At 39.6% G+C, this 144179-nt stretch overlaps 6 protein-coding genes across 17 annotated transcripts; 3 read left to right on the forward strand and 3 right to left on the reverse strand.

Annotated features, from left to right (window-relative positions):
* Positions 1-11405: 11405 nt before the first annotated feature.
* Positions 11406-57755, reverse strand: PMS1 (PMS1 homolog 1, mismatch repair system component). 6 transcript variants are annotated; one of them, XM_035572620.2, is made up of 14 exons: positions 57731-57755; positions 57292-57497; positions 54678-54831; positions 51182-51364; positions 49000-49102; positions 47400-47563; positions 36421-36537; positions 32602-32724; positions 30511-30654; positions 28431-29323; positions 22748-23197; positions 22074-22204; positions 14250-14410; positions 11406-11838 (listed from the first exon to the last, which is right to left on the reverse strand). In XM_035572620.2, exons 3-14 carry the CDS (start codon positions 54807-54809, stop codon positions 11647-11649), a joined length of 2793 nt encoding a protein of 930 aa, XP_035428513.1. In that variant the 5' UTR covers positions 54810-54831; positions 57292-57497; positions 57731-57755; the 3' UTR covers positions 11406-11646. The 6 variants fall into 6 exon arrangements, with proteins under 6 accessions (XP_035428513.1, XP_050567730.1, XP_035428514.1 ...); XM_050711773.1 differs by lacking the exon at positions 57731-57755 and having other exon boundaries at positions 11412-11838; positions 28431-29117; positions 29217-29323; positions 57292-57423; XM_035572621.2 differs by lacking the exon at positions 57731-57755 and having other exon boundaries at positions 11414-11838; positions 51182-51361; positions 57292-57423.
* Positions 57411-65379, forward strand: ORMDL1 (ORMDL sphingolipid biosynthesis regulator 1). 3 transcript variants are annotated; one of them, XM_035572629.2, is made up of 4 exons: positions 57411-57524; positions 59662-59842; positions 62117-62268; positions 63851-65379. In XM_035572629.2, the coding sequence occupies exons 2-4, from the start codon at positions 59669-59671 to the stop codon at positions 63984-63986; spliced, it is 462 nt and encodes a 153-aa protein (XP_035428522.1). In that variant the 5' UTR covers positions 57411-57524; positions 59662-59668; the 3' UTR covers positions 63987-65379. The 3 variants fall into 3 exon arrangements, with proteins under 3 accessions (XP_035428522.1, XP_035428520.1, XP_035428521.1); XM_035572627.2 differs by having other exon boundaries at positions 57497-57872; positions 59649-59842; XM_035572628.2 differs by lacking the exon at positions 57411-57524 and adding an exon at positions 57742-57872.
* A 312-nt stretch (positions 65380-65691) lies between these two features.
* OSGEPL1 (O-sialoglycoprotein endopeptidase like 1) lies at positions 65692-71175 on the forward strand. 5 transcript variants are annotated; one of them, XM_035572635.2, is made up of 9 exons: positions 65692-65780; positions 66236-66471; positions 67110-67497; positions 68384-68588; positions 68668-68816; positions 69317-69447; positions 69579-69650; positions 69883-69986; positions 70770-71175. In XM_035572635.2, the coding sequence occupies exons 2-8, from the start codon at positions 66260-66262 to the stop codon at positions 69971-69973; spliced, it is 1248 nt and encodes a 415-aa protein (XP_035428528.1). In that variant the 5' UTR covers positions 65692-65780; positions 66236-66259; the 3' UTR covers positions 69974-69986; positions 70770-71175. The 5 variants fall into 5 exon arrangements, with proteins under 5 accessions (XP_035428528.1, XP_035428526.1, XP_035428527.1 ...); XM_035572634.2 differs by having other exon boundaries at positions 65698-65823; positions 70770-71106; XM_035572633.2 differs by lacking the exon at positions 70770-71175 and having other exon boundaries at positions 69883-70217.
* Positions 71176-71205: 30 nt separating this feature from the next.
* ASNSD1 (asparagine synthetase domain containing 1) lies at positions 71206-75255 on the reverse strand. Its single transcript, XM_035572630.2, is given in 4 exon segments — positions 71206-71539; positions 72062-72243; positions 73773-74276; positions 74278-75255. Coding segments are annotated over 4 exon segments (1926 nt in total). The 3' UTR covers positions 71206-71277.
* Positions 75197-77804, reverse strand: ASDURF (ASNSD1 upstream open reading frame). The gene is made up of 4 exons (XM_035572639.2): positions 77642-77804; positions 76664-76717; positions 76205-76280; positions 75197-75346 (listed from the first exon to the last, which is right to left on the reverse strand). The coding sequence occupies exons 1-4, from the start codon at positions 77759-77761 to the stop codon at positions 75276-75278; spliced, it is 321 nt and encodes a 106-aa protein (XP_035428532.1). The 5' UTR covers positions 77762-77804; the 3' UTR covers positions 75197-75275.
* Positions 77805-108408: 30604 nt separating this feature from the next.
* SLC40A1 (solute carrier family 40 member 1) lies at positions 108409-125620 on the forward strand. Its single transcript, XM_035572640.2, has 8 exons — positions 108409-108657; positions 108775-108842; positions 113087-113246; positions 114054-114169; positions 114487-114613; positions 118499-118741; positions 120499-121164; positions 122160-125620. Exons 1-8 carry the CDS (start codon positions 108612-108614, stop codon positions 122477-122479), a joined length of 1746 nt encoding a protein of 581 aa, XP_035428533.1. The 5' UTR covers positions 108409-108611; the 3' UTR covers positions 122480-125620.
* The last annotated feature ends 18559 nt before the right edge of the window (positions 125621-144179 follow it).

The raw sequence follows: 144179 nt of genomic DNA on the forward strand, positions 1-144179 counted from the left end.
AAATAATAAAAATATCATGGCATTCTAGGTGATTTTCTCTTAGAAATCCTTGTTTCCTCTTATAATCAGAATTACTTGTTATTATGGAAGAAACTGGAGAAAGAAGAAACAAGGAGAGGCTTCAAATCAAACAAAGTGGAGCATTTGGGGCTGTAAATATCCCTCGGTGATAGCAGAACCGCTGGATATCACACGGACAACGCTACTGCTGCAGGAGCTTTGTGATTTATGCCAATGAAAAAAGCCACCTTGACGAACAGAAAACAAAGGACAGACCAGTTCAGTGTTGATGCAGATTTTGAACATTAGGTTTAAGTTTCACAGGAAATACCGAAGACCAGTGGTTACAGGAATCTTGCAATGCTGAACATAGCTGGGAGTCTTCACTGGAGAGACGTCAGTCAGAGGCACAAATCACTTATGAGTGATTTGTACCACACAGTTGTAGCCCAGGTCTCACCAAACCTCCTCTGTCCTCTGTTGAAGATGGGACAGTTTCTGCTTTTTAAGAGGGTTCACAGAGCAGTACCTGAATTCCAAGGACACCCTTGAATAAGCACATAATAATTCAGTCTCTCCTGTAACACCATCTTGCAAGGGTACTCCATAGCACAGCAGCTATGAGAGCAAGCTTGCCTTTATGTTTAAACAGGTCTTGGCACTGGATTGCAATGATCCTTTCCTCCTCCCTAAACAGCTCTCATACAATTTTCAAGAGCTAAACAAGTGTTTAGGAGTTCGTTTCTTCACTGACTTTCAAAATTAATTGAGCTCTTCTTAGTCCCCAAGAACCGAATTTTGTAAAGGGTTTAGATACTTACAAAGCTTGCATGAGTACTCATTCCCTACTGATTCAAAGTAGTAAGGAACATATTAGCTCTGATTTAGAATCTGTGTTCTTTCTATGTTCCAAGATAACCAAAACCGATGGTGTAAGATCTTTGAAAGGCCACAGAAGGCAAGAGTTTTAAGCAACATTTAAATGTTTTAAAATTACTCAGAGTGAGACTAGTGCTTATACACAGTAATGAGCACACTTGCACTTGACTGATTATCATGTCTTGAAAGGATTTGCTTGGCACTATCAGAAAGGTCTCCAACTCTGATGCTCATCTTTCATTTCACCTCAACTATGGAAAACTGAATAGGTCATAAGCCCAAAAAAATGAATGGAAGATTCATTGCTCTGAGCCAAGAGTCAGTTTGGAATGCTGAAGACTGGCTACGCTCAGTATTACTTCTGGTTAAAGTGCTGTCAAGGTCTTTATGCTTTTGCCCTAAGCTGCATTTCCTTTTGATCCATACAAAGCATATCTTGTACATGTGACATCACACTTCATGAGCTTGCACCTTGTTACAGAGCTGCCCTGCTGGAAGCTCTGAATTCATTCTGCCCCAGAAACTGGCCTGAGTAAGCAGGTTACTTCCAGAGGTAAGCGTGTCTTTTAGACCGTATAAAGAATGGGTCTCAAGTTATAATAGATATGGACAATAACTGAGTTTATGTGGAGATTATGTAACTTGCTGGCAAATGTAAGCCAGCAGTACAGACTTGAGAAATGGATTTATTCCTATATTAAATAATGAATAAAAACATCAGCAAATGACCACGTCCATAAACTGATCTCATGCTTCAACTTTTTACTTACCTAAGCACAATGTCAAGGGCTACTGAGCAAGTCCTTTCCTTGTGATTACTACATATAGCTCTTAAGCTATACTCATGCCTCACCTTGAACACAGAAAATGCTACACATGTAAATAAAGTGCTACAGGTATACAAAATGCTACTTAAGGACAGAAAATTAAAGAAAAAACCCTATTCAGATAGCTCTAGATTGGATTTAGGACGACTTCCACGTAGGCTTCCAAGCAGAAGTCAGCAATTAACTGTTCCTATAAAAATGAGTGATGATAAACACGTAAACAAAGTGAGTGATCAGAAAATGTTGCTACTAACTGTCTAGCTGAAGAGCCTTAAACTGCAGAGATATCTATGCTGCTGAAACATAAGCAAAGTATTTTTCAAACAACAACAACAAAAGCACTTGTGTAATTTGCAGGGTCAGCACTGTTAATTTAAAGCAAAACCATGGCACATTGAAGACCTTATCTGCATTTCTCTAAATACATACCACCATAGAGATGCTGCACACTATGACAGATATAAACAATAATTAAACAACGTGGACAACTCCGTCTAGTTATTTGCTATGACACCTTAAAAAAAACAAATAACAGCAGCCTTTAGGTTTAATACAAGGTGGTGAAGAACAAGGAATGCATTTTGTCCCATTGGTTAGAGAGAACAAAAGTGGCCATGTATCGTAACACCTGGAAAAAGTCAGGGCATGCACAGCTGGCTGCGAGCTGGTCACACATTCCTGAGGTTACAATTACAGCCAGTGTTCTCAAACCAGCCTCACTGACAAGCAGTTGCAGATGGCCACAACGCTTATGTATGGAAATAGCTTTACTCAGCAAAATCTTAGAAAAATAACGTATCAATAGAAACACTTGTATATGTAGATGTAGCATTTTCTCAGTGATGTTTTCTTCAGCTAGCCCACAGGTCATGTAATATAAACTGAAAACAGGAAATCTTTTGTGTTGCACATCCTATATATCATTTGGTACCAGAGTATCATTTTCTCCCGCGAGTAGACTTCCAGCGCAGTTAAAGCAGGGAAACACTATCGGCATGGTAGGTTCTGTTCCCAGATCTGCCAACAGCCAGCTACATGGCCAGTCCTCTTCTCAACACGCCAGCTTAATGACAGGGCAAAAGGGCGTGATATCGCTCCCCTTTCTGCACACAACTTTGTGTCTCAGTCACTTGGACGAGCAGCACTGAGTACCCTGAAGTATTGTTTTATAATCTCTGTAAGTAACATGAGAAAAAAAGCTTACTTATGCTTTCTCTCATCAGTAATGCCATTTAAAAAAACACTATACAAAAAAAGCTCTCCAACATGTACTGAAGTGATCAAAACTCAAACAAGGTAAAAACTGAAAGATGTCCTGCTTAGATATGATAATATAAAGAGAATATTTTTGCTATTTACAAAACGATCCTTGGAGGATGCTTCTTTAGTAGGGTGACCGGGGGATCACATGACCAGGTGACATTTTTTTCTGATGCTGAAGTATGGACACTTTATATAGAAGAAAGGACAACAGCTGTTATTCTGTTAAAATACAGGAGGCAAAAGATATTTAAAAGCAACACATACTTTGAATTCTAGGTCTTCAAATTCCCAGTGTTTGACAAAATCTATAGCAGAAGCAATCTAGGAAAAATTATTAAACTTCTCACCACTGGGGCCAGAGCCAGCAATCGTGGCAGAAATATCAACTGAAATTTAAACTAGGACACTCGTGTCTATTTGTGCCGCTTAATAAATCTAATTTTCATGACAAAAGAATGGCCATCTTTTCCAGAATAGAATATACAAAAATTGCATCATCTAAATGCAATTATAAATGTTTTAATTGCAGAATTTTCTCTCCAAAACCACAGAAAAACAAATGTACAAGAACATTGCTCATATCTGCTGTCCCTGAGCAAGAGCCCTGTTGCTGTGATTAGTACAGCCTAACAGATGAACATCTTCATGCACATGATCAACAAGGCTAAAAGGTCACTATGGTTTTAATTTTCTATAAAACTCATATCTTAACTAGACTTTGCATACATTTTTCAGATAGTACACATACCTTGAAGTCAGCAAATAACAAAGTTAGATTAAAAATCACTCGGTGTAAACTCCTATTCATAATTTTGATCCAAAACAGCCCCAAGTAAAGCAAACTTCTCCAGAACTTCCAGCTTTCCATGTTATTGGGCCGTACATAGGGCTCCTTGGTACAGGGACAGCCTCTGTGAAGGAGAGGAGATTTCATCAGGGTAATGAGTGCAAGACCAAACCTTTGTACAGCTTTAATCATACAATTCCCCCCTTACTACTGGTGTTTCACACCAAACTTCTTATCATTTCATTTACAAATCTTTTTAATAATTAGTTCAAATTTGACTCCCAGTTTTGGAGGTTAATAATAGTGAGTTAGTCAAAGCCTCTTGAGTTTGTTGTGAGATAAATTTGAACTTGTATATCCCCTTCTGTATATAGAGATTTTCAAAGATAATTTTATTCAGCTTGTAACTACCAGCACAAATGCTGATTCTAAATATATCTGCTGAACTCCAAATGACTTCTGTTTATAGAAATAGGACATAACAAGCTATTAAATCTTCCTTACAACAAATTGTCCTATGCCAAAATACTTGCTCCAGATTTTTGAGCTACAGTTTAAAGACTTGGACTGACAACCAAAAGAAAAATTGTAAGATAGCTAGTATTGCAATGTATTTTATCACTGAAGTCCTTCTTTAGGATATTAGAATAATTCGATTTTAGTTTTAATTCTGCATCCTCACAGGTTTTCAAAAAAATAAAATAAAAATACTGGTGCTTGGGACCTCCATTAAATGATTTAAGAATTCAACATGACACCGTCTTTCTATACAGCATCCAAGTAAATGCAGAAGAAACAGAACACAATAGCAACAACAACAACAAAAAACCTGCATACTTTTGGTGACTCTTAGTACTAAACAGTTAGAAATTACAGAGTCCTGAGGACTCCACCACTTACTTTTTTTTTTTCCTCCCCTCATCAGCTCCAACCAGCTCAAGAAAGATTGAGCTGTTTCTCCAGTTTTCAAAGCCTAGAAGTGGTTAGTAACTATTAACAGGTTCTTATTCTAAATTACACACATCTAAACTGTCAGGGAACAACAGAAATTTTGACTGACTAAGTAAGAGTCAAACTCTGTCTGGTTGAAGTGAACAGAAATCCCACAGTACGTTGCTTTGAAATAATCTACTTATCACTAGTCAGTTTGGGCCAGAAGTTTGACAAGAATTATACTTAGATCTACTCCTCACAGCTGAAACCATTTGCCTTTCAACAACTACTTTGCATGAAATAAACTTTTTTTTTCCCTTTGATTTCTCCTGAAGTGAGATGACAGGACTTTTTTTTTTCTTTTTTAAAAAAAAAAAAACCTACGTAATGAATACAAGAGTGTTCCTCATTCCCCCTTCTTTTCAATTTAAGACAATAAATTCTCTTCTCTTTTGTCAGGAATGGTCCCTCTCATTCATATAGTGGAAACAGTACCAGGCTAATGAGAACAAGGAAAGACACAATCTCTTTATTATTTTACGTCCACTGATACAATTATACTTGACTCAGCATCCTTAAAATCCTCCAGAAATAAGGTAAAACCTTGATTTTCTTACCACAAAACAAATGCTCCTATACAAACACTTTATACAGAGGTCAAAATGGTTGCTCCTTGTGAATATTCTAATTTAAACAGGCACTTTAAGTGTTGAAGCACAAAATACTGGTGATCTAAAATACCTAAAAAATGTAATGATTCAATTAATGCTGAGTTACTCCATGCATGAACGAACAATTTGACCTGGGCTTGAATACAGTATTTTAATAATGCAGCTGCCATATTCATTGGTCTCTACGTTTCCTGAAAACAAATCTGCCAAATAAGTTATACAGTATTAATCTTCTGTGCTTCCGTTCTTGGAGTGCTGAGTTAGTAATGCTCCACAATTGCACGTCATGTCACTGAAATGCTACATTTTTTTAAAATAACCTTTACAGATATTATAACTTTAACACATTTTAGGCTGAGGAACTACAGCTACCACATTTGAGGATCTGAGTGGCAAGTACTGGCTTCCAGGTAACTTCAGGTCAATTTAGGCACTAATTTTTAAACACCTTTATTTATTTATTTATTTATTTTAAAGCTCCACGTAGTATTCTATCTGTGGTTTTGATGTCTAATTTTTTCCAAGAGACTGTCAGAACCATAGCTGTTCTGTACTTCAAACCCTTAGTAATGTGATATCTGTCATAAGGTGTACAGGAAATAAATGAACTAGGGTTAAAGCTATTTTCATATAAAACAAAAATTTCTATGTGTTATGTAAGAGCCTCACTCATACCACCACAGTGGTACTATTCCAACCTGCACTCATGTGAAGTGTTGGATCTACCAGAGCATGCTCTGACAAAGCTTTACCCATAATACCAAGCAACGACTTGTAGAGTTCAGATGAAATCTGTGCTAGCCTGGGCCCTCAAGAGCAATTGTTTTCTTCTCTTATAAATATAGCTTGTTTCATTTCAGGGAGAAATTACAAAGACAGAAATAACCCTTGAGCAAAACCAAATTCAGTGTTGCTTTGGCAGAGTAATTCAACACAGCAGAATCATCAGGAAAAGTACTGATGTGCAAAAGGACTCACAATTGATTGACAAAGGACTACAATAACATTGGACAAACATTTACAATTTCAGATACATAAGTGACTAAAAAATTAACTAAGAATTCTCTAACTGCAGATGACAACAGCATTACGGTTAATATCTAATCACGAGATTGTGAGAATGTTCAGTAGTGGGGGACAGGATTAACATATTGCTTTAAAACATTCCATTACTTTCTGCATCTGTTTACTGATAATAAAAGAAACAGCTGTTCTAAATGTAACATTAACAGGTGTAAACCATTCATTTGAGATTTTAAAACAATAATTCTCATCCATTTCCTCTTTAGCTATTTTGAAATGTCATTATGAACACCCCTCCTATTAGCTTACACAATTAACTTGTAATTGTTTAAACTCTTCTCATGTCCGCAAAACATATACATGTGGAGTTAGCTTCCTTCTCATTTTGTGCAAAAGGCTCTGTTCTTATGCAGTGAACATCCTGAACTAATTCACCAGATGTGTTCCATAAAATGTTTGGTCACACTATTCAGCAGCTTTCCTTTAACAACTGTTCTATATCAAATTTACTGTAAAAAAGCATCATAATTATGAAGTAACACTGTATCAAATTCACAGACCTAATATCTCGCTATGTGCGGCTAAACTATGAATGATAATTGAGCTTGAAATTGTATATTTACTTTAAATAAGTCCTCCAAATCATCTGCAACAATGTGTGCTTAATTCGAAGCCATTAACAAAAGATTTAACATTTCCACATTTATACTCTCCATAATTTTAGATATGATACTCCATACTCGAGAGAGAGAGAAAATAAAAGCCAATTCTGGTAGGTTTCCATTTGAAAAATGTACCTTAAGCTTCTTATAATGGTTAACCTAACCTGCTAAATGCTGGGCATAAAAGGAAAAAAAATATATATATATAAAAAAAAAATCAAGAATCCTTCAATATTGCCATTGCAGCCAGAAAAAATAATTCAGAGATATAGATTTAAGAAACACAAACACACGAAACCTTACAAAACCAAAACCAGACCTATTTATGAAAGATAAAACAAGCTCTGAAGACCAAATATTACCACACTTTCCCCAAAAAGTAAATAAATAAAAAAAAAAATCTGCCCTTTGATGTTTACTTTCATGAAAGTAATACCAATATGCAAGTAAAAAAGAAATGGAATGAAACCACTTGCATAGGTTGTGACTGGGGAATTATCAGTTTTGTAACTAAGATGTTGCTTGAAGGTGTTGATTCTATTGCTAGATCTTTTAAATATTCCATATTAAAATACAGAAATATAGATGAGGAGCCCAATTTAACAACATACATCATAGATTTTACTACTGCCAATGACTTGCTGAGCGTTCCTGAAATAAGTTAAACATTCCTCTGTTTTTGCTATTATTCTCTGAACTGCTACTATTCGTACTGAAGGAAGAAAGAAATCCATGGAAATACTCCAAATCCCTTCACACACGCTTCTTAAGCAAGGGGAAACGGAAACTTCACTATTAGGATTCTTAATACATTTAGAAAAGAAACATGTAAAAGATGTTACCTTAATTGCATGTTTACGTATATATGCAGGGAAAATCATTCTTTCTTCAATGAGATTTTCCTGTATTAAAAAAGAAAATTGATATTCCATGGTTTCATACTTAAAGAATATGCAGCTTTTCAGAATTGGGGGAAGGTAGACGCTCAAGCTGTAAATGCATCACCGCTGCTGGTCAAAGCCCACAATCATGTGAAAATCATGCACAATCACGTGAAAAAAATGGAAGTCTACACACAGACAGAAGGTGTTTTTTTTTTTTTTAACTACTATTACTAGAGCATATTTTAGCCTGAAAATCCCTAAATTATCACACAGGGACCACCACTAAACTTATTTTGGGAAGGGGAGAAACAACACACCATTAGAAGTTCCACAAGCGGTAACACTTTGACATGCTGGTGGCTGGAAGGAAGGCACAATGCTCACTCATAGTCAGCCTCAGACCTGCCAGCTGATCGTTTTAATTACCAAATTTGCACAAGAAACAAAATACCAGCAGAGGGCAGCACAAATACTTCAAGTCCAGCAAGACGCCCAGAGCTGGTCACCACGCTGAGGCGGCCTGCCCTGCCCGCTCGACGCCATCACCTCATAGGCCTGCCTCTGGCCTTTCCTCCAAAGGAAGAGGCCAAGCACAACAATAACTATGTCTATTCATTGTTTCACGTAAGAAGTTGAAGTTTTGCTTTATTTCAAAGAGCAAATGCTACATACAGGTAGGCAGAAGACATGTAGCCCGCACACACTCTGAGGAGAGCCTGGTGAGATTTGTCACTTCATGAAAGGTCTCAGTGACACCAGGCAGGAATGTAACGACAATATGTTGCTGGGCCTTCCTTTGTGAAAGCCATTACACCAAGCACACCATTTTGGCTTCCTTTAAACCACCCAATCTAAAGCCATCCCCCACTCCCATCAGCGAGCTCAGTGCCAGAACAACTCACAGTTTTAACTCACATGCCCATAACCATGAGCACTAAGGAGAGGAGGTGCCCAGACTTGCTCCCCAAAGCCATCCTGCTAGCACCCAGCCTCAGCACAGCCCTCAGCACCCCACAAAGACAGAAAACAAACTGTATGGTCGCCTACCTAAGGGAAATGAAAAGCGGGCAGCCTCTGTGGCAGCGGACAGCCAGCCTGGCCTGAAAAGCAAGAGGAAAGCCCGAGGGCCTAAGGGCTTGGCCTAATGCACCTACCATGACAGAAGTCCCTGGTGCTAATTTGCTGCCATGGCAACTGAGACCAGCTTGGCACCTGTGTAAAATATCATAAATCCCAATTTACCATCCCTTTTTTAACTCAGCCTAGGGGATGGATAGCTATTGAACACTTTTTCCTCTGAAACAGTACTATTGTATGAAAGAATTTGATGCTGCCACTAGTCTCATCAAAGATACCAGTAGCTGGTCCAAAGTAAACAGTTTACTTTTTGGTAAATAAATATTAATCTCATTAAATGCTATATATTACATCAATTACTCTTCCCAACTGACTAAAGTTGGTGTACATATTCTTTTAAGTTCTACCAGACTTCATTTGGTGATCCATTCACCCAATTGTCTTTGGTATTTCTGGTAGGGCTACTCTTTGAACTCTTAACAGTTTATATCCAAACAGAAACTTAAATAAACAAACTATAACCTTCTGTATCCAATGACACCCTGGGATCCTGTTTCCCCCCTAGAGCCAAGTGTCACATCTCCTTCCTGTGCCTTCATGCACCTACTCTCTAAAAATCTGCACTGACTGACATTTACAGCCAACATGTGTCCAATTTTCCAGTCACGATCTCATCCTGTGCCTCTCTCACGGGCACAAAATCCCTCCATAAATTTATCCCAACACATCAAAATCTGTTGAAACCTTTAGCAGCTGGGAAGCATACTGCCTGGACCCAAAAGAAAGGTGGCTAACCGCTTGGTCACCCACATGGTGGCACCAGGCATCAAATGGCCTTTCAGTTAGGCAGCACATCAACCCCCAAAACATCTGCAGGCCTTCAGAGGTACTCCTTCACAGCTATGTACTAAGACTACATCAAGTATTACAGTAGATATTAAACTTTCTCTTCTTTCAGAAAGACCACTCCTTCCCCACTTACACTTAACTACTATCACACAGCATTCACTTGAGGCTCTTGAAGCCTAATACTTCACCTGTTCTCAGCCTGACCTCGCACATACACAAGAGGTAGGAAACAGCAACAGAGAAAGTTGCATTTTCTTGTGCTCCTGCTCCTACCAAGACAGCAACAAGAAGGGAGTACCTTGTTTGCTACTACACCTTATCTTAGATCAGGCCTTTGCGCTATTCTTCCAGGTAATAAATGCTACTTCCTTTTGCATTTAGTGCCCTATATTTTCTTCTATGTGCCTCACAAGCAGAAGTGAGCATGTGTTTTGAATGGAGCAGGAGTCTCAGCAGCAGGTGGCTGGGTCATCTGCATGCATAATAGAGCAAATGCTGGATTCAGCCTGCCTTTTGCCTGCATGGATGCACAAGGTGTATGCTGTCATGTATTGCGGTTAGGCAATTTCTTAACTTCATTCACTAGTTCAACATTGGTTGAAACACAGCACTAAACCAGTAACTTGCATTTTCACTGTGTGCATTTGCTTATCTGCTCTGATATTCTCATCCACAAACTAGATTACACTTAGGCCTTTTAGCAACCTTCTAACCACTTATCTAGCAGTCAAAGAAATACTGAAAAGGTAGGTCTAACTCTCAGTTTGCTAATGCCAAGATTTGCTATGACAGAACAACTGGGGACAGACAAAATTTCAGGTGACCTTTCTTGAAACTTTTAAAACATACTAATTCAGAGACAGTGCAGCTGCTATGCACAGAAGGCATAATGTAGTAACTTTATGGAAGTAGCCTACTACTATTCAATATACAGGAGAAAACACTACATTATGGAAGGAAGAGGATGAACCAGTTTACCAGAATCAGCAGCTCTTTATATAGTAGACTTCTCTCTAGTTATGCCACATTCTCCTTAAGTGAGGACTGTTTGTGCTTCTCGCTCCCAGTTTATGTACAGCACTGTACCAACACATATTGACACCTGCTTTCAGTGCCAACCTTTCCAACCTGTAGTTGTGACTCTGATCCTTTCATCTTTTAAATTATTTGCCAGTTTTTGATGACCTAAAGCTGTAAGTGTAGAGTACTTCTAAGATTCACACCTTTGTAAAGTAAGGTTAGAAATACTGTGAGTTATTTGCACAATTAGAGAAAAGCCTTTTGAAGACTAGGACTTTAATACCCCTTTACACAATCTAGCTATTTTCAAACAGAAATAACACTATGAATGTGTGGCAACAATACCTGTACAGGGCAATGCCAAATTTAAATACCTACAGCCACCTGGCTTCCTTTAAAAATTATCATCTCCTGTCATAGCGCAGTAAGTTTTGCCAGGCTCTGATGAAAGCAGTTTCTAACCACTTCATATCTAAAACATTTTGATATACTGTTATTTTCTAAACATGCAGCAATAAGGACAGAATCAAACCAGTTGAGAATAATGCTTTAATAAATTCTTAAAAAAAAAAAAAATGGAGTTGTTTCTCTACGGTATTAATTTATTCCCATTTGTCAAGTAGCATTTGAATCTGAATCAAAAAACTCCAGAAAGTGAACTTACAATAATAAAAAGTCATTATACAAAAGCTTTACACAAAACATTCTGAAGTTACAGAGTAACGATCAAAATTAAGTAAGAGAAAAATGATCCCAAACAAAATGTTCCATTTACTGAATAAATTCCTTGGAGTTGTGCTTGTTAACTTCTGGAATATCTGTTAAGTGATGAAAAAAAGGACGACCATGAACACAGCCTTTATTTTCCCTTCCAAGCTGTTGCTTCATCCTGTAAATTGTGTTTTGTACATCTTCTTTTGACAAATGTAAGGGCAGCTGCCGAGCTAAACGCACTGCTTCTCCCTGTGGAAAGGAAAACAAAACCAAAAACCCAATAGTTTTAAAGTACCACTTTGTAACATATTAACATGAGGCTACCAGAAAGCAGGAATTAAGCACTCACTGTTGAAAGGTCACTTTTCTCTTTTCTGCTGATATATTCTGAACATTCTGAATCCCAGAAACTCAAATGGAACTCTAAACATATCTTACTGGTCATTTCATGCACTTCTACAACAGAGTCACACATAGTCAATCTCCTGGTCATATCTGTACTCTTTTCTTTCTTTTAGGGTCCACTTTTGCAAGATGCTCAGTGTTTCTGAATATAAGATTTTCTGTTGGCAACAGTATCAACTGAAGAGATTTATCAGTTCAAAAGACACACTGTACACCACAAGGTAAAGAACTAGCAGAAATTAAACAGCTAAACAGTTTCTAAAATAATACAGTGAAATTTTAAATCAATGCTGTATTAACTATAATCTACTGCATTCAATTATCTCACAGTACTAGCAAGCAAAAGTGACTAGTTACTAAATACAACTACTGAAGCACCCATCCGCAAAGAATCAGACAACTTCCAAATGAATTTGTCAGACAATTTTTGCTTCTGGGTCTACCAGAAGATGGTAAAAGATGAGGACATGCTGACTGCTCAAACATGAAACTCGTGACAGAAGTTGCAATTCTGAACATGACAGCAAACTGCATTTCCAGTGTTTAGCCCACCAGAATGGCAAAAAACACCCAGTGCTTATTTTTAAAATCATTTTTTCATGATTGCAAGCCATATACTTCCTAGTAAACATGCATTTTCCAGCTACTTTTATTGCTGTATGTGCTTCCTCTTTGTAAATGCTCCTCACAGGATCAAAAATTGTTTTTAATAAAGCTTCCTTTGATAATCTCTTAATATGTATCTTTATTATTTATATATATACACACCTTTATGCACACACCTCTCTTCTAAACACCAGCCTTCATACAAACCAACTCCATCCCAGTCCATCTGACTAATGAGTATTTGTAAGTAGAGGAAATAAAGCTTCCACCTTCAAACCAAGTTACATTCCTGTCTCAGTGCTTAACTCACCCCTTCTTCAAGGGTGCATGAGAATGGCTCGGTAATACACAACAGAATCACACTTGCTCCAAAGGCAGCTGTAAATTTACTGCCTCCAAAAGACAGGAAAAGATTTGTATAAGTAATATTTAACAAGTAAAGTATATATTCTGTGTAAATGCCCAAGTCCCACTCAGTAGCCTGATTCAGGAAAACGTGTTGGCAATTACTTAAACCAAGAAAAAATTGAGCATGTACTTTGGTATTCTTTCTTCACAGATTGCTAGGAATTGGAATTAAGGATAGCATTAGTGAAACATCTAGAAATAAGATAAAAAATGATCGAAAACTACTCTTGTTAGTTATTCCAGCTTTAACTAATACCATATGTATTAATTGTATCTGAAACTTCATGCCTATTATTGTCTCTGGACAGACAAGTTCATCTATTTGCATATCAAATATTGACGAAAGGCATTCCAGTTCCAACTGTTGCATAGTAACTTCTGAAAACAGATTAAAAATTATTTTACTCAAGTACCATACCTCTAGCTGCCTATGAAAAATGCTGGCTGCTGGTGAAGAACACATGGTTTCCTCTGCCAGCACACAGCAGAACTTACTAGTGCACTGAATGCAGTAGTCTTCTAGGACTGTGAGTTGTCAGCATGTGCTTCCTTTAACTGCGGACGTTATTGATGTTAACTAAATACAAGCATTTGCAGAAGCATATGGATTTCACTGCATGTGAGACTTCATTTTTTTTACTTCCATGTCTTAATTCCAGTGACAGCTTGCTTTCTGGCAAGGAAATCTCCCTTTGTCTCTATCCTCTCTTTTACTGAGTCATAGGAATTTTTCTTTGAGTGGAAATGGTGTACTTTCTGCTTTTCAGGATGTGTATCTCATTGAGTTTTACATGACAATTAAGCTTCAGATAATGCTTTTCATAAACTACTATCTTAAATCATTTTATCATTTCTTCACAGATTTATTTACAAAGGAGTAAAAGCTTGAAGACTTCTGGATTCAACTGCTTGTAGAGTTTGTAAGCAATTTTATGACAGTTCTGTATTCTAACATGGAGCCTTTCTAGTCTGAAAATTGCTTAAGTAGAAAAATTTTGTGAACCTAAGTATGTATTGGATCACATTGGACTGTTTTGCAGTATGACTGATGGAAGTATTTAGGTAAGCAATGCAGAACTCATACACCTCAAAGAAGATCTGACGTTCTCCTTTTCAGAAGTAACTTCTGTGTAGAACAGAACTACATTAACTTAAAAACTGAAGAAAGATTTGTCAAGCTGTTTAAGGACTTACTATAAGCTTAGCTGGTCAGCACTTACTAGCAAATTGTTATGTCTTACCTCCAAGTAATTTAGCACTTTGAGAGGCCTACATTCATATACTTCCTTTGCATTCCTATTAACTACTGCATTCAGAATTTCTTTCAAATCAGAAAGACCATAGTATGACAGACAATTAGCCATTCCTTCTATTTCCATATGACTTTCTGTAGGTGAAGCACCTGAAAATATGAAAACAAAACAGTAATTTATACACAGCTTTGATTTCTATTCTGGAGCAATGCAGGGAAAATTAAACAGATGTAAAATCGCTTAATAAATTAATATAATGAATTCAATACAACTAGGAAACCTTTTTGTCATCCTTCTCTGGAGTGAAAAGCATTTTTTTGTCCAAGGTTTCACAGTCATGATGCGTGCATATTGACATCACAAACACTTCTGTTTATTCTAATTCAAATCCTAGTTGGCACTGTTTAAATGCTTAAAGCATTTTGCAACATTCCCAGTCTTGAGCATAGCTTTAATTAAAATTTATTTAAAATTAAAACTTCTACAGCTTTTATTAAAACATACATAAAATTGAATTAGAAGCTTGTAATAAAATTCAATTTAGTTTGAAAAAAATAAAACAGTGTTGGCACTACTTCCTATGGAATTGGTTTAAACATCTGTACAGTTCAAATGCTATCAGAAGGAAGTTCTTAGGCACCCAGCTCATGTATAAGAGACCTTCAGTGCTCATTCATAGCGTGCACAGAAATCTCAACCCAACCGGCATGGATCCCCTCCCTTTTCCTCCGCCACAAACTTAAGAAATAAGAACTTCACAGGAAAAGCATGGCAAAGTACAATTCCTAATGAAAATAAATCCACTCTTATGTAACGGCCCAAGGTGGGCTAAATTACATTCAGCCTGGATCACAAAAAAAGTCAAAAAAAAACACCCAACTTTTGCAAAGTCAAAAAAGCAGGAGACAAACAGATATGTATAAACAGGATTAAACTAAAAAACTGTGGTAAGGGACAATTCACATTCCTAATAAAGACACAGGCTAATACTAGGAATGATCTGAAAGATTTTAGAAATGAAAAAACACATATGTGCAATATAAGTCACCACAATGTACTTTTATTAGGTATTGTAATGAGATTGTTATCCATGACTGGGCACTGTTTACTCGACAGTCATTAAATAAGTCTGTAGGTCAACAGAAGGACTACACAGGTTGAAAACAGTTCTCTAAATATGAGTGTGTCACCAGGTAAACAATGTTGGATTTGTTTTATGCTTCATGGCCAGAGACACTTGGACCAGAGTGGGAATTTGATACAAAGAAATAAAAATCGCATAACCTACTTCCAGCTATATATTTAGCACCACTTCAAATTTGAAGCTTTATTTCCTGTTTCACCCAGCATTGTTGTCCTCTTCTTTTTCAGGCTGTCTTTCCCTTATCTTGGCCAGCAAAACCAGACATTTTTTATGTACTGCTTGCATTTTTTATGTACAGCATAAGCCTGTGATCAGAATCAGCTGAAAGCAAAACTTTAAACTATCCGAAAGGTTGCCAGTTATTAAAGGCGAGATAAGACCATGTACTATGCCAATATTTCCCCATAAGAAAGGCTGCAAGAGACAGCGTCAAAGATGAAGTCTGTTCTTAATCTCCTCCAGCTCTTTTCATTTTTATGCAAATTTTGTTTTAATGAAAGCAAGACTAGATTTGTGTCACTGTTCCAGACCACTTGCTGCTTTCTCTCTACAATAAGAGCATATCCTATCTGATGAACCTTCAATAGTTCTATATGCTCTATATGCTACCAATGACAGGATTTTATATGCTCTATAGGCTACCAAAGCTCTATATGCTAACAAAGACAGGACAAAGAACTTCATTAAGTTTCAAATGTTAAGATTTTCAGTTTAAAAGTTTGTATTCCCTCTTAAAGTCTCACAACAGTGAGTTCCAGGATTTACTAAGCATTTTTTTAAGCAAATCCAATAAACTAGTCAGACATGCTTGCTTGTAAGACTGCTGATGCTCAAAACTTTTTATTTTTACCAATAGCAATTTCTCTGTATGCCAATTTTGACAGTCAGATTTGACTTCACAATACTTTTCACTTACTTGAAAGTCAGATGAGACTTTAAAGCAAGTGTAACATAAGAACAAACAATACAAATTGTGAAATTTCCTTCTTTAGTACTTCTGTTTGTGTATCATTCTCCTTTTCTGCTTACATTCTTGAAACTGAAAAGTAGTCCATTGCATGCTGATTAACATATTTATGTGCAAGTCTTTGCAGGAATTCAGATATTGGCAACATCTGATGATATAAGCAGATGTCCAAACCTCAGTGTACTTGTAAATTTTTGACAAAATATACATTAAGATTTTTGAGTACTCAAACAGCAGTCTTCAAGCAGTTTCCATGGTAATTTCTGTGAAATGCTCTGCAAATTCCAAGGAAAATATGTCAGTGAACAAATAAACTAGTTTTCAACTGACTAAAAATGTGGATTTCTCATTGCTACAAATTACCCCTTTTTCTGTCCAAACAAAACATTTACAATCATCTTTGGATAATTCCTTTTTGATGGCCAGGAAAAACTGTTCTATTCCAGCTGCTACCTAGATTAGGTGACACTCTAAGAGTACCTAGCTGACAGTCTATGATCAAAATCAAGCTGAAATAAAGTAGCAGCATGATTTTCCACTGGTTGGTTACAAGAGCTGAGGCAGCTCATGTTACCAAGGAAGATGGGTTATTTGCCTGTTACTGCTCTTTGAAGCCTTGTAAGCACATTCTTTGCATATACATAGGTTAGATACACATATTCTACTAAGCATACAATTCTACCCTAACAGCACACCTTAGGGCATGACACTAGGCCCACCGTAAAAATAATAATAAAAAAATAATTTAAAAAAAGGGTAAGACATGGTCCCTGCTCCCAGTTCCTTTCCATCCAAAAATTCATCCTGTCATGGAGGAAAGAGACAGACGTGTTGTAAAGGTCCATATTCCAAAAACATGTTAAGAACTGGATGGAAAGTAATTCATCTTACTTCTTGAAATGCTCCTCTGTATACAGGGATCACTGCAAGCTACACCCAGCAAACAAATGCCTGGAAGATCCCAGAGTACTGAGTTAAGTAAAAGCAAACAGACTGCTCTCCCAAAGGTAGCACCACTGGAAGTCTCAGTAAGGCCAAAACATGAGGGGGTGGGATGGCAGTGGAAGGAGGACTGGAGCTCAGTGTCACAGCTCTGCAGATCACAACAACTGGCACATTCCACAAAGAAACCATTGATTTTGCCTAACTGACATACTTACAGCAAGAAGCTTTTTCTGAGCTATTTCACAACATGTTTTTCACTGTCAGCTATCCAGAGAAAAATCTAGTTAAAAACTCTTTAGACTGCTGAGCAATCAATATAAGGAGAGCCAAAGAGACTTTATGAAAAATATTGGTCTACCAAAACAAGAAGATATGACACGTCCAATGTCTAAGATACTTAAAACAGCTTTGGTTGCAGTCAGAGTCTAAAAACAATAAAAAACAAAGCTAAATGACATTCTTGTCTCACAGCAAAGGAGTATTCTAAGGACAGACTTGGCCTTAAATGAAGGCAACACACAAGTAGGGCCTGAAACTCCTGTACTTCTGTAAAAGTTGCTATCCAAAGGCTGCACTGGTGAAAAAGGATAACACTGCCAGAAGCTGAAAGAGTTTTCCTGCTAAAATGACAGAACAAGATCAGAACTCCATGTGAAAATGAGTCCTTGATAGGAAGAAAAGTCCTAATTAGACCATTCAAAGCCCTACGAGGAGAAGTCAGAGAAAAACATTTTGGAAATATAAGGCTGATGAAATTGAAAACTAATCATTTAGGCAAATAAATTGAATAAAAAGTTAATAGCTTTCTGCTACTAAAAAAAAAAAAATATCTATGATGGAAAAAAACAAACACAAAACCAGTCCAATTCTAACTCCAAAAGCACTTCAACATCCCAACTTTAAAGTGGCAGGAACTGCCCAAGTACAGTGGCAGAAGATCTGCCACTATTAATAATAATGGCAGGGTTCTGATTTTCCCAACAGAAGACACAAAATTCCAAAACGTAAACTTCCTTGACCACTGGTTAGCCAGCAATATTGGCAATGCTCCACCTGAAGTCAAGCATTTCAGTCTTCCTGTCCATGGGATCAGAAGTAAATCAGATGGATACTTTGGAAAAGAAAGCTCTGGGGAGGGCCTACATGAAATCATCTTGCTTACAGAACACAAAAAGAATTTAGATCTCTACAAACCTCTAAGATGAGGATGTCCCAAAAATAGTCATTAAAATGCTGTACATTACAATCATGTCCGATCACTCTGAAAGTCCCCACATGGTGAAGAGATTTGAGATGAATGGTCTGTGCACCAACTTCAGAGACTGACTGTCTTTCTGCATGGCCAGACCGGTCCTGCGTCATCCTTTAAATGTGATATGGTGGTGGTACCGTGCCATTAACTTGCTAACTTCGTCTCATGATACCAGGTTGAAAGGCAAAGCAAGTGTAGAACTCACGTGTGCTGACATGAGGACTGGCACCACCTGCAGATGGTGCACCTTGAGCCTTCAGATCAGCAGAAAGGGCCCCACCAAGCCTGTAAGTAAGCAAGTGAATCACCAGATGGAGGAGAAGGAGGAGGTGAACAAAGTGGCATTACTTTACAGATGTTGTCTTCTCGCATGGCTCCTGTTACAAGGTTGCCTGGAAAACTCCAATGTTGCTCCCTGCATGGAGAATTACTGTAACAATAGTAAGACAGAGATCAGTCTATGATTTTTGTCCACAATTTTGGGACATATACTGTCCCAAAGGCATTCAGACTGTCCTTTGAAGGGGTATGAAGTTATCAGAGGAGTTGAATAAAGTCTGTATTAAGAAACAGCAATCAAAAGAAGATTCAAGAGAGCTGACAAATTAGGTGATAATTGGTCAGAAAAAGGAAATTTTTATTAAAAAAAACCACAAACAAAACCCAAACCACTCTTAACCCCAGGTTTAAAAAGGAGGCCATGCATTACTGGCTATTAATAATAAATCAACCATGAGTCAGAAAGGGACATCTACCACGGCCATATCAGGGCTGAAGCGCCCAAGGAAAGTACAGACTGTTAAATACACTACAGTGGGTCCCGACAGCAAGAAAGAGTTGATAGTTCAATTAAGAAACAGCAAATACTAGGACTGATCCAATCTGGCCAACAAGTTTGGGGAAAAAATAAGGTTTTCAAAGGTACGCGCACACAGAAAATGGGATTCAGGTGTGCTACTATGGATACTGCTGCAGTGAAGTTCTCCAGCTACCAGGGGTTAAGCGTGCATTTACATTCTGGGCACCCCTCCACGAACAGCAGCAAGCTGTATCATCATCTACCCTGCGAAGCAGCAACCCGTCCCAAATAATTAACAGTATGTACCGAAGAAAAAACTTTTCTGAGACAACTTGTAGTCCAAAAACTTCTAAGCAAACGTCCCCTTTATAGGCTGAGTTTAAAAACAAACAAATCAAACAAAGACACTGTAAAATTTTTATGAGATGAACTTGTACTCGAAGTTGAGAAATGCTACAGAATATTCAGGTGTAAGTTGGACAAAACATGCCTGGTCTGCAGGTCACTTTACGTAAAGATTAATGCAAGAAGGATCTAGAAATTAAAGAGCTCCAAACTACATAGTGAAATTTCCAAAAAAGGGCAGGTAAGGAGTGTTAATAATTAATATCTGTGTTCCTGAAAAATAGATTTATTAAGTGTTTGTAACAGCAATAGTTTGCAGCGTATTTCAGGAGGGAGTTTAATAAAAGAAAGAAAAAAGAGGAACTGATGAAGTATTAAGTAAAAATCCTTGGGTCAGTTGGAAAAAAGGCTGGGTGAAATTCCATTTTTTTCCTGGTATTTCTACCTTCCTCTGCAATGATATGCTCTTTTAAAACCAGAGGCTGGAACTGCCATAATGTCATCAGCAGAAGCTTATAAACATGACTGACAAGCCTCAGATGTTATTAACATTTCATTCAAGTAGTTAAAATATAACACTAGGACAAAGAACAGAATTAGATTCCCATTCTCCATATGGGCTGGCCATATAGTACTGGTCAAGTCCACGACTCATCTACCATGGTTCCTCAACCTGTACAGCACACACAAAGCCAACGGAGTAGCGTTCATACTTCCACTAACTGCGATCCAAATGCGAACAAGTTTCCTCACAAGACTTCATTTTCTTGATTTTATACAGTTAGGGACATCGTATTTGAAGACAGTTACTTACTATTTCCCGGTTACTAGGTCGAGTCCTTTGGTATTTTTTGTTAAATATTGCTCTTAAACTAAGCAAACCATCTTAAAAGTAGTTTCCCTTCTCCGGTATCATGAGATGCTGCTGCTGCTACCTAAAAACTGTCTTCAAAATTTTCCACAGTGAATTTATTCACAACCAGTTTACATTAATCGGATTCTGTGCAAACCTGAATACTGGAAGAAGCCCCCTACACCCCCCAAGGAAGGTATGTGAGCAAAAAGGCTCCCTTCCTCCCGTATTTGTCTAGAGACAAACCATAGACCCGCTCAGCTTCTGATTTACTTGACCGAGCTTTTTAAGAGCTGTCTCTTACCATAGGCACTCTATTCCCCTAGTCATTCAATCTAAGATTATTTCCATGAACGCTTCTTTTACAAAGTTCTTGTTATTTATCACAGGATTTAGCCAGTCAGAAAGAAGCGTCCTTGTTTTTGTTGTGCATGGTTAAGAAAAGAAAACAGCTTAGGCTCTGTTCTTCCCAAGAGCCAGCCTCTAACTGAGGGAATTACTCTACATCCCTTTTTTGTCCCTACTCTTAAAAGATCCCATATGTTAGAGTAGATCTGTCATCACTATACATATGCGGGGTTCTGTAACACATGAAGCTATAGCATTTCTAACAGCTCTTATAGTGAACCTTTTCTCCGAGCTGTCACAGCTAGGTACCACCCCCAAGGAAGTTTGCTTTTCTTGGAAGTCTGCTGGAGAAATCCTGTTGCACAGAACTGACCCTGGATGGGTTGCCTCTGGACTTCCAACAGCATCCCTGTAAATCACTCTTCAGAAAAATGTTTAAACATTAAATCTCTCTTGCTAAGGTGAAAGGATGTTGTATTAAACAGATCTAGTCTGTGATCAAAATAGAGGCATTGAAAAGTAGACGGTCTGAGAGTTGAGAACAAACTCTACCAAAAGGGCTGACAGTGATCCTCTAACCCTCTCTTCACTGGCCCCTTTGGGCTCTGTATTAAATCCTGATATGAGAGAAGAACAATAACCTGCTCCGGCTCCTTAATGGACCTCCTCAACTTCCGAAGGGTAGAGGGATAGTCAGCTAAAGTATGTACTCACAGGGGATTCTGCAAATAACTATCCTCTTGGAAGAAGCTGTTGGACTATGGAATTCTCATCGCTTTAATCATTCTGTCAGAATGGCAATCCAGCATTTGGAGAATACATTCTTATTTTTTTTTTATAAAAATGTCAGGAGAATGTGGATTTCAAGCACTCTGAAATGTTGAGATGTGTAAATAGGAAGTGCTCATTTACATTGTTATCTACGGACCTTTCCTTTTTTATTCATGTCTTCTGTTCAGTTACTAGTTTTTATTACTCAATGTTCCATGTACACAATTACAGTCCTAACAAAGCAATACATTCTCAATCTTAAGGAAGGCAGGACCTCAGTGCTTTAAATGGTAAGGTGATGTTGAATAACAAGATCTACATCATTTAATTCAGTAAATCAGAAGCAGCAAGCCCCAGTAAGACTAAAAAGATTTTAAAACCATCATACCTTCGATCACTTTTATCTGGAATCCATTTGCTACAAGCCTTGGATCTGTCAAATAACCTGATCCATTTAATCTCTGGTAATCCTTCTGCATTTTGTAAAGAGCAGACATATAGTGAGATCCACCAAGAATACTGGAAAGAAAAAACAGCCAGAAGGTTAAAAAAAAATAATTAATTTGAAAATTAAAACTGTGAGAAAAATACATTAAAAATTTTAAGATATCAAAAGTGGTCAAAAATTTTTAAAAGTATTTGGAAAAAAGCAGTTTGCTTAAAGAAGAAATATAAAACATCAACTATTCATGTATCTTAAAGAATGACCAAGTTTAGACATATAATAATAATAATTACATCAGCCATTCCCTAATCCGTGGGGAAAGTTGGCTAGAGTGAAGTTGTGAAAATGTGCAGCATTTAGTTTCCCTCTTGGGGAAGAAACTTGTCTTCACTGCTCTACCAGCCAAACAGGTCAGAATTCATACTTATTTCAACTGGAGTATGACCAGGCGTGCTCATTATTTGTTCATTTGTTTATCTCTAAGAGCATATTTTTATACTTTGAATGCTTTCAGATTAAAATAGTCACAGAATTAGCAAACGGGGCCATACAAACCTACTCTAAATAATCATAAATTATTTAAATAATATACAAATTTTTGCTCATTTGTACTATACCTGTCTGTTAACACAATTGGCTTGTCCAGTTTCTCTACTGGAAGCTGATGATTCTTCAGCAATCTTTTGTGCAGCAGGGCTTCTTCCAATCTATATGGATTCAGCAACATTAGCTTTTTTTCAGTAGCAAATATCCAGATATCAGGAAAACTCTGATGACGGATCAGGTAAAGCTCGTGTTCATCTGAATTACTCTTCTCATGCCTCTGATGTCTACAGGAACTCAGGGAAAAAGGTACTGTCACAGTTTTCAAAGGCTGGTCAGATTTCTGCTTCTTTTCAGTTTGAGCATGGAACATTTTGTCAAGCTTCTGCTGGTTGGACAGGGAAGTCTTCAGCCTGGGTTTCTGTCTCTCTGTCTCCTTTGTGGGTCTGTGCACTGCTTGCTGCATAGCTTTACTGGCCTCTCTGTTGTATCGTTCCAGGTCTTTAGCAGCTTTTATTTCATAACTTAAAAGACAAAATGAACCAGTTGAACCAAACAAGAAACCCCAGACTCCAACTCCCAACATACTAGCAAAAGGCAAGGAAACCATTCCTATATAGGCAAGAACACCCATGGTTCATTTAAGTAGCCACATCAATATGCTTCCACTACGAATGGGGTGGGAGGGAGATTGGGATTGGTAAGTGACCCTACCCAGTGAACATGAGGAGTTGGAAAATTTCCTTCATCATGACAGCCAGGAAAACCTGAGTTACTGAACAGGGGGGAGTAAGCTGCATCTTACAGCATCATACCAAGAGCCACAGCAGATTGCTTTAGACCTCAGTCCCAAAGACTACGTTTAACTCAAATTTGCAATCAGATGCACAGCTTTTGAAGGAGTTTTGTCACAGGCGCATCCAGCCCTACTCACAAAGTCATTTCAGCTTCTAGAGCTATGCAAATTTTAAGGGGAGTCCAAGCGCTTACCTAGGAGTATGGAGGTTAAATAATTTCATAAGCTTCAAGCTTTATTTAAGGTAAAGAATTACACTGACTTCAAATGGCCTACAATAAGCCAGAGAAATAAAAACCTGTGAATCCAGAATAAATAACATTATCACAGAACTCTAATAAACATACAGATTTTTAAAAAAGTACTCAATAATGAACTATTCTAAATGCTTCTAAACAGTGAAACCATTGCTACATACTAAATCTCTACAACCTGAATGGATTCTTAATGAGTTTGCAAGTGTCAGGAAGATAGCTCAAGTTTTATAGATGCTAGGTTTATGCTCACCTCCTACATAAGAACCTGATTTTTCGAAGGCCAAAGGAGCAATGTGCTAACTCCCTCTTTTGCCCTGATTTGATATTCTGAATTCTGGCAGGTTATTCATACCAACCTGATCTTCAATAAAAGGTAGTACTATCATGTGTAAGTATTGGAAATAAGTATTTTAGCTGGTCATATTTATTTATTGCTACTTGCTGGAACAGTTTAATTCAATTATGTGTATGCACACTGGAAAATTAAGGTCAACAAAAGGGTCACCATTTGCAATTAATTATGATGTGCTAGCACTCACATATGGTACCAATATTTAGTTAACTAAAAAAGTCAGCTTAAATAGTTTCTTGCTATAAATCATGTCCTAGAAAATATGGAGTAAATGTTAAGATAAAAAACATCTGCTCCTCTTAAAATGAATGGATGAAATCACTTGAACAGAATTTTTTTATCCAGAATACATTTATAGCTTTGACCAGATCAATAAATACTTTGTTTTGAATAGACACAGTCATAATGCAGGAGACTATTTAACTATAAGAGTACTGAGCTTTCAGTGATACAGATAACCCAAAACAAAAACACTTTCAAAGAAAATCCTCCTTATTTGTCATTTTATGCCACCATCAGAAAAGTTCTAGCCTTGCAAGCTCTCACTGTGAGGGTTTTGCACATGATTATCAGTGATTTGTCTCAGAATCAAAGAAAACAGCCAGTTTACAAACTACTAGGGAACACCTTTGCTTTTTCAAAGGGCCTTCCACAGAAGCAGGTATAATCAACAAGAACAGTTTCTTCCCTGTTTTGTGAATTAAGACTGTAAAGTTAGGATCCTTTCCTCCATTTACAAAACCTAAAGGAAAGGAAATCTGCAAAAACCTGTGTGTAAGGAGGGAATTGGAAGACTAGAATAAAGCCTCGTTTCAAAGGAAACTTTGGCGCAACTTAGAAAAATGCATCCCACAATTCATTACTTTCTCCTTGCAGCTTAAACCTAAATGAAATGTTCAGCATCTAACAACAAAAAAAATTAACATAATGTCTCTCAGACTGTTACACTGAGTAGACAAATAAAACTACCGCCCTCAGGTGAGCTATTTGGAGCAAACTCTGACCAGAACTGGCCACTTGCACCGACTTGTGCAAGTCCAGAGAAGAGGTATCCCATTCTGAATGTAATACCTCTCAGCATCAGCCTTTTCACATAACGAAACCCAGACAACTCAAACTCTCATCATAAGTAAATGTCACATTCTATTTCTGTGTCTCCTGCCTTTGTGAAGGGAAAAAAACAAAGCTTTTAACTGCTCCTATCAGCTTGTCACAGCGTGCTTCTGAAATATGCAGGTTTCAGGTGACCAGCACAGCTTCCTCCGAGTGGAGGATATGAACCTGCTACTACTACTGAACAAATGCTGGGGACAAACGACTAGATGTAAGGACTGATACCAATTATTGATACCATTATTTATTATTAATATCTGGCAGCATCTGAATGGAGCTGGCTAGGAATACAGTGCATGGCCAATGACCACCTGGTGACCCCTATCCAAAGGAAACAACATACTGACTAAAAGGTTAAAATAAAGGATTAAAAAATACTCTTCTGAAATTGCTAGGCAAGTATATTTACCCCAAAGGAAACTATACCAAAAGATTTGCAAATAAGGAGTACACAAAAGCCATGAAATGCATAAAAATATATCAGGCAGGCAAAAGCTACCAGCCACGAGCTAGTTACTGGTCACCAATGACAGTCTATGGGCATGCTCCAATCTGTCAACAGACAACAAGGGCCACGCTACCTGAAGTGGTATTTCTCCCAAGGTACAAATATACTCACAAAGAATTACCGCACAGCACCGACAAGGTAATTTGTTAGCCCCATGGTAACGTGTGTGTAACTCTGAACCTTTCCTACACCTTCAGGATAATTTCTGCTGCCTGTCGTGGTGGTTGGATGGACTTCTCCCCCTGTTACCTGAGCCTGATACGCAAGAAATATTAAGGCCAGAAACACACACAAGCTGTATTAAGTAAGAGCAGAGTGAGTCTACGAAATTAAATCCTGGCTGTGCAAAGCAGGAGGATATGCAATGCTGCCAACATGGACATGCATGGAAGCTTTCCTCTTCTATTATAACCTAAAGACCATAACGTTTTACATTCCGGTTGAGTAATAAATGCTGGCTTGTTTTGAAAAGGCTATCCTATGTCATTATGAGACATCTGTTAGTTGTACTGCTCCCAAAAGGCATTTAAATTCATTTAGACCTGCTGGAGAAGCCACAGAGATAAACAGGGACGCTGAAGCCAAGCACACCCATTGTAACCCAAACACGCGACTTCATCGCAGAAGGACGGAGGTCTGGAGCCTAGGAAAAGAGGTGGCTTGCCAGAAAGGTCGCAGGGAGTTGGAGGTATAGCGTGCTCAGTGGAAGACCTGTTGCATATACATTTGTTGTTACCTCTAGGTGGCCCAATTTATCCAGAGTATCTGGTAGGCAAGTCTTAAGTTCTCTGCCAGACATGCAACAGTTCTTCTGGATTGTTGCCTTGAAGGAAAAGATACCTGCAGATCTCTTCATATTTGTTATTTTCAGAGGCAATCTTACAATCTTAAAAGTGGAAGAGAGCTATACCAAAGCTGAGCTGTATTGACACAACTAGTGGGAAATTTTTCATTGACTTTAACATACATTGGACTATACTGCGTTCAGTCCTATATGTAAGATAAAAATTCATTACCAGAGAGGTCTCCTTCCTGAACTAACACAATGTTAATCTGTAGGCACACTCTTAAACATAACAGTTGTACCAGGAAAGCAACCGTGAAATCTCAAAAGCTAAAGCAGAGCAAATTAAAATTTTCTGAAACAGCTGGCAGAACCTTTTGTTTCACTTCATTAAAAGCACAAATATAATTGGAGTAGATTTCTACTATTACATTAAGCTTTCTGCTGAAGCAGAGATAGACAATACACTATTTCTCACAGGCATGGCTTTGTGATCAGAGCACATTGTTTGTTTGGTGACCTTTAAATTAGGTAAATCAAAAGCTAGATATTAAGGTTTTGCTTCACTCTGATATGGCTGGTGTTCAGAACAATGCAGATGTTTTCAAATAGAAGAGTCATGTGGTACAGGATTCAAGGAAAAAACAGATAGGTTAATAGTAATTCAATAGATACAGCTCCTCCTTCTTACCATTCTCCTAATCAAATCTCTCATTAGTGTTTAAAATTATACTGTTTGACTAGCATAACTTCTTCTTCAGTGATCTTTCTTAATTCCCTCTCTCTGCTTCCATAACATTAAGAAAATAGAAAATACACTCTCAAAACACTGCCAGTGACTTTGTTCTTCAAAAACAAATTCAATTTCCCAAACTTTCTGCCTCAAATCACAATGAGTACTCAAATCATTGCTTGTAAAACTGTTGAAGAACGACTTCTATTCTCCTCATTTGTATGATGCCCCAAAGTGTTTTACATTTCACAAAATTACAAAAATAAAACAAACAAAACACCCACCTTCCATGTTTTGAACTGTCTTAGGATGCCTCAAAACCCGTTATTCTAATTAATCTTTTACCATAATATAAATTTCACATAAAGGACAACATATACATATTAACTATTCCATTACAACCCCTTCCTTAAAAAAAAAGGGTAAAATATTTCCCTTGCTTGTTGATTTCATTTCAAAAATGCAGTAATAGAACTCAGTTTAGAAAATGAAATTCAGCTATTCAGATTGTAATCTGAAAAGAGGTTTGGTTTAGAGTGAAACAGAGGATAAATAAGCATTCCAACTGTACTGTACTCTGAACCAGCACTGCAAAATCTGTTTGGGGGAAAAATGAAATTCCTTGTATCATTCGATTGGGTTTATATAAATACAATAATGGGGTAGCCTGGGTTGGGATATTTACTAAGTTTAGGGGAAAGGAGTTTACCAAATGTTCAAGTACTAAAGACCCTGAAAAAGAACTCTCACTTTAGAGCAATAAAAAAGAACTGCTGGTTGGAAAAAGTTCTGGAGGAACCATACAGTGCCTCATCCATCACTGAGCTGGTTTTCATTGACACTGCATCTGCAGTGACAATATACAGCAAGCCCTTAAAAAACTGAGGTTTTTCCATTTAAAAAATACATTTCTTGTCTGTTAGCTCTATATAATAACTCATCAAAACCTTCCCTATTTAACTGCTGCATGGCAAGTACAGTGGCAAGATGAGTAACTCAGATCAGCAGTGCACATCTACGCACAGCAAAAGATGACAACTTACTATATCAATGCTGTTCTTGAAAAGCCAAAAAATAATTTTCTGTTCTGTTTTTCATCAGTAACTGGGAAGTTATATACATATATGTATACATATTTTATTCACAACAGATGACTCATTTGCTCATTGGTAATTACCAGAGATTTAGAAGCAAGATACAGCCTAGAAACTTACTTCTTCTTTTCCTCTTCATTCAAATTCTTCCACTGCTCTTCAATTTTCAACAGGATGTCCTTCATGCTAATCTTTGGGTGCTCAGAAAACAATTTTGAACGATATTCTTGGGTGAAGAGGGCAAATGCGGTCTTTGGTTTCCTTATTATTCGACTACTAATTAAGTCATAAGCAGTTACTTGTCCAGTTTTATCATTTATTACATTTGTTTTCTTTATACTTTGATTTGGGATTTGTGGATCACAGCTTTGTTCACCAGCATGTTCGCTTTGCTTAGTTGCTCCTCCAGCTTCAGGAATTAAAATCTTAACAGGTTCCAGGTTGTCTCCTAGAGAGTTTTTAAATCCATTCCCCATACTCCAATTATCAGCAGAGATTTCAGGTAAGTCTTTAGGTACTGAGGTTTCCTCATTTTTTTCTATCTCACAAGTATTATCAGAACTCAAAAGATGCTCATCAGCTTTTTTATATTCAGGTTCCATGGGAGCGCTGCAACTTGGAATATCAGTTGTATTCTGCCCATTCTGTTCCTCCTCACGCAATAAATTTAAGGAACCGTCTTGAAAGGCATCACTCTTAGAAACCTCTTTTTCCTCTAGGCGACTACGTATATTATCACCACAAAACGCCTGATGATTTAAACAGATCTCTGTGTTTTTTCCTGCTTGACAATTTTGCACATCACTGCTGAATGAAAGGAATGAAGTATGAGCATGTAGATCATTGTTTCCAGATGGTTCCATTTCATTAACAACCACATCTGTTTGTTCTGTTTCATGAACAAACCTGTCTTCTGAGGTAACATCTGTTTTATTAGCTTCACCAGAGACCGTAGCAGGTAGTGGCCCATAGAGTGATTTCAACACATTTTCAACAGCAAATAAGACAGACTCCTGGAGGGGGAAAAAAAAAAAGAGGAAAAAAAAAACAGAAGAAAACGCACACAATCATGAAAAAAATGAATACATAATAACTGATAGATATTGAGAATAAAGAACAAAGTGATCTTACTTGCAATATTTTTCAAATAAATCTGGGCGGATTACTGCATTTCAATTTTTCAGAAACATCCCAAAAGACTCTGAAGTAGATACCTTTCACCTCAAATATTTCTTGAGAGGTGCTCTGCTTCACTCGTGTACTCTGGTATTACAAAAGCAATTAACTGCTTTCTTTATATCACAGCATACCCATTGCTTAAAACTGTATCAAGTGTAGCTATTTCCACCTAACACAATGTTAGAAACTTATAGTAAGGACAGAACACCAACCGACTTTACGTAAGCATGTTTGCAAAGATGCTTCCAGGACATTTCTGCAACAAATGGTGGAAATAAAACAAACTAACCCTTTGTAACGCTAAAGAAAGTTTTAAGGTAGAACAAATGTGGGAAAGCTATGTTAATTTTCATACAAGTGGCACTTAACAAGCAATACATTTGCAAGATTAACGCAGACAAGCACAAAAACTTTCACTGAAGAAAAGGATAATCTCAGTGGTGTGACTACCTACATTCACTCTGAATAATAGCCTTACCACTGTAGCTTTAATTTTTGTGGCACTCACATATGAAGTGCCAAAAAGTGAAACTGAATTTATGGAACATCTATCACTACATAACATTTAAAACATGGGCATATACTGTTTAAATTTCAAGACTTGTTAGCATGAACTGGATGTCCTGAAACTTAAGTGATGTCAACAATTATTTACACATGTAATGGCAAATATTGCATTTGGTAGAAATCATCTTCTCCTCCCCTAATGCGTGCAGTGTTTGAAAAGTTTATTACTTAGTGTAATTATGAAAATAACATGAGATTTATTCAAGCACACATCATAATTCCATTTAGCTTCAGTCACTACTACATAGCCATCTGGAAGCAAAGTGATACACACATGTATGTGACAGCACATAAATGATCTTGGAAATCAACTGGGAAATTAGTTTCAAATAATCCTCCTAAAAACCTTAGTGGCACTGTTTACCTTCAAACATTTCAGCAGCCCCAGAAGCCCTTATTATGTGTACATAAGTAAAAAGTTGTCAACTCAAAACCAGAATTAGACATCAATTACCTTATACTGCAGTAAAACTTGAGTTTTATCAGGCGTTAAATTCACATCCACAGCAGATGCAGGTACAGTAATATTCAAAAAGAAAACAGGGTATAAGCGGGTACTGTCCTTGTGTGACGCCGCACTGTAGTACTGTCGAATTAACTACAGATTCATTTAGTAAAGAGATGTCAGTACAGGCAATAAAATAGACACAGTTATGATTTTGTAACATCTGTGCCTGTGTATTTTTCCCCCAAATTAACGGAATGCTAAAAAGATCTTTGTGGATATACATATATGCCAGAATAACCACCAAAAGGGGAGTTACTGGTGGTTTCCATGTTTTCACAATTAAAAAAAAAAAAAAAAAAAAAAAAAGGAAAAAAACAAATTCCAAGAAATTAATGGCAGCTACTTTTACCTTCTGAATGAATACATTGATCATGTTTGGAAGAAAAGACATGATACGCTTGTACTTAAAAATACCCAAATTGGACTGCAATTCCAGTACTTACTTCCTCAGTCAACGCAAATGCTATTATTTCTGCGTTTACTTTTTAAAGAAAATCTACCTATATAGCATGCAACTACATTGTTGTCTCTTTCAGCCAAACCGAAGTCTGTTTGAGAAAGTAGCACTGGCATCACAGACCTGCTCTTTTTGCAGAACAGGATTAATTTGTTCCTTTTATTAACCCAATTATAAACTTACTACTTTTCTCCAACTCTGCTTGCCCTTACCGTTTTCTCTATAATCTGCTTGAAAACTCATGTCAAAAAACTACAAAGTTATTTAGATGTTTCATAATGCAGGTCTTGCAAACTAGAATGATCAAATAAAGGTCTTTGTAATTTCCTCTGGTATTGTGGATCCTTTCCAGTACATACTGGAGAAAATATGTTAACAGACAAACAGTATAAACAAGAAAGAGCTTCTGAAACTTGAATTTTAAATAAATGTTAACTATAAAATATTATTTTAATAATATTTTAAAAATTATTTTAACCTTACTATTCCCACAGTCTGTCCTCAGCTGGCACTGAACTGCAGTAATAAAAGGGCCACCAGCACTTCTTCCCTCATACATTAACAGAGCATGAAGAAAGTGGTCTATAGCTGTTTTTTCAAACCTATCCAAGTGTGTTCTTACAGAGGAATTGCTATTCTCGCCTAACATAAAAACATCTAAAAGGTGGACAAAAATAAAAGGCATCACTATCACCACTATGAGAACAGCCCTAAATGAAGGGCCATGTATTTTTACTTTGCATTACAGTAACCTGAACCCCACCTAGCCTCTGCTCTGGTTAAAAAGCTGTCTCTTACATGGGATCCAAACTGAGCTTTCAACTCCAGCAAGAGCCAGGTAGATCAATTACTGTGTGGACATGGAACACAGGACTAGCCTTGTTTGTCACTTAAAATATGAACACAAGTTCAGGGTTTACATCTACAAAACTGCCAACTGAAACCTACTTGACTGTCTCCCACTTCAAAACCTACATGTACACACTTCAGCATGAATGGAATTTTATTTTCTGTGGAGGGTAAGGATTAGAACAGCAATGCTGCTCCAAGTGAGGTGCTGCAAGGTTCAGTAGTGTGAGAAACCCAAGAGTATCAAATTTCGCCTACACAATGCCTAGCTGTAGCCAATGCCTCTGCACTATCACTTTCATTTTTATTCAATGCATACACAGATTTAAAGGGAAAGTAGGCATATTTGCTGGATAAGCCCTCAGTACAGAGTGAACAAAATTAAAATTTTATTTTCAGGAAAATTCTCTTACAGGAAACCACATAGAGCTCCCTCATGGAAAACTGCACACGTGTAATTCTGCTATGTTAATATAAACTATTCTGTGCTCTTATTTTTTTCAAACAGCCATAAGGATAGCCTCCAGCTCTGTGGTTACAAGTCACTGCAGAGAACATAACAGAGCTGAGATACCAGGAGTATCAGACTTGTGGATGAGGTTTCTATTGTAAATGCTTCACTTGTAATACTCCACTTATTTCATGTGGGCAGATATTGCAGATAGTATAGCCCTTTCTGGCCTGAAAAAATCATATTTTTATTCTTTGAATAAGAAGCTAGAGGATGTTACCTTCAGTATTTCCTTCTGAAGAACCGGACGATTGTTTATAAAAATGAAACTCCTTTCTGAACCTGACAGACATGTCAAAGAACTGTCTGACTCAGCTTTTGGGAGGAATCCAGAAAGATTTATCTGCAAGGAAAACAAATACAGTACAGAAGTCTTTAAAAGAGAATCCCCAAAAGCTTTTTATTTAAGGGTGAAACATTACAGTGAAATTTACAGGAGTCCCAGTCGTTCAAACACATGCACTACTTCTTTAGAGTTATGATTCAAACAATAAAAGCACCTTAAAAAAGGTTGAGAGGGATGGTTCTGTATTTATTACCCTTGATCAACTGATTGAGAAATTTCCCATCTGGACTGTCAGTTGCACCGGGCTGCTGTCTGCAGCTGGGGGCTGCAGAGAGCATGCCAGCCAGCTTTGTACTTGCTGACTGCAGGGCTGCCAACTTAATGCCTGCAAGAAGCTAAAGGCACGCAGTGTTGCCCAAGCCGGTGAAGGCAGTAGTGAGCTACCTCTAACTGGGAACACCAAAACACAAAATCCCTCCCTTTCTGTACACATGGCACCTTAAATAGCTTGTCAGCAGGCATTTATTGAGGTCACCTAAATTTACCTACACCACCTGTATCCAAATCATTTGACTTTGCAGAGTGCTGAGCACCCACGATTCACAGCCTTCAGCAGAACCTGTGAGCACCCAACCCTGTCAAGGAGCCTAAGAACAAATCACACGATTCGAGTACCTAATATTAACTCCAAGTTTTAAAACTTCTCTGTTAAGCTTTTCTAGCTTTGGGTGTGTTTTTCTTTTCCCGTCAAAATGAGAGCGATGACTTGTGCTGCCTGCACCACTGCCTCCCACTCTCCCCCCTACCGAGCAACTTGGAAACCCTTGGATCAATTTCAATTCAATCTGATGAAGAAGCAGAAATCCCAAAGATATTACATTTCCACAATTTCTGTGATAACTGACAGCTGTTTGGAGAGGGCAGCCTCGGAATAACGGCCTTACTGCAGAAAAGGCAGTTGTAACTTCCCAAAAGCCGGGATCTACCAGCACGTAAGCACTGACTTGCCGACCTGCCCACGTGCTTCCCCACTGCAGGTTGCCCAGACAAATAGGTATGGGAACAGTGGGAGGCTGGTGCACAGCAGAGACTGAGATTCTGGATATATGGGAAAGTTTGGAGAACATTCTGGTAGCAGGGTGGATTGCAGAAGACAGAAATCAGACCTTGGTAGTTTTTCTTTTGGCAGAACCACTTGTATTTACTAAAATCAGAGTGATCATGCATTTGAAATGGAATTTAAAATCCCTGGGACTTGGCCTATCCTTCCCATTCACCGACGTCACACCAGCTATCTGCTCATGTGCTCCCTTATTCCCTCTTGACCTTGTAACAAGCATTCTGTGCTAAAGCTGGAGTGTTCTGGTCAGCAACGTTGCACATAACCAAACACCACTGGTCAAATTAAAGAGGTGTCAAATATCTCTTGGATGATTATCAGAAAACAACATGCAGCACTTCTAGATTTTGTCCTGCAGCTTTAGCACATCCTCTTTGAATGTTCCTCCTTTATGCTTCAAATTCCTTTTCCAATTTCCAAATATCCGTATAAATCTTTCACTTCAAACGGCATTTTTATATACAGACAACATTAAAACAAAACTGAAAGTCTCTAAATAAGACATTTAAGAAGCTGCCATATTTAGAAATGGCTGACTGCTGTTACTATTTAAAGCCATGTGGAATATCAGTATGCTCGTTAAAAGTAAGTAACAATTCCTAAAACTAGTCGTAATTACTAGAATTTTCTTATACAAAAGTGTTTTGTTATTAAGGCAGAATTACACAGACTGGAAAATATTAATTACTAAATACATACATGTATTAAAATATATCTGTGTTAAGCGGACTATGTCTTTCTACAGTACTCACCTTTTTCCCAGAGGCTTGTGTACCTGCCAAACTTAACTTTCACAGAATAGGAAAATTCCTAGGAATTCCTTTCACTACAAAAATTTCCCAAATGAAGCTTCTCAGCCAAAATGGATCCACCCATTTCCAAGAATGGGGATGCAGAAAGAATAGATGCTGTTTTGCACATTAAAAACTGACAATTCTTTATTTTCTTTGGTTTTCTTTCTACTCTGTGAGTAGTTCCTAACTTTTCCATGCTTTGCAGCCAACTTGAACTATGTTCTTGTTTCATTCAGTGCTCATAATGGAGAGGTTTTTAAAGACTAGCTGTCTGCAAACCCCAGGATCACTCACTGCAGAAGTTTTAAATGTGCGGTTAGCAAGGTACAGCTTACAAAAAGTTGTTTATAACAACTCTGATTTTGCCTTCAGAGTAGACGTTGCAGTAAAGGATTAAGAAGCTACATAATGGACAAGTAGGAAATGAAAAGAATTAAGGAGCTGCTCTTTAGTCTGTGTACTGAATGAGACATGGGCCTAATAGGAAGGAAAAAGTGGCATATCTTTTGTCGTTAAATACCTATCCCAATTCCTGAACACAAGGGAGAAAGATAAGGGTTACGCAGGCAACCTTAATTCTGTCAGTTCAGTGTTTGGCTGCTTAATTTAGAAATGCCCATGGTTTCTGAACGTAGTTCTGTGCAAGTGCAATATGCATGGATCACTTATACACCTATAAATGATGCACGTGGTATTTTACACACTATTTAGAGACAGAGAGAGAGATGGAATGTTCCCCAACTTCTATTCAAGGAATATGGATGCCTCATGATATAGCAAAGAGGTAACGTGAGAACCTCAGTGCCTCCTTCGAGCTAGTCCCTTCTAAATACCCCCATGTCTTCCCTGCAGAGTTCCCTGCACTTGCCATATGAGGCACAGCCAGTGGGCGCTCAGGTATGAACAGAGCATCCGGACTTGTTCGGACATAAACAGGAAAAACTTCTTTGTAAACCGTAAGCAGCAACTTGGCTACTCCCCCCAACCCCTCCCAGCATCTCTCTGTATGTAGACACTACGAGCATTCTTACAAACCCACAATTTAAGTCTGAGTAAACAGTTTCTTGCAGCACGGTATTGTGTTTAATAGCCACTCTGACTTCACAGAGAGGGATTCATTTCATCTACATGGCTCCAGACAAGTTCTACTAGTACAAGATACAGAAAAAAAAAATCAACTTTCCAGGCTCAACAGGAGGAAGACTCTCCTTTATAAGAATGTCTGCAACAAAAATGGAAACATAATAAAAAAAATTGAAAATATTAGACGAAGGACAGCATCATGCGGAGCTCCTTCAATTTCAACAGGAGCAAAAAAAGTTATGTGCACGAGAATTTTTGAAAGCTAGCTAGTATTTCCTTAACATATAAGTTTATCATAAATTTTGCACAACTTGCCTTCTAAGTATGTGTTTATTTTACTGTTGAGGTGCCCCTGACTGAAACTGAGGAGATATTCTTTAGAAGATAAGGCTAAAAGGCCACGAGGATGAGAACGATATCAATGCTTAGTTATTAATCAAAGCACAACCTGCCTGCAGGCCAGGAATCCTAACTTAGACAGCTCTGAGCAATCAGCAATTCTGCATTTGTCATCACAACTGTTTTTACTGCCATTTGATCAGTGCCACATGAGTCCTGACTAGATGATTCTGGGAGTGCATTTTCAATCACCAAACCAATTAATTTTACAGAGAAATCTGTAACAGAATCAAATGTATTAATCAGATGTCAGTCTGGAGATAATGTTCTCTTTACGAAAGTCTCCTTTTTGAGTGCTGATTTAGCTCCTCATTGACAGACTTTAAGTGGATTTGGGAGAAGGAAGTTTAAACTCACCTCAGGATCTTCACAGCAGTGTTGAAAAGGTACCATACTGCCCATAACGGCTGTTCCCAGAACTGACATACAGGCCATTTTGTGATCTGACACCCTGGTCTTTTGCCAAATAACTGCCTGAAACAAATGGCACAGAGTCAAATTTTTGACATTATATTTATATTTGTTGAACTCAAGTCATGTCTATTAACATGCATATGCAACTGCACACATACTGTATATGTAACATTCTGTACTTTGACCCTCTTACATTCACAACTTTCAGTGTTAACACACACGATATGGTACTTTTTGGTATGTCTTCTCATGTTGTATTACTTATTTAGACTTGCAGCGATCAGAAAATTCAGGAGTTTGTATTCATGAATGTTACATGGCTAATCTGGACTTCTGCACTTGAAACAATTGTTAAAAAATAAATCAATAAAAATACCACTGTTCATCTAAGATACATAGCAGTGGGCTATGTATTTTTACTGTGCACACAAATTGAGGGTTTCTGATGTTTTTGGCATGATGGTCAGCATTTGAAGGTGGACATTACACCACAATGCCTGTGGTACTTAAAATATAAGCCATTTTTGTAGAAACTGGGATGTTAGCTGTCCATTCACAGTTCTTGTCTGGATACTCTAGGTCTACCCTAGGTCTGTTTTTTAGAAAGGAATGCAGTTTCTAAGAAAGTATCTCTATGGAAAGCAGTTGGTTGTTTAATGCAAGTTTGTAAATGTTAGATAGAAGGATATCTGCTTACAATTCTGTTGCAAAGATTTAATAAATACAGTACGGCAGTATAAACTGCAACTTGCATAAGAAAACTTTACCTGTTAAGTCCTCTTACATACACAGAAAGTATTAACTGCTTTGGGAAGTAAAATTTTATCTCTCACTAAGGAGAGAGAATGAATGACTATATGAAACAGCCACAAATTTAACTCTGAATCTGCTTACTTTTACTACTGTATATCAACAACAAAAAAACTGTGTTTAATTGGCTTTCCACTTCTAGGCAACTGAGACTACTGGATTCTTACTGGCTTTGTATCTGCTTCTCTCATTGTTAGCTGAATCTATTTCAGTGTGCAACATTCAAACATAAAAGGAAAAAAGTGTGGGAAGTTGCCCATTAAATCTGACACTACGATGCTGGTTGAAAAAGAGATGTTTACATAGGCCCAATAAATTCTACAAGTTCACAGTATTCCGGTACAGGATGTTATGTGAAAGCACGGTGAGCAATGCACCAATCTCAAGAAATGCAATACAGAGCCTTAAAATTCCACCTGTCCTGTAGGATATTTGCTGGCCTTGAAGGGTGAATTCCACTGAAGAACACGGTGCTCTTGTAAAACGATATTCCCTTCTTACAGGACAGGTGGGATTTTAAAACTTTGAGACTGGCGACCCTAAAACTGTTCCCCAGTCTATAATTTTCCACTTCCAAATTCACTCTTGCCTGAATTTAACTCACCTTCTGCACACAGCCTGACAGCCCCTCACTGATACTGCACTCACAGCCCTGCCATCCTACAGCAAGCTAGAAAACCCCAAACATAAAAGACAATTTATGTTGAGGAGGGCAGAGGATACACAAAGGGCTGAAGGCGAGCCACGGGCTGCACGTCCAGGGCTCTGTGCTTCGGAAGCAGACAGCAGCAAAGGACGGACCTGGGCTGCCCAAGCCTGCTGCGCTCGGCCTCCCTCCTCCACACCTGCTGCACATCTCCTCGGAGACATTTCAAGTGATGAAAGAGTCGGTCGTCTTCTTTAGAGCTCATCTTATAAAACATATCCTGTACTGTTGCTATTTTAAAATTGATTACTTAAAATGGAAACACAGAGTGCCAAACAATTTTTTCTTTACTGGATACATTTTAAATTAAACGCTTGTGACCAGAGAAAGACACTTGTTACATGACTAATATAAACATCATGCTGCTTATTTTAGATTATACTAGTGTGATGCCACAGGTACAGATATAAATTGTAGCTGCTGATTAATGCAAGGTTGTTATTACACTGTCTGACCTGCTGAATGGCTGATACACGGGCCTGTAAAAAGATCACTTCAGTAAAGTGCTTTTAAAAAGCCAGGGAACATGAGAACTTATTAAATGCAAACCTGCTAAAAGTAGACACTGCTAATAAGTTCAGGAGGTTTTTTCTTCATTTGATTTTTGAACTACCCACATATTTGCCAAATTTTAATACTAGGAACTACAGAGAAAAAATTAGGAACTAGTTACCATCACCATTAAATTACCATTACCATACATTAAAGCCCAAATACTAAACAGGCAATGCAACTCCTTCCTTAAATTTTTATACTAAATAAACGTAGAATAGACTATGTGCTCAGTTTTAGCCCTGACTGCATATTCTGAAGCCATAATGTAGGAACAACCAATAAATTTAAAGAAAATGATTTCCTAGGCTCTCCAGATGTATCAACAGGCTTTAAAAAGAAAACTTCATTAAGAAACAATGACTATTCCGTTTCATTTATTTTACAAAGTGCCTGTTTCCATGAGGTTCCTGCAATACCCTAATTTTTTTAACCTTGATTATACCCTTTATTTCAGCTAAAAATACACACCCCCACACACCCCTCATATTTTTTTTTCTAGGTCATTTAACCTGGTGTCCAGGATGAGCCAAGGAAGAATCTGACTCTGGTCAGTATGATGACACTGCAAAAACAGCCTACTCAAAGATATATTATTACATACGGACCATCTTAGGTTTTGTTAGAGCTAGCCAAATATATCCCACCTCCCTCTCTGTTTCATTGAAGGGGATTACATGATCTAGATCTTATTAAAAAAAGTCGTAATGTATATAAAACTCTGCTGCACATACATACGTGCTTAATTTCCCTGTACGTATTTCTTCAGCCCCATCCAGGTCTAGAACACAGGTGTATGTAGGCATCCTTTTGTGCAGGATGACAACATACACATATGCATGGAGCAGGCATCTCTGTTTATTTTATGTTACGCATAGCCCAGAAGGGTTCCTAGAAAAACATGAAATGATTGGAAAAAAAAAGTATGCAACCTCTTCCCATCGAGATCCGTAGTATTTGTCACTAAGGAGAAGAGCTGTTCATCATTTGTTTCCTCAAAGACCCCAGGGAAGGACAAAGGAAAAAGTGCCGCCAAACTATCCTTCATATTTTAGAACTTCTACCAGCATCCACAATGATCTGAGATCACAGACAAAAGACAAATCTTAGTCAGAGCTGAGGACTGGATGCTGTTGCTGAAGATGGCTCGTGCAGCGTAACAATGATGTCGAAAAAAATTCCTCTTGTTTACTTTACTACTACATGATGGTTGTAACTTAACCAGCCTCCCTTGGCACAATGGAGATTTTTGGATTAAAGGTGATGTGGACTTGCAGTACCCAAACCCAATCTTTTTTGTTCATTTATTTTGTGACAGACATTGTGTTATTTATCCTGTAATACCATTTGAGGGTGTAAAGGTCCAGCAGAGCACATGCTGTACATGAACTGCAGATTGGTAACCTAAGTTAGCTCTGTTAAAAAAACAGTCTCACTAATTTTGTCTCACTAATTTCATTTCACAGTCTCACTAATTTTGTTCTACATATTTCAAAAATCCTGTCTCCCTGGCACCTGAGATCTCATTTCAGAAAGTTAAATCTTTAGGTCAGTATGTTTCTTAGCTTTCCTGACTTAAAACTTAAGCCAGACTGTTTGTTAAGCTCCAGCATAACTGAAAATATCCCTGCCTACTTGTTAATATGGCGTATAAACAGGAACAAAGCCAGGCAGCCACAACAAAAGTTTGAATTTGGCTGGAGTGAAACAAAGACATCACCTTGTACCATGTGTATAACCGCTTTTGCTCATGATGCACCGACACCTTACTGCAAGGGCAGGCATGTTCTCTGTGGTGGAAGAAAATCTATCACCTAAGATCAGGAAGACACCAAGATAAAGACTTAACCACATTATTTAAAATGCCAGCCTTGAAAAGTGGCGATGTTGTTTGATCTGCTCCAGGCCATAACTGGTACCTTGTTTTAAAAAGCGTGGCAAGCTACCTTAAGAAAAGAGAACTCCTGCATTATCCCTCCTTGAGAACAGAAATTGAGGCATTTTTGCAATTTAGCTTAAAAGAAAAGGAATGCAACCCTTTAGAAAATCATAACTATTTTCTGCATATATTTTATATCTGCCTCTGAAGAATCTTTGTAACTGATGGTGGCTCAACCAGGTGGAGGTAGAGAAGAGAGAAACTCAAGGCACTGTTGTTTTCCCCCCCTCATCAGATGCACTCTATGCATAGGCATCAGACATTACAGCTATCAAAGAAATTTGATGAAAGGTAGCTATTTTCCACAGCACCCTTCATCCTAGAAATTCTGAAGAATTTCCTGCTCAGATCTGCCCGAGGAAGAGGCATTCTTGAGCATCGTACCGTGGAGAAGTGCTCAGACTGGGGAGCTGGAAGGTAAGTTATGAGAAGAACCAGGAGATACTACAAGGAGCCAGGGACCTTCATCTGCTAACACCTATTGTTACAAGCTTTCAAGAATTACAAAGACTGAGGCAAAAGTTCAACTTTTTTTGGCTGCTTCATCCACATGTTTTCTACTATGGTGGATAGAGAAGTTCAATTTCCATATAAGAAAATAATAATAAGATAAAAAAGCAAACAATTCAACTGTTTTAAAAAAAAACAAAACAAAACTACAGTTTCTAATCCTAAACTGTCATTCAGAGGATGCAACATCATCATAGTGATTTCCATTTTAAGAAGGGTGTTTAAAGCCTTTTGAAAGGTACCAGTTAGCAGAAGTAACAGAGAACGTACCTAACCGTGACAAAGTACATTGCTAAGGAAGAGGAAAAACTCCCGGGCGGCTTTGGAAACATCCTTTTTGTGCTAAGCTTTCAAGAGTACAACAGAAGTGTGAAAGCCTTACAAGAGCTAAAGGCACATCTCAGACACTGCAGCACACAAGGCGTATGTGAAACAGTAATTGTTTTGAGATTTCAGACATATACTGTGCTGTCATTTGAAAAAAAGTGATGGATGAGAAACTGGAAACCTCAGGGAATTAGTAATAGGATATAAAGCATTTCACCTCTAGGTCACCAGTTCAAATTCAACCAGGTTGGTAGCGACCAAAAGTAGTTACCATCTGGCAGCTGTTCTCTGGCTGATGTAAATTGAGTTGAGGGTCTCAGCGCATTTCCTAGTGGACAGGTGTCCACATCACAAAAAACACCATAATTAACTCTCTGTTTGGCTTTCGCTGCAAAGCCACTGAGCAGTGAATGGAAGAAAAGACTGAACTGTATTCCAGGTCAGCATGAAAACACTTTGGCTGCAAAGCACTGCAGATTCTTAATCGTAATTCCCCTTTATATTTTAAAACATAGATTAGGGAAGGAGTCAATTTATCATCATTACATTAAAAGGAGTAGCCTTTCCAACTCACGAAAGAGCTTGAGTGCTGCTGTTTCTGCTCAACGTAGATTTCTTTTCAACATGCAGCTACGACAGTTTGGAAGCACAGTGAATGAATCTGAAGTGCAAAACCGTTATTAAAAATGGTGAATTTACCCTAATGCACGATTCTGGATATTCCATCCCTAAATATATATATATATATATATTTATTTATTTATATATATATAAGACCAGTTACTATATATTTATACTAATATATTTATACTTATATATTATATACTTATATATTATACTATATATTTATACTAAATATATATATATATATATATATTTATTTATATATATATAAGACCAGTTACTACAGAAAGCAAACTGTTGTTGGACTAATGGATACAGACTGGGGGTGGTCAAGGCTGTCCTGTAAGAGGAGACTAATTGTAAAGAAAAAAATTGAGAGTATAGCAGAGAATAACATGGCATTTCTTCACAAAGAACTGGAATGGTAAGTATCTGCAACCCAAATCAGGCATCACATACATGCCAAAAAAGGCTGTTTCCAAATCTTACGTAAAGCTGATTTAAATCATTAAGAAGCATCTCCCCACATGGCACACGCTTCAACTCATCACCCGATGGCATCCTTCAGTTTAAGGCCAAGCACAGCCACAAAAGGGGTCCGGGTAAGAGTAACAGCCACCATTACAAGGGCTATGAAGGGGACCACTGGCACCCAGGAGGTCTGAGCCACGTTCCCCTCACAGAACGAGCAGAGAACAGCTGGGGGACACAGCTGGAGCGGAGCTGAGGTTCAACCTGATGGCATACCGGGGCATTTCTCGAACATCACTAGCTTCTGAGACTGTCATGGGCTACTGATGCCATGCAGTAAAGAGCACAAAAGCTGTTGTTGCGGGGCAGAGCCCTGCGGCACCTACCGTGAAATGCAGCCCGAGCCCCTGGGCGGCCAGAAGATGGCATCTTGGGCTGAAGGATTTGACATGGTTGAAGCGGTAGCTGACTCTGGAATGTTCTTCGCACGCCTTCAGATAATGTTAACTTTAAATAAACTTGCTGAATACTCATGTAAATTATTTCCATTTGGCTGTCTCATTATTCAATATGCTTTCAAGGAACATGGTGATGAAAGAAGAAAAATACCTCTTTCTAACATAACCATACTGGCAAGAGGATCAACATTATCAGTATTCAAAGAATGTCTTGGCAGGATAAACCTTCATAAAAAGAAGGAGCACTAGCTAATCCAAGTTGTCAAAATAGCAATAGTACTTCAAGGGTTGATCTGCAAAGTGATTCATTATTTACTGCTAATGCAAACAAAACACTCCGAGCAGAAACAGCAACCATTTCCTATCAGGAATTCACTGACAAAGAGTACACAATAAATAAACCCTGGGAGAATCGATAAAAGGAGATCTATTTTTCTTGCTAGAAAACAACTCAAAGGCAGGAAGAGCATCGCTCTTCACAGAAAACAAACCAGACATTTAATGGATATATTTTCATTTGTACTAACATGGATATGAAGTGTGGCACAACAGCAAGAAAATAAATCTAGAAATTTCACTCAGAAGCATAAGATGAACACCATTAAAATCAATGTAGTGGAAATACAGCATGCAATGTATTGTTGATCCTAAAAATGTATATACATTCAACAGCTCAATAAGAAGCCTGATTTTCCAAAATGGATTTCTTCTAGATTCATTCAGACAACCATTTTCAGATGCCTAACTTCAGACCCGTTAATGAAACTTTCAGCCTCATTACATTACATATTCTTCCTCAGTATAGTGAGAGCTATACTTTCTTCCATTCTCCTTTCATTTCTTATAAAATACAGGACTTTAAGAAGGATTATGTTAAAATATACTGCTTTTGTTACTTATTTTCAAGATCTTTTAAAAACACTTGTTGTACTACCCTTTCTACGTTTTTTAACCCATCTTTCCTCATCTCCTTCTGCAGTACCTCATCTCTGCTACCTTCTTGCTCTTTTAAGCCTTGGAACCTGATCTTACTCCTGACATGTATCATCTTCTATTGCAGCAGAAAGTATTGGCGCAGCCTCAAGAATTTGGGATTCTAGGAACTTGTTTGAATAATTGAACATACAATTTTTTTCAAGTAATATATAATCCACGAGCTCCATGAAAAATAAAGCTATTCTAAGAAGTTGATACCTGGTACGTGTCAAACAAATACAACAGCCACCAAAAAAAAAAAAAAAAAAAAAAAGACAACCTGATTCAGTAGAGTATTATCCTAACACACACATCCTGTAGGATTGCTATAGGATATGCATCTTCTGATCTGAATTAGGAATTGTAATGACAACAATATTTAGCATCTGAAGGAAAATGAATTAAAATTCATATTCTGTGATGTCATGGTACAAACAAATGCATGTAGACTTGTTGAAAGTAGTTATGCACTGGAATTACACAATTCCAAATTTCTGAAAATGCATGGTGCAATAGGCAATTTTTATTTTGCAAGGAATTATAGCAGTAGACACACAGGAATATACATTCAAAGAGTTGTTTGTTTTAAATAGTTTGAAAATCATTTTAAAGCAGTTTTGAAAATTATTTTGAAGCAGTTTTAAAGCACAGACAGACTACACTTTCTATATGATTTCTTTGGCCTTTGATATTTCCAGCTCAGCAATAGCTACTGAGCGACCTCTTGTGCTGAAAAATGTCTGAGCAGTTTTTTTTTTTTTTACTAGTTTTCATTTTAAATAAATTAAATTAATGTAAGGCCAGCAGTGCAAAATGAAGAGCCCAAAAAATCAGCACCACTTTTGCCATTACAGTGAATACATACTGCCTGCAGATAGCATTTGTACTGATTTACTTTACCAAATAAGCCTACCCAAACATGGTATTGAAGTATTTACTTCTGAAGCAGAGAGGATAGGCTGCCTTCACATATTCCCAGCAACTGGAAACCAAGTGGTTTGGAACATGGATGCATCACTTCCTAAGCTACGTTGAGACTACTGCCTGAAATGAGCTTCAAGTAGCCATTAAACATTTTTTCAACTACTGCTACCCTCCCATGGCGAAGAACGTAGTGACAACTAAAGCAATTCTCTTGTCTCTTCCTTTCTTTTTATATCAGAGACTCATGCCAAACCATGTAATATCCTCTATTCCTAAGACTATTGGTCTGCAGAAGTATCACACATGCCGTTAGATAATGACCCTTCATAATTCTATTTTTTTTTTGTTTACATGATCACAATGACCATCAGTTCCCATAACATACACATCCTGATCACTGCTTTCCCTCCCTCAAAGTTTTTTTTCTCCAGCTTGCTGTTTTCCCACACTTTGAAGTACAATTTCATGATCAGAAAACATTTCACTGTCAGAAAATGTCTGTATGTGTACAGAGTTAACCTGGTGACAAAATATCCCTAAAAAGCATTTCCCAACCATTACCTCCAACAAAACCAAAACAGTTTACAGGACAGCAGTTGCATTCCTTCTCGTCCATCAGCAAAAGGACAGGTTGGTAGAACAGAGCCATTTACATCTTCATGCATTTCTTTCAGCTTTAACCGGGTTTTAGATACCACAAAGAACTTAACAGTGATGTTGCAAAATGAGATCATGAAGTCCACTAATCACTGAAAGAACCATACTATTGGGTCCTTCCATAAATTTTCAAAGCTAACAGCTTGCGGGAATCTATGTTGCCTGAGCACAGCCAACATCAAAAACATGCAATGCTTACTATCTCAACATTTTTGTTGTTAAGTACCATGAAAGAGACATGTGACCAACCTGCACATTATTGTCATTGAAATATAATAGACATTAAAAAAAAAAAGATACGTAATAGCCTAATCAAGGGGGATGAAATCAAAATGCCATAGAAATCATTTGCAGCCTGTCAGTAGCAATCTCACTGCTGCTCTGCTTCTCATTTTTCCACTCCTCAAACATCACTGCTTCCTTACCCAAGAGAGTCATTCCTATGCCTTTCTGCCAACATCCACAGGCATCAATAGGAATTTCCAAACAGACTGGATCACACAAACTCTGAAAGTAACCATGCAATAGATGTCTAGTTCAGCAAGGTCAGCTGAGCAACCATGCTCTATACAGTACGCAAGGCATTTCCCAACACAGTATATCAAACTTAGGATCTGTAATAGAAGATAACAAGCTACAGTTGCCCCACAGGGGAAAAAAAGGTCAACAGAAGGTACTTTTGATGTACTGTACTAAGCCCTTGCAGTAACCAAGGACCATAAATATAAGCCCCAGCTTAACCACAGAAGAATTATACCACATCCATCAGAGAGGGCAAAAACCAAGCCACCAATTAAATATTAGTTTTATTAACCAACATTTAAGACCAATACTGTGAAGCACTGCTAGATACATCAGCGAGCTTAACACAATTTATGAAGTAAAAAATCCTGAGGTGTCTCTGGTTTCAAGCTTTCCATAGTCTCAATGAAATAGCACTGAACTCAGCTTTGGAATACTAATTCTGTAGCCACAGGGCTAGCTTTTTGTTTTTCACAAGATATACACTTTGATATTTAGAAATACGTACCTAAATATTATCAAAGCATGTTATACAACTCCAGAAACAGATGGACAATCTGTTGTCTTTTCAAGAAAGCACAGCGTAATTCACAATTTCCCCTGAAAGGGAACTCCAGTGTGAATGTTTGGTTGACAACAAGTAACTGATCCAAACCAATCAACAAACAAGGTCAACAAACAGAAGTTTAGAATAGAAAAATTGCTGAGGGGTCTGGCCACGAGATGTCACTCTCAACTTTGTGGCAACTTGGGAATTCATCAGTGTAACTTCCCTCTGGTGTGTCAAAAGCAGGAGCACAGCCAGTAAAATTAGCTATGGGAAATTGAGGTCAGGTAAAGGAGAAATGCTTGAGGTGTCACTTCTGTAGCTGTGTGTTCAAATTACTGTTCAGTAACCTGTGAAGTCAAAATAGCCTCCAAGAAGCCTCTCAATTTGTTCTCTCAATTTCAAACAACAAACTCAACTAAAGCTTGTTGTTACAACACGTTACTCTTACACCAATGCAGCAAGCTGTTTTGAAATATTTAACTTTTTTAAATAAAACCATCGTTATGCACTGAGCTCTTATGACTTAGCACACAGCAAGCTACTTGTATGTGCTAGGTTAACACTTGACTGGGCCTTTTGTCATTGTAAGATCCGAGCTCTTTGTTCAGCGAACACCAGCTAAAAATAATGTCTATACTTCATACATCTATCCAAGATATCTGTTGGAGCAGACCAAAAGGCAGATCTGAGCCTGCGTTTTACAAGTTTAAGATTGAAATCTGTAACCATCGTAAAACATACATATATACAACGAAGAAAGAAGTGGAAGCCCAAAAGGAACCTATGATGAAAGAAAATTCCTAGGAATGAAAGATGTTATGTAACTATTTGATAAACTTCTTAAATTCCTCAGAAACCGAGCCTTAACATAGCTGACATAGAAAAAGTCATTAGTACCTTATTATGTGTAAAGATTATCCTCAGGTCTGGTTTTATGATGCCATATGCTATCAGAAGATCTTGGATTTTTTTCAGTTCTTCCTTACATTTTCTATTTGTTGAGTAGAACTGTTTTCTTACAGGAAGGTTCTTAAACAACTTGAGGACTGTCACTGTTGTACCTGCAAGCAGGTGATAAAAAACAAAACAAGCAGAAGTTACACTGAGTAAACAACTTTTTTTTTTTTCCACTTGAAGAGGACTGTATGTATGCCACTGCATACAAATAACTCCTAGTAACACTAGATTATCAGCTCGAGGAGAAGAAATATACCAAGTTAGCAGTCATCTCACCAAAGTAAGTGCCAACAGACTTCACAAGCTTTGCCTCCTCTAAGGTACCTCTGCTCAAGGCGCAGTACCTGACAAAAAGAGGGTTATCAATCTACCAATACAACCATAAAAATTCCTAGTTGCAAAGTTAGATAAATGCCACAGAATTCATTTTTCAACAGCAATCGTTTCACAATTTTGACAAAACACACAGCAACGCAACTTACAGGCTCCAGACCAGGATTTCTGGCTGTGGAAAACACTGCAGCCTAAATCCTAAAAAGATTCCCTGGTTAAAATTAGCTCTCTGAGATGCAGAATTTTCAGATTCAGGCCTTTGTTTGGGATTTGTCCATTGACTAGCCCTAGGCAACTGCTTCTGACTTAACGGCTCCCTGCTGCCAGTCAGCAGACTGACAAGGAAGAGACAGGTCTGGCAGCCAGGCTCCACTCTGGGTGTACAAGGCACTCCATGCTTCAGGGGGGAAGAATACTGACAGGCAGCTTCTGTGGCTCAGCTGGGATGTACTGAGGGTGAGAACAGAGGTACCTTTACAGACAGGCAGCAACTGCTTCCTCAGAAGCCCACCTTAGTCATAAGAAAGGAGCAAACAGCATCTCTTCTGGGAACACAGACCTGCTGGAATGTGTATGTGAGGAGACAATGCTGTCTTTAACAGTCCTCACCGGGCAACAATTAGCTGAACAGAGCTAACAGAAGAACAAATGCTACCCCAAATCCACACCAAGTCTGAACCACCAAGGCCACCTCTGAGGTGAGGGCAACCTTTATCTTTCGCACAAACATGCACAAGGATTTCTATGACATGCCCTTCCCTGCAGGTTAGAAATAATTGAGGCTTTGCTTGGTTGGTCCTACAGCCACGCTGCTTCCGGCTACTCCCTCATGCACAGGACGGCAACTCTTCCTCCTTTAAGCAAGGGTTTTGCAATGTACAGAAACATTATTTTTGTCCTGAACAAATCTTTCATGTATAGCCTGTGCCTGGACCTGGGGACACAGAATTTTTACAGCTTTTATTTCCACTCTGCCAGCTTGAAGAAGAGAGTCAGAGAAGGAGATGCTAGTTTATAATTGCTATCTAAGGCAACTTCCAAGACATTCTCATGAAAACAACATGTTCTTCTCAGCTGACAGACATAAGGCAAGAAAAGATTTCACACTCAACCGTCAAGTACAGAACAGACATTTCAACATCAAATAAGAGCCCCAGAGAAACATAAAATACCTGTCACAATGCAATGCTAGAGCACGGTATCCTACCTTGTCCAAGATGGGAAGGCTTTTGGGAAGTTATATGCCCACTATTATCCAAAGTATATTGAGTGCTGATACTATCAGCAGCTGTCTTTGTTGTGATCAAAACCTGTAAATAATAAAAATAAACCATGTTAATCGAGGATTCACAAAGATCAGAACGGGCTTAGATAAGCTTCGCTTTCACTCTAACCATCATGTTATTTTAGTCACCACAATTACATTTAATTAGTTTATAAAATTCTTCTCCTACAGGTGTTTCTTACAGTCACAGAAAACATTCAGCATTATCACTCAGTTTTTCCATCCATTTAAAAAAGCTTTTAAAAGCCACACATTTCTAACAGTGTTATAAAGTGTAAGGTATCCCTGGTACCTACCAGACACACTTCTCTGTCTTCTACTCTGAACAGTTCAAATGAACAACTAAATCAACCGACCATTTTGCATTTCCATCCTTCACGAGAGAAGACATACTATGACAACTACGTGAGATTACACAAACCCAACTACTATCAAACAAACAGAATATTATCTTTCCACACCCAACTGTATCTAGCAATCATGCAGTAGTATGTTTTGTAAGCTATTAAGGTAATACAACGATCATCTTTAGCAAGACCAATCGCACACTAGAAGTTCAAATAAAACTGCAACTCCCTGTGTTCAGGTATCAAGATTTTGAATGACAGAGCCACTATGCTTTAACCACCTGAGAGACAAACGTTAGCACTCCTACAGAGCTTCAGGATGTTTTGGTTTATTTTTGTTTCTCGTACAAATCATTCTGAGTTCAGCCATGCCTCTGGAAAGAAAAACCAGTAATTGATTAATTGGAAATGACAATATTACAGACATGGTTAAGGGCCAATAGTAAAGTACCTCTGAACTGAAACTTCAGGGGGCAGTTTGGGTAGGCCAAACGCAATTAAAACCAAGAGCATTTAATTAACGTAATTACTGATCCGTGGATTAAAGAAATACCTATTAAAGTATTTAATACAGTCAGACCAACTCCCATCTCTTACGAAATGCAACCTGGAGCTGCTTAAATGCTCAGAACAGATGGCATCCTGCTCTGACAACTTGTCTGCAGCGACTGAGGGCTGGCATCGTCTGTCAAAACACCAACGCTTCTGAAAGCATCTTTGGAAATCTCCATCCAAACACACAACCCACTCCTGCTTAGTGCAATGCGAACGTAGCCCAAGGTAGCAAGGAGTCAGGCGCTCTCACCCTCTGACACCTCTCCTGACCTTGATAGTTGACACTTCCCATCAGACACTGATACCAGAATCTTCCTGCGGGATCTAATCCTTGGGAGGCTTAGGAAAAAGAACCCCAAACTTGATCGTGGCACAGCACAAAGACAGAAAGGCAAAGCACAATGGAACACGCAGATGCTGTGCCCTTCACGTGCAGTACGAACATTTCTAAGATGGTTTTGAACTAACGTGGCTGCTTTTAGTCAACAGGTTACATCTTAAGTACACTGTCAGCGTCAGTCCTGTTAACACAAACACATGGCTCAGACTCAAGCAGGCCAGGGAGCAGGTTCCTGTTTACTCCTCAGGACAACACTAAGTTTGTGCAACTGCCATCATACACGTCAAGAAGCAACGTGGAGCCCAGCAAGATCCCATGACTGCCGATCACCTAGATAACATCAAGGCAGAAATCCTCACTGGAACTGCAGCTATGTGGGCCATCAGTGCCCTGAGTGAATCCTCCTGGCCACTATCTTCTGCTTCTTATTTTGATGTACCTTAACGCAAGTAGAAAACTCAGCCATACTCTTAGACTTTACATTTTCTGTTAATGCTACAAAGGGCAAACCAGTGTTTTAAGCAATCACGTATCTATCTATACCCTGACACAAAAGAAAAGGACAAAGAAACATTAAACGATCCATCCCTGCTCCATTCTGGCTGAGGAAAATAAATGTGGCACTGGTGTAATCAGTATGACAGAATGGCAGGAGTGACACTAACAAGAAATCCATGTTGCTTCCTAACCTTATGACACGACTTCCGGGGTAGAGAAAGGCAGCGCACACAAGCCAGACTGTTCAGAAAACAGGTTCCATGCAGGCTGCCAGAACAATTTGAACACTTTGCACTGACATTTTATTAAAGCTTTCACAGACACGCACAAATCACAGAAGTCCAGACACATAGCAACTGCTCACCTCTGATATGCAACAAATTGATCCCAGGGCTTCCCCACGAAAACCGTACGTTGTCAGCTTTTCAAGATCCTCAGAAGAGCTTATTTTTGAGGTGTAGTGTTTAATTGCCATAACTGGAACATCAGCGACCTTGACTCCATTGCCATTGTCTCTTACTTCTATTTTGTCAAACCCATAATTCTCCTCAAAAAGAAAAAAAACAGAAATTGATCACAAAGACAGACAAATGAATTAAGGCACAAAAAACCAGCTAAAAATACTGCTTCCCTCTTTTAATACTGCATCTCAATCTCTGTGATTTACCTTTATGCGTATGTGATACATATTTTACTGAAGTCTGATTTAAATACTTGTCATTTCAATAAACACCTGCATATACAGTTAAAACTCTGAAAACCAATTAGAACAGCTAAATGAAAGATGGAATTCAGATTCTGTAACATCTCAAACTCAGCCCCAGCAAACAAATGCTTCCTTCCAGCTATATCATAATCTGCATGTATAAATCACACCCAAAGAATTCACAAGCCAGGAGGTTAAAGTAATTAGAGCCGCAGGATCACTAACTAAACTTCTTTTACAGAAGCCATGTGTGGCTCTTTGAAAAGATTACGATGTGACATACAGAAAAGCACGCTGTACTGTGTGGTACATCTAGGAACCTTAAAACAGGTTTTGCTTAGGAAAAATGTCTTCAGTGAGTGGCTACCATGGTTCCAGAGCACGCTGACACTGTGCAGAGCACATGACGGGTGATCACAGAAAGCTAAACAGAACTAACTTTGTTGTTCCACCTGGACATATGCTAGAAGCAGTTAATAAAAAAAATAGGATGTACTGCCAGAGTTATTTCCCAAAGTAAAAAGTAACGCAACTCAAAACAAAAGGAAGGCATCTACAGATAATACATGTATTCACATATAACCTGCATTATGAAACATCAAAAGCCTCTGAGGTAGGCAGAGAATTATAAATATTTAGTTAATTGATATACAATAGAAACGTTGGTAGTTTTTACTTTCAATATTAATGAATATTGCTAAAGTTATCCTCAGGTGAAAAACAATCTTTTGCTTATATTTGAGTTAACCTCCTACTGGGAAGCAACATGGAAACTGAGATATACCTCAACTGGACTTAAAACACGTCAGGACATAAAAAGGGGAAATGTTCCACTCCACTGCAGTATGCAACAATGCAGGGTTTGGGTTTTGCATTTACCATGAAGAACTGCCTTCAATTCTAACACTTGCTGTTCATCTGCTTTGGAAAAAAGTGAGCAGATTTATCTTCTTCAACCTGAATCACAATGTTACTGATTGATTTTCTATTTAATTTCTAATATTATTCATTTTTACTCACGCACATTTTCTTACAATATTACAGTGTTTAATCTTTGTTTTCTGTTAACACCTTCCACTTGTGCTACATGGCCTTAATACCACGTGATGCTATGAGATAGCCGCGAGGAGCGGCTGAGGGAGCTGGGATTGTTCAGCCTGGAGAAGAGGAGGCTCAGGGGCGACCTTATCGCTCTCTATAGGTACCTTAAAGGAGGCTGTAGCGAGATGGGGGTTGGTCTATTCTCCCATGTGCCTGGTGACAGGACGAGGGGGAATGGGCTAAAGTTGCGCCAGGGGAGGTTTAGGTTGGATATTAGGAAGAACTTCTTTACTGAAAGGGTTGTTAGGCATTGGAATGGGCTGCCCAGGGAGGTGGTTGAGTCACCATCCCCGGAGGTCTTTAAAAGACGTTTAGATGTAGCCCTTAGTGATATGGTTTAGTGGAGGACTTATTAGTGTTAGGACAGAGGTTGGACTGGGTGATCTTGGAGGTCTCTTCCAACCTAGACGATTCTGTGATTCTGAGATGTTTATGCTATTCTAACAGACCACTGATGCCAAGACATGTGGTTCAGCTCCCTCCTCTTTTACTCACGACTACGTGGTCCCATCTCTACTTCAGCTATGACTCTCTGAAGATCAATTCAGCTCATTAAACTGGCACAACACAGTCCACCTTTCTTGCAGGTCTTTTGCATTAACAAGATGAACCAATCGTGAGAGGCAGAAAGGTCTAGCAATATCAAGCACAGGGTTTTAGGTCCTTGCTTTTCCGGTGCCTAGATGGATCAGCTGTGTAGTATAACCTCTCATCCTGAGCTACGCTTCCGCTGAGAGCGATCTAAGTATTAGAGCTCCCACTTCTCACGCTGGAGAAAAAGGAACAGAAACAAGCGCCTGCCTTTTACAACAGCCATTTCATGTAACAGTAGCAAACCTGTAGCTAAGATCCATACTTTCTGAATCCCACTTCTGCTCCAAATACTAACATAGGCTGTTGCTCATCTTCTCTGTTTAATTACAACACATGGGTGTAAATCAGACTTTAAAGATCAGTCTCAAATTCCTGTTGCTAGAGCTCAGTCAGTGAAATTGATAAGACTGATGCCTGTGGAGTCTCTGCACTCATACACAAGCAATTATATTGCTTCATCAACAGTTTTTAGCATACTTTAACCTGAACCCAGGGCATCTTGTCAAAAATAAAACCATTGCTCTACATATGCTTACTGCACAGTCATGCTACTGAGGCAGTTGACCCTGCTGCTCACAAGGCAAGCTCCAGCGTGTTTGTCTTTCTAATAGCAACAGAGCTGAGGTTCAAATTAATAAGTAGATAACACGTAACATCTTGGCCACAGTTCAGTTTTTGATTAAATGACTAAGTTTATATTGTAATGAAAGCAATATCACGTTATCTAGAGCTACAGTGCAAGCTGATGTGTTCCCCAGTCTTGTGTAAAAGCTAGCTGACACACCATGCAAAGACAACACCACCTATTGGAGTTTGGTCGGCCAAGAAGTCAACAAGAATAAAACCCCAGCCAAAGCTTCCTGCTTCAGCTTGCCACTGCAATGGCTTCTACCTGCAAACCATCTCACCCGCAGGTTACCTCCTGCCTATCCGTAAAAAAAAAAAAAAGCCACTTCTGTCTTTGTTGACTAAGCAGCAGCCACAGTAGTCATGTTGCTTAGGGAGCTTGTAGTAATTGATACTACAGAAAGACCTAACATGGACATCAACCTTTTCCACAGCTTCCACCTTCACCTTCCTGCCAATACTTTATAAGGAGAACTCAGTGAGCCCGTCTAGCAGTGAAACTCAAGTCCAACATCTTTTAAAACAAGCTATTAGTCAGAAAAAATAATTTATGAGTAAGAAAAGAAGCATTAAATAACCTGGCAATTCTTCTCAAGACACACTCAGCAGCACAAATATAACTTGTCGTTTCAGTGGGACCTCTGAACATTAAGGGAAAATGATTTGGAACCATTTTTATTTGAGGGTAAAATATATACTTAAACACAGTTATTAATACCCTCCCACCACCAAAACTATGATAGCCTAAAAAAATACACTGACAGTGGAACAACCTTCCCACCATCTTATTTTATGTATAATTACCTGCAAGCATACAAGAAAGAGGACTTACCAGTTTAACATCAATACTTGTGGCACTGGCATCCAAGGAATTTTCTATCAGCTCCTTCACCACGCTGACAACAGATGTAATCACCTGAGAGCTTGAAAGGAGACGAACAGTTTCTGCCGGGAGCTGTTTCATAGTGGAATTAGAATCAGAGAAGCTGCGCAGAAACAAAGGAGAAATAGAATATAAAAGACACATTACAAATCTGCATTTCTAAATAATTGTTTTACAGTGACTTTTAAATGTAAGTAACATGTAACATCACAGCTAAGGAGTAAAATTTTCAAGACACACTAGGACACAGCTTTCTCTCCAGTCAGCGAGTTTGACTTGTGGAAGAAACAGTACACAGAGGTCTAGACTAGAAAATGTTATTTTAAGCAGACTTAACTTCTACCAAAAAGCAAAACAAAAAAAACCCAAACACTTAAAGAATTCAGAGATGTAGTGAGGAAAACAGTATACTATCTCGCATCTATAAAGTCACCTCCTCTAAATTACCATAACATGATTTTGATCTTGCAATTATAACAGAAAAGACATTACATGGTAACCTGGAGTGCTATCATAAATGTCTTCAGATAGCGTATCTACCTAGCACCACATCTAATTCTACTGCTAATGACAAAAACTAAAAATTTTGAAACTTTACCATTTTTTTCTGAACTTTTTGTATATTTTTTCCCTGCATTTGTAATTTCTGAGTTCAGTGCTGCTGACTGCGTTCTGCATATGATTCCCAGTAGCCAAAAATTCAAGGAAGAAACATGACCTGAAAATAACTTCTTTGAATCTGGTGAGGGCAGCACAGTGGTGCTGAGAAAAGTTGTATTCATTGGCATTATGATCTACTGTCAGTAATAAGGAAAAAAAAAAAAAACAACAAAAAAAAAACCTTCTGAATTATAACCTTACTTTTCTTACTTTTCTTATCAGACTTACTATGTTCCCTCAGTCAGCTCACTTGATTTCTGGGTCTTCCATTTGAAAATAGAGATGCAGAGACAATCTACCATGAAGATTGTAAGTGGATCTGCAAGTTTTTGCATATATTGATCTTTAAGTACACAACTAGACGTAATTAACCAAGCTCCAGCTAAAATCTTTGCTGATCCTTGCAGCCTGACACAAGGAACTCAACCATAGCTTTTTTTTGTATATAAGAAAGGGGGCAGAAAGAGCATTACTAGCTCTTTGTGCCTCAAGAAGGGTTCAAGCGCTACGTCACTCTGTCTTACAAGGAACGCTGTCTGTCCACAACAGCACTCTTTACTGTGAGATGTGGAACGGCCATTATTTACACTGAAAGACAAACAAACCCACAATCCCAGTTTACTGATTGCTTCAGTCCAAGCTATCTGCTAGAGAACAGCGTGGCTGGTTCCCTGACTGCACACTCAGCATCTGTCCCGAGGATATGAGCACGTGGGGAGGAATGGAGCAAACCCAGATCTCTTCCTGACACACTGAGGACACTGGGAGGGTGTGCACAGCAAGGGACTGTGGCCAGCACCCCAGACTACCCTGCAGGGTATGTGCAGCTGATACAACAATTACAGAACACTTCTCTGCCTTGATATCCTTCTCAGAAGTGCCACTGTAAACACAAAGGACAAAACATGGTTACTTGGAAAACAAACCAAACCAAAAAAAATAACCACCAAAAAACAACGCGCAGTGTTTTGAAGAAGAAGCAGAATTAGCACTTTTCTGAGAACAGCATCAGAAGTTTTTTCTCTTTATACTTGGCATTTACATTCCAAAGAGAATTTTCCCTTTAGATGTGGTTAAAAGATCTGACAAATCATTTTTCCACCAAACAAACTGAGAAAGGAAAGGCACATGGGAAGATATGTGTTAAAGACTGACCAATTGTTTACATGCATTCAGAAAGGTAGGTTTCACACATCATATAGGACTTCTGTGTCAAGTGTTTTATGCCTTACTAATAACAAGTGCCAGATTGGAGCTGAGTATCTTTATTAAAAAACATTGACTAAGATGAGGGAGGATCTAAGAAGAGAAATGTTGCAGATCAGAAAGACAAGTTCTCTATGAGCTGTGACTGATGCACATGCTTTGGGAGAGGAAACAGCTCTCAGCATGCCCTCCTGTTTTGCTGGACCCAAACCATGGTGCGCCAGCCCTGCCTGCTGCTCAAAGGGTGAAAACAAGCACAGTCACATCCACTCCTTGGCCGCTTGGCACCACTCCTGGGGGTTCCTCTCTGTCAGAACTAATAAAAATAAAACACGCACAGACCCAGCCAGTAGTAGGGTCCTCTGTGCTAATCTAAAAGCAAGAGGGGAGAGCACGCACACAGCACTCCACCAAACCAGAACTTTGATCTCCTGCACTGCACAATGGAATATGTTACAAAGTGCCCACAGAGAGACTAATTCAGAACACCTGTGGGAAGAAGAGTCAAAAACAAAGGTGAAATGGGGATGATGGATTCTGGGATTTGTCCGGGTTTCTAGGAGGGAAGTTCCTCTGGTACTTACTATGTACGGAAGCACATCCAACACCTTGTTATGTTTAGCACAAAAAATAATTATTTTAGCTGAAGCCCCACTACTACTACAAGCCCTCGCTGACCGGACATATCTTATCTAACCTGTGGTGAGCAGGAGGGGATAACACTGCCGTGCTTTGGGACTCCCACAGACGCGACACCCTTCTCGCTGAAGCCAGCGTGCAGCAACCAACTTGCTGCGAGGCTGCGGACAAAGCCCTGTGAGCCTCCACCTCGCGGCCGCAGCTTCACGCCTCGCAGCGCTCAGCCTCCATTTCAACGGCCGCTGCGTTCCCGTGAGCGTTCAGCTGCGAGAAGAAGAAAAGAGGAGGGCGGTGAGGAGCGAAACGCTCACCCCGAGCACCCCGCAGCAGGCCCAGCGCCCGCCCTGGCGGTGGGGGCGCTGGGCCCAGACCTAGGCCCGGACGGGAGGCGGCGTGAGGCCGGTGCCGGGCAGCTTCCCCCTTCCCCCTGCTTCCTCTCCCCTTCCCTCCCTTCTCCCCCTTCCCTGCCCTTCCCAGCCCCGCCGTGCCCCCGCTACCTGCGCGCCCGCCGCTGCCGTGGGCGGCCCCGGCTCCTCCCTCCCTTTCCTTTCCCTCCCCTCAGCCCTGCCCGGGGGCGGCCGGCCGGCCTGGCCGGCATTGCCCTGCTCGGCCCCGCGGAGCTCCCCCAGCGCCGGCAAGGTGGGGACGGGCCCGGGGGGCTCGGGGGGACAGGGGGATACGGGCCGGGAGTGCGGGGGGGTCCTTGTCCCCGCTCTGCCCCCGGTGCCCGGCCCGGGGAGGGGCCTGCGGGCGGCTGGGCTCAGAGCTGGAGGCTGAGGGGGTTTGGGGGCTTGGACCCGGAGCGCAGCGCTTCTTCCCGGGGGGCTGGGGTTAAAAGGAGGGGTTCTGTGGTCAGATGGGACGGCAGCGTAGAAGTGCCCTTTTGTCAGAGCTAGTATGTCGTATTGGCTTTGTCATCTAATGACTTCTTTGCCTTGCCGTTGGTCTCGCACCTGCTCTGCGCCCTGCGCTTGCTGCGGCGCGGCTTTTGCCCCCAGCCGTGTAGGTGGCCGGCCTCTGGCCCTCCGGGTGTACGGGCTCCAGGTCTGTCTGGGGACAGGGAACGAGCCCGCTGTGCGAGTGGGCAGGGTGGTTATTTCGTGCGCCTAAATACGCCTGGGTTCCTGTCAATAAGAAGTCACAGGGATACAGTAAACAGAGAGTATGTTCATCTGATTAAACAAGAAATGTTAAGAAAAAACTATGTCAAAATATAATAATTTCTGTCTGCATACTCGCTAACTGATGATGCTTTGTCCTAGCAAGGTGGTAACAATCTTATTTTACAAATCTCAAGTCACGTGTTCCTTGCACATGCCCCTTTTGTAATACTATGCAACAAGTGTTGATTATAATCAGCGTTGCCCCAGTTCAATTTCACGTTTGTTGCATCTATTTTTATTTTACCACCTCTGCTAATGTGTGTATTGTACATATTACAGTGCATTATGCTGTAATATGACAGATCTTACAGGGGTTTACTATACTAAACAAGTACAAGAAACAAACTTCCTAAAAAACACAAACTATTTCTGCCAGTTAAACAACTCTTTTGTATGCTGATTTAGAAGGAAGTTAAAAGCTTTCCATCACAGTCCCATAAATAAATATAGTCTTACAAGTATATTGTCTTACAAGTCATGGGAGTATGAAGTATGCGGCAACTTTTTAAAATAATGATTACAAATTTTAGTACGCCAGGCCAGGAGAGTCTCCTCCATTAACTTGTGTCAATTTCCAAAAAAATTAAAATCACAAAATTGTGCTGTATGTGTCTGTGTATGTCTGTCACTTAGAAAAATTCTGAGCCTGTTGGCTGATACCAGCCAGATAAAAACGTCAAGGTAAGAGTTCCAAAATCTGCAGAAAACTGACAAAGGGAGGAGGGAAATCTGAAATCTGCATTTTGCTGCAAAAGAGCAGGCCTAAATTAACCCTTATTCAGTCTTCCTAGCAATAGGCTGCCAGGCATTTGGTAAATGCAAATTTCCTGCATAGCCTTAACATGAGTGAGAGGTGGGGGACAATTGTTTGATATGGGAAGTAGGACAGAACTGTGGATATTGTAGTGGCAGGAGAAAGGAATTTAAAGGATAAAAATTACAAAGATTAGTGTCACTATAGGTTTGCACCTTCAGCTTCTAACAGCACAGCTTACTGTTTTTTTTAAACATCCCTGTTGTGGCAGGCCTGGTGGTGTGGGTTTTTTGTGTGTGTGCATTTTTTTAACAGTCCCCAGCAGTCTCTTCGTAGTGACTTCTGTATAAAACTTACCTGAAGATCTTGAGGTACATCTCAACTTAGGCACCATGTTCCTTCCAGACCTACTTATTTAAAACGGTCTTTTTCCTAATTCTCAACCTGCATATATATATTAGGTACCTCTATAATACAGCAGTCTTACTCTTCAAACAGTTCTGTTTTATAGGGTAAAAATGAACGTAGGAGTTGCCCACAGCGAGGTAAATCCAAACACGCGGGTGATGAACAGTCGTGGAATGTGGCTGACATATGCACTTGGAGTTGGCATGCTTCACATTGTCTTGCTCAGCATTCCTTTCTTTAGTGTCCCTGTTGCATGGACTTTAACAAATGTGATTCACAATCTGGTGAGTACCCTCTCTTCTAAGACAATTTAAAAAGTTGCTCACACGTATTTTTAGAAGCAGTTGAAGAGAAAAAAGCCTGGCTGTATGGATAATAAAATCCATCTAGCCAAAACACTTTCTCTACATGACCCATCTGCTGTTAAATGGGTTGGCACATTTTGGGAGGAGGATTGCTTTGGGTTGAAGCAGAAAAGTTATGACCTATTTCTTATGTACTAAACATATCTAAGAACTGTAAATGTAATGTATTAAAAATAATATTTTCAATTAATGTTTCTGCTTAAATCTGTTCATATTCTAAAATGTTTGATTTCAGTGCTTTAGATGATGCTTGTTCCTTGAATGGAAGAGTTTGTGTACTTTTTTTTGTTATGGTTTCTGGTCAAGCTAGATAAAATTTAGCTCTGTAACTATACATGACATTAAAAAAAGTTATATTTGAAAGTGATGGGAAAAACTGGACCTCATTGACCCATGCCCTGAAACTGATTTGTTACTCAGTGGATTGTGATTTGAAGGATGACTTCGGTATGCAAAAGCATTTGGAAGCTGAAGACCTTGAAAATCTTTCTGCCTTCTCTCCCCAGGATGCAATAATTTGGTTGTAACTATTTAAATAATGCAAATACGAATATTGGTCCTGCCAAGCTTACAGAAAAGAAGGCTGTAATGCAGCAATTTATATTGTACTTGAGATTTGCTAACACAGCTTTCAAAGGTTAGCAAAGAAGTCTTGACAAAAAGATATCTTCTTCCTTATTTAGGAAAATGGTAGTTCAACTTGAGACTGAGGTTAGGTAATATCCTCTATAATCCTGTAAAATTGTTTTTAGTTTTCCTTGAGCCTTTCATTTTAAAAAAAAAATGGTTTAATAATAGCAGGGTTGTAAGCATTAGTAGAGCATTTTGTTCATTAAATTTGACAATATCAGACATGCCTGACTTAGGAAGATACTAACAGAAGCAAAAATTACTAAGTATTTCCCAAATACCTTACTAAATTAATTCAACTAGATATAATGACAACAGGGATGAGAGCGTGCACTGGCAAGTAGTTTTCTAGTGGAACACAGAAGATGACTATAAACCGTAGTTTGGATATTTCAGCATTTACGTGGCAGTTTTTTGTTGTTATTATGTATTATTATTGAAACAAATCCTTAGATGCTTTGATAAAGATTTCTGCTAGAGGAAAACTCTTAGCTGACTTTGAAAGAAATTTTGGCGGTCCTTTGTGTAAGTATCGGTGCAAAATAAAATGTGTAGTAGGCATTTGGATGTCCAAAAAATGCCTTTTTGCTTACTAAAACTGAGATGCTTCAAACATCATGAATATTACGCAAACTAATTCTCTTCTGGTAGTAGGCCTCCAGTTAGGAGGCTGTTTCAAAAAAAGTGTAAGAAGACATGAAGTGACTTGCTCAGCTTTCACCTCCTTTACAAGAATTCAGAAAAATGTGATTTTTCCGTATAAATCTTTCTATAATTATTTTTCTGGGTCCATAAGAAATAAATGCACCTGAAAGAAAGAAAACTGAAGTCTTTGATATATTCTGATAGAGACTCTTGCTTGGAGTTGGCATACTGTTTTTGACAGAAGACAAATGTTTGCTAAAATTGGAAAGTTTATTCGTTTGTTGAAACTGGACTTTCCTATGCCAAATGAAGGGACTCAAATTTATCTTTTAGAACCAAGTAGCCGTGGCATCCCTCCATCATATAATAAAAAAGAACAATCCAGTGTGGTTCAGGAGAAATAGCAGAGATGGATAGATGGCATTCAACAGACTGCTGGTAGTCAGCTTCAAAGTATTTGAAGCTAGAGGGGGATTGAGAAAACTTTCAGAAGTTCTTGTAATATTGCCAACATTCACAGATAGATTTTTACTTAGTGCAGACTATACCTTGTAACTCAATTTGAGACCGTTAGGAAAGCAGTAATATACATTGGTAGCCCTAAACTTTTTACAGTACTTGTTTAAATTCTGTTGATGTCATGCAATCTTTGCCATCTGATGTAGAAGACGAGGCACTGGATTGCATGTCACAGACCATGGCTTTAATTCTGAATCCGCCACTAACTGCGTAACTTTGGGCAAATCATTTCTTGACTTTTCCTTGCTCTTCTGTAATTTATTTCAGGTTAGCTGCTCTTCTGGGTGAGAATTCATTTAGTCTTTTTTTTTTTTCTTTTCCACAATGCATTGAACAATGTCGCAATTATATAATACAGATAAAAGTGCCACTGTATTCACTTTTTTTTTTTCCCCTCAGGGAATGTACGTCTTCTTGCATGCAGTAAAGGGAACTCCTTTTGAAACACCTGATCAGGGGAAAGCTAGGCTACTAACACACTGGGAACAACTGGATTATGGAGTACAATTCACATCTTCAAGAAAATTCTTCACAATCTCTCCTATAATTCTGTGAGTTCTAAACTATGTTATGATGATTTGAGTCATAAAACCATGATTTCAAAAGCTTTGATTAAATGAGCTGCAATTTACATTTTAAAGCATTTCTCTCTTTTTTGCTTGTTCATATCTACATCAAAGATGTAGGGAGCATGTATTTACAGACCATATTATCAACAGCCTTCCTTCCTGCAGCTTTCAGTACTAATTCATGTACTGAAGTTGAAATTTTAAAACCCATACCATTAATAACTGTTTACAAAATTAGAAAGCTTGTGAGGAAAACTTAGTATTAACCCTCAAAGTTCTTTAAGAGATTTTGAGCTCATCGATATTGAAAAGCTAAACTAATTGCCTTTAATGCATATACATTACAGCTTTTATTAACCATTTTGGATCTTGTGAGTTATGAGGGAAGTGGCAGTGCTCACTGTATGAGGTCCATGGTATTGCATGTCAGTTGTGCTTTGTTCAGATTGTCTTGTTTACACTAGTTACGTAAATAGACTGATTGGAAACTCTACACCACCTGTCTCTGTTGACAAAAGTATGGTTGCATAACTGAAAGAAATCAGATATGTATTTTATATCCAGTCCTAAAAAGTTTTTCTGTTTTTCCTGTAAGGAAGTTGTCCACTGGCTTGGCAGGGCTGGGGGAGGCGTGAGGGAAGATACGGTATTGTGTATAGAAAGTTGTTTCACAAAGGATAGAATATGAAAAAAATACATATAACTGTTCAGATAATCCTCTCTTCAAAGATAGCTTCCTGCTTGACAGTGAGAATTTTGTATTCCTAACACTTGTATATGGTTCTCTTCGCGCACCAAGAATGTATAAGAAGCTGAATAAACGTTTCCCATTTGCTGGAAAAACAAACAAACCAACCCAAATGTGATAACCCTACTTCTGTGACTAGTTTTTGCAAAAAATAAGATGAAATTATTGGTTCAATGTGTAAAAAAGTATGTAGTGAATTGGGTTCTGGGGCACATTCCCTCACTCTTCCAGTTGAACAGGCTGTGGACTAGCTTTAAAGCAAATTGTGTTGGAAATGCATGCCAGACAGGAAGCATTTTAAGATCACCCTGCTCACAGATGTGCTTAGCAGAAATGAGTTTTGCACTGAATAATGTCAAATGCTCTGTCACTGAGTTTGCAAGGGTAGCTGAAATGCACATATTTTTGGTAACAGCTCTCGTACCATGTAATGTCTGTATTACAAATAGGGCTTGAATTACTGCAGAATAATTTACTGCAATAATTTACTATATAATTTACTGCAGAATAATTACTGCAACAGGGCTTGAAATACTGCAGAATTCAGACACTCTAACTTCAGGGGTGGGGAGAAATGCTGGAGGAAAACTCTACCTGAGAGTTGCTTTCTAGCACCTTGAGAACAATCGAAAGAAGATACTTAGTCCATAATATTATTGTATGGCGTTCTAGAACCCAAGGTGAGATACAGGAATATATCCATTGTTGGCTAGTAAAATATAACCGATTACTGAAGCACCGTTTTCAAACATGCTTTGTTGGTGTATTTGTCGACAAGGGTGTCATCAGCTAAGCTTGTTCCCTTTTCTCCTGCAGGTACTTCCTGGCAAGTTTCTACACAAAGTATGATCCAACACACTTTATTCTCAACACCACCTCTCTTCTGACAGTGCTTATCCCCAAGCTGCCACAGTTGCACGGTGTTCGAATCTTTGGCATCAACAAATACTAAGCAGAAGGTGTGATGCTGACCGACCCTGACATGGCTACTGCTTCTCGGGCAAAGGAAACAAGTAGTCTACTGTGCCGTTTGTGTAATTGTATTTGATGAGAGATGCATTTACATCTAAGATACAATTACTACTACTTAAAGTGTTGTCTGGTGTGAAAGTTGGGTTTATAAGAAGAAGCCTTCCAATACTGAAATGTGAATTGGAAACATCAAGAAGAAAGATTTCCATGAAGAACTGGGCAGGCCCAGCTCTAAAGCATAATCAACACTAAAGACTGTATGTAAAGTCTGGCTGATGCAAATAAGGAAGCTATGAATAAATGCTGAAATGGAGAGTGATGTTTCACAGATGCCCAATCAGCCATGACATAAGTGATAATCTACTAAATAAATCCTGAATTTTTCCATTGAAAGGACAGGTGGGGCTACCAGTATAGGATAGTTAAAAGTAGCTGGTTACTGCTGTATGGATTGTAGATGGGTGTTTGTTACTGCATTGTGAAAGTTTGTCTCACAGTAAATACTGTGACAGTTGGTATAAAGTGGTGGTATAATTCATGCCTTATCTGTTCTTGTGATTTTTGTCACAAAGACCGAAGAAAGTCTTTAACTGTCAGCTCAGGGGATTTCTGCATCAACTTGGTAGCTCGGTTTATGTATGCTTTTGCAAGTTGTCACTCTTGTGTTTATTTCATTTTGCTTACCAAAACATTGATTTGTCTATGTGTAAATGGGACATCCTGAGAAACTGAAATGTCTTTTAAGGTGTAGCTTTTTGACTGCTTTCTCTGATACTTGACTGCTGGATTATTTTTCAGTAGCTGAGAGGCCTGTAACAGTGGGGGAAAGGGTTGCTGTTGTTACAGGAGAAGGAGCTTCACTATAGAACAATATCAGAATATTAAGAGAAACTGTGTAGATTGTAAGTTAGAATAGAAGTGGAACTAGAAATAGGTGAATTGACAGATTACATGGCCTAACAGTATGCTTTTGCAGAAAAGGATATAAATAATTTGCACGTCTTGGAAAGGTGCAGGAATACTGCATTTTAGGGGTACCGTGTAGTATTGAGTAATCTTGTATATAATCAACTCTGGAACTAGAATGAAGGAGGTACAGCTAGAGCTCTAAGTGCTTATTTCTGTATCCTAGCCAAAAGGATTTTTAAGTATACCATGTGGCTTCCAGACAAAAACAGCTCAAGATTTGACAGAAGACTATTTAAGCCTTGATTTAAATTTTGGTTGCAATGACAGCCAGTGCGGAGGAGGACAAAAAAAGCCCAGTGGTATATTTCTTTTCTTGCTAAGAGAATGTTCTAGCAATGTGTTATAAAAGATGTTGTATAAAAAAAAAAAGTCATTGGAAGTAAATAATCTTATTTGTGCAAAAAGTGGTTAACTGGCTACTTTTAAAATAACATTCATCACCACATTACACTAGCCCCTCAAAAATGTTACTGAAAATCCCTGTTTTGTGCAAAAGTGCCCACGACTTGAGGACATGGACTGGATTACCAACGCAGCGTGACGGCGGCTGGTGGCACTTAGTGGCGAAACTGCAGATTGGACAGAAATAGGAACTTAGCCTCTTTAATTTGCGGAATTAAAATGCGCGATGTGCCCTCCCCTGGCCGCCGCCTCTGTGTGGGCTGGAGCCGTGCGGCGCGGGGCGGAGATGAGCGCGGCCCGCCCGGCCCCAAGATGGCGGCGGCTCCGCCCGATGCCCCGCCCTGTCATGGCGGCCCGCGGCGGCGGGAAGGACCGGGGTGGCTGGAAGCTTTTAAGGTCGCGGGTAAGGCTTTGGCAGCGGCATAGCGAAGGGAGATCGCGTAGAGGTGAGACTCGCGGGTTCCGGATCGGGCAGCGGCAGGAGGGGGGCTCAAAGTGCGGCTCTCCTGCAGTTTGCCCGGGCTTGACGCGGCGGTGGGTCCGTGGGAAGTGCGATGAGCAGCAAGGGCCCGTGGAGAGGAATCCTCATGAAGCACGGCTAAGGCAGGATAGGCATTCGCCCCCAGCGCCTTCGAGAAAAATATTTCTTCCTAAGGTCTTAAAAACCACGTGTGGTAGTGCATAACTTTGAAAGTTATAGCACATCTTCAGAGCCGTGCAAGCTTTAAAATCCTAACTTATGGATAAATACATATTACTGGTATATTTTACCTAAAAATAAGTAGGCTGATTTTAAATCTGTAAGAGTACTTGCTTGAGAACACTTCAGTAGTAATAAATTATACAATTCTTTCCTAGACATAACAAGATAAATGTTTAGCAATGAACAGTGTTGCCAAAAGTCTTTTGAAAACAGTTAAATGCAGCCCAGCTGGGTGGCTGAGAAGCAGCTCTACTGACTGTGGAAAACGGCATCTCCCAAAACTTGTTCTGGGAATAGAAACAAGCTGTGACGATACAGGTGCTGCGGTTGTGGATGAAGCTGGCAATGTTCTGGGAGAAGCGCTGCAATGTCAAAGGGAAGTCCATCTGAAGTAAGAATATATGGCTCACTGTGCAACCACAATACTGTAGTTGTGGCTAAATATGCTCACTAGTGATTTTATTGTTATACTTCCATGTAATATCATCTGTATAAAAGTATTCTCCAGAAAAGTTGATGTGAGTGGGTGGCTATAAAGACCTATCTTTTGAGCTCCAACACATTCTGCTTTAGATAATAGCAAGTGTGAGGAAAGAAATGCTGTGCATTTAACAAGTTTTTTTTTAATAAGACACGGATTACTCATCTCACTTGATTAAACATTCAATTACTACTAAAACTACCATATATATGTTTTAAGGGAAAATTAATCAAAAATAGGCATTAGTTACTAAGTACCACAACTGATGAATGAAGGACTGTGAACATTAAGTTACAGACATTGCTTTGGAACAGCACTGAAGTATATTTAAAAGAAATGTGTACCAAAAAAGGGAAACGTACATTTTTTGACCTCCGAATGATAATTATACTCTCTTCAGTGCATAGATGTTCTTTAGACTAAACAAGGCATTCTCAAATGTCCTAAGAAACAGGCAGAATCTGGCAAGATCGAGGCGTTAAAATCACATAAAAATATGTTTTTACTTATGAAATACAAATATGTTACAAATATTTGTTTTTAACTAGAACAGGTGGAATAATTCCTCTTGTGGCACAGCAACTCCACAGGGAAAACATCGAGCAAGTAGTGAAGGAAGCACTTAGTGTCAGTGGAGTTTCTGTAAATGAACTTACTGCTATCGCGACTACAGTGAAACCAGGACTTGCGCTAAGCCTGGAGGTGGGACTGGACTACAGCATAAAACTGGTGAACAAGTACCAGAAGCCCTTCATACCCATCCATCACATGGAGGCTCACGCACTTACCATTAGACTGACCAATCAAGTGGAGTTTCCCTTCTTAGTTCTTTTACTCTCTGGAGGCCACTGTATCTTGGCAGTAGCACAAGGAGTTTCAGATTTCCTTGTGCTTGGACAGTCAATAGATATAGCACCAGGTGACATGCTGGATAAGGTAATATTTCCATACGTAAGTGAATCTTCCTGTTTTTATTGCAGCTACACTACACAATCATAGTATTAGGATCAGCACGAAGACAGTAATACAATGTGATAAGAGCTTTACCTAACATTGTATTTCGCTATTTCGAAATATCATAGACCTAAGGTGCTGTTAGAAATCTATGCATTTTAGTAGCATCAGTATTAAATATGCTTATTAAATATATTTTTAGCATATAGACAACATAACCAAAACTGGTCTTGGAAAGTTCAATGATAGCCATTATACAAATGAGTTATATTATTATGATAAGATCAATAGCAATATTTTAAAGGATACTTAAAACAATACATATTAAAACATTGGTTACTTTTTTGTATAGCTTGAAAAGCTTGGTTTGGCTTTCAGAGTCTATGTTGCTAGGGTAGCTGAGTGTGATCTGTAAAACTGGCCAGTTTCAATTTTGTTTTCATACACAAGCCTATTTTTAAAACAAAGGATGTGTTTATGAATTTAAAAAAGTGTGGAGATGAATTAAGTTGAGGAGGGGATAGTTTAAAATTGAAACCAACTTTGTTCCTATTTATCTGGTAATACAGTATAGCAGACAATGTGTGTTTCCTACAGCACAAAACTTGGCTAAGTAATGTTTCCTGCAAAATTTGATGGTCCTCGTGTTTGACCAAATTATTATAGAATGGCATTTCTAATTACGCTAGCAAAAACATCCATGTGGCATTATATTTTGTCCATATAGTGCCCTGCTCATAATTTTATCTTAATAATGTTGGATTTTGTGGTGTCTGACTTCACTCCATTGACCGCAAAAGTTATGTGGTTACATATGCAGAGGAATTAATTTAGCTCCCTATTTTGATTCTGTTTGTTATCTCCTCAGGTAGCAAGAAGACTCTCTTTAATAAAGCACCCAGAATGCCACAGCATGGCTGGGGGGAAGGCGATAGAACACTTGGCTCAAACTGGAAACCGGCAACAGTACACATTCAGACTTCCCATGCAGCAGTATCGTAACTGTGATTTTTCTTTTTCTGGACTTCAGAACCTCATCAATAAAACCATTATACAAAAAGAAAAAGACGAAGGTATTTTTAAAGTCAGATATAAACCATGTGCTTGATGAGCTGTACTCAGGAAAACCCCTTTGATCATACATTTCTATAGGTATTCAAGAAGGTGAGCTCCTGTCTTGTGTTAAGGATATTGCCGCTGCTGTACAGCATGTAGTAGCCATTCATATTATCCAGCGGACATACCGAGCTATGCTTTTCTGCATAAAAAATGGCATATTGTCATCAAAACATGCAACTTTGGTGGGTATACTTGAGTTTCTTGTTTGTGTTACGGAGCATGTTGCTTGAGTTTCTTGTTTGTGTTACGGAGCATGTTGCTTTTTACACTTCTCACAACATAATTTGAAGATGCAGTTGCCTTGTTATACTTGCTCCCTTGACAAAAATGGTAATCTGGATGGGTGAAGAAGATTGACAGTATGTCAACTAGTATTAAAACACTAGGATTAAAGTAATACTCATTTCAGGTATTCATATGACATCTTTTATACTTGGTTTTAAGCTACAAGGGTTTTTTTTGCTTATTTTGTTTTACCAACTAACCTAACCTTCTGTAACAACTCAGGCCACATACTTTGATCTAGTGCTAACCAGTACTAGATAGCTGTTCTATTATTTATTGCTGTCTTCAAAACTATCTGATTTTTTTTTCTTTTTAAATAGAATGCTAGTTAGAATGCTACCAGGAGTTACTTTTGAGTTAATGCTTTTTTTTTTCTTACTTCTTAAATTGCTGTCAGGTTGTATCAGGAGGAGTTGCAAGTAATCAGTATATCAGAAAAGGCCTGCAAACTCTGGCAAATGCAAACAATTTTGCTTTTCTGTCTCCTCCTCCAAGACTGTGCACTGATAATGGTGTTATGATTGCATGGTAAGGACTGTTTTTCTGTGTGTGTTTCTGTAATGTTCTTTAAAATTTGACAGTCAAGAATGTCCCTATATGGTGACTGAACCACATATACATTACAACATACGTTTTTACATAATTACTTTCTTGCTTAGGAATGGCATTGAAAGATTACGTGCAGGACTTGGTGTTTTAAACAGCACTGAGGGCATCCGCTATGAACCTAAGTAAGTACTCAATTATTCACAGTCTATTTCTTCACTTACTCACTGCAGTCAGTGAAAGTGGAAGGAGATAGAAACTAAAGAGAAACTGATCAGAAACTGATGAGGAGTAACTTTGCAATGGATATAAGGTCTGTGCATCTGCACATCCAAGTGATACAGGACCACCATCTTACTGCAGTAATACTGTTATCTTAATTACTTTTAGCAAATATACTACTTTGTTATTTTCTAGAGCTCCCCTTGGAACTGATATTTCAAACCAAGTTGAAGAAGATTCCATCAAGGTGCCAAAACTAAGGAAGATACTACAGTTGGCAAGTTAAGATGTAACTTAAGGTAAATGCAGCGATAAATGGTTAGCCAAAAACCATTTCAAAGCTGTTAAACATGCTTTGCTTTGCTTTCAGTTGTTGAAAGATCACCTGTTGGAGAAATAAATGCTGTGTGGTATCACCACAATTATTCCAGTTGCTGTAGTTACTGTTCCACAAATGTCTAAGAGTTCTAGGTATCAAAACAATAACAAGGAAGTGCATTTTCTAATAAACCTAAATGTAAGTGAAAGTATCTCTATTGCTTATGCTTACTTGATAATTTGTAATAAGATGTAATTACAATACATATAGTCTAATAATTTAACAGTATATATAATTTATATAAGGTAATTCAAATTGCATATAAAAAAATCATACCTTCTGTGAGTGAGAAGTTAAAGGAAGTAAACAAGTGAGCACAGACTTTCAAGAAGCTCTTAATATGTTGGCTGTGCCACTACAGCTGAATTTCAGCAGCACCTCCTTTTCTTCTGTTGGTGCTAGAAGATCATTCCTACACCAAAATTTTAATTTTTGTAAGTATAGGGCTAGCACTATTTAACTTTCTTCTTTTTAAAAAAACAGATCACAAACATCAGAGTAAGCCAAACTTTCTTCCCGTTGTAAGACATCCTGCAACAACTTCTTCCTTAAAACAAAAAAGGCCAAGGCATATGCAACTTGAGCCTGAACGTTATGATAGGGGCAGTTACTCTTAACAGCAAATATATTTCTCACATTTTACAAGGAAAAATAATGTTTTTTCTGTTACAAATATGTGCCTGTCATGTTATTTCTAATGCAGAAGAAAGATCTTACATTTGAAAAATACAGAATGAACAACTGGAGAAGGCATAATTTACTGTCACTTGCACAAAACTTCAGCCATATTTTGGGAACAGAAAGTGAAGCTGAAGAGGTATGATAGACACTGAAAATAACAGAAGATACAGAAATAGTGAGCCTAGCAATCTATTCTCTCACATGTAGAAAGGGCAGTTAGTAAAATGAGTTCCTCAATCACTGGGCACTGTAAAGTAACGGTTAGGAATGCTCTACAAATAAAATCCTGGAAAGGTAGGGGAAGGGACCTTAAAGACCACCTTCTTCAGAGACCAATATTTCTTTCTCCCCTATAGATGCATTCATAATGAGATCCTACTACAAGTACGCATCTTTTTGTATTATTTTGATGACTCTAAAGACCAAGTGTAGGAAAAAGAAAAGAGACCAAACATTCTAAAAAAAAAAAACAACCAATAAAGATTTACTGAATGTACATTTAGGATAAATACAACATTTTGGATGCAGCTTTATAATTCATCTACTGAAAGTAACTTCAGTCGGCTGCAGGTGTCAGATGCTTTTTCACTGTTGCTCTCCAGTTTTGCAATCCGAGATCCAAATTGTACAGCCCTTTTTGGCAGAACAGCTGAGGCTTGAAGACCAAGCTCCTTGGCTACAAGACGCAGAATCAATTTCTCACCAATTCCTCGAGGTAAAGTCAAGTCTGCTTTTTCTGAGATAGGCAGTGAATTGAGGAATGAAACAACATCTTCATCAAGAAAAGGAAACCTAAAGAGAAAGGCATACACAGCAAATTATAGATACACCTTAAACGTTGGTGCCAAGTCTCCAAAGCAGGTATACCGTGTGAGAGGAAGAAGGATTTAAACACATTTAAACTCAGAAGCCCCTAAGTTTTCAAAACTGATGCTCATTCTTGCTCTTTGCTTGAGCTTAGAAATGCTGGTTTTATAGCAAGGGAAAAGAAAAAAAAAAGTCAGAAAAACACTATGAAGGAAAAAGACAAGTTTTAAAGTAACGCTCGAAGATAAACATTAAAGTGTTAAAAATACTATAGGAAGCTATGCTGTAACTTTAAAACAACAACATTTACACAACACGTTCTCACAACCTTCTGAGTTCCAGGCATTCATAGCTAACCACAAATGTTATTAGCAGCATGAACACAAATGAAACAGAATTTAGAGACGAAAAAGTGCACACAACTTCCAAACTGAGCTTTCTCTCAGACTGATAAAACCAGAATCTAACCAGCAAAACCAGTCTTGCTTCATGTTAAAACAATACTACCTGGCTTCTTTTCCATGATCACCAATAATTCTGTCATCTCTACCAAGATTTCTAGAAGAAATGCGTCCTAACTCCATTTCAAGTTCTTTATTCAGACCTTCTAAGCCGTATTTTTTGAAGCAAACACGATGGCGAGAATACCCAGCAAGTTGTTCATCTGCTCCAATGCCTGTAAGCACAACCTAAGAGAACAGAATAAAAGAAATTTTTCTTAGTGTCTGTGCAGGCTAATAATACGTAACAGACCTTAAATGCTTAACTACAACATGGTAAGGAAAATAATATGTATCTTCTGTATATATTACTATCGTGATAGCATGTACCTTATATATTTACACAGCTTGAAATAGTTCCCAGTAAAGCCACTTGGAAACTTTAACAGGTTCACAATCAGACCTAAGAAGTACATGCACACATTTATGCTCATGCGAGCAAAAGAAACCGAAATACTGTGTGTCAGAAATGGGTATCTTGGAAGAACATCTCTGTCAGTTTCTGTTACAATAAACAGCATCTGCTAAGCACCAGCCTTTAAAAAAATCATTGCCAGAGATGGTGCTATGTCACTCTAAATAGTTACCTGAATGTACATGGAGATTATATTAATTTGCCAGCTACTGGGTTAATAACCACATTACACCAAGTAAAAATGTCATTGTCCTGTCTACTCAGTGATAAGCACATAAAATGTCCTTCAACACTACTATACCTGATCCTCTACTGTGCCTTCAACAGCAACTCACTGTAGAATAACCAGTCATGACTAACCATTTTTTTCAGTGTACTACTAATGTGACACTAGCTAGTTATCAACCAAATCTACCTGCACACAGTAGTCACTGATAGGAGAATGAGATTGTCACTTGGTTTTGGAAACTCGCGACCCATTTCAACATATTCTGGACCTACTGTGATTTTATATTTTGCAAATCTGAGATGCACAGACTTGAGCAGAGCAGTCAACTAAATAAATAGTGATCTACAAGTGGTAGTTTTTAAGCACATTGTAGCATCACTCCAACAGTTTCTATTTTTTTTGAATCGTTCTGAATATAAAGCATCAGGAAATTGGGTAGGGATGGGGGACGGAATTAAAAAAAAATGAATTCACAAGGAAATTATCTAGTTACTTAAAATATTTTACTTAAAACTACATATACGAAAACAAGTTACAAAAGGAAATAATTACTCTTTGTAATTTGAACAGTCATTCAATCAGACTGTAATTATAAAAGATTCAAAGTAGTCGTCTTTTCTGTCATTATTAATGCCTATTTCATCATGTACATTTGTCTAAAGGAGCAGCTAGTAATTTTACAACTTCTAGGATGCTGGCACAAAACAGTACCACTTAATTTATGAAGGTTTCTCTCTAAATTTATTAACCTATTCCGTTGGATTGAATAACATTTCTCTACTACTGAATTAAGACATTGAGCATGAGAGGTGTTGTGTGTTATTTTTTCCTAGTCACTGTTGCTTATTCAAGCTTATTGAAAAGCTATACACATTACAGGACAAAGGAACTGAATAGTTTTTAATTCCAGAATTATAAAAAGATTATCAGTACAGAACTATCCTGCATTCAGCCACTGAATTTCAGAAGCGTCATGAGTATTAAAAGCTGCTGCTAATTTCTGCAACGGAACTATTTTCACAGTCACAAATCAAGTGTAAGAAAGAAAACAAATCCAAAAAAAAAAATCAGTACCTTTGCAGGACTTTTATATGGTTTCATTTCTTCTTGTTTACTAATAGACCCCTCCCCTCTGGAAGCAAACCAAATTGCACAGCCGATGCTGTCATCCAAGACTGTATCCAGTGGATAAATTAAGTGATTGATATGTTGTTGTCTCATTTCTTTCAATTCCTCTAGTGTAACATTAATTTCCACAAAGTTCCAGATTCTTGAGGGGTTAAGGGCTTCTAATTCTTTCAGTCCTGCCCTACCAGTGATTCTGTCAGGAACATCAAAGCAAGACAAATGACCACCAGTTTTAGCATCCATCTCTTTACAACTTTCTTGACGGCTATGCAAATCAAGCCTTATTTCCTGGTTGGTATGTTTTTTACTAGTACCCTTTTGCTTAGCTTGTTCTTTCATCATGAAAGCTACATTGAGAAGATCAATTGGTTCCTCCAAAGGAACGTGTCGATCAGCAAGAGCTGCAATAACCATAGAATCAACACCACCAGAAAAGAGCACTGCAACACTGGGCTTTCCTATGAGAAAGGCTTTGAACTTCTCTTGTCTCCTGTTCTTCATTTCTAAAGAGTAATAAAACCCGCCTCTTCACTGCTTCATTTAAAACATCAATAAACAGATGGACTAATTTTTTCCTGTGTCCCTTTGCAAGAAATTCTTGAAGAGTTTCAACGGAAACCATAGGGGTAATGTCACTAATATTAGTGCTTGCACATTCACCTGAGGCTTCAGAAATTGTTTTATTTAAGGGGATAACTGGTGCTCTTAGACATAGTTTTGATTCATTCATCACAAGAGGTATGTGATTTGGTAAGTCTTTTGAAACTTGGTCCAGAACATTAATGAATATTTCTTCTACTGTTTTCTCTGAGCAGCTGTACTTCCATGGAAAGAACGTTAAAGACAAAGATTTAGTTGTTGCCCAAGCTTTGAGATCAACTTTGAAAATTCCAGATGCTGGGACTTCTTGATATTGGTTACCAGATTCAGAGTAAACGCTTACAGATGTGAGACAGAAAGCCCCATCAGTCTTATTACTGAATTGCCAAAGCAAACTACGACGACCGAAATAATCTCTACCAAACCATAAACTGTGTTTAGAAGCTTGATAATAAATAAAAGACCACGGACCCCGAAGCAATGAAAAGAGCGACAAAATGTCAGCTTCATTACTGCATAATTCAAGATGACGAAACATAACTTCAGTGTCATTTTCTGTATCTCCTACAGGCAATCCATTGAAAATTTCTCCATTCCAAAGGAAAATACTGTTATTGGCATCTTCCAGAGGCTGAGGAGTCAGTACTCCCCTCAAGTGAAGTACATGGCCAGAAAACAGACACTTATAAGACAGATCAGATGCAGTTTTTATCAACTGTTGGCTACTGTCTGGTCCTCTTCTTCTCAGACAGCAGTGCATGTCTTCATTAAAGGAATGATGAACAGTGTGCTGGCTAGGCAAGGTAACAACACAACAAATACCACACATTGCGACTGAATTCAGACGGTCTACTTCTTGATTTTCGTCTTCTCTGAGTTTTCCATCTCCTGATGTGCCTTCTTTAATTCATCTAATACAACTGTGTGATAAAAATACACAAATAATTAGTTTCGGTCAGTTTAGGAGTAAGCAACTTTAAGAGCATATCTAAGAAATGAGTAACTTTAGCCACTTGTTCAGTTAAAGAGATGAACACAAAACTCTGAAACAAAAGGTCTATAATATTGATATAACACATAGTTCACTGTAGCCTATTTGTCTTCAATTATACAAAGTTTATGATTTTTCCCCTCCTCAAGGGAAGCCACACTACAAGTTTAAGAATTGAAGGAATGGCCAGCTATTGCCTACATAATCAGTAGGATTTACACGTTCATAATAAGTGAACTGTCAAAGTGTTAACGCTGTAAACTCCAATCAAAAGAAGAGAATGAAGTTAGCAGTTGTTCATTCCAAGAAGTCTATTTATACATTTTTAACCTATTCAACCATCAGCTCTATTCATCCTCCATTATCCTACTTTCCTGATTCCATGAATCCAATATTTCACACAGCTAAAGCTTTCTAGCCTAGCTTGCAGTTTAGTTTGTCATTATTTAATTTATACTCATTCCATGCAATTTTGGGGATTTTTTTTTAAGAAAAAAATGGGACCAAGTGCACACAGCTTCACAAAGGGCACAAATAATAGTGATTCCTCTGCAGGGGCAGATGTTCTCCTTCCTGTCTCAGCACTTGCTTTTGTATCGTATCCATACCAAGCAGAAACATTTTCACATTTATCCAACCCAGAAAAATAAGTGTCCCTGAAGCGTACTTCTCATTTAACATGCAGTTGCCAGTTTTTCATTTTAATGTATCTTTGAAAACTTTAAAAGCTACACAGAGATCTTTTAAACAGTTAACTGCTGGATTACCTTTTACTCTGCAAACTTACTTTTGCATTGAGACAGTGTTTCTGTTCGGTCTACAAGGAAGAATATATTACTGTTGGGTTGCTGCTTATAAACTTTCTGTAAAACAAAAACAAACTGCATTAAGGAAAAGTAACAAATTCAAGCAACCACACAGCAGCAGAAATTGATGCAGGTTCACTGAGATATCCTTCACTTCTAGGTCAGAAGGGTTACTTCTACCCTGCTGACAGCAATGCTCTCATGTAATTTCAAAAAACATTTCATGGTCAGCCCACTACTATTCCGCATTTCTCTCTTCCTTATGCTTATGGGATCATATTTTATTTTAAAACATATAAACATGAGTAGCAAGAATATTTAATGACTATCTTCTGCTCAACTCAAATATCATACCTTAGATAAAACATTAAGAAAAATACCTCAATGCCACACTGTATTACACTGCACAAATAGCCAAATGCAAATTTGTAAATACTTACCCTGTTCTTCTTCAAATTAGAAAGCTCATCAATTACAACTTTCTGCTCTTTAATCTGAAAAGTAAAAGACACAGTCCAATTTAATTATTAAAAATAAACTATTGTGTTATAATCCTGGTGGGAAAAAACCCTTACCCATATTTTAAAGACAGCTACAAGTACACACAGTCACTGTTCCCTGAACGGACTGTTGAAGTGAAAGTGGACACAGGAATGAAAAAGTGGCATTAAACTACCCATTATTCCAAACAGGTACTGCAATGCTTTGGGCCATGTAACTGAATTACAGTTTGCAGACTTCTTTTGAATTTAAAATTACGAATACACCTATAGGTTGGTGAAGCAGTACTAATAACTGCTCTGGAAAGGGGTTATCTTGCATGAATTGGCATTTCCCCTATCCCCCAAAGCAATCATTACTGGGAAGCCAGAGTATCTCTAGCTATTTATGATCAGAGATCACCCCCCCCCCAGAAAACAAAACAAAAGCAAAGAAATATGCGAACAGCTAACAACAAAAATATCAAATAACTTTTGGAGACCAAAGTTTAGCATAACCTCTACGATACTTTATAATCACAGATATTCTCCAGATTCAAAATGAAACGGGCAAAAATAAATAAATACATTAGAAAATAAAATAACCAACCCCACTAAAACTGTATTAAAACTGTCTCAACAGACAGAACAGCAGTGCCATCTTTTGCTACAGAGCGTGCCAGGCCCTTGAGAGTTTACAGGCTGCAAAACTTCTGTGCTAACCCTTCATGGCTCCTCAGGCAATTACGGAATGACAGAAACACCCCGGAGTTTATAGGACAGAAACGCAGCCGTGACAATATGGAAACACCACAGAGTTTACAGGACGGGACTACATGGAAACGCAGCCTCCTGACAGGACTGGCCCTCCGCTCCTCCCCGCGGCAGCCAACACGTTTCACCGCCCGCTTCACCGCCCCTCAGCCCCCCTCAGCTCACCCTGCGGCTCAGCTGGTCTCTGGGGCGCAGAACAGCGCTCTCCCCTTCGCCTTCCTCCTCCTCCTTTTTGTCCTCCTCTTCGCCCCGCCGCGCCGCCATGCCTCGGTCACCGCCCCACATCCGCCAGGCTGCTCGCGCATGCGCCGCGCGGCCGCCATTAGGGCAGGAACGGGGCGGGCACAGCGCTGGGAGGGCGTCGGCAGCGCCGCCGTGTGAAGGCGGTGGGGAGTGAGGGGGAAGGCGGGCTTCTGAGGGCGGGAAGGGGAAAAATGGGGAAAAATGGGGAAGAAAGAGAAAGAAAGAGAGAAAGAAAGAGAGAAAGAAAGAGAGAAAGAAAGAGAGAAAGAAAGAAAGAAAGAAAGAGAGAAAGAAAGAGAGAAAGAGAGAAAGAGAGAAAGAGAGAGAGAAAGAAAGAAAGAAAGAAAGAAAGAAAGAAAGGCCCTGGGCTGTAGAGTTTGGTGCATACTTCAGGAGGTCGCAAAGCAAGACCTTTTTTGAAGTCTCCGTGGTTAAATGAGCTGTCACAGTTACCAAGGATAATGGTTGGATGCCTCATCTTTGTGTGCCTCTTTTGCAATTTATTTAATGCTATCTGTTTGGGATGGAAATCAAATATCAGAGCAGTGGCGGTGTATCTGGTCTGGACAGCACATGAGAGGCAGAGCCAATAATTTGGGACTACCAAAATGGAGCATTTGGAAACATTCACAAAGGCTATGACTAAAAGAATGTGGCAGACCGCCTGAATCCATGGCGGTATCATGAGTAAAGCAGCAAATGGCTTCGTGCTTAGTGTGTGCAGTCTGTCAGTAGAAGCTGAAACAAAACCACCACGTGGGAGGGTGCAGAGAGCTGGGAGCAGGCTGGTGCCACATGCTCTGCTTAACCTGGGCTCTGTGCTGAATGCAGTAGGTAAGTGCATCCTAGGAGTTTGAGTCACTACTATATGCTGTGGAGGATGGAGGTCTGAGAAATGTTTCTGATACAGGAAATACCACACAGCTGATAGGGTGGAATATAGGAACACGAGAACGCTTTGTGTTCATAACAATTTTTTTTTCCTGATTGCAGTGTTTGCAAACAAAAATTGGTTTAGCAAGTTCATCATGCTGGGCATATGTAAAACAAAAATATCCATCTTATCTCTCACACTGGAGACCTTTTTCTGACCTCAACTCATGCTTTGTTGACAGTCTAAACCAGGAAGGAAGCCACTAAATTGCTTGTGTCAGGGTTGCTAAAGGCCACAGCATTGTCAGAGGCGGTTTGTTCAGTGATTTAGTGGATCTTTTCCAATTTCGTGGCATCAGTGACTGGAATCCAACTCTGGTGTATGGTATATTAGTACATTATAGGACTCTCCTGCCAGCCCACGAGCAGGAGGCTTGTCCCAAGAGTGCTAGCCCTCTGTTAAGGAAAAGCTGTTTCCAGTGGCCTTGGAGCCCAGAGAATCAACTGGCAGAAACTTCAGCAGAGTGTCCCCTCACTATTTCAGGGCCTGCTCCTCCTCTTGGGAGCTGCTTTTAGGTCGAGCCTCTCGCGTGTGGCTCTCACCTGAGCTACCATTGTGGCAGTGCTGCGGCTGTGCCCTGCCTTGTAGGCAGGACTCGGGTTTGGACCTGGCCCCTGACCCGCTGACTTGTTTCCCAGCCTGACCTCAGACCCAGCTCGTCACTGGGGAACTCAGGGCCCTGGTTGCTCTGTCCTTACCGGCCCGTGGCTTGCTGGTGACTCACCTTCTCGTTTTGCCGTTGGCCCTGCCTCATCACCATGGGCTTGTCTGGTGGACTGGACTCTGGGCTGAACCTGGCTGCCATTGCTGGGTCTGCCCTGCGTGCCTGCTGAGGCTGCAGCCCTATTGCTGTGGCCACCTCCTCTGCCTGCCCTGGTTATTGTGCCCAGTTCCTCCTCCCCAGCATCTACAGGGTTCCATAAAAAGATTCCAGTAAGAACTAAGAATGTTAACCGTCTCCAAGTTTATAGAACAAAATGTTACGATGGAGAGAATGAAACCCACAAAACAAGTAGATCAGTGTCTAGAGGGAAGGAAAAACTAATCTGCAGCCCATGCGTTTATTGTATGAATTTCTGCCCTGTCAGGCTAGAGTAGCTGTTGCTACAATAGCTACAATTTTACCCACAAGCAAGTCCAGCAGTCTCTTTATGCAGTCAGTCTTACAACTTATTAGACTGCTGATCAGTTGATATGCCACTACAGTATTGCCACCAAAAAGAAACGCAACTGTTGAAATAAATACTTGTATTAAATAATTTTATTATATTGGCAAAATGTGTCAATGGGGAGGCATTTTGTGCTCACATGTTTTCGAAGAGCTTAAAATGTCTCAAACAATACAAACACACAAATTATTAGAAAAAAATGATTCCATAAATACAGGCTTGGGGCCTCATTCTCAAGGGCACCTTTAAAGCATGAATGCCTTCCAGCACCTGGACGTATTTCTGTCATAATATTTATGTGAGAAAACGTCAGGCTGTGTGGTCATCATATACTATCTGCTGTATTTTTGCTTCACTGTCAAAGTATATTTTGTTTTATTGTGATTCTGTTGACATGGAGCAAGGAATATGAGCAGCGAGAGAGTGAAAACCCCAGTCTTGATTCGAACATCAAGCCAGATAATTAAGCCCCAGTCACAGAATCGTTATCATAAGAGACAGAAAGAATTTAGTTTGGCTTTAGTTTCTTTATTTCAATTATTTAAGGAGTACAGATGAAAGTGCGGATGTTTCTGAATAAGATCATTTTCTCAGTGAACTTCTGATTTATGAGTGATGATGTAATCAGCGTAGGACATGAATTTATCTGCAGTTTCTGTAGTTTGAAGGCACTGGTATTGTCCTTTTCAATGAAGTGTGTGCTGTTGGTGTGCCCTTTTTGTTGTCTCTTTAATTACACGTAAGAGAAGCACAAGTGAGGCTTGCATCATGAGGATGCTTACTTGAAATATTATGGTAGATGGGGTTGCAAGCAGTTCAGCATCCTTTGGCAATCCAACAATCACAACTCTTTGTATAAAAAAGAACTGAAGAGGAAAATTTTCAAGCAAAACACTTCAAGAAATAAGTATCTCACTATCTTGCTTACAGGAAATGTTCTATAATGTGAAAAGATGGAGAAGATGATTTTTTAAATGGTGATCATTTCCCTAAGGTATCTCTGAAATAAGTTAGTTCAGTCAGGATTGACTACGTGTTTCTTATGTCAATTTAGTGTTCAGAACATCTGAAGAGCCACCTCTCACCCCTGATGACCCCTAACGTCTCTATTGCAGGAAAAGCAATTGTTTGCATCAACAAGATAGTCAACAAAAATAGGCAAGTGCTTTCCCTTGTGAACCCATCAGTTTGCGTAAAGACATTCCAGAGGAGATATGAATTCTATAATACTTACAGATAGTAAGGTTATATAGTTCGCCGTGTGATGTGATGGTCTCAATTCTCTGTCTTTTTCATTCTGCTCTAGGTATATTTCAGTGATACATCTGTTTTCCTGTCTTTGCAAATACATCAGGGAAGAAGAGAGTTGTTTAAGTGGCAGGATAACGATAACACAAAGACAAATCAGTAGTATCGTGATTCAATATCATAAATAAGTTTAGGCTGAGAAATGAAGAACGAGCCAAGTTATTATGACAAGAATGTTCTGAAAATGATTTATTCTAAGATATAATTTTATTTGGCTATGAAAGAAATTTTATGTTCCGATCCATGAATTAATTGCTGACTGAACTGTGTATCTCAAAAAATCAGAAGTCTACTGACTTTCGTGGAAAATAGAGCATATATTTATTAATGGGTAATAGCGGATAGCAGTGGAGGGTTTGGGTAAGACTTTATTAAGCAAATCGATGTAGGAACATTAGTGTTGTTGTGTTGTTTTTTTTGTTTGCTTGTTTGGTTTTGGTCTCATTTTATCCCTTTCCCTGTTTTTAAAAATTGTACCTCATTCTAAAGACTCAAGAGCCATTCCAAACTTAGACTGTTACTCACAGCTCTGTTGATATAGAAATCTCATAAAATCCCACAAGTCCTCTTGCTGTTGAGTGCACTGCAAACACTGTGCAAATCTTGATGAATTATGTGAAACATTTGTTATTTGCGTAAGTGAGCTAGGAGCCTTGACTTTTGCTGCTCTATGATTTGTGGCATTTTTGATCACACATGTTTTTATAATACTTCCAGCTTGTGAGCAAGTTTGTACCTTGTTTTGATGGTGTCCATGAGCTTCACTGAAGTTGGTTGGAATTTTTGGCAGTGGTAGAAGGACGAAGAGTCTGGCTCCCAGCAGAGTTATGAGAAACAAAAATTTGGCCGCAGGAATAATTACCAACACAGTAATTTGCTAACATTACACTTAGCATTGCTGTATTTGCCTTCACCAGAAAGAGAAACTGAGGATACATTTTCGTAACAGGTCAGTCTGGCTGCTCCCTCCACCTTCAGCCACACTCTCCTGCCTCCAGCCTCACGTCACCGCAGCTGCCTGTGGGACTGCGCGGTGAGACAAAGGAGGAAGCTGGGTGCTTACGTGATCCCGGCACTCCAAAAGCAGATTAGCTGAAGGTGCTGGGCAGCTGTTGCCTATGGTTTAGAAGGGTTCAAGGGCTCGTCCTTCAAATTCTAGAGGAAACACACGTACCTGGATCACAGTTTTGATGCTATTGGTTACTGTTAGTGGTGGTTTGTCATTCCTGTTCTGTGGAGTAATTCGTTTAATCGGAGCACCTCCCAGCCGTCTGCTGGCGGTGTATTTTATTTGCTGTTCTGTTACAAAGGTTGATGATTAAGTAACCCGGTAGTCAAAGTATAATTTCTGTAATGATGATCCCTTTCATGTTCAGTAATAAACACAGTTAATGTTTATTAATCAAAAATGTTTCTGAGATTGTTACATCGGTTGGTTCATAGGAGTGACAATAATGGTCTTGAGGCGTAACAGCGAACATGGAGCGTTTTCAGCTTCTGGTCTTACCATGCATTGTGGATACATGCTCATATGGAATGTGCTTTTGAGAAGTCCTTTTAAAGATGAATGGCTTCCTACTACATCATTGCTCCTGAACTTACCCACGTTTTACCCACAGTAAGAGTAGTTGTGTTTAAAACTCAGCAAAGGAAAAGGTCTGCACCTTTCCTCTCCATGTGCAGGCCTGTGAGATCAAAAATCAACCTCACTTCAGGGCTACTCCATCTCGGTCTTTCACTGTGCGCCCACGTGTGAGAGGTGGTGGGGTGAATGCTCTCACGCCGTCTAAAATATGAGGTTGTCAGCTGAGTGGACAACGTGGTTCAGTGATACAGCTCTGCTCAGTCTGCCTGTGCTTGTGCACACCTCTGGTGCTCCGGACTATTTTTAGCATGAAACTATTTTTGGGAGGTAAACTTGTAAGGTTCATTCAGTTCCCAGAGGGGGCAGGCAGGTGTACAAGGAGGGAAAGTACTTAGCTGGGGCCTGAGAATGAGCTGTTAGCTGCTCGAAGTCTCCCAAGAGTCTGGAAACTTTTGGCAAAGGGGCTGGAGGTAATTTTATCCCAACAGCAGCCTTGAGAAATAACAAAACAGGAGAGCTTCACTAATGCTTTCCCCTTGCTCCAAGAGAGGAGTACTGGCTGGGAAAGGATTCCATCTGCTGCCAGATGGGCAGCAGCCAAGGTGTCCTTCATGTGTGTTTTCCCTCAGGTTTCTTCCTGCCCAGGGGATTATACTTCCTACCTGGAGGACTGCACTTCCTACCCAGCATGTTCTTTAGCAAGTTACAAAATAGGGGTTGTAGTCCACACAGGTCACAAGAACTAAACAGACAGGGCAGTCAGAAGGAATTTTACACTTCTACATAGCTAGCTGAGCTAGACAGGAGAAAACCATTTCTTTACTGTCTTGCAGATAGTGGTAACTACTGGCACTTAAATTTAATTTGCCATCGTGATGCTTGAAAGTCACTGGAACTGAACAGTACCAGGACAACTGTAGCTCTAGGGTTGGCCACAAGAGAGCAAGCTGAAACTGTGCTGGCTCTTCGGCAAACCCAGAGCTGGTCAAAGAAAGAATGGAGCCTGGGTTATATGACAGGTAGATAGGGGAGTGCATTGTCAGGTGGTATCTGCATTACTTTTGTCTTTTTTGGAATCTTTTCCATTCTGATCCTGCGTTATTTTGTGTTCTGACATTGCAGCTTCAGGATCCACATGAGTAAATTCTGAGGCATAACAATGATCTCTACATTAACTTCTCTGTTAAACCTATATCTTAGTAACTTATTAACTCATGCCAGGGTAGTCCAAGAAAATTCAAATTGCTGAAATTAATCAATGTAGCTTCGCGATAATCCTTTTGCTAATTTGATTGAGACATTGGGATTTGAAGGAAGTCAGGTTAGTTTACACAACTAGGAATCTGGATCTTTGTACCTGAATCTATGCAAAGTTGTGGTTTGTTTCCTTAGGTTAAGTATCTGGATTATCAGTTGCACAAGAAACCTTGCAAACCCTCTAATCATTCTGCTTTAAAAGTCCTTTTACTGCAAACAAAACAAGATCTCGGAGCATTTTGTGAGCTTGTAGTACAGCCAGGTTTTTTCAGCATCTGCTTTTGATACACTTTTAAAGCAATCAGTGACCTCCTTTGCACAAAACTTCTGTGTCGATCAGATGCAGGCAATTCTTAATTTTCCAATTAAAAGCAGAATTTCATCACTTTCACATGGAATGTTTTCAGGCTACCATGAAAATAGCTAAGAACTTCCGCAGCATTGCCTATCAATAGTTTTTTTATATTCTGATTACATTGCTTAAAGCTGCTGAGTGCGTTGGACCAAGCAGCTTGTTTATAAAGATATTCCCAGCATAGTCTTTCATCTGATGATTTAAACATGAAAGGTCTAAAAATAGACTTTTCCAAGTCCACACTGTGTTCCCTGGTGTAAAATTGAGATACCCCTAATGAATACAAGGTCCTTTCTCCAGGTCTTATGTTGCTATAGCTGAGAATGCAGTCTGACCTTTAATTCTCATATCTTTCCTTCCTTAGTGCAGAACACCTTGCTGTGCACTGCTTAGAAGTTCATATGAGTTGTAGTTTTACTTAGTAAAGTAGAACAAAAAGATTTGCGTTGTCATATTTGTTATACAGACTTAATAAACTGACATGGCATTCCCTCACATATGTTAAATAACCAACACACCGGTTCACTTTAGTAAGTGTCTAGTTTGAGAATGGGATCAGATTTCTAGATACACCTTTTGAGCAATGAATGTTCAGGCATCTTAAAAAATCGAGTGCTCTGTCTTATAACAACAATCATTTTGTTTACAGTATGAAGCCTGGAAGCTGGAAGCCCTTCTTTTGATGCTGTTAGAGAGCATGGGCATGAGAAGCTCAGAACTGCCTGTGGACAGCAGATGGACCTACGCCTCATTCGTGTTACCTTGGAGTGGGGCATCTCGATGCAAAGTCAGATGACTGCTAGTATATCTATCTAATACTGAAAGGAAAAGAGAACTGCACCAACCACACACCGAGAGAAGAGGCAGCCTGACCGGGAGCCTGTTTTTTTGCAAGTTGATCTAGGAAACCTGAAGAAGATTAGAGAGATAGTTATGTGCTTGCTCCTATTTCCTGTTGGGAGTTCCTCCCTGTTGGTAAGTACTGTGTTTAAAATATTATGCACAACTGATATTTTCTTGAAGATAAAACACAGAGATTAGATTGCTTTGAAGGAGTAGGCCGGCCCAAGCAGTATGGGCTAAAGGTACAGAAGTGGCAGCCTGCTTGCGATATTCCAACATGAGTCTCCTAGAACCAGGACCTTTGTCATTGCAGAATGTTACATCTCATAAGGCACATTCCCTCAGACAGAAAATAAACCTGCCTAATTGTGAATTTGGGCAGACCAGATCACATCTGAGTAGGCTGGAGAGAGGAGGAAATGCCTAATACCTTTGCAAAACTCTCTGAGGCAAGAGTGATGGTAAGGCTGGTGAAAGGCACGCAGCTGGATTAGGATTTACCTAGACTGATTTATTAAATGTGGTGCTCTTGAGTGCTCTTTGTTGCTCTGTCCTCTTTTTTACACACGTGGACTTAGTGCTTTCTAGCGAGCAAATATGGCCACTTGAACACCAAGGACAGAAAATTCAGTTTTCCCAGGGTTAGAGAGGGGACTGATTTGAAAGCAAACTCTCAGGTTTTCAAATTCTAATGTGCCAGAGGACATTTTATCAGACAGTTTGTTGTGCTTCACTTGTTTTTATACTTTGTCCTTTGTGCCTTATGCTATGCTGAGGGCTTCCCATTTACCCACTGACTTTATTACCCTTGAGCATTTTTTTTCTACTTGAAGCTTTGGTACAAATCAGCCTGTACCGTCAGGACAACCTGGGACCCAAATAACTGAAGTCCTGTTGGAGCCTAGGATTCCACAGTTAGGTGAGCTCTAACAGAAGAGCTTACAGCCTAGATCTCATGAGACATTTATTTTGGAATGTCATGGGACAAAAGCATCTTCAATTTGTCATGTTGGCATAAAAACTGGAGAAAGGCAAAATTCACTAGTCACGAGTTGCTGCTCTGTCCTGTGCAGTACTGGGACTGCCATCTTATTTAAAGTCTGAACATCACTGAGATTTAACTGTTCTCCCCAGCTACCCTCCTGTGAAACACGGTCACTGACCGTATATTCTTTCCCACTTTTACCACAACTTTTGGAATAATTACAGCTGTTAGAATTGAGCAAGGACCTACAGCAGTATGAAAGGACTATAGCTACTGTGAGGTGTAAGAACCTCATCTCTTAGATAGTATTACAGCACTCAGAAAGCTTCCTTCTTTTCCAAAGCAGAACCACTGGATGCTAAGAATCCAGCAGGGTAAATCTTAGTAGGCTTTGAATATTTGTATAGCTGTAGCTGATATGATTATTTGAAATGTAGTAATGTTGAATGAGTTTCTAATACACACAGTGGTGATTTTTGAATAGGGTAGTTCATCACTTGGAGCCAAAACCACCACAAGGGAGGGAGATGCATTATTATGTAATTGCTGGCATGTATTTTAACTGGTGGATATTTAGCAAAACATTGACAATGACTTGGAGTCTTAACAGTGGTTTAGGTAATAGAAAACTTTAAAAAGGTTTTTTCTGTCAGTCAAATACATTGTCATATGTGATAGAGGTAGCCTAGATAAATCATATAATTTTACAACATTGAACATTAGAGTAACATACTGTTTTTATAAATACTCATTTATTTAATGAAAGATATTGGTGTTTAGCACTTCTGAATTCAAGACAGTAAGGTAGCTGTCTGGAGAAGAAACTAAAACATCATATTAGACACCTGTAAATTAAAATCTCAGCCACCACACATTGAGAGTTCAGTTAATGCTGTTAGAGCAAACTTTTAAAACTTTCTAAAAAGAGAAGAATATGAGAGTATCAGTGTAACTTGACAGAGATGCTAAAAATGACCCTTGTTAGCAGTGGAAGTTAGTAATAAGACTAGCAAATTTAGAATAAACAGCCTTTGTGAAATTCTGCTTACAATCTTTATACATATTGCAATCTTTATAGGCTGAAGATGGCAGTAAGGTAAGTAAGGTAAGATTACTTGGGTGTAAAGGAAGAAAATTCAGAGCGACCTGTGAGCAACATGCGACCACATTTGATTCTCTCTGGACTGGAACAAAGAAGCACAACAGTAAGTTGTAATTGAAGAACAGAAATTCCTAGAATTATGCCAATCCAAAAGAAGGTGTAAGTTCTTTCAGAGAAAGGGAAAACCGGCAAACATTTTTCACTCTCTTTGGATCTTCTGAGCCTTCTCAGGCTGTTTCCTCTGGGGTTCTCCCAGTAAACGTTACAAAATAATTATCAGGGAGATGACGAATTTCAGTTCTTGATGTGGAAGCTCAAAAGTGATACTTGAGGAACATGGTAGATTTTTGAAGTGTGGACTGTGTATATTGATATGGCTTTTCCTTATAATGCACCAAAAATAGCCCATAATATTATCTCCATCATAAAGCTATTTCAGTATACTTGTACCTGAATTACAGTACTAAATTGGTACAAGGAAAATTCTGCTCCTACTGATACACAGCACTCTGTGGGAACAAGTAAGTTAGAACCTAAGATATGACACAAGTGTCTGCTTGCAGTCAGATCAAAGGTCCATCTTGGTCTGTAGGCTGCTTCTGGCTGTATTCGAGAGCTGAAGCCCAGAAAAGAATATGCAAAGAAGTATAAAAAAAAATTGTCAGGTGCTGATTGTACTAAAAAGGTGATCTGTGTGGCAGAAGTTCTTTGGTTTTTGAAAGCATACTGTCTTCTTTAACAAGATGAGTTGGGTTTGTTCCTACTGCTTGCTGATAACGGAGGAGCCAGGTGCATGCCTTCTCGGAGCAGAGAACGAAAGTGCAGTGTATATAAAAACTTTCTGGGGAACTTGTCAGTTTTTCCAGGTAGACAGCTCAGCACTTAAGAGGAATTTTTAGGGAATAAATGTTTTTTGCTTCTTCTAATTTATTGGACTCGGAGAACTACAGTTTTCTAGCACAAGGGCGTGTTAAAAAGGAAAAGAAAGACACATTGTCTCTCAGTAATAATCTGCAAAAGAAGTTGTATTGCGAAAATCACTTTACGGATGCTAGGATGTATGTAACAATGTGTGTTTGTGGTATGCAGAAAGCACTAAGTAATTAACCCCCCAAATGGCTGCTAGAGACCATCCTACATAGGTTAAATGAGGGGGGAGCATTCTCACTGTTCATGTCAAAGCCAGGATTATAATTTAGTCCTTGGTTTATTGCCATGTGGAACGCACAAGACGGCACTACTACTTCTTGAGGAAGTGTTCAGATTTCATGTTTTTGTCTGTAAATGTAGTCAAAATTCTCTTGCTGATGTTGTTCATAACTCAAAAGACAATTCAAAATTTAAAGCAATCCTTACGCAGATAGAAGAGTATGGTTAAGATGTTGGCATCTCAAAAGAAAAAGCTCTCTGGCTGAAGTTTACAGAGACACTGGACTCCAAGGATCCCTGCAGCATCTGTCGCACTGGAAAAAAAAAAAACTAAACAAAAAAAACAACCACAAAACAAACAAACAAACAAACAAAACACAACAAAAAACAGGCCCAAGCCCCTACAAGGCTGTGCCTGACATGTTGGTGAGCAGAACTTAAGTGATATGTTTGCCACCACTGCTAAAGAAGTTATACTGTATTCAACACAATTAAAGGGCAGAGCAGACAGGTTTGGCAAATACCTTCTGAAAAGGCCTCTCTTTAAAATAAGCAAAAGAGACTAGCCAGGCCTCACAACTGTCAGATTTGCTCTGTTAGTTAAACTGCTACTGCAGAAATTATATTAAGACATTAATGATTGAAATGATATTAACTAGAAGGATGCCATGATCCTCTTAAAAATCAGTGAGATGATGCCATTACCCTTTCTTCTCTTGTAGTTTACTTACTGTAGTTTTTACTGTAGTTTTTATCTGAAGTATTTAACTGACTTTTAAACCTCCATTAAATAAGTCCACTAAATACAGTCTTACATGGATTGTCAGCTACTGAAGTGCTTGCAGCAGGTCCTTAACAGGACACAGAACCATTCAAAGTATTTTTGGCTAAGAAAGCAAGGCTCTTATATTCAGTTACTGCCCATGTAACTTACACTTATTTGTTTACTGTATCTTTACACAGAGTGTTGCCAGGAGACTTTGCCATGCTTTTTTTTTGGCCACACACTTGAAAAGACTCTTGCACATTACATGCTCCTTTAGTGTTGTACTTTTATTTTTGTAATAAAAGAGTTAAGAGCTAACAACTTAGAGAGTGAAATACATCTTTGTGTGACAGCTGTTTGGCTACCAGGAGCTGTGACTTCTGCATGAGCTGACATGCCTAAGGCAGTTTTTCAGTCCTGCTAGGTATTTACTTAGGCTTTCAAGCCTCACAAATAAGCAGCAAGAGCCTCTGAAGTACATGCTCTTTCATCTTCATTGCTTTCATAAACAGACTTCTACCAGAGACGGGTTTCAGACATTAATCAATAATTGAAATCACAGATGTTTTCATGACTTTTGCAGAAGTATTGGAGGAGGTTGTACACATGGTTTCAAATTGAATTAAAACTAGAAAAACATCTGTCAGATTCATAAGAAACCCATTGGGTGAGTTTAATTTGGCAAAGGAATCTTTGCACTTTTGATATATTATTTCATTTGTTATTAAAAGCTCAAGATCATGTTGAAAAATGAGAAAATTGTGTTCATACATTGCATTGGGAAATAAACGTTCTTGTTCTGAGTAATAATGGGAAAAAGAATTTGAGTTTGCGGTCACAATTGGTATTTTTAACCGTAATAAGAGTCACTATTATGCGATAAACTGACTTTTGTATAGGAAGTTAGATATATGATCTGCGTCTTCCTTGATTAAATGGCTACTAGTCCTCAACACCAAATCGTCTGCTGTAAATAATTTGTATCACACAACTGTTGATTACAAAGTTACACGAGCAAGAGTTAGCTGGTAAAGACCTATTTGGAGGACTGCATTCTTTTGGTAGGGAATATACGGAACATGGGATTGAAAGCCTTGCTTTTGGAGGATTCCCATTAGCTTAAATGGAAGAGTTTGTGTGTGTCTGTGTGTAGAGAGATATAAGTTTGTGTACATTAACGTACTTTATGAGATAATTATCCTAGATATTCCAGTAATTCTGTTAATAGCATTTTTGCTAAATAATTTTATAGTGCATATGTGTATATATATTTGGCATCACATAAGAAGCTTGTAGTTAAACTCTAAAAAAAAAATCATGTCCAAGTTAACGTCATTCCTGTGAAAGAGTGATTCAGAGAAAGATAAAATATTAAAACTGTACATAGAAAAGTTTAAGAAATGGTTAGTGAAAATGAAGCAAGAATAATATAAAATGTTGACAAGGATTGAATTAACTTAGAGAAAATAGTTTGGGAGTTGAGAACTATGTAGTAAAATTATATGCTAAGAAGGAGACTCTTTAGAAACCAAAGTGGAGGTGACTATGCAATACAGGTACTGAATTTGTTTGTAAAACAGTTTTCTGACTTAAATAGTTCTAGATTCTTGTGAATTTTTTGTTAGGTCCAGGCAAAAATCACTAGGAATCAGTGGAAAAGTGGCCACAAGTTTGAGCAAGCTCTTCTGTAGAAACCCATACCAGTTTCAGAATTAAGTTTGAACTTGATCAGATTCTGTTCATATGTGATGTTTAAACAGTGTGTCTAATGTAAACTACTTGGAAAATATTGTATGGGTAGTGGAATCTACTGGAATAGTTGGTGCTCTGTGTAGGGGACAAGGTCAGACATAACCTGGAGGATAAACTCATTGTCAGGATGAATCCCTGCGTGACAAGAAGGGTTGAAGCGAATAGCTGTTCCCAGGATAAACAGTCTACACGTTACTTAGGGGAAGAGTCTGGCTTTTTTAGTGGACTTTCATTGTTTAAGATATTTAACAATTGATTAGAAGTGTAAGAAGGAAATTAGGTGGTACTAAACTTTAAAAAAAAAAAAGGAGAATGGGAAGTATTTTAAATGGTTTTATAGTTTAATAGATTCTGTTCTTACTTCTGTTTTGATCTGCCTTGAATAGTGATAAAAATTTTCTGTTAGGCTCAGTTATGTCTAAGGATGCCAGATCCTGTTCTGAACAGGATTTTTAAATCATCGTGGATAACTCAGCTAATATTTTTTCAAGTTTATGGAAGTCATTAAAACTCAAGTGAATTAAGACTTTAATAGGAATGAGGCAGGAAAGTGGGCAATTTCCATATCACACATAATGAATCCGACCTAAATATGCATGTAAGAGCACTTCAGTTTACTGTTTTCTTTCAGGCACCACTCCATTCCAATCACCCACGGAATCTGTTATTTTTTATTTTGATAATACATTAAGTCTTATTCAAGCTGCTTTTAGATTTTCAAAACTGAAGGTAGAACACGTGGCTGCACCACGTACTGAGTTGAGGAGGAAAGCTGGACGTTTAGCTGTAGTTACTGGCTGCTTTGTTTTCCAGTCATTGCAAAGTTGTGACTGTGTTTCACATTCTCATGCTGAGGACAAAGCTGAGGACATCGGTGGTAAAGATTTTCTGTACTAATACACAGATAGGGAAATGATTTGGAGGAGAAGGGGGAGGAGAAGTCTTGTAGTATTCAGCCCCGTCCCAGCACAGCTTCTAATGATAGGTTGCGCCATCTATCCAGCCAAAATACCTGGCACTACACAGAAAAACAATGAGGAAATACTCGCTAGATGATCGGCAAGAAATTTGGTAACAGTGTTGACATTAATTGTTTCTGATCTAACACCTTGTTGGTACTATGTGGTTGATGTGTGGGAGAATTTATGGACAATTGTATTAGAACTGGAAAAGTGGTTGAGTGAGACATGCAAAATAGGATGGCTGCCTCTCTGAAATTTAGTTAAATAACAGAAAAAGGACCTGTGAACAGTAATATATTGGGAACTGGATATATTTATGATGCACATGGTGGGTGAAATGTCACAGAAATTCTAAGCTAAAAATGCTGGCTTTTTAATAGACTAATTTTATGAGCACTAATGACATTTTTTTGTTGCAGTGTACAGTAGAATAAGTGGAACCACATCTCATGCTTCAGGGCATAAGCAGGTGTCAGAAAGGAATTGTTTTAAGCCCTCAAGTCTCCTTCTGCAGTGGTGTGTGCAAATGCAGCAGTGCCTTGCACGTCTAGCTCTACTGAAATCTGCTTTTATAGTATTGGCTGTTGGTCTGAGCAAAAGCCAGAATGCCAGACACTTAGATTGAATGGGAAAGATCTGATGCTTCAGTATCAAATTTTCCATTTAAGAAGTCAACAACAACAACAAAGCGTCACAGTCTTGGCTACGCCTTACTGCTGGTAGCTGTTAAGTAACAGAAGCAGAACAATTTCACAAATGCCAGTGTAGTCTGACTTGTCTTCTTGCATGGGAGGACAGGTAGCTGGCAATGCTAACTTTTGGTTATCAGCTTCAGTTCTGATTTTTCTCTATGCTATTTAGAGTGATGAATTAAAAATAACTGGATCCAACTTAAGTTCTTTGCATTTGTGTTTTAATGTGAGTGCTTTTTTTTTTTTGCTTTTTTTTTTTCTTTTTCCTGAAGCCTTAACTCCAGTTTTTATTAAGAGACATGACAAAAGGGACTTCAGCTTAGGCATTAATGCGATCCATTTAAATGAATTTCTAACTAGTTCATCTTTAAAAGACTTTATCATATAGCTGTAGGCAGTAAATAGGTCTTCTTGCGTGTGTTTATTATGTCTGAATTTCTGATGAGCAGAATAGGTGGCAGTTGTTTTGAAATCATACTTACCTCATGCACAGAAAAAGGATTCAGCGAGATTTCATTATTTAATTCTTAATAGCTTTTTTCTCATCAAACTGAATATAGTTTGGGGCTTGAATCGAGTAGTTCTTACTGCTTATGGAACAGCCTGTGTCTAATTCAGTAGAGGGCTAATCATTTTTGTTAAATGCAGCAGTTAAGGTGAATAGGCTGAGGATATTTTTGTTCTGTGTGTTACTGTCATTTTATGTTAGCCTGTACTTTTAGACCTTCATACTTTAAAACTGTTAAGCAGGCTTCCTGCCTGACTTTGGTGCCATCACTTCATGTGTTTATTTACTTACTGGTTTGCTGTGAAATAAAACTTCACCTCTGAGAATTTTTAAAAATCATCAACCAGCCCTGCATCACTATGAAGTAATCCCCGTTTCCTGGCCTAAATTATTGCAGAGGACTGCTGTGCACAGTGGAACAGCTGCAACATCCGGACTGAAAATTTGTCTGAGGAGGGAAAATGGAGTAATTAGTCCTTGAGCTCCTTGCAGGCTCTACCAATTTATCCAAAAAAAAAGCTATCTTTAAACAGGAAGGGTTATTAATTTGAGGAAATTCCCTGCGTTACCCAGTCAAGTTCAGAGCGTGCATTGTGAAAGGCTCTTGCTAGGAAGAAGCTGTATCTGTCAAGCTTTTGACAGATACCAGTTTTCCTGCAAACAGAGATTTGATGAAAGACCAGAGTGCCACACCTCCCCACACACGTGTGGGAAGAACATTTATCAGTGCTTTGTCTGGGACACAAACGATGTTGTTGAGTTTTAATTTTCTGAGGTGACGAGCACTCTGGCCCCTGTCTCAGAAGGCGCATACCTTAGAACGAATACAAATCTGTATCATGGGGTATCCTGCTGGCTGTCCTTTACTATTTCTGTAACTACTTCCACAGCTGCTGGTCTCCCTTTGACTCCCTGTGGTACTCAGGGTGCAAGCTAAACAGTCGCTCGCTCCAGTTGCTGTTAGTTACTGTTTTCTTGATTATTTTGGCAGGAATGCTTGCACAGCTGCTTATGTTTTTTTTTTTTTTTTTTTTTTTTTTTTTTTTTTTTCCATTAGATATCCCTGGGGACTGAAGTCCTTGTTCTGATGACAGTATGAATATTTCAGCTCGTACAGGAGTCAGGTAGGAACTCCTAAAATCCTAGCCCAAGAGGCTAATGCCTCATAGCCTACAGAATTTAGATAAGCCAAATGTGAAAGGTATTGCCACCTCCTAATGCCCTACAATCTCCTGAACAAAGGTGCGCTTTCTGAAGTTTATAATGTAACATCATCTCTCCTCTATTTTATTACGCTTATACATTGCCACAGCTCATAATATATGAACTCTGAAAAAAATAATTTCACCTGCCACATTAGCAAAATAAAATCTATTCCAGGCTGTCAACATGAACGAAAATGAAGCAGGAACAGATGCAGGAGATACCTGGCAGCTGGAAGCATTAATCCATTTCTCAGATGAGATAAAACAAGAAGCAGATGAGGACAGTCAGGCAGTGGAACAGGTTCTCTAGGGAGGTTTTGTAGTCTCGAACCTTGGAGGTTTTCAAGACCAGACTGGATAAAGTTCTGAATAACCTGATCTCGTAGCTGACCTTGCTTGGAGCAGGAGGTTAAACAAGAGACCTTGTAAGGTCCCTTTCAACCTGAATTATCCTGTTATTCAAATCTGTGATTTCTAGAAAAGCTTGAAGGTGTCTAGCATCTATAAGGTCGATAAAACCTCCCACAATCTGACCTGATATTTGCTTGCAACATCCTCCTTTCTTTGATTGCCCTTCTTTCCAATCAGGCTGTTCCCATCTCCTGTTTCTGTTTGTTTCTGTGTGGAGTGCTACCTAAAACAGAATGATTGAAGTTGGAAGGGACCTCTTCCTGTTTTCCAATTTGTGTCCATTGTTTCTTGTCCTGGCACTGGGCACCACTCAGCAAAGCCTGGCTCCATCCTCTTTGTACCCTCCCTTCAGGTATTTATAGAGATTGATAAGATTCTCTCTGAGCCTCCTCTTCTCCGGGCTGAACAGTCCCAACTTTCTCAGCCTGTCCTCACAGGAGAGGAGCTCCAGTCCCTTAATAATCTTCATGTCTCTCTGTTAGACTTTCTCTAGTACGTCCATATCTCTCTTGTTCTAATAAGCCCAGAAATGGACACTGCACTCCAGGTGTGGCCTCACCAGTGCTGAGGGGATCGCCTCCCTTGACCTGCTAGCAGTACTTTACCTACTGCAGCCCAAGATGCCATCAGTATTCCTAGCAGCAAGGGCACATTGCTGGCTCATGTGCAGCTTGGTGTCCACCAGCATCCCCAGGTCTTTTTCTGCCAGGCTGCTTTCCAGCTTGGTGGCCACAGGCGTATATTTGTGCATAGGGTTGTTCCTCCCCAAGTGCAGGACTTTGCAATTCTCGTCAAACTTCGTAAGTTCCTGCCAGCCCATTTCTCAAAACCCTCTCAGCCCATTTCTCAAAGGAGGTTCCTGTCAGCCATTTCTCAAAACCCGTTTCCCGCACCCACTGATCTGCCCCAGACTCCAGTATTGTGCTCTCAGATTGTGCTGATCAGTTCTCTCCAAGGCTGTTTGACTTTCATGAAGTTATCCTGGAGAGAGGAGTGGACAAGGACAGTGTGTACCATATTATAATTTCAGGAAGTTTTGTTGTTTCCTTTCATGTGCTCAATTACTGAAGCTAATTTCCTTGCCTCTTTCATGCTGATAATAGTACTGTATGTGATCAGTGCCACGCTGTTTCAGATACAATAGCATTTTTGACCTGTCCAGCCAAGCCACTTTCATCCTCTTACTCCAGCCATTCTTTAATCCTCACGTTTTCCCCAACACCTGCAATAAATTAATCACATCTTGTATTTCAGACTTTAATTAAGTTAATTCCACTTTCCCTCCTGTCCCCTCTATTCAATAGATATGCACTGTTTGCTTCTGCACCTGCACTCTTCTCTGTACTGCTGCACAGTCACTCCTCAAGTGACTCTGCGTGATCCCACAGTTCTAATGCAGGTTGGTCACCAAAAAACTGTCTCAGATCAGAAAGCAGATGGCGAATGTAATGGCAAGACAAGCAGTGGACAGATGACTCTGAAGACCTTCAAGGAAGGTGCCCCAAGGAGAGCCCAGTACAGTGGACAACGTGCACATGTGTTTTAGGTATTAACACTGTGACTTTTCCTCCCAAAGAACTAATTCACTTGTGAATCCTGCTAACAGCGCACTTTCCACTGGGATTTTAGAAGTGCTCAGCATCCTGCTGCAGGACCCTGCTACAGAAATGTGATCGGTATCACTGGGGAAGGAGCCCAGCTGAGTTTTAGTCCTTTTGAATTTCTCACTTTTAGCGCAGTAGATCTGTAAACCGAGCTACACATTTTCCTACATTAACAGTTCTCAACAAATAGCCAAACACAGTTAACCCTGAGAATTGACCTCCTTTTTAGGAACTCTCTGATTTATAATGTCACAACTAATAGAGAACTGGGTGCTAAGCCTCAGCCGTTGTTCCACTCAGTTAATTGAGTATCATCGGGTTATAATGGCCATTGTTCCAACAGCAGTCTGGTCACAATAACATCACTGTTCCCTGTCTCCTGCTCCCTGGCCTCTCCGTAGAGTTGTGCTTTATGCAATTTGCGTGTGATGAAACTAATAATAATATTCTTTGAATGCTGCCTCCCTTTTCATGTTTTCAGAATACTTGACTGACATTCATGAATTTAACCTCTTAGTGACCCATTAATTATAACAAAGATAATAATTGTCGTTTTATAGATGAGGAAATTGGAGGATATAAAACTAGACATGACTGTACATGACAGCTGTCTGAATTTACTGTGCAGGACGATATTCATCTGCAAATTTTAACGTTTTGTAACTTCTTGAGTGATGTTATTTATATGTGATGTTCTTGAAAACTAGTGACTGTGTTCTGTCATGTTCAGAGATACAGCATGTATTTCTTTTTAAACTAGCAGTTATTTTGTTTTGCTAAATAACTGCATCTTGCAGTGTTTTTGTGCAAAACCTGTGAGTATGCTTGATTGTGTTCATCTAAGTTTTAAAATGGTCTGAAAAAAAATTAACATTCTTAATGATAATGTACATAATAATGTACACCCCTACGCTTCCTACCTTGCAGAAATTGTAAGTTATTTTTCATTGGATTGCCACAAACCAAAAATGTTTCAGTTATTCAGCATTACCACATTGGGTCAAGTTGTGATTTCATTGACAGTTGCATATGTAAAGCCTGAAACACATAACTTTAAATAAACTCATAATAAAGACAGGCTTATTAAGTTGGAGAGAAATTATGGTTGACTGATGGCACTCATGAGACACGAAAGGCCTAGCTGACACCGTTTTGCTTTCCCGAAAAACCTCAGCTTTGAATAGAGGAATCATCAGGGAAAGTAAGCAACCAGAATTTTACCAGCCCAGAAAACAGCAATCTGCTTCTGGTTTGATTGTGACCAAACAAACACAAAGGTGTCTAAGATGTATTAGGCTTTTGATATTAGGTGAAATAATAAATATATCCTATAGTTTGTTGTGATTTTTTTTGTATTTTAATAATATAAAACTCTAATGAACACCAGCCATCAGCAGTGTATTTCAATGCTATGACATCAAGAAATACAGACCTTAAGAACGGTTCCAGCCTCATAGAGCTGATGACCAACGCTAAATGTATTTGCCACTTTTTAAAAACTTAACCAGCTATTATTATTTGTATCTGAAAAAGCATTTACCAGATTTTCCTGGTATATGTAGCTATACGATAAAAGATAGTCACTTTACACACCACTTACAGTCTTGGAATCTGATCTGACAATCGCTTGGGCACGTGATTAACTTTAGCTGATAAATAGTTGTACATGTATGATTTGCCTGAATCAAACATCAACTAAATACTGAGCGTAATCATAGGAGAAAATAGGTAGGGGAGAGAGTAGACCGCAATAATAGAAATGTATCTTGGCATATTTTTTGTATGTTTTCTCTATGTATAGGCTGTGTTTGCAGAAAAGGAATAATAAGCCAATTCACTGCCTCCTAGCCATTACTGTGAATTCAGCCTTTCATCTTCAAAGTGCTTTCCAAACATTTATTAATTAATCTTTACAACATTCCACAAGACTGGTAGATAAATATCACCCTGCTTATGAGAAACTGAGACATAAAGGTGGAGTCATTTGTTCATGGCCACATGGTGAGTCAGTGATGAATTTAAGATCAGAATCCAGAAGTGCCTGGCACCCAGCCTGTTGGTCAGTCACTGGATCCACCTCTTTCCTGGTCCTGTCTTCCTGTGTGCCAAAGCCTCATTTTTTTCCTTGCTTTCTTCCCATTTGTCTTTTACTTCCCCCAGGCCCCACTGGAGATTAGATCATGTCCACATTGACAGGTACAGTCTCGAATTTTCTGGTTTTCCCCCCTCCTTTTGTAGTTAAGTAAATGCCCGGTTTTCTTCTTCTCTTAGGTGCTGTCTTTGGTCTCTGCATTTTAGAGAAAGTAGTAAACCTCATTGAATATATCTTGTATTTGTTAATTTGATATATCAGAGCATCATTATATAATTTTACTAATTAAATTCCGGTATACAACAAAGCTGAATCACAAGAACACTAATTCATCTATTAATTCATCTATTAATCTAATTCATCTTCATGAATCAGTTAATGAAACACTTCATTTGATGGCTTCCTTTAAACCTCCAAATCTAGGCTTCTACACAAAATCTTGAGGAACTTAAGCATGTTACTCCAAACAGTGTTTCCCACAGCCCATCTCCATGCATTTAATTATCTAGGGAACAGTAATTGTGAAGACAGACATGTTCCTCTGGCCACTTTGGAATGGTTCTCTCCTTCGTGGTGAGTAGCTCCCTCAGTTATTACTACAACCTGCTAATCACTGTAACAGCACAAGATTGTGTATTGGAGAGCCATCATTTTCTCCCTTCAGTTTTCCTTCTAAAAATCCACCAGGATAAGTTCCCCCTTAAGACTCCATCTAAGGGTTCTGGTGGCTCCAAGTGGTCATCCTGGAGGAAGTTACGTAGCTCCAAGCACATGCCATCTGAATTGCAGCTACGAGATAGGGTTTTGATTGGTTAGCTCTATGCCCTTCCTGTGGAAAATGCTGGTCAGAAAAGACTAGAATTTGTGAAGGGTTAATCTCAATCTCAAGACACTCTCAATCCTCTTGAATCTCAGTTCTTCCACAATGTAGCTGTAATACCTAGTGCAGAAGCACTGCCGAGTCTAAGCAGAGAAGCATTGGCACTTGGATAACATACAAAAAAAAATTACCATAATAATAATAAACATATACTGTCCTAAAAGTTTAGTGTATCTCCAATAGCCTCAGTAAGGTTTGTAGAATGTCAGGATTTTATCTTTTTTTCTAAATTTAGACATCTAATATCATCTGAGATGACACAGGGTATCCTATCTGCCAGGAAGCTGATACTCCAGAAGAGCACAGGTCTCTTATGGGACCTGTTTTTTATTTGCCATTCAGGTGTTTCAAATACACAGGGGTGTCTCAAACTAGATGCTTTGTTTAGGCAGCTTAATTTGGCTCTGTGTAGCATGAAGTCATGGTGTGATTTTTCAGCTAAATTCATCGCCATTTTGAAACTTGTAATGCACAACAGCATAAGCAAAGCACTTGTTTTGCAACGGGAGGTATGAAATTGATTGCTGGCAATAAGAATGTGGTCAAAACAGAAAGACTACAGAAGAAAGGAATTCACAAATAAAAAACCTCTGTTCCTCAGGATGGATGTGAATATTGTGTAAATAGACATTAAAGTTGGAGGTTTAATTGTGTCAATGTTTTCTTTAATAATTATACGTTACAGCAACTCTTCTGTTTGTTCGCAAGGTTAACTACATCACAACAATGCTTCTGACCGTGTCCGACATCCAGAGTTGCATCTTCACTTAAGAAACATCCTCTGCCTGTTTATCCTATGTAATTTCCCAACCACTTAGGAGCCGTATATTTAATTGCCTTTGGCACAGACTCTCACCCTAAAAACACTTGGAAGCACGTGCATAATAAATACTTGACTATTTCTACTGAATACAGTAATGGACAATTATATGTTTTTATAGAACAGAAGACATAATTAGTGAGCAGCCCATAGATTTAAAAGACTACTTACTTGAAAATTACCTTGAGAGGCAACTTAAGTCAGTTAAGCAAGAGTCCTGCCTCAGCCCCAACTGAAGTCGCAAAAAAATCAATATGTTGTTTTTTATGAGACGATTTTAAATCTGTTGATCTTGCTGTTACTTTTTCCATATGCAAACACATGCAATGTAGTTTAAGAATATAGCTAATATATACCTGTTCTATATCAGTAATATGCAGACTTCATTAGATTGTTTTCTTCTCATAGTTGTCTGAAAATATTTGCTCTTTTTCTTGACACTGATGTGTTAGGAAAGGAGTCTTGCTAATGCACACTTGACTCGCATGCCAGGCTTCGTATATATTTAGACCAAGATCCCCACGATGTCACCAGCTTTCCAAATCAGTTCCCTTAGTTTATTGTTTGATCTTCTGATGTGTAAATTATCAAAGATCTGCTTGTGTGTATTATTCTAATACCTTTACCTTGATTTAAATGGATTGACTCATGAGCACTGAATACAGATTTATTTTTATGAGCAGTTCTTCTGTAATACCTGGTTATTTACAACTCTTCCCCCAAATTCAAATTCACATTGCCTCTTCAAACAAACAGGATCAGTTTTTGACCATTTTTTCTTCACACACACTGACTCTACCTGGTGGATCTGTAATGGAATTTATTTACACTGCCCCCAAAAGAGAGGTTCCCAGCCTGCAGTTTGAGATATTGAGTGTTGGAGGTTATACAATTCCACAATTGTTGGAAAGAACCTTTGGACGTCATGCACCCTGTTTGAATAAAGTCCCAGAGCAGGTTACTCAAGGACTTGTCCATCTGCACAATGAACACCACCGTGGTGGGAATTCCCCAGGCTCTCTGGGTAACCTATTCCAGTATTTGCCCACCTTCGTGATTAAAAAAAAATACTGTAGCTATTACAATTTTTCCTGTTCCAGTTTGTGTCTGTTGCCTCTCATCCCATTGTTGTGCACCTCTGAGAAGAGTCTAGCTCTGTCTTTAGTGTAACCTCTGACAGCGTTAAGGTCTCCCCTGAGCCTTCTCTTCTCCAGGCTGAACAGGCCCTGCTCTCTCAGCCTCTCTGCTTCTCTTAGGTTGTGTGCTGCAGCCCCCTGACCATCTTGCTAACCTTGTGCTGAACTTGCCCCAGTATCTTCATGTCTTTCTTCTCTGGAGGAGACAAAAACTGGTCACAATACTCCAGGTGCTGTCTTGCAAGTGCCAAACAGGGGGGAAAGGATCAATTCTCTGAGCCTGCTGGCTACCCTCCTATTTACACAACCCAGAGTGGAGATGGCCTTCTTTGCTGCTTCATGTTCACCTGCCTCACATTCAACTTGCTGTCCACCGTGTCCCTCCGATCCATTTCTTCAAAGCTGCATCCCAGACAGGTGTCCGCCAGCCTGTACTATTGTGTGGAGTTATTCCTCCCAAATGTAAGACTTTGCATTTGCTTCTGCTGATTGTTTTTTGAAATGTTGACCACACTTGTTTTTCAAATTTTCAGTGGGCACTTATATGGAGACTTGATTTCCATAACTAATTATTTAAATGTATCACAGTTTGTGCCATTAAGCATAATTGTTCCATGAAAAATTGTACTTTAGTCATATATATGGGTTAGGATAACAGGTCATGCCATCCATTTGGGAGTGCTAGCCATAATAATAGGGTGGAGAAGTATTATAGCAAGATAAAAACAAGCTATCACCCATATTTGTGTTTTCTTGTTAGCTTGATTTCAGCTAATGAGTAGATTTGTGCTTAAGATATCGAAAAAAAAAAACCTGCAAATACCTTAAGCCACATTTTCAGCGCTGATGGAGCAGTGCCTACACAAAGCAGAAAGTGAGGGCTAAGACCACCTCCTTGAAGAACACCCTGGGGCAGTGAGGGTTGTATCTTGTCACTGAACACAGCTGTATAAAGCCTCTGGTGCCAACAGCCTCTGCAGACCATTTTGGTTACTGGGGGGATCTCCCAGGCAGTATCTTTGTAATATGGTTGAGACCATGGGCGTCATTAATGGAACAGAGAGGGAGTGTTTTCCTTGGTGCTTAGTTGCTTTAACTTTCATCTCAGGTAAATGAGAACAGTAACATAACTATTAACATGTGTATTGTTGTTCTTTCTGTAAAAGAAATTGCAGAATGAACTTACATTTTAAGGTTTTCTTTTTTTTTTTTTTTTTTCAAATATTTATTAATGATAAACACGTTGTAAGAAGAAAGTCTGAAGATGGACAATGCTTTCTGTGGGACCAGCTTTACTTGACTGAAATGACAGCTGATCTTTACTAGTGTTAGTGAAGTCATCTGCCATATGGCAAGCAGGTATTAGGTCGAGTCTGATGAGGAAAATGACTCTTTTGAAAGCTACAGCTAGAATTTATTAGAATCAAGAGCTAAGTAATTATAGAATGATAACTAATTACTAGATGGGTTATTATGAATAATCAATATAGCACTTGCTCCAAAGGATTATATTAATGATATTGCAAAATCAGAAGACTGGTTTATTAATTCCTAATAAGATACAGCAGCTTAGTTAATCACTGCCTAACATCAAGTACGCCTAGAAGGTTGTACATTTTTCTTGTACCTAGAAATGCCAGAGTCATTGGTGCAGGCTTTGCTGAAGGTTTATTTGGCTGAGTCCTGTGCCCTGTTGCAGAGTCCTGTTCACATGGGGTGCTGTCTATGGGCAGAGGTCCCCACTCTTCCTCATTTGCCTACAAAATAGATGCCAACAAAGCTGATGGCTGGTGAGGTTGACGTTATGTTTGTCATTGTAGAACTGCTTATATTAATGATTTTATTCACTGCCTTAATTTTATTTATGTAATTCTAAGGACTTCCTGCACTTTTTGCTTTGCGTTCCAAAAAATTACTTTAAAATTGTGGCTAATTTGAATGTGAGTTAATATTGGCTCCAAAGACAAAACATATGTTTTTATAAAGATGGTTCTGGGCGACACACCCAAAAGCAGAAATTGATAGTGCAACAGATAGTGCAAAAAACACATGTACATCACATTAAGAAGCTCTTCGGTGGGATTTCCCTTTTCCTGCCGCAGAGGTACAGCAGGAAAAAAAATCACTCATATTACAGATAGTTCTGTTCAAACTCATGCAAGTCAAAAGAAGCTTTTATTCCCCAGTTCACTTCTAGTCTGAAAACCTTTCAACATTATCTTAAATCTATTTTTTTTATTTCATTGAAACCAGTGAAAATTAAATGTGTGCCTAAACTTTAAAATGTGCTTTTTTTCTTGGCACAGAATCAGAACAAAATATTGCAGAGAGGTGAACAGGGATGTCAAAATCTGACTGTCTTAAAGACATTAAGCATAATCTTCAGTGGGAGTTGTTCAAGAGGACAATGCCTTCTACCGACAATAGGGTATTCTTGTTAAGAGATGCAAATACTTCCTGACTTGCTTTCACATTTGATTTTATTGCATGTGTCAAAATTCCCGAACACTGAAAGGAAAAGTAAAGCCAAAATTCATAGGTGTTAGAAGGCTGCAGGGAAAATAACAGATCCCAATGTTTTCATATTGCCTACTGAAATATGGACGAGAAACAAAATACTATTTAATAAACATTGTCGGATTGTTTAGTAAGAGAACAATGACACCCCGGAGGTGACAAACGGCTGAAGTTCTAATGAGGAAAGCTAAACAAAATTAACTTAGCTTGCAGATAGGCTTTTATCTCACCCTCAGGACTCATTTCAGGCCCTTCCTCGACACAGTGTTTGAACTCAAGTCAGTAATTCCACGCTCTTGAGGATGAATGTTCAGTAAGATAGAGGGAGTTTGCAGAAATGTTTCTGCTGTCATTCGAGTGTGAAACATCCACTTGTTATTAGCAGATGGAGTGCTTTCCTTCCTTTTAATTACTTTTTTTTTCTCATTTGGTACAAGATACTTTCATTATTTGTGTTTTGGGTACAGTGTTTTCTTATGGCTGAGAATGATCTCACAAAAGGAGTCCTACCGAAACAAGATAACCTAGGATTTTAGGCATGTTGGTTTGCTCACCAGCCAGGCCACCACTGCTTCGTTTACAAATGCCTTGGATCAGGCATGTGAGCAGAGGGCTGGTCCAGCCTCCTGAGCTGGAGTTTTGTATAAGCTAAGGATCAAGTCCTATCTGAATCAACCCCTGAATTCTGAGTTTGCTAGCCCCTCTGAATGGATCCCCTACAAGGGTTTGTCACTGGTAATGAAAAGGATGATCGCTTCAGGTGACAATGACTGCAGCCTGTCATCTGGCCCCAAGAGACAGAGCTGTCACTTTGAAATGAGACAAATCCAATAGGAGCATAACACCGCGGGTCTTCGAGAAAGGTGGGAGGGACTGGACATTTCCTTAATGCGGGTTAGTATGTACAGATATCCAGGTTACTTAGATGCAAGTGAAATGAATGGTTTTGGAGGAAAAAGCATCTCTCTCTGCATGGGAGCAGGCAGCCTAAGAAACCAGGAAGGCTCTCTCCACGCCGTCTCTGCCTGTTTCCCCGTGCCAACGCATTGCCAACTTCAGGCTCGGTGTGCCCACTGATACAGAGGCAGGGGGCCCAACAGCTTGGGGCAGGGGGCTGTGAGCAGGAGAGCCCCAGCGCTGCGCACAGAGTCCCAGCAGGGCCTGGCTCAGCGAGCGGTTCCCCGCTTTGCCCTTCAAAAGGCCGCAGATCATGCACATTCTTCCCAGCTTTGCCAGGCCTTGTGTAAGCTAATGAGTAAAAAGCCACTTTGCACACCAAGAGGGGAGCTGTAATGAAGAATGGCAACATCCTGATAATTAAGCTTCATGAAACCTCTCTGCTGAGTGTAAGATCTGAGCTTACATGAGGTCTCTCACCATTATTCATGCCTCTTTGGTTGAATCCGTGATGACATTTGTAGAAATTATTTTGTGAAATTGCTGCTGCTCTAGATTCAGAAGCTCTATTACAAGCACAACACTTACAAAAACTGTCAGTGATGTGGGCAGTGGTTAAAAGCCAAACATGCCCTCTCTTATTTTTCAAGACATGTCTTTCCTGGAAGCGTATCTTTGAATATTCTTTGCATCATAGTTATGTGCTTACCAATCACTAAAATGTTTTCTGTTGTTCCTTGTCTTGTAGTTGAGCTGTTGTCCTTGTTGCCAGGCAGGTTAAATCTACCATGACTTTCTTAGTTACAGACAGATGTTTCGTTAGAAACATTTTGAAGAATATTTCTGTCTTTTGAATTGAGGTCTTTGTAGATCTTAATCTGAAGCTTAAAAATTCTAAACTATTCCAGTAGTCACATTTCTTTACTCAGGTAATAACTGGAGAGACAATGTTAAGCATATATTTTAAATAAAGCATAAGGAATTAAAGATTTTTTATCCACCAAAAAGTTTTGCATAGGAAGACTATAACATAAATACAGGGCTTGTTAATTCCTGTGCATCTTCAGAGATAGACAGTAAAGAATTAAGAAATTTCCATTAAGAATAAAATGCCTTTGTGACAGCTACAACAGCAGTTAAATTCTGAAAGGGTTTTCCTCACATGAAAAAGAGAAATAAAACAAAGATAACTAGTGCTATCTAATAATCTGGAAAAGGCAGCAATGAAAGAAATGATTAAGTCTTCCCCTAGGAAAGGCAGAGATGTAGGTAAGAACAAGAAACATCAAGTTATTAAGTAGGGAGCTATGGCTGGCATTGCAATAGAATAGGCTATTGGGCTGTCCACAAACGTATATTCTAGTGAATGGTGGAAAGTCAGTGTTATCTGCATAGCCAGGTTGTCTTGCTGTTTTGGTCAACGCTTCCAAACACAATGTAGGGCTTCTGCACATGCTGGTTGCCCTTGTTGTAAAGGAAGATGAGAATCCTGCTGTTTACAAACTCTGAAAACTCAGAAGCTATTATTTGCAAACTGAAACATAGATATGAAAGCAGACTTTCTGAACTTACAGATGTCTTCCAGCACCTGTGTTTTGAAAAAAAAAAAAAAAAAAAAGATCTTGCATCTCCAAAATCCCACTTTTTTGTCTCCAGTTCCACTCTGCCAATGACAATTAGTCAGGCCTGGGCTCCAATCCACTGCTGGTATGCTGTCCCATTATGTAAATTATTGCTGTAAGACTGCTGAGTCTGTTCTATACCAAGTAAAACAGGTAACTCCTCTCGTACGGCTTCCAGCTATTAAACACCTCCCTAAATGCATCTGAAATCTGTAAATATTGTGGTGAAAAGACTCCAGTGAGCCAGTCACCCAGAAACAAGAGCTGTCTCTTTAAAAATATTCACAAGGGCTTCACAAAGAAATCTAATAAAATTTTGAGTTATTGGAGGTGTAAGTCCAAATATAAGAATATTTGGGAATTTTTTAGTGACTTCTTAGATGTAAAATCAAAGTACTCCAGATAGTTTATTAGGTTTAACCTCATCCTTGTAAGAAATGTTACGCGATTCCCTGCTTGACAGGGAAAGAAACGTGGGCACAGACTTATTTTAATAAGCATCTGGTGAAAGATCACGCAGCAAAATGGTGGCAAATTCAGAAAAACTGTGGATTTCCTCTACCTGCCAACAACACTGCCTTTGGAAGCAGACAAAAGCTTCATAAATCAGCTATGGCTTTCAGCTGTATGCCTAGCTGGACATTCGGCAGACAAAATACTGGAAAAGGTGCTGTTACTGGCTTCAGATATAAAAAATTCTGGATGGTACCAACTGTACCAACTGGTGCAGGCTGACTGTATATGATGTGTTGTGAGTGCTATGTCCGGGACATACATGACCTACGGTGTAGGAACTGCACGGTTTGTTTGCACTATGCAAAGCGTATGCATCATGCCTCGTGTACTCCGGACAGGCTGGCATTATTGTGCGCAGATCACTCTGTGCTGCACATGGTACAATCTTTCCCTGACATCCAATAAATTCAGTATTCACAGACATGTTGGACCCACTGTGTACGCACTGGACAGAACATATATCCTTCTGTCTGAGAAATCCCACAGGCATACAGGAACCATTGCTTTTTAAATGTGAAAGGACGGGAAGTATGTTTTCTTGCCCTTTTCTCATGCCCTAAATATCACAGAAGTGGGTCATTAGCCAGTAGGAAAAATAATGAGGATAATGACTTCAGCTATAGAACCCAAGGCACATGGATAAATTACAGCGAGTGTTCAGTCAGAAATGGTTATTTGAACTTTAATCCATCCAAATTGTTGTCTAGTAGCCAAAAAGGGGCTAACCAGCAGTGCTTCTCTGATCTGTGTTCCTAGTGGTACTGTACGGAGGGTAATAAATCTCTTCAGGACCCAGCTCTGCTGCTGCTGTGTTAAGTAAGGTACCTGACAAGCCAGGTCAGGTCCCAGATCTACCCGGTGCGGTGACCAACATATATCAGTGGCCAGAAACGCCACCAGTAACAGGGGTGGAAAAGGTGCCAGTCAGGCATGTTGGCCCCTTTGGAAAATGTAGTTTTAGGAAAATGAATTATCTTTCTATCTGTTAGTAAAGAAGAATGCAGTTTAAGCAGTAAGGCTTTAGAAGACAATCAAGAAAATTTCTTTAATTTTCAATGCCGATCTGAGGAAAGCTTTTGTGGATTTTCTGAGGAATGCACCATAAGAAGCAGCACTGAGCTCACCCAGGAGAGCCAACCCCATTAAAGCAGTAATTTCAGGCTTCCTATGTTTATATGGATTTTTATTCCCGTGTTATTTTTTTTCCCAAGGTAGAGTTCCCTTTATGCAAAGGATAAAGCGTGATTCACATGCAGAAAGACATCTAATTAATACAAGGAATACTTTGAACAGGATCACAGGAGCAGCAAAGCCAAAACAGATTAGTGGTCTATTATGTCACACACCTGCTGCAGGGATGGCCTATATACTTTGGGGGGGGGGGATAAAGAGAGATTTCATGCAGATAGGGAGGAACTTTACGGTGTTAGGGAATAAAAGACTTCAGCCTCGGTAACTCCCATTTACCACACGAACGGCGCCCCCCCCGGCGGGCAGGCGGCTCTACCTCAGTGCCACACGCGGGGGGCGGGGCTTGTGGTAAGGGGCGGGGCGTGCGGCTGATGGGCGTGTCGGTGGGCGTACCCCGCCACCGCCTACAAAGCGCGGCGCGCAGCCCCCGCGCTTCCGGCCCCGCCGAGCCGAGCGGAGCCGAGCGGAGCCGAGCAGGCGCTCGGCTGCCCCGCGGCACAGGGAGCCTGCCCGCCCGGCGCGGCGCATAAGGCCAGCGCTTTCCGACTTCAGCTACAGTGCTAGCTAAGTCGGGGAAGGCACCACGGAGCGAAGCGGCGCGTCCCAGCCCCGGTCCCTGTCTCTGTCCCGCGGCATGGCGCGGGGAGCTGAGCCCGCGGGCGAGCGGCGGCGGCGCTGCGGTCAGTGCGCGGCCGGGGGGCGAGGGGCGGCGGGCGTGGGCACGGGGATTGGGACGGCCGGGGGGCGAGGGTACGGCCGCTGCCAGCCCCCAGCGCTCGGTTCTTGTTCCCCTCCAGGCTCCGTGCTCGGCTACTTCACCTCTGCAAAGTTCCTCCTCTACCTGGGGCACGCGCTGTCCACCTGGGTAAGTACAACGGCAGCACGGGGTAAAAGTGGCTGTGCCATACCTGGTGTTAGCATCCAGCTAAAGGGCCCCCCAGGACAGCATGCCAGGAGGATGGGGCTCTCGCTGCCGCACCTTGCCATCAGAAGCCTTCATTCACAACCTTCACGTGCTGTGCCGCAGTGTGTTCAGTTTCCAGTAGCACGTAGGACTACTCGCAGGGCCTGATTCTGTACCTTTTGTGCTTTAAGTGACTACAGAGCCAGTGAGATTCCCCGTGGAGTGAGGTGTCAGTGAAAGACACGAAGCATGGTCCAGAGTAGAACGTGAAAGGCAGGTCATTGCAACTTGTAAATGGAAGGCTTAACTACTTAATGCTCTTACAAATAGGAAATATTCCGTGTTTGCAATAGACCTCTTACTGCTTTCTAGCTAACCTGTTGAGAGAGTCAGGGGGCTGGTCCTTTCTCTGTCAAAATGCTTAGCTTCTGAAATGCTTTCCTTCTGGACTAAATTACTTACTCTGACATTTCTTACTAACTTGAGATGTGGTTCAATAACCTTAAAATATAAACAAAAAATAGAGGCTCTGGTCATCTTTTGTATAGGAAAATGAAGAATAGAACCTTGTACTGTAATCCTAAGTTTCCTTCAAATGACTTGAATCAAGAAGAAATGGAGAATTTCCCCCCCCAGTTTTCCGTGCTGTCTCCCATGCTGGATTTGGGCTGGATTAACATGGGCTTTGTATAGCACTGGACAGGTTGATGCTATACGGTTACAGCACTGTGTGCCTAGCTCTGGCAGTGCCTTGCTTCCACCACCACAGAAGGTTGTGTTGGTGTCCTGTTAATGGAAGGAGGCTCGGAGTGGTATCAAACACTTGTTTAAACAAGAGCAATGTTTTAGCAATTATTAATATTATTGAAAGAGCTGTGTGGTGATGTACCTGTTTGGCTCACCATTCTTTAGAGGCCAGGCTTGTTACCTGCAGGAGTTTTCATCAGCAGTGCCAACAAAGGGCTTACCTGGCAGTGCAGCCAGCCCTGCTTGCCCCTGGCAAGGCTGGCGGTGGGGCTACTCGTAGCAAGGGAGGGTGACAAAGCAGGGTTTGAAAACCCTGGTGTACACCATGACAAACAGGTTGCAGGATGTCTGTTCAGCTGGTTAGCAGCATTAATAGTATACTCCTCGTTCCAGCATGTTTTCTTTTGTGCTGAAAACCTTGACTCAAAACAAACACCGCCAAAAAAAAAAAAATGCCTCCAGACCTGCTGAAACAACAGAAATGCAGCTTATTTTGGCAGAACTGGTGCAGGACTGCACCTTCTCTATCTCCTAAGCTTTAGTGTTCTTCTGGTCTGAACATTTTTTAACAGAAACAGCAACCAAGCACCTTTATCTTCAGAACTCAAATGACTATAGCATCTTTGTTGTAAACCGTCTATGTCCACAAGACAAAGCCTAGGAGAAATGGGGATTTGCTGTGGTTGAGAGAGCTTAACTTGGTTTCCACATTACTAAGACATGCCCAAATATGGAGAGAAGCTGTAAATGATTAAATACAATGTCTTCAGATCCAAACAAAGCCTAGCATACCTTTCTGGCTCTCGTTAAGTAAAGCATTTGAATCTGGGCTTGGCTGCAGTGCGTTGCTCTCCTGGAGTCTCAGACCGCATGCTGTTGTCATTATGTATGTAAGTCATTCCTGTCTATCACTCAGCACCAAAGAAGGAACAGAATGAAACTAAGTTAATCTAGGTGCTACCAGGCTGAGTACTTGTCAAGAGGTCAGCAGCAACTTCCCAGCTTTGTGGCACTGCAGAGCTCAGGAGGCCCGGCAGCAGCCAGGCTCGTGCTGGGGTGGGGTTGTGTACATCCACTCTGAGGTGGTTTATAAGGGTAATTATTACAACAGAAGGGCTAAGAGCCATCTTTAAAAGTTTGGTGAAGCTAAACAGCTATAGTTATTAGAGTTGAGATCCCCATATTTTGAGACTTTTAAAGTGGGATTAAGTTATGTAATTAAGGTTTTGCTCATTTCTGAAGGTAATATATACTGTTGAAATTTCAGTAATTCTTACACACCAGCTTCAAACCTCTGTAATTCACTAATGCTGTTCTTCTGTGACACTAACTTATCTTTACTTGCTCTTTATGGTTTTTAATTCCTGAAAGAAACCATCTTTCCTGATAAGAACATCTTTAGTTACCCTAGAAGTTAGCAGTGTGTATTGGCCTGGTCAAATTACTCTGCATAAATGTTGGATGAGGTTGAACAGAGTTCATAGGCTCCTTAAGCAAATTGTGTAGCAAAATCATGATCTCACTGGAACCAGAGGAGGCTTCCTGTGAATATCAGGTGAGATTGGGTTTTTCACTCTGACAGTAGACCTGTTAGAGATTGTCACTGACTTTCACACACTTAGGTGCTTTTAAAATTACTTTCACAATCATTGAATTCTTATCACAACTGAAACATCTCTGCATAAAGAAAAGCCAACAACTTCTATGATCAAATTTTGATGTAATAGTTTTCTTTTGACTTATTCTTCCACCTTAAGCAGTTATCCAGGCTAATCAAAGTGTAGTTAATCCACCTGCATAGATTGTAAGTGAAATTTGGTAAAGAGATGCCTCAGGTCTTACTAGGCTTAATTGGATGCTGGACTTGGGAAATGACATCCCTGTTCTCTCATGGCTGGAATACTTACTATGTGCTTCTACTAAACATGGAGTAGAAGTGGAACATATCTTAGAGAACGCATTAGGGGTCCTTAGAGAATGAAAATTCTCTCATGTATGAGAAGGCAAATCTAAGCCAGTTGTGCCTGGATACACATTCTTTTATTCGTTATTTAGAAAACATACTAAATACCCAGATTTTTTCCTTGAGTAGGTGAAATTTTGTTCCCACATAATTGGCATGTAATTCTTTTTCTGCTCACTGTTAAGGAAACAAGCGTTTATGGTCTGAAGAAGCCTCTTTTGGAGAACTCCATTAACTTTAAGTTCTTTGTGTGTCTATGCTACACTGAAGACTTGCATCAAACTTTGTAATTATGTTGCCCCTACAAATAGCATGCATTTTATATCTCTCTCTATCGCTGTGCTGCTTGACAGATTTGGCAGACTTTGCTTTGTAAGTGCTTCTATGTTGTATCTTCTCCCCCAGCCCTTTAGAGTACTTGAGGTTCTTAGAAATTTGTACTATTTGCTGTTTCACATAGCAATTGCTTCTTTTAGATAAGGCAACAGAAGAAAACAGTTTCATCTTTCATTTATGACAGACTAACATTAGGAACCCTTGCAAAACAAACCATCCAAGAATAGTATGAATGATTGTATTTATCTGCCTTTTGATTAAATAAAACATTTTCTGTAGTGTACTTCTGGCAGCATGTCTAAAAATAGTGAGATGCCAACTTCCATCATGTGACACTGTTAAAACCTTGATGTGTATTCATTAGCAAGCCACAGGTCTCTTTGGCAGCAGACCTAAAGATGTTTTGAATAGTAGGAAAATTGCATCACTTGGACATGTTTAGTATTTTGGGCTTATTTTTTGCATGCTGTTACTGGTATTGGAACATTGAAATTCTGTATTCTAAACACCAGTACTGAAATGGGCTAAACTAGCTCTGCTATCCCATCTCTTAGTAATATACCCAGGTTTACTGTTGTTAAAGATGGTAAAGATGTCCCTTGACTTCAGAAACTTCAGTTAGCATTCAGGAATGTGTAGGACACCACTGTCCTTGATTTGTCCATCTCTATGGACTATATTATGGCTTGCTTTGACTAGACTTTTGTATTTTAAAATGGCATCTAATGAGCATTTTCAAGAGCAAACTGCTGTCTTGATTATCAATGCTATTTAAATAATTTATCACTAAATCTGTTGTTAATAGATGGTCTCTGGAGAATCCATGTAAGCTTTCTGAGCCCTGGTGGATGTGGCCGGTAACAAACGTTGTTCTGTATTACAAAAAAAATGAGGATTTTTGGTGTGAGCTTAAGAATGTATGCTACATTTGATTAGTACAGATGATTTCAGTGATGCTGGGATAGTCAATGATGACAGGATGCATTGATTAAAAAACAAACAAACAGCCACCCCAAAATCAAAACCCCCACCTCTGTATTTGTAACATATCTGATACTTCTAATACAGATATTTTCAGGGCATTAGTAAAATAGTCAACTAGCGTGCTTGAAAAGTGCAGATAATAATGCTGTGTGTAAACTTTCTGTTACTCTTAAAGGGAGATCGTATGTGGCATTTTGCTGTGTCTGTATTCCTGGTTGAACTTTATGGAAACAGCTTACTCCTGACTGCAGTCTATGGACTGGTTGTGGCGGGATCAGTTCTTCTCCTGGGAGCCATTATTGGAGACTGGGTGGACAAGAACTCCAGGCTCAAAGGTTAGATGTCCAGAGCAGGTTATTTACTCAAGGACAGATTAAATTAATGACAAAGCTGTTACTTAACTCCTGAAGTCAAATATGAGAACTGGGCTTGCTCATTTTATTAAGGATAGTCTTTCAGAGTGGTCATAACTATACAGAATGTCAAAGACAGGAGGTAAACAGTTTTATATCATGATACATTCGCTACTCAGGCTAAACCTATACAATACGTAGAGTTGCATAGAAATTCAAAATATAAAAAACATGGGTTAAGGTAAAAGCTACAGGCAAGTTCTTTACCTTCTAATATGAACACATCATGCGTTATTTGTTGTCTTTTGTCTAGATATAAACATCTTCTGCATAAGTGATAACATTGCATTTGTGTTACACTTGTTTGAAATATGTCTGCTCTAGTCTGTTTTAAAAGTAATGTGGCATCAAGTTCTTCACATACATGCTTGCTTTCCAAGAGTTTACGCAGTAGCATCACTTGCATGCTACACTGAAGATGAATTTTAGAGGCTTAAGCCAAGTATCTTGACCTTTTAAAAATGGTGTCAGCATGCAATTTTTTTTGACTGAGAAGGACTATTTAGGCACTACTTCTAGCTCTAAAGTTGCATCAGTCAGTAGGTTCCATTTTCTAAGACAATGGAATATTCAAAATCAAAAGTGATATATACTTTTTGTTTGATATTTGAGTTGGGAGAATAGGAAGCTAAAAAATACTTAAAGAATATGTACATGTTCCTAAATTATAACCTCTGTAAGCTTATAGTTTACTAATGTTCATGGTTATTCTCTTTTGATTTAAAACAGTGGCGCAGACATCCTTGGTTGTACAGAATGCATCTGTCATCCTGTGTGGTATTATCCTGATGATTGTCTTCTGGTTTAAGACACAGCTTTTGACCTTATACCATGGATGGCTTCTTGTGAGTGCTCAAATTTCTTAATAAGGAATTCTTTTATGAAGAAACTTCTGGGAGTACGGGAGACAGATGAACTTTTATTTTGCTCTTTCTGTTTAGACACTGCTGTGAGCTAAAACTGGCAAGTAAAACTGAAGCTAGCTGGGGAAAAAAGTGATTTTTTTCTTTTAGGAATTATAAAGTAGACTTGGTCTTGTCTGAAGAATAACAGTAGGATGCATGATTCAAATGTGAAAGTGTCTTTTTCTCCTTGTACAAGGTAGGAGTGAAGATCTCCCTTCACTTTTCTCACCATGTAACTTTTCCCCCCATTTCTCTAGACGATGTGCTATATCCTGGTTATCACGATAGCAAATATTGCCAATTTGGCCAGCACTGCCACAGCGATCACAATTCAGAGGGACTGGATTGTTGTGGTTGCAGGGGAAGACAGAAGCAAACTGGCAGGTGAAATACATTGCCTTTTTAATACTTGAAATGTCTTACTTTCTGAGTTTGACTTCAGGCTAGAATTTCACAGAGATCAGCACACCTTTGAGTTCCAGTTACTGTGAGAAACAGCAGGTAAAAAGGGCTGCCTTTATTTCCCCCTTTCCTGCTCTGTACCAGACTTAGATTAGAAGTTACTGTTGTGCTTACAACTCAGGTAGCCCTAAACTAGTTTTGTCCTTGTTTAGTCCTAATGCAGCTTTGTCAGAGGAAGTCTTTATTCTTGTCAACCAAATAAACATGCACCAACTCCTAAACCAAATAGTGAGTGTTTAATAGAAAAGCTATTTAACTTTAAGGCACTGAAAGCCAAGTGTTGCAATACTTTATTTTTAGGTCCCTGGAATGAAACAGAAAACTGTTGCGTAATTGGGCTCCTTACCTAGGGATCAAAGAGATACATATGAATGAAGTCCAGAACAATAAAGTATATGGATCGGGAAGCTGCCAATAGGAAATGCTGTGCATGCGGATGTGTTTGAAGTCTCTCAGTTCTCTAGCATTAGTGTCTAACTCAAAGCTGTGGATGCTTTTTCAGTTGGAACTGAATATTCAGTATTCCTCTGACAACTGATACCTTTGGTATTAGGGTCTGGACTTAATCTCCTTTTTGGCCTAGTAAATGTTTTTCCTCCTTTTTCCCCTTTCTTGTGCAGTGGCATGGCATTATTGGGAGAAAGAGTTCCCATTCAGATTCTGCTGCAGCTTGGTGGCCATGACACTCCTTGGATATGAGAGATTTGGGGATCTTCTGTGCCAAGGAGACATTGAATCTGACTGCCCTTTGCTGGGGAGTACTCCTAGCAGCAAGGCAGTTCACACCAAGGGATATGTGATCGATCTTGTGCTATGCTGCTGCTCTGATATAACAACTGCCTTCTTTTGCAATGAACTTGGGCATGCTGTAGGGACTCTGATCAACCCTGTGAGGAGATTTAAGCTTTCCCAGACAGAGGAACTGATACTGAAGTGCAAACAAGGCACAGAGCAGCTTGACATTGCTAAGACATTTATAGCTCATTGAAGTAACTCTGGGACTGAAAGTTCCAAGTCTGAGACACTTCTGGAGTTTAGATACCTTGAGGCTTAGACAGCATTTCAGCTTCTGGTCTCTAATTTTGTAGGAAGCTGCCTAAATTATCCATAAAGTTCACATGCCTGAATCATTTTAATGATTTGAATCATAACTGCAAGGAATAAATCTGCAGTGGATCTCCTGTGAAGGAATTTTACTTCCCCATGTCATCCAGGAGAGGTTTGCTGTTAATTAGATGCCTGAAGTGTCTCGCTTTCATTTCCAAGTATACAAGTTCTCCATTACAGTCTTCTCTTTTGACCTTGCAGTGCTTTTCTAGGTCATGCCTTTTGTAGAGCGGCAGTACCAGTTAACTTTCTTTATGCACGTAGGAAAAATATGATCTGTGCACAGTAGCTTTGAAGTTCTAATGGTTCTCATTAACCTTTCTTCTTATGTTAGTTCTTATTCAGCAGATCATGCTCCCCAATCCCTGTGTGCCTTCATGAGATAAGGTACAGACCACACCTGCAGAGAACTGTTGCAAAGGAGGCAGTCATGCCTCTGTACAGCTTCATGGGTTCAGACAGTTACATGACCACTTACATTCTGTATTGAAAATTCAGGCAAGAGGTTACTATAAGTTCTGATGCAACTCAATTTTAAAACCAACAAAAAGCCCAAACTAAGCACCTTGGTTCATCAGATCTATGTAAAAGCAAATCTCTCTCAGGCTGGATAAGGTGGTTTTGTACTGAGTCATAATGTAACTTGGAGACTGAGGCTCCTTAATGTAAAAAATTAAATGCCAGCATTGACTTTGCAGCAAATATTGTCGTCTATCTCAGCACTGTTAGATTTCTTGAAAGAATAGCCTTAGTAAAATAAATTGGTGCAACAGGCAAATAATAATTGCCTTGGATTCTTCTTCTTTCTTGTCCATGATTAATCTTTCTATTCACTCTGATTACTTTGTAGCTCTCCGGAGTTTGAAAATACTATCCTTACCCAGATAAAACAAAGCTTAGTTCTTGGAGCTTCTAAAGCCAAGTATTAGGCAAGTCTGTCTTACTCATCGTAGTTAAATATCAGTGAAGTACTTAATACTGAATTGACTTTGAATTATACGAATTCTAATTTGAGTAACCTAAACCAGTCTCTGAATGCAAAGGAACAATTCTCTATAGATTCAGTAAGCCAGCTTTATATTGCACTAGTTTCATTTTCCCTTGAAAAGCTTTATTTTCTTAATAGGAATCTAAAATCATTTTGAGATGTATTGCTAAGCAGCCCGAAGCCTTAGTGTGCAAAATCATGGAGCATCCAGGAGCTTTTAGGGGCAGACCAATGGCACTATTAATTGAAACCCCCAGCAACCTAGAGGGCATGATGACTGAAGCTGATTGGACTGGGGCGGGTGAGACATCTATCAGCAAATGGAAGATGTATTGTGGGCTTCTTGTTTTGCCTGTAAACATCCAAGTGTGGAGCAGAAGGGAGGGAGGACTTCGCTCAGTAAGTTCTTAGAATGCCTATGGCTACCATCAATCAATGTGACTCGATAAGGAAATTGAAAGCCATTTCAAAGGTCTGCTGCTATCATGGTGGGTACTGTGGTCACCACATATTAGAAGTGAATGGAGGGAGATTGTAGCTGCTAAAATTATCTTTTCAGGAATGAATTCTACCATGTCAGGTTTCTGTTAATGTCCAGAGTTGTGCATGCTGTGTTACCCCAAGCAGAGCTACAGGCTGGGAGATGAGTGGCTGGAAAGCTGCCTGGCCGAGAAGGACCTGGGAGTATTGGTTGATAGTCGGCTGAATATGAGCCAGCAGTGTGCTCAGGCGGCCAAGAAGGCCAACAGCATCCTGGCCTGTATAAGAAGCAGTGTGGCCAGCAGGTCTAGGGAGGTGATTGTCCCCCTGTACTCGGCTCTGGTGAGGCCACACCTCGAGTACTGTGTTCAGTTTTGGGCCCCTCGCTACAGGAAGGACATGGACGTGCTCGAGCGAGTCCAGAGAAGGGCGACCAAGCTGGTGAGGGGTCTGGAGAACAAGTCTTACGAGGAGCGGCTGAGGGAGCTGGGCTTGTTCAGCCTGGAAAAGAGGAGGCTCAGGGGCGACCTTATCGCTCTCTACAGTTACCTTAAAGGAAGCTGTAGTGAGGTGGGGGTTGGTCTGTTCTCCCACGTGCCTGGTGACAGGACGAGGGGGAATGGGCGAAAGTTGCGACAGGGGAGTTTTAGGTTGGATGTTAGGAAGTACTTCTTTACCGAAAGGGTTATTAAGCATTGGAACGGGCTGCCCAGGGAGGTGGTGGAGTCGCCATCCCTGGAGGTCTTTAAAAGACGTTTAGATGTACAGCTTAGTGATATGGTTTAGTGGAGTACTTAGTGTTAGGTCGGAGGTTGGACTCGATGATCTTGAGGTCTCTTCCAACCTAGAAATCTGTGTCTGTGTCTGTGTCTGGAATGTTAGTGAGTCCATAGCGTTACCTGAATGTAAGGGCAGTCTGTGATCTAGTGAGAAAGCCTTTTACCTGCAGGAATAAGCTTCCACTGTAAATGCAGAATCCTAAACCTGGAAGACCATCTGCAGGCAAAACTGACAGAGGAAGGGTTTGGCTAATGAACTCTTGGATTGGTCTCAGTAAATTCTGACATTGGAACACTTTAAAAGGGTATCTAGCAAATTCCTGTTCCTACTGAAATCACTTCAAGTTGAGTCAATGCTTATTGATGTGTGTGCTCATGTGCAACTGTCAATTATGTTAGTGAATGTTCCACTGTAAGTATTCAGCAATTCATATCCTCAAATCATTCTGACAGATATGAATGCCACAATACGAAGAATCGATCAGTTGACCAATATCTTGGCCCCAATGGCAGTTGGTCAGATAATGACATTTGGCTCTCCAACGATTGGCTGTGGATTCATTTCTGGTTGGAACCTGATGTCAATGTGTGTGGAATACCTGCTGCTCTGGAAGGTTTATCAGAAGACCCCTACTCTGGCTCTCAAGTGTTCAAAAGTTGAAGAATCAGAACTGAAACAGCTGAATGCAAAAAAAGGTATTGGAAACACAAACATAACTGTTGGGAGTCCGTGGTATCCTCACTTTATCAGTCAAAGTAAAATGAAATTGTTGACTTTGGTCTTCTATGGACACTGCTTTGAAGCTCAAGCTTTTTGCTCCTAGCTTGAAGCTTTCAGTTTTTGGGTAGGGATACAGAGACTCCTAAGCAGTGATACTTCTTCATTCATGCAGCTATTTGACAAATCCCATAAAATGTAGCCCCAAAATGAATGCTTTCCTCTAAATCCTGCAGTCTACCCTGTTATTCAGGACTGATCTTGTTGAATGCACCCCTCCATCTGTATCGCATCTAAAGGGCTGATAAAGCCCTTTGCTCTGGAGTGTCTATGAGTAAAACAGCTTGTGTAGGTCTCTTCCTGCTAGCTTATCTCTACTTATGCACAGTACTAACGGCTTTCAGGAAGATATAGAATAGGCGGTAATATTGCTGATCTAGCATGTTTTCAGTTCTACGTGCTGCAGGAAACGGTGGAGGAAAGTCTGGTTTGGCCATCTACTCAACTTCCTTGGCCAAGCTGAACAACTAGGATTTGCAGTATAGATGGCTGGAATGCTGAACTTTAAGGCAACTGTAAAACTAATATCAATGTTAATTTTGATTCTCTCTAATAGCACAAAATTCTTTCCAAGTAGTCTTCTTGTTATGAAGCACTTGAAATGTGCCAGATACTAGAATGCAAGACTTGAGCATTTCCCCCATAGTGGAGAAACCAGTATGTAAATACTACTGAAAGCCCATGCTATGCATGGTACTCCCAACTACGTCTATTTTTTTTAAAGCTAAAAGTGTTTGTAAAGAACTCTAGTTTTCTCTTCAAAAGTGAGCTGGCAAATCTGTTCTTTGCTCAATATATAGTGAGTTAGGAGGCTGCTATTAAAAGTGCTGAAGGAGACTTTTCTTCGCAGGCACAGATGCTTTGTGGTCCAGTAGGCTGATGGCAGCCTAGGATAGAGGAGCATGATAAAGAGGGCAGAAGGCTCTCTCTCTCTGAAACCAGCTCTTCTCTGCTCCTGGTGAATGAAACATTTAGCAAACATGAATGTTCTCTTAATCTTTGCTGTTGCAGTATTTTGATTCAGTAGAGGACTTGCAGTTTTTGAAAGTTTGCCAAAATACTTGAAGTGTCTCCATTGCAATATGGGGAGTTTAGGCAAATATAAACACCGCTGTGACTTTATTTTTTCAATTTGCTTGTGACCAGTGGAAGCATGGTGCCTTTTTCTTATACTAAAGGAGTAAGCATGGAATTGTAGGAAAGCATGATCTAAGGTTTTGAAGCCTTTTGGCTTTGGTAGGCTTCAGCAAACTTCTGTCTTGGCTTTTCTACCATAACATATTGACATATATTTAAAAATTCCCTACTTTCTCTGGTTAGTTCATTTAAACAAAAAAAGCTGTATTAAAATACCAACTAATGCAAGCTAATACTCATTAAGGAAATAATTTCCTTATGGAAATGAATCATTCAGTCAAGTATGAAGAAAGCATAGCCTGCTTCATTCTCACCAGAGTTTAACTGAAAAAGCAGAAGTTTAAAATGATACAGAAACTTTACTTCATCTTACTATGCAGGTGAGATTTAAGACATTAACTAAGCAGAGGAAAGTTGATGAGCAAATTTAACTGAGGTACTTCTGGAGCAGTGAGCTTACTGCAACCAATTGTCTTGCAGTTCCCACTCTGCAGTTTCCTGGCAGGAGTGTATCTAACAGTTATGTTTCTGTTTACAGACAATGACATGAAACCTGCTGAAGGAGTGCAGTTAATTGTTGAGAAAGATGTAAGTGGCTTTGAGCCCCAACAGGAGAAGGAAGTCGGCTGTGCTGCCCGGGTTGCCGAGCCTTTCATCACATTTCGTGATGGATGGGTTGCGTACTACAACCAGCCTGTGTTTCTTGCAGGCATGGGGCTTGCATTTCTGTATATGACTGTTCTGGGCTTTGATTGCATTACTACAGGCTATGCATACACTCAAGGTCTGAGTGGTTCTGTGCTAAGCCTTCTGATGGGTGCCTCGGCAGTCACTGGCATCATGGGAACAGTGGCTTTCACCTGGCTTCGTCGCAAATGTGGTCTGATTCGCACGGGCCTTATTTCTGGAGTCGCCCAGTTTGCTTGTCTGATCTTATGTGCCATCTCTGTATTCATGCCTGGAAGTCCTATGGATTTGACGGTTTCCCCATTTGCTGACATCAGTGCCCGGCTGTTTAAAAGTGAGCCATTACCTACTATTGCATCTCCAGGAGGTGAGCCTGAAATGGCTTTGGCAACTGGAATGCCCAACTTGTTAAACGGGTCTACTACTCCTGCTAACAGTGGCCCAGAGATGAGTCCTGAGCCCGTGCCTTTAATCTCTGTTAGTCTCCTGTTTGCAGGGGTCATTGCTGCTAGAGTTGGTGAGTATCACATTGCTATTAAAATCTGATCTATTGATTGCTTTTAATTCTAGAACCTGTGCTACTTGTCAACTAAATACAAACTTGAATTGAGAATTGTAGGCTACAGTTGGTATTGCATCACATTAAGTCTAATTCGTTACACTTAACAGGCAAATGAAATGTTCTTACAGTAGTATTGCCAATGCAGGGACTGCAGTTCTAACTTCTTGTATATCATTCTGCACCAACATGAGAAGTTGTCATACTTGGATTAGCTTGTTCTTATTAGCTTAGCTTTTTTGGAATGATCATCTCTAAAATCTCTAATCTTCCTTTCTTCCTTCCTTAAAAACATGTTAATACAAAACAGATCTAAACACTTCCGCTACAAAAACCTTCATATTTTGCAGTGTACTAAGTTCATTCATGAAATAAATGCTCTTCTTTAAACTCTTCTTTAAACTTGTGACCAGCAAAGGAGTTTAGAACAGGAAACTTTGATTTGAATGACAGCTTAATTTTCTGAGGATTTGCCAGATAGTCTAGTATTTGTCAACAATAAAAAAAAAAAGTTAAATATGTACATGTAGTAAATTTCATCTGTAGAACTTCTGTACTCTTAAGAATTTCTGCAGCTTTTGCTGAATTTTGGAGGAAGAAAATACTTGATCCACATGTAGGAAGCTTTTAGCAATGTAAAGTTGCTGTAAAACAGCTATTTAAATAAGGAACAGGTGAGCAAAACATTGTTAGCTTAATAGATGTGTTGAAGCAAAATGTAATGGGCAAGTTAATGGGCAAGCTGTTTGTATTAGTTCAGGAAATATGAGTAATGGGGAAATAAGTGTCTCTTCACTGTGCCAGTGTGAAATGCATAGTATTCTGACAGGAGGTTAGTTTGACCTGCATATTTTAGGCAGAAATAAGTGTTCACAAACATGAATTAGATTGTCAATAATGAAAGCTTATCTTGAGAAGCCCAGTTGTATGGATAACTTTTTTTCTTTCCGTAGGCCTTTGGTCCTTTGATTTGACTGTCACACAGTTACTCCAAGAAAACGTGGTAGAATCTGAAAGAGGCATCATAAACGGTGTCCAAAACTCCATGAATTACCTTCTTGATCTGCTGCACTTCATCATGGTCATCTTGGCCCCTAATCCTGAAGCTTTTGGCTTATTGGTGCTTATTTCTGTGTCTTTTGTTGCAATGGGCCACATAATGTACTTCAGATTTGCTCAGAAAAACTTGGGAAAACAACTTTTTGCTTGTTGCACTCCTGATCCCAAAGCAGTCTCTGATAGTTCACTGCCTGGTAATACGTCCACTGTCTGAAAGGATCCACTTCTTACTAACTTGCTACACAAATATCATGGTTAAAAACATATATGGCCTTTTGTTACCATGTCTAAGGTGTTTCTCTAGAGTTGAATGCATAACTTAAACATGTAAGGAAGCCTTCCCAAGAGAACCAAAATCTATCTTACAGAGAGCCTGCACAAATGTTTCATGTTTGGCTAGGACAACCTAGCTGGATCTTCATGACTAGTGTTTCAAGGGAACCTCAGAAATAATACATCTAGTATTTGATCACAAAATAATGTTGAATTTGTCCCCAAGACCCCTACAGTGATACTGTTTTGCAGTTAAATGTAGTCACCTTGTGAATTCTGAACAATTCTTTTTGCTCATTGAGCAAAACAAGGTTTTTAATTAGTTGCTTCATATACCATATTTGTTTTTTCTATTTTTCCCCTAACCATAAACATTCTGTTTCACATATTTCTCCCGTGTTTTCAAAAGGGTTAAAATGTCCTGTTCCTAAAGGGAACTCTGAAGTTCTGATGCTTTCCCCAGAGAGCTTTTTAGTATTATATCTGTTCTGGTTTAACTTTATAGAAACACCTGTGTAGGTTTTTTTGCATGTTTTCTTACAATTTATATTAGCCATAGGTACAAGATATTGTATTACACTGTTGCACTTCATAAACTAGAACATAACCTCATTTTAGCAGAAGCTATTAATATAATGTAACATTATAAAGCATGGCTTTTTTAATTGCAAATGACATGTCTGCTCAGGTTTGATGTAGCAGAGAGTACTAAGGTCAGGAGTACTGGTACAGAAAACTTAAAGTCTGGGCTAACTTAGCCTTTGCTTTTGACTACAAGCAGCTTTAGTTTATTTTCAAATGCTACTGTTTTCAGAAACCCTCTTGAAGTCTGATGTATTGGAAAATGGTTAGTATTCCAGGCAGAAGAAACAAAGTGGATGACTTGCTTTTATCTGTTTTACATTTATGTGGATTTTGACTTAGTTTGTCCTAAAATACTGCTAGAACAATGAGATGTTGGATTGTGTGGCCCTCTAAAGCAACTTCAGAGAAATGGAGAATGATATATCCCTCTGATTTTCAAGAAGTTCTTGTGTTAGTTGACCCTGCACGTGTACTAACACAGTGCTTCTGTAGTCTTTAGCCATTTATGCACTTTTGTGGAAACTATTCCAAGCACTTTGCTTTTCTGTAGGGTTGAAATCTGTAGAGTTCCAGGTTTTCCTATGGTATGACAGTATGGCCTTTCAACCTAAATCTTTGTAAAATGTTTGTTTGCCAAATTATAAGAAGTATGCAGAAACATGAAGGATAATTTTCACAAGTTGCTGACATAACTTTTAAGGTTTTTATTTTAGGTACTGTCCTTCACACAGTCATCTGTGTTGCTAAACTTCGACCCTGGAATGTAAGTGTGTAAACTCCATTGACATTAAAGGCGTTACACCAGGGTTGAATCTAGACCATCTGTCTTAAAATTTGTGGTGATTGTCTAAATTGAATGTAAACCACTTCTAGTGGCTTTTGTCTCACAGTATTTTGTAAGAAGAGTGAAAGTGAATGAATGGGAATCCAATGTACAATCCACTTGTAGCCCTCAGGATTCAATAACTGGATGTAATAATTTTTTGCCTCTAATGGACCAAAACTAATCATTATTAATATGTTACTGAAGGGTTCTCAGGGATGTTTTCACTATGTTTGTGTTTTCTTTGTCCAAGCTTTGGGGTTTTCTTTTATGTAATATGTCAATTAGAAGAGCTTTAAAATTTGTGACTCAATCCTGAGTGTAAATTCTTGAGGAAAAGGGAATTTTGCCCTCAGTAGAACTTAAATCAAAGAGAAATAAATCAAGCTTAATCTAGATTTGTAGAATAAAGATGCCCAAATAATTGCCTTTACAGCATATGATAGGGAATAGGGTTGAACCAGTAAGGAATTTAAAAGTAGTAAATAAAATGTCTGTTTTGCCAAATATGTTGTCTCATGTATTGGGACCAGATTTCAGTATTGCTGAATATAAACAAAGGTAGCCCAAATAACAGTGAATGCCTCTGTACTGGACTTTGAGGAAGATCTAAATAGCAACTTATGTATTGGACACTCTGTCCGTCAGGGAAGCCAAGCTGAAAATGCAGTTTCCTGTGGGCTTTCTATAGCCCCCAGAATTGTGTGTGCCTAAAGCTTAATGCTACAGCCCTAAGCAGCAGGCATCCCAAAGAGGATCTGTTCCTGCAGTCCGGAGAGCTCCAAGAACATACAGCAAGTAGAGCTGGGAGCTTACCATGTTCCCATCTGTTCCCAAAGCATTCTTATTTTTAAGATCATTGTAGTCCTAGTTCAGTAGAGTAGCAGTTTGTTTCACAAAGAGGCCCACTAGATATTGCAGTCTGGATCTCAAGCCAAAAAAGTGGTATTGGGAGGGGGCTGGTCCTTCGCGTTTTGTATGCATACTGTTCCTGGGATTTGTATGTGCAGATATACAACTGGATGGCAAGCCAATCCTAAAAGGCAGAAAAGCAAGATAGATACTAGCTTTAAGAGGAATAAGGAGGTCTAAATTGGAAATCTAGTATAGTATGCTTTAGAGTGAGTCAGATGTCAAAAAAGTACGCTGCTTGAGCACAACCCATGTGTATGTCTTTAAAATGTACACAGACACCTGTACTGATCAGTGCTTTGAAGCAATGTGGAGCCTGAAGTCTTAGTTAGCAGGACTTTCATTAAGTAAGCATTTTTGGCCTTGTATTTATTTATTTTTTTAAATGTGTCCAATTTGGATGAGAACTGCCCTTAAAATGTACGCACTAAAAATCAATCTTTCCAAAATAGCCTATTTTGTTATACAACCTTATGCTGGACATAGTATTGATTTATGTATTAATCTTGTTAAAGCTAATGAATAAATTTGCACAAAAAATGTTGTTGCTTGTTATTCAGTTTGTGTGTGTCTTGTACTGATCCCATAGCTGGTTTTTCTGTTGTGGTGGGATGGGAACAGCCAGGAAGCACTAACAAATAGCATTGAGGAGAAAGGAAATAGTAAACGGAGTAAAAACCTTTCCATGACACTAAGTCTGTCTTCAGTAAACTGCTTTTTAGTTACCATTCCACAGAATCTTACAACCTCAGCACAGGACCAGCATTGTGATACAGCAATTTTGTCTCTTGACTTTCTGGGCAGCAGGAAGCAAACGATTTTACCTTCCCAGTCATCTTCCTACCATACTGAATTTGAGATGATGGCCTTTTGTAGCAGCAATGTGTAGGTGAGAAGGCTGTACAACAGCTAGGCATAATAGTGGTTGCAAATAAATATGATATTTCTCATACTGTGGTTTGTATCTTGAAAAGACTTCAGGTGAATGTTTTGTATGGGACTGCTGCTTGTTATAGAAGGTGTGTATGTTTGTGTGATTACTACGTCTTTGGAAGGATGCTGTACTTACGCAGTAGGATTTCCATGACGAGATTCTTCTTGGTTTTATTTTCAAAATAGTTTTCTTAGAGCTAGCACTTCCAATTTTCAACCCCCAATTCATATCCTGATACAAGGAAAAGGATGGAATAAACTCAATCCCTATGGATTAGGCTATTTCCTGTTTCTTGCCTCAGAAAGTTTTATCCCTTAGAAGTTCAAAACAAGTAGGCCAGGTTCATACTTAATATTTTTAAAAATACTACAGTTATGGCTGTCTTTACTTCCACAAAGTATGTGGTGTATGGAATCAATTATGTCCCAGGTTAGCTAACTCATTTGCTTAATAAATTGGTTGAGTGTTTGTTTCCTATCAGTCTCAAAGCCCACACCTTTTCCTGTGGGGTTTTATTTTCCTCACTCTTTTCCCTCTTCTTTCAGAGCCTGCTTCACTAGTGTTGCAAAGCACAGTCTTTAAACTGTTAATGTACAAAGGATCACAATTCACAGATAAAAATTCCTAAAAAAAACAAAACAAAACAAACAAGCATTCTGCAACAAATGGACAGCCTGTTCTTGTATTTCATTTCAAGTAACTTCTGCTGTTTAGTATTAAAAAATAACAGATGTTACTGAGTCAGTGTGAAGTCATAAGCTCTTTCCAAGTCAAAAAGGATACAAAAAAAAATTCAGAGTAAAGACGATTGTTTCTGCTGAAGAGCAGTGCATATAATGTGACTTTTCTCTGTGGAGGTGAATCTGCTTTGGAGCTGACCAGTTTTTAGGTCCTCCAGGAGTTAATTGCTGCACTCAGCATTCAGATTTTTCTCTTGTACTTAGTAGCAGAGAAGCTGGTAGTAGATGTCAGCGTGCTTGTGCTCACTACTCTCTTACCCTCTGTACTCACGTTCTTTTTTCTGGGTGCTGTTAACTGCATGGTGTAATAACCACTGTGGGATTAAAAGAAGGTATTTTGCTCCTGTAGTAAGACTGTGCCTCCAGCTTGTGCTTTAAATAAGACAGACTGTGTTTTGCAACTCTGATGGCCAGAAAAAGCTGGATGAGGATGTTTGCTTAAAGACTTGCAAAGTGCACGGACAAAGTGCGAACTGTTCAGTAATGCTTTTTCAAATACTTCAGCTTGTCCTTGTGCGGGTCAATATTTCTTTCTAGTTAAACTTTCATTGCATTTGGTCACAAGCTTGCAACCATGTGCTTTCCGCTCGTATTCTAGGTAGAGAGTGATGGAGCAATCTGTTTGCACGCGCAGACTTAGAGGTCTTACTCCATTTTAAGTGTGCAGGAAGTTACTTGACTTACATTTAGAAAATCTGATTCTACTCCTTAGGCAGATAAGGGAATGAAAATGCAGAGCAGCATGTGCTGTTAGGGCTTCAGTAGATAACTGCACCACTCCTTTAAATGAAACAAACAAAGCCCCCAAAAAACAGCAGAACAAGTGCTTGTTAAAACGGTAGTATCAGCTCAGAAAACACAGCCAACCGTTTGTTCGTGGTACAACGTTTAGCATATCAGCATCCTGATGACACCATACCCAAATCTGAAAATACATTCTTCCTTGAGCAGCACAACTAACGAAGCGTGACTTTCTGTGTGTGTCCTAGGTCACTGTACACCCACAACTGCAATAACCGTAGCTCCGAACTCTGCCTTGTGTGCTCCTGGCTCTTCCACCAGATCTCCTTGCAGTGCTGCCTGCTGTTATCGGCAGGGTAAAGCAGGGCACATGCTCTGCCTGACCCTCAGGAGTGCTGTGCCTGCAACGGCCCGTGGGTGCTGGGGGGCTGATTAGCCAGTCGACAGCACAAACAGCACAGAGGAGGGGAAGTAGTGCCAGGCTTGCCTCCAGCCAGGTGCTGATTCTCATAAATCCATTAAAATGGATTCTACGATTAAAATCAGTCCTGGAGACCTTTCTCTTTCATCCCATGTAGCTGGAATTAACCAGGTGGTTTGGGAGCTATTTGCCACGAAGTGACGGATGGGCTTGTTACAGAAAGCAGAGTGACTGTGTAAGTCCCCTGTCCATAGAAAATGGGTAAAAAAGCAATATGCCTGTAACGTGCTGTGTGATACAGCTGTAATTAGTTGATTGCCAATAGTGCATCCTAACCAATTGATTAAATGGTCTGGAAGAAAAATAAGTCGAAACCACGTGTAGCCAAGTGCAAGGCTCTACGTTTAAGCTGGAACAACTGAGTGCTTGCGTATTGGCTAGGGAACACCTATCTGTTTTTGTAGAAAAGAATTGCAGTGTTATAGCATCAAGGCCAAACATAAGTCAACACCATAACATGAAAAGAGAAATGGGAACAGGTAATGTAGTGCGTGATTCATGAAGTGAACCATACAGGCTGTTCTTTGGAACTGGGAAGACTGGGGTACTGCATCCCATTTTTTCTTGAGCAGCAGTGCTAACTGGAGAGAAACCAGAGGAGTGAAAGAATTGGGGTCATATAAAGACTGAAAGGTGATGCTAACCATACTTGTGTATATAAGAGGGGATGAGAATACTGTGTAAGCTTGCTTGAGAACAAAGGCAGCTTACAGTATGCTTGCAACCCTGGAAGTTGTGGAGTTTCTAATACTAATTATCTTTAAGGGGGAGGTGCTATTTTTCCAGCTCCACTTTTCTCCAGTTACACGTAATATTTTTCCACATTTGGTTCATTTCTATATTTCCCCCAGAGCCACTAATGAGATAGCAGACAAGTTCGCAGTGACTTTTCTCCCCAGTTAATTGCCCTCCCAAGATCTGTCCAATGGCTAGCTCTCCATCAATGACTACCCAGAGAAGCTGTGGCTGCCCCATCCCTGGCAGTGCCCAAGGCCAGGCAGGATGGGGCTTTGGGCAGCCTGGGCTGGTGGGAGGTGTCCCAGCCCATGGCAGGGGGCTGGAACTGGATGAGCTTTAAGGTCCCTTCCAACCCAATCCATTCTGTGATTCTATGATTCTATGAAATGTATCTTTTCATTTAAGGACTTAATATTTGCTTTCAGTTTATAAGCAAACTCTGAATTCACTATTACAAGCGTGAAAATCCTCTTTATACTTAGAAAGTACAAGTAACACGGCTTCAGCACCTTTTCACTGAAGGATCCTTTTAAAGCAGGACACCTAAAGCGAAGACAACATATATTCCTTACATTAGCACTTGCAATACGGTTCAAACCATTTCAGGTATTTTATCTTGAACTAAAGGACTCAAAACAATGCCTCTTGATTCGTGTCCTTATTACTTCAGCAGAGAATATCTTACACTTTAGCATGACAGTTAGGAATATTAGATTTCCCCTCAAATTATTTTGGTAGAACAGTGCAAACAATCCTGTTATCATTAAGCAGACTTGCAAAAACAGTTGTTCAAAATGCTCACATGCTACAATATTCCTGTGCAGAGCCTGCCTACATGATATGTGTACATCTCCTATGCAGTCTGCTTCTTTAAGCTCTTTCAGCTGTCTGTAGCCTGCTGATTTAAGTAAGAGCTGCAGACCTTAGCTTGGAGAATTTGGACTGTGTGTTTAGTGGGACTGCTCCTAGAAAGGCACATTTTGGTTTTAAGACTACCGAGAACGTACTTGCGATGTTTGAATTTCTTCATTTTGGGGGGCTTCCCTCTGCAGGCTGACCACATTAGACACAAGAACTAACAGGGAGTTACAAAAATATGTTGTCTGTCCAGCTGAGAAAGAGGGAGGAGGAGTTGTCCACGTTAGAAATATTTGTTCAGCTGCTCCTGGAGTAAGGCCAGTCAAAGTCACTGTTTACAGTATGAAGTGTGCTGCAGTCCATTTATCTCCTAAAGATAACAAAACAAGATAAAGAACCCATTCTTTGGGACAGCTTTGACAAAAGTTTCAGAGGAATAAAAATAAGTTAATTGAAACTTTATGAGCACTGATATTTTTATTTGCTTGGCTGCAAAATACTTATTCCATGTCAGCGTGTAGTGACTTGGCATTGTTCAGCCATGCCCAAAAGGAGCAAACTGTGTCACAGCCAGGGACCAAAGAAACACTAAACAGCCCCTCTGAACTGCCAGGCTTCCTTGGTGGAAGTCTGAGCACAGGAGACTTCACCCACATGATGTTTTCTTTCAAGAGGTTGTGAACAAGCAGCCAGAGCTGCTCTGCAGAGACCCACTGCAAATTTCGGTAGCGTAAACTCAGGATCTTAGTGGACCGAGGGGACGGCATCAGGAACAAATTGCCCTGCAACCCCAGCACACCACAAGGCTGTTGGAACACGACCAGTTTGGAGAGAGACACACAACATAGCACTACGGTACTATATGCCCATGGAAGGAATGTAAAAACAACAACATTAAATACTTCTACCAGGAGAAAAGTTTTATAGAAGAAAGTCTCCTAAATGTCTTCTGAAAAGTTTTTTCCCCATCTGAAATACGTAGAAAGTTAATGCAGGTCAGGAAGCTTGTGCTCATTTATTTTCAAGATATAACATTTCTCTTCCTTTTGTGCAGGATAGCAATCCTAGAAATTGTCTTATGATAAAAAAAAAGAGCTGGTTTTGTCATGCACGTTTCAAGGGCCTTTAACTTTACTGCCCTTTTACTGCCTTTACTTGCCAGGATAGCCTTTCTAGAGATTTGCAATTGCCTGAGAAGTAGAGTCATGCTTTCGCTCTATTTTCTGCTCTCTTGTGTGCTTTAAATAGTGCCCAAACTTGGCAGATACCACCAGCCTCAGTGCTGAAACAACCGTATCTACAAAAGAATGCAATATATCTCATCACCTTTAAATCTTTCCCCTGACTGTGTCATTTGGCCTCATTTGGCCAAAAGAGGGAAAGAAGGAAACTGTGCTCCCACTGCTTCTTTTCTGTATTTTTAATTTTGTGGGACCAGGTGGACACCCAGAAGAATAGATTTTCTGAATAGAGGAATTCAGTGAATAGAGGAACCAGAGCTGAGGATGTCCAGTCTTTGGATTCAAAGCAAACACAGCCTGATTAGACAATAAGAATTAGATTATTATTTTTTTTTCCTTAAGGTGAATGCATAGGTTTGTTCCCCCTCTACAGATAATGAGTTCTTAACCGGTTTTGCTTTGCTAACTGAGACTACGTTTTCAGTAATGAAATGGTAACTTGGCTTAACTTGCTTGGATGTTAACTTAGGGTACCAGTTAAGTTCAAGTTCAAGGCTACAAAGGAAGTTAGGTTTCATTTTATCTGTTTAGCTGAGGTAAAATCTAAATGTTTGTCTTATCTAAATGGAACAGAGCAAACAGAAGAGGCCAATATTTGAATGCTTGGCAGAAAGCTGTGACTTCAGACTGATTTTGTATTTCTTTCTGATGTTCCATCTGCTGCCTAGTTGGCATTCCTCATTAAGATGCTGAGGACATAGGTTAGAGAAGTATTAGAGCATGGAAGCAGAAGCACTAGAAGATCGTATGAATAGCCACTGCACTTTCTAGCAAGTGTAAGTACTCTTAAATGTGATAAAGAAATTGAATTACAGATCCACATTCTCCTCAACCCTAGCCAGGCACCTCCACATTCACAGAGCCCCACACCATGGAAGCTGCACTTGTGTCTTCAGGACAGGTGCCGATTTTGAGGTCTGTATATTTCCAATGCATCAGCTATTTGCTGAGGACAATTTTGTATTCATGGACAAATTTGACATTGGAAAAAAAGGATCTGGAGGAGCTATATTATTGGTGGCACTTCATCATTATTGGTGGCTTTCACATACTAAGCTTCAGGGTGCAGACTTTACGTGCTGCCTAGTGCCAAACAAGACAACCAAGGCAGCTGCAACTTTCAATTTTTGTAGTTTACTGAACGTGCGCCTCACTACTTGAGGTCATGCTGCAGAGAGCTCCATGCAGTGCAATTACAAATTACATCAACAAGCAAATGTTGTACTGAATTAATACAGACATGTTCAGAGAATGATTTCTTGGTGACCATTTTGATCTTCTACTTCTCTTCATTAAGAGGCAGAACTGTTAACAAAAGTTTGCAATTCTAATCCTCCGTAACACTTAAAAATAAAAGGATATCAATATGTTGTCCTGCTTCTTATTAGACAAATAATGAACAATTTAGTCATTATATATTGATGCCTACACAAATTGTTACTGAGTAAAGTTTTAAGGAATGAAATAAATACAAGAAGCTCACTTCAGTAGTATTGACTGCAGTTCTTACAATGTGTTTTTATTCAGCTAACTTTGCATCTATGAATAGCACTGTTTGGAAAAAAAAAGAAAAAAAAAAGGACGGAACAATTTTGCAAGACCACCCAGAGGAAGTGATACAAGGCATTATTGGATGAACTTGGGGATGAGTCAGCAGTTCTTGTCTTATGTCATGCTCGGTAAAATATATCAGAAATCCAATGCCTGTAGAAAAGCACACTGGAGAGCTCAGCTGGAAAGCTAAAGGGATATAAAATATTAAGAAAGAAGGAAGTGTAGCAGCTCACCAGGAACACATGACGGAGCACAGGCAAATAAATATCGAAGGATGAGGTTTTTTGGTTTCACGTTATCACCTCTCTTCTAGGCATTACTGAAATCCCTGCACCCTTCAGATCTTTATCTTATTGTGTGGCAGCTCCCATCCTTCCCTGCTCCCTCACCCCAAACCATTGCTTGTCATTCTAGCAAACTGCCTCTAGACTTTCCTCCTGCTTCTGAAGTCACCTGGAGTGAGGTGGCTCTACACCACCCTAATGCTGCTGGCTGAAGGTTAATTAATACAGCTTGTGTGTGTCTTGGGCTTTGTGAGTGTGGGGGACCACAATTTCTGGGCTTGGATAGGCTCAGTCATTTACTGTTGAAATCTAAAAAAGTAGGACCAAGAAGCAAAACATGTTTGTGAATTTCTGGAAAAAAAGTTTAACCTATCAGGCAGAAAGCCCAAGAGGAATTAGCTGATTACAGCTGTGCCGAAGAGTTTAGTCAATTACTCACAAAGTTGTGAGAAACAGGTAGCAGAAGTGGAAAAGGTAATTAGGGAAGTGAAGTACCTATAACCTCCTGTGTGGTGTGGAAACTGCAGATGAGCTGTACCAGGCAGTGCTGCTAAAACAGCAAACTGACTCAGCACATCTCTTCAGCAGCCCCCGTGTGTCCAACCTACCGCAATTTGGAGTCCTGTAAAGGAAACACCAGAAACACCACCCTCTGCTTTCAGAGCAAGCTGCCCTCCATGGAGACTGGAGAGCTGGGCTGCCCACGCTTCCTGCCTGGAGAGCATTCTCTTTTCAAAGGTGGATTTTATTTGCAAGAAAAATTACATGATTGTATTTTCAGTTACGGACAAAAATGCAAGAGCTGCAACTTCACACAGCTGGATTACCGCAGACATTTTATTTTCCACTGCACTAATACAAAGTGCATGAGAATGTTTCATTAAGTGATATACAGGCTCCTGAATAAAGTTTACAAGGCAAATGTTTAATGGGCAGTATATCTTTTATTCTTTTAAAAAACACCATCATGTTTTAAATGGTCAGATTTTAACTGGACAGTTACATCCTTGTCTCATTATCAGACCTTGCACCATTTTCCCAGCACCAGCAGGGGCTCAGCAGTAGCAGGCAATGCCCCAGTGGGAGCACAGTTGGCGAGTTCAGTGCTGGTCAGCCACCGCAGAGGGGTCAAGTTGGGAGAGATATGGGAAGTGTTGCTCCCAGACTGAGCAGAGAAAACTGCAGTCATTTTCCTTCCCTTCTTAAGTTTCTCCCTACACTTTCTTGGTGCCTGTCCCCTGGCAGCTCTGATGAAAGCACTACTCTGCACAACCTATCCCTCTAGCAGGGCTAAGGCACCTAGGGTAAGGCCAACAGCATCCGTGCTGGCATCACGCACCATGGGGACCAGGGGATGGAGAGAGGATGAAGCTTGTGCTGCTGGAAGTCGGGCATTGATCTGCCTTAGACAGACTTTGCGAAGGTCATGCCAGCAGCCTGCGCTGTGCCCTTTCTGCTGATAAACCTGGGACTTCAGCCCAGGGCTCCGTCATACCAGGGCAGAAGGAGTAAGGGAGGAGATCGCTAGGCTCTGAGAGAAACTCAGAGTGCAGCTCTTGTCTCTCCTTCCACCACTGGGACGCCAGGGGCAGGGAAATGCAGTCATTACAAAGCCTATTAGAGAACATAATTAACTCCAGCTGGAACTTTTGAACTCAACTTTTAAAAACCTCTCACCTCTTGTTAAGAGTATTAAGCAATCACTTTTTCTAAGGCCTCAAAGAGCACCGCTTCCTTCATATTGATTCAATGTTTAATTGACATAGATAGGCTCTTTTTTTCACTTCGATCTAAGAAATAACTTACAGGCCCTGTACTGAAAACATCAACCTCCCCAGAGGACTGACTGTAACAGAGATGAGTGATAGCTGCTACCCTTTAGTGCTCTGTGTGTGAAAAGGCAAATACATTCTATTCTAAGGTGCCTCAAGCTCAGAAAACTCACAGGATGGTTTGAAACTGTTTTGGGGGCTTTATTTATTTGTTTGTTTATTAGTTTGTTTATTTATTTATTCCTATTTAAAAACTAATGTTATGAAAGGGAGAATTAATGTAGGAAAAAATATAATCACTATGCTTTTCCTCCCAAGGAGGCAGCAAAGTTAGGAGAGTGCTTCTTCACCTTTACTGATCAGCAGCTATTCAGCAGACATTAAACAATAGGGAACATGAGTAGCTTGTATGTGCTTTGCCAAATTAAATGCTATTTTCGGTATGACCGTGAGGGAATGATTCAGCAGTTTCCTAGCCAGCAAGTCGTTCAAACCTATCCCAGAGTATTTTAAGGCTTGCTATCATGTGTTCCTTAGCTATAGTTTTCCGTTTTTACTTTATCTGTGATTATATGGTAAATCTATTAATGTATCACTCATTAGAAGTATGAGAGCACATGAAGTTATACAACGTAAGGAGAGGGCTCAGCTGAATGAATACAGTTTTCACTAAAAATATTCCCACTGAACATAATTATCTTTGGCACTCTCTGTGATACTTTAGTTCTTGTGAGAAAACTTTCAACCAAAGAGACCCAAAACCCACGGAAATATAACCGTGACAGGGTGAACTCACTTGTATTACAAAGTACAGCTTTATGTCACTGTGTGCAGGCAGGAGGGTTAGCAACCTTCTCAAGGCTGCTAACACAGAAGAAGCAACTTGTATGTGTCTCCTGGATTGGGGTTTGATTTGCAATTACTCATTTGTATCTTTCTTGAAAATCAAAAAATACAATGATTAGAGGCCAGCTGTAAGGCTAGCAAATTGAAACGACAGAGTAAGAATGAGCATAAACATAGCTGAATCCTACCTTTTTATCTTAAAATATGGGATGTGTGTGATAAATGCTCGTGTTGTTTAACCTGCAGCCAGGTGTGTGCTACTACATCATTGTAGGTAGGTGTCGAGGGTTCATTCTGTGTAGCAGAAATCCATCATCATGAGCAGTAAGCAGTGTTCTTCCTGTCTTTGCCATAAAATCATGAGTAGAACTAAAAAGGAAACAAAGCTCATGTGATGATGGGCACTTTGGCGGTTTGTAAATCCCCTTTCCTTATCCACACAGGGAGGCCTTGCACTGTGCCCTCTCCCCATCTCGCTAGGCATCTGGTTACCTTACATGCAGGCACAGCACCTTCATCGGCCTCCCACAGAGGAGCCTTGGTGGGGTGCCTCACTGCGGGATGCGTTTTGGCCTCCCTGCTCCAGTACCCACCTGGCCCTTAAGCTTAGGTTTCATTGTCCCCCCCTCAAATTTCAGTTAGAAAATAGGATGCAGCACATCTGATGCCCCATGTCTACCTTCTTGCTCGCACAGAGAAGAAAAAAAGCCAAAAAGCCTGTGTGAGATGCTGCCTCTGCAAGCTCCTATGGCCTACAGAGCTGTGAGGTGGCCTTGGGCCCAACAAGAGGCCATGCAGCTCCCTGCAGGAGCAGCCCTGACAGGGACTGCTCAGCAGATCTGTGGGGCAGGAAGGTTACTTGGAAAGCAGGGAGAAACTTCTAGCATCCCTGTGGCCAAACTTGCTCCTCTGGAGAAAAAAATCTCATGGCATTTCCTTTGCAGGGAGGGGCAGGGAACCAGAGGTGGAAGGAATCTGACCTGAGAGCAGTGCCCGCTGAGAGAACAGAGTAATCAGCACAGTTCTCAGTGGGATTTGCTGAGAATTCACAATGTCTTTGCAAATTCAGTCAGTGATCGAGAACTAAAGTGAGGTTTACAGCTAGGCAATAAAACTAGATACTGGTTCAATGACTGAACAGAGTGGGGGGGATTATTGAGGAAAGAAAAACCACAGGTCTTGCTCAGCCTCAAAAACTTGAATGCTCTTGGCAAAAACAAACAAAAATTAGCAACAAAAGAACACACACTCCAAAATGTATTTTGGGAAAGCCAAATTATTGAGCTTTATCCAAAATGTGACTTAAAGTATTATTCTCTAAACAAAAGTAACTCTGCAAAGTAGAACATTGAAATGTTTTTAAATGTCAAACCCCAAACTTTTTTTTAAAACTCAAGAGGAAAATTTGTTTGTTTTAGTTGAAGCCGTTCAGTGATTTAATCCAAATTCACAACAAAATTTCCTTGCTGCTGTAGTCCCAGCCTATTGATTTGTATGGCTGGGGAGGGGAACGTCATGTGTGAAGATGAAATGGTAAGAAGTGCCACGTAGCATCAACGCCCCACAACAGCAACAAACCAAAGAATTAAGAAAATAAATAATCTCCTCCAAGAATTAATCAATTTCCCTCTGGCATAGGTAGCACCGGCAAAATTGCTGTCAAGGGTTTGGGTGCTCCTGTGTTCACTCAGCTCATGTTCACATGGGCAAGATTAAACATTTTGACAGGAAAATGCAAATGTGAGGCTTCTCTTGTGAGTTTTTCTCCTGGCTGTTTTTGGCAAAGCAGGGCGCTGTAGGTAGAGACTAGATAAATAAATCAATTTTTTTCAGTCATTATAAGGAGGGAAAGTTTTTATGAGAAGATATGTTAAAAGAAATCTGTAGTGGCTGCATATTATAGCAAAAGCTGACCTGTAGCTACTGGTTTAACACAGCATGAATTAGTAACTCAAAATGAAAGCTTGCTTTTCACCGGATTCCCACAGAGTTTACATTGTTGTGAACAAGTAAAGCCCAAGGAAGATATGAAAGCCTTACAGAGTGCTGGGCTTGTCAGCCTCTATGTAAGGCAAAGTTCAGCTCTCTGCTCGCCGTCACTGAGATTCTTGGCAGGCGCAACAAAGCTTTCCTCCCACCACTGCCGGAGCTGTGCCGCAGCTGTTTTGATGAACGTCTTCCCTGTTTTAGTCTCGGAGAAGCTGTCAGAGGATGTTGAGTGTTATTACCTGTGTCTTCTGTGTGTAGGTGTGTGTGGGGAACTAAAATTGATTCTGTCAGAAACTTCTGTGTTCATTCCTTCAGAAGTTACTTAAGTATTGAAATTTTATAGGAAGTTCCAAACAATAATTCAAACAAATGGTTGTAATGAATGGAAATCTGTGGCAATCCAGAGCATTGGTAAAGGTAATGATTTTATAATACCTTGCACTTACCTTAGATTCTTTTAGCACAGGTGCTTGTGAGTTTCCTAGGTGGTGACAGCCTTTTCTTTCTGGTTTTTCTCCAAGTAAAGAAGTTCCTTGCCAACACACGTTGTGTTTTTTGGATGGAGATATGACTGGCTTTTACTTTCTTTCATCTTATCCTTCTGTCTAAAACATCATGATGATAAAACTGCATGTGTGAGTGGCTCTGTATGCCTGGAAAACCAAACACCCTCTGATTAGGCTCCAAAATCACTTCCCCCGGAAAATACTGTTTAATGACAACAGAGAAGTCTGTATAGGACCTTCCATCTTTTAAAAGATGAAACAATATTACCTTTGCCACTCACCACCCACTTCATATTAATAATGTTTATCTGATAATGCTAATTATTAGAATGATGAGATATGAACACAAAAAGTTGGATGGCACAAATCTGATAAGGCTATTGACTTGAAGTATAAACCTTTATTTTTAAGTAAATTTTCACTTTAAGCTATTAGTACATGCAGTTTACTTTACGCAAACCTGAATAGATTCCCTGTGTGGATTACAGGCTTTAGGAATGAGGAGAAGCTAAAAATACTGTCTTGTTACTGAAGTGTTATCAGAATGATGGTTACAACTGATCACAGAATAACCGTCTACTTTTCCAACTGCAGGTGTTGAGTCTGTGCTGACATGAACAGAAGTTGTACTCAAGTGGTCAGGAGATGTGTGCAGTTTCCTGTAAGACAAGTTTATAACTACTAATATATATTCTCAGCTGCATTAAATCACAAGCCTGAGTTCTGATTATCAAGTCAGAAAGCAGCTATTGCACAACATGGTAACATAGCTGATTAGGTAAGAAACAATTTGTTGCTTTGAGCTAAAATAGTAATAATCCAATTGTTAGGAGTCTTACATATTTTGGGAGGGTCAAGTTTCTCTTTTGTTAGGCTTAACATACAAGGAATGATAGGGAGCAATTAATAGAATGAGTTAAGCTTTATGAACCTAATGGCACTCCACTGCAAGTAAATATTTCTCCATTGGCCTTAGATAGTGCTCTCTGTTGATTCTGGTTCCTGAGTTAAAGAGGAGCCAAGAAAACTACAATTTAAGCTGAGAGACTACAAGTGAAAAATACGCATATTAGATGTTTTCCAGAACAGCCTAGGTTCTGTTAACTGGCTGAGCGGTAGGAGTGGACACAAGAAGTAAATGCAAGCGTCTCTGCATTAACAAACACCCTGAAAGCAGCTCTCACAGTTTGAGAACAGATTGCTGTTACTCTAACCTTCAGATCTGCTCAGCACCTTTAGGCTGACATCCTAGCTTGAGCGCGTTCCTCCCTGAGCTTCCACCTGAGTCTCGGAGCTTCTTCCATCATCTTGGTCAGAAGCTAAAGCCCCCTCCTTCCCACCCACCAGCCCGTCGTGCAGCAGCCTGGGCTTGCTGGCACCCACAGCAGCTCACAGCATCAGCAGCCTCTGGCCCCCTGAAGGGCTAGTGCCAGGCATGGTGAGATGCAGGCAGAGAAGAGCAGCTTGGCAGGAGAAAAATATTTCCCATGGGTGCCCTTGGTATTGCTATAGCAGGAGCAATATCTGCTGAGGTGCCTACAGTGGTATTCTCTAATTTTTGAACGTTTTGTCCGTTCTGTCCCATTATTTAGGCTGACAGTTTGTAGATTATGGACTAAGTGGACCAATGCAGGTCCTAAATCCCATGGAAGTTGATGGGGGAAAAAAATACTTGCACAGGTTTCAATGGGCTTTGGATCTCATGAGCAATGGACTTACGACCTAAATTCAATCTAGCAACTATTTTCAGTACACAGGCACTTAAAAGGATTAATTAAGAGGTGGTTCGGAGCTCTATTCCACACCGTTACCTCCTTCCCTCCCATTTTCTGCGGAGCACTGCATCTTCAAACGAGTGCAACACAGGGCTCCGTTTTTGTGCCGCAGTCCTGTCATAGCACATCTGTTACCAGAAATTTTAAAGCTGATTTTGTTTGAGAATCAACAATCTCCATTATATTTTGTGAAGCTTCAAATGCTAATTTATTGACAAAGTAGTGAAAATACTTCCTTAAACAGAGATGTGGAGTACAGTAAAACATTTCTATGCACTGTACGAAGATGTGGGTATGAGGTCAGCAATGTACAAAACACCATCTGCACCATCCCAAGTCTGTGCTTAATTTAATACAAGGAACTCCACCTCAGCCCCAGAATATATGTAACTGTCTTCCATGCTGCCACTGATATGGAAGAAATTTTGTGCTGGAGAGCAGCTTAATCTGCTGGTTCAGAGGCCGTGAATAGCAAGGATGCTTTAGCTGCTGAAGAGCCTACTCCAGTGCCTATTCTACATCAGGAGGGTTAACCACGACATGTGGCTGCCGACTCCAAAACATTATGTCTAAGTGAACCAGAAAATTCACGTGATGCCTCTTACCTCAGGATCACTTGTTAGAATATTTGCTGTTATTTATTTCTGCACTTAGAAAGTCGTGTGTCTCAGCACAGATACAGCAAATGTAATTATGCTGATACTTGTAACTATGGAGTTTCATTTCCTTGAAACTCTTCTCTTTCCTCTGACCTTGGAAAAGCAGAAATACATGAAGGAAGTCAAATTGTTGTCTATTGGTTATCTATGGAAAGTTGGCACATGCCTCATATGATCTTTGTTTTTGCCTCGAAAAGAGCTAATGTGCTTCTTTTGCCTTGCATATGGTCTGGAATGAACTTCTGTTGCTCCGGTTTGCAGGCTTTCAGGGTTTTGGTTTTTTTTTTTCCACCCTCCTAACACAGGCTAGAAATTAAAAGAAAAAAACATTGAAATTGAACAAATATTTTATGAGTTATAAATATATTTATAATATTAGTTTCAAGTAATTTCAGCTGCTAGGATAAGAAGGGATTCTCAAATGACATTTTAATTAGAAAGTGGTTTTGTAGTAATTTGTATTATGGTCCAACAGTTATTTGTTTTGTCAGAGTGTCAGAGACACTTGCCAGAAATGTGAGGATGAGAGGCAGCAGCTGCAAAATGACTGCGCATTGCTAAGAGACGCTGAGCAGAAAGGCATTGCAAAGATATTCAGACATTTTGAGAGGTGTATGACGAAAGCTTAAATAGAGCAGGGAAAAATAAAACAGTAGGGTACGTAAAAGTATTTATTTTGTCTGCCTATACAGCTGTGTCTAAGAACACATATTTTACATGTCACCTGCTAAAGTTAGCCAGGTGTTTCTGTCTTTAGGTGAATTAAATTTGTTTTAAATTTAATTTGTTTACTACAGCATCAGAAACAATTTTATTTATTTATTTATTGGTCCTGGAAGTATCTGGGCTTCTATGAACAGTGCGAATGTGTTTCTTGACCAGGTTTTGTTGGTTCTTTCTCCTGGTGAACTATGCATTCAAGGGAAGAATGAGTTATGCCACATCAACTTTTGCTATTTGGTTGACAATCTGTTGGGGAAATTGCTTCTGTGAACCTTTCTCATTACAATTTTAAGTGGTCAGTACCAAAGCCCTAATATACACACCGTGCTTAATGATGCATCCTTTACCATGTAAAATAATATGTATGATAGCACACATGTACCATCAAACTCTAAATGACATTTCAGAAGGGGAAATGTCTTCAAAAAAGAACCACTAGCTGTAAATAGTCTATTTTAGTAGATCAAAATCTGAGTTCAGTGCATTGTGATTCCAACAAGAAGCACGCAGCACTCTCTGTGATTTGCTCCTGGGAGCAATTGTGTTCATTGTGCTCATGACATGTACAAATATACACGAAATAATACTTCTGAGGTTTCACATCCTTTCATAGTGTAATCAGAAGACCCAGGAGCAGACGTCTGAGCAATGACGGGGTACTGCGGAGTCATATGTTTCCCATGGAAATCAATCATGACTTCCCACTCTTCGCTGCCACACATCTTCAAAGCACAAAAACAGATTGTGTTTTGGGCAGGACAATTATTTGCTTCACATCAAAGTTTTTTGCAGCTCTTAATTCAAAATAGGTTTCAAAGGAGTAAAACTACTGCAGGTCTGTATAATGCACTGGTGTCTTTTCCGCCTCTAGTACACTTTCTATTGATAGATCTCAGTCTCCTTTGCAAACATTAATTAAGCTGCCTGCCAGAAAGAAAATGTGGTTACTGTTTCAGAATAAGGGCCACTGCTAATTATTGCTATAACCCTTCAGCTTTTGCAAAGAATTATAAAAATAGTCATCCCCATACCTTACCTGTTGTGCAATTGCAGTGTGATACCTCTCCAGGTACTGCAGTCTCGAGTATCTGAGTGGTCTAGGCCTATGTATTGGGATTTTGTCTTTCAGGATCGTGCCCTTGTTGCTGCCTTGATTGGTTGTAGGGGCAAAAGTTTAATAAAATAAAAATAGGCCCTTTGTCCTATGCTTAATGGATTAAATTGCTATCTGAAACCTGTAGTTAAACGTCATACTTAACAATACAAAAAAAATTACTGGAAAAATGAATTATAAAAGGGATTACTCATCCTATAAAAATCTCTATGCTGTGCATATTCTGCTGTAAGAGTCTATTGATAGAGATGCTCATTGGGCATAGACAACCTTCCATGATTATCTTGACTTTTTGACCTGGGTATTAAGCAATCCATTTCATCCTTGACATAGGAGTTCAGCATTCACTAATAAAAAATGTGGACAATGCTATTACTCCCTTAGTGCTGGCTGAATGGCAGAGCAGCCCAGGGCCTTGTGGCTGCTCTGTTTCCCCGAGCATGGAGCTCGGCGCTGGGGTGGTGGGGCCACCCTGGGCCGGGGGAATATTGGTCCTCTTGGTCTTCCCTGTGAAAAATGCTGCTTCTGCAGGCTGTTTGCAGAAAGCCAGTTGTGAACGTTTGCTTTTGAAATTCACACTCAGTCCAAAACTTGTGTGAGCTGAATGTTGTTTCTGTTTCCTGAGGTTAAAATAGGACTTTTGTTTTGTGATGCATTCACACTAGGCTAGCCACTCAAGCTCTTACTTTGTAGTTCTCTCCAGAAGCTTTGTGCCCCCACAGAGAGGTGAGTGAGGTGGTTTTTCAGCATTATATTTACCTCTAGAAATCATTGAATCTCCATTCTAACCCTTTACTAAAAAGCTCTTTAGACTTGAAATTTTTGAAATGGGGACAGAAAAAACTCCTGGTTTGGTTCAAGAACAAACTAAAACAAATATTGTTCTCTCTTGTACCAGCCTTCCTTGTGGAAAGGAGCAGAGGTAGCAGCACTATTTTGCTTTCCGGGCAGCTACACTGGTAGCAGCAACAGCAGAGATAGATGGCACTGGAGATAAATAACCTTGTCCTCCTGACTGCTGTGCCCAGAGGCCCCCAGCCCAGACATCCATCTCAAGCAGAATCCAGGCAGGAGGAACAACTACATTTATCTCCTTAGCTACATGTTACATGGTGCCATTAAGACCTCTATTTTGTATTTTACTTTAAACCTCTGTGCTTTCCTTTTCTAATTACAAACCCTCATGTTCCTCATCAAGATGCATCCCCTTCTGGGCCAGCCCAGGAGAGGAGTCTTGGAAAGAGAAATAAAGAGGAGTCCAGTTCTGTCACTGTGCTTTCTTCTTATCTCTCTGGTTGCCCTTAGCCATCCCTGCCAGCTTTCAGACTGACTTGTTTGTTCAGGCTGCCAGACTTGCTGTAGTCAAAGCCAAGGGGAATTTTTCTTTTTTTCACAATGTGTTTTCTGTGGGGTGGCTGTGCAGGGGAGCTGCTTCCATCCCCAGCCTTATGAAACGCATGTCATCTCATGAAGGAAGTCAGCTCTCAGGAAGAACAGGAAGGAAATACTTTTCCTGTTTCATATTAGCTCCAAAGACTTGTGAGCTACCTTTGTGATTAATCCAACCGAGCTGCAGTTTGTTGGTACGAAAAGAGATGTGTATGTTGCTAATCTTTGAATGCCTTTCCTCTTTGGAATTTGAACATGGAATAAAATCCCTGGCGTAGGTATATTTTTATTAGGAAAAATTGTGTATTTTTCCTCCAGTCATGTGGTTGGCCGTAGATCAAAAATTGAAGATAAAAGCACTCGGGGTGAGAGGCATACTTCAAGCTTTCTCCATCTCAGCTATTTAAAAGTTCTTTTCTAAAAATACATTTTAGCTAGACTGAAAGCTGCACTTTGAGACAGCCTAAAAGATGCTTCAGCTGGATGAGCCCACCCGTGGCAAGGTATGCTTTGTGGGAAGTCAATGGTTAAGGACTGCTTTGCTTCTTGTTTTCAGCCTTCCTGTGGCCCTGGAGGTCCTTGTGGGAACATATTCCAGTGGAACCGCAACCACAGCTCCCTTACTTTATCTACTGGGTGGTTCATTCTTTGGCAGGATACTTAAAATAAATACATGACATGTGAAAAGTTAAAGGAAAAGCTGAAAAACATTAAAAACTGTAAGTAATGAGAGCTACAATGAAGACAGTGCATTACTCGAGTTTTTTTTTTTCTTTTTTTTTTTTTTTTTGTGGTTAGTCAGACTGGCCTTTCTCTGCACAACTGGGGGGACAGCTAAGCATGAAAGATTCCCCTTTGTAAACCCTAGAAGCCACAGTAGATTTGCTCCATCAGCTTTCTCATCGGTTTAGGTGCTGGGAGCAGGAGAGAAGTGCCGTGACTTGTTAGTGGTTCGATGAGCAGACATGTCTGAAGTA

Source organism: Cygnus atratus, chromosome 6, assembly GCF_013377495.2.
Source record: "Cygnus atratus isolate AKBS03 ecotype Queensland, Australia chromosome 6, CAtr_DNAZoo_HiC_assembly, whole genome shotgun sequence".
Lineage (NCBI taxonomy): Eukaryota > Metazoa > Chordata > Aves > Anseriformes > Anatidae > Cygnus > Cygnus atratus.

Coding starts and splice junctions, on each gene's coding strand:
- OSGEPL1 (XM_035572635.2), top strand. CDS start 66,260: ATGAACAGTGTTGCCAAAAGTCTTTTGAAAACAGTTAAATGCAGCCCA. Junction 68,589..68,667: donor ACAAAAAGAAAAAGACGAAG/GTATTTTTAAAG, acceptor ACATTTCTATAG/GTATTCAAGAAGGTGAGCTC. Junction 69,651..69,882: donor GGCATCCGCTATGAACCTAA/GTAAGTACTCAA, acceptor GTTATTTTCTAG/AGCTCCCCTTGGAACTGATA.
- SLC40A1 (XM_035572640.2), top strand. CDS start 108,612: ATGGCGCGGGGAGCTGAGCCCGCGGGCGAGCGGCGGCGGCGCTGCG. Junction 108,843..113,086: donor GGCACGCGCTGTCCACCTGG/GTAAGTACAACG, acceptor TTACTCTTAAAG/GGAGATCGTATGTGGCATTT. Junction 114,614..118,498: donor AGACAGAAGCAAACTGGCAG/GTGAAATACATT, acceptor TCATTCTGACAG/ATATGAATGCCACAATACGA.
- ASDURF (XM_035572639.2), bottom strand. CDS start 77,761: ATGTGGGGCGGTGACCGAGGCATGGCGGCGCGGCGGGGCGAAGAGGAG. Junction 76,281..76,663: donor CTAATTTGAAGAAGAACAGG/GTAAGTATTTAC, acceptor TTTGTTTTACAG/AAAGTTTATAAGCAGCAACC. Junction 75,347..76,204: donor AACACTGTCTCAATGCAAAA/GTAAGTTTGCAG, acceptor TTTATCACACAG/TTGTATTAGATGAATTAAAG.
- ORMDL1 (XM_035572629.2), top strand. CDS start 59,669: ATGAACGTAGGAGTTGCCCACAGCGAGGTAAATCCAAACACGCGGGTG. Junction 59,843..62,116: donor CAAATGTGATTCACAATCTG/GTGAGTACCCTC, acceptor TTTTCCCCTCAG/GGAATGTACGTCTTCTTGCA. Junction 62,269..63,850: donor ACAATCTCTCCTATAATTCT/GTGAGTTCTAAA, acceptor TTTCTCCTGCAG/GTACTTCCTGGCAAGTTTCT.
- PMS1 (XM_035572620.2), bottom strand. CDS start 54,809: ATGAAACAGCTCCCGGCAGAAACTGTTCGTCTCCTTTCAAGCTCTCAG. Junction 36,538..47,399: donor TAATCTTTACACATAATAAG/GTACTAATGACT, acceptor CATTTGTTTCAG/GCAGTTATTTGGCAAAAGAC. Junction 22,205..22,747: donor CCAATTGTGTTAACAGACAG/GTATAGTACAAA, acceptor TTTTCTTTCCAG/TATTCTTGGTGGATCTCACT.